The sequence below is a fragment of the Melospiza melodia genome, chromosome Z (assembly GCF_035770615.1).
Source record: "Melospiza melodia melodia isolate bMelMel2 chromosome Z, bMelMel2.pri, whole genome shotgun sequence".
In the NCBI taxonomy this organism is placed as follows: Eukaryota; Metazoa; Chordata; class Aves; order Passeriformes; family Passerellidae; genus Melospiza; species Melospiza melodia.
This window is the reverse complement of record NC_086226.1, coordinates 15761704-15905882: the sequence shown is the minus strand read 5'-3', so window position 1 is coordinate 15905882 and position 144179 is coordinate 15761704. Positions and strand designations below refer to the sequence as shown.

The 144179-nt window shown below is 37.6% G+C and overlaps 2 protein-coding genes across 3 annotated transcripts; one reads left to right on the top strand and one right to left on the bottom strand.

Annotated features, from left to right (window-relative positions):
- The first annotated feature begins 480 nt into the window (after positions 1–480).
- Positions 481–29928, top strand: ALDH1A1 (aldehyde dehydrogenase 1 family member A1). Of its 2 annotated transcripts, XM_063180161.1 has the most exons (14): positions 481–630; positions 930–1048; positions 8218–8322; positions 12195–12335; positions 13855–13984; positions 15060–15121; positions 17151–17279; positions 19710–19823; positions 21411–21513; positions 22066–22250; positions 23747–23911; positions 25695–25852; positions 27384–27458; positions 29340–29928. In XM_063180161.1, exons 2-14 carry the CDS (start codon positions 959–961, stop codon positions 29410–29412), a joined length of 1530 nt encoding a protein of 509 aa, XP_063036231.1. In that variant the 5' UTR covers positions 481–630; positions 930–958; the 3' UTR covers positions 29413–29928. The 2 variants fall into 2 exon arrangements, with proteins under 2 accessions (XP_063036231.1, XP_063036230.1); XM_063180160.1 differs by lacking the exon at positions 481–630 and having other exon boundaries at positions 863–1048.
- Positions 29929–52055: 22127 nt separating this feature from the next.
- Positions 52056–109200, bottom strand: TMC1 (transmembrane channel like 1). The gene is made up of 20 exons (XM_063180253.1): positions 109132–109200; positions 100860–100922; positions 100356–100725; positions 94820–94960; positions 81983–82073; positions 81131–81212; positions 78128–78234; positions 75144–75242; positions 71428–71570; positions 68634–68778; positions 66492–66686; positions 64362–64541; positions 63991–64143; positions 62681–62809; positions 59675–59742; positions 57593–57832; positions 54981–55106; positions 53336–53414; positions 53104–53239; positions 52056–52312 (listed from the first exon to the last, which is right to left on the bottom strand). The coding sequence occupies exons 1-20, from the start codon at positions 109163–109165 to the stop codon at positions 52056–52058; spliced, it is 2838 nt and encodes a 945-aa protein (XP_063036323.1). The 5' UTR covers positions 109166–109200.
- Between the last annotated feature and the right edge of the window lie 34979 nt (positions 109201–144179).

Below are 144179 nucleotides of genomic sequence, written 5' to 3'. Positions count from 1 at the left end.
TGTAAAAACAGGTTCTGTGAGACCACTAGTCAGAAAAGGCAAGACTTGATGAAAAAAGGAGTTTCTTGTTCCTTATAAAATGATTTGCCTGTGCAATATATGTTTTTCTTTGAATAATCAGAACAGAAAAGTGCGTTCCATCCAGGGTAGAAAAGCCTAGTTTATTGAACAATTTGTTTTGGACTCAGATATTCCCAAGGGCACTGTATGAAAAACTTTGTCCTTAAATTTTTGGTGTTGCCTAGAAGAAAATATTAACAAGTTTTTGTTCAGTTCAACTCAGGGAGAATTTTTTGCTGGATTGATTATTTTTTCCACCTTCATTTTTGAAAAACACATGAAGGATTTTCTGTCACCCTAGTCTTTTCTTATCTCTGTGATCTACAAAACAAACATTAATTACATTACTTCTAATGTACTCTGAACATATTAAAATGTAACCTAAGGTAGCTTGTTTTTAATGAATGTTTTCTAGCTCAGGTAATTATTCTCATCAACCTTCTAGTAAGAAGGGCTTGGTTTGTTTTCAGAGATAGCAAGTCTGTCTTTACCTTCAGACCTGCCTTCAAGTACGTGAAGGAGTTCCCTAGAATCTGGATACCTGCCTGCTGAGAGAAAGCAATTTTACAGGTAAGATGAGGAGGTCTTAAGCTCTGTTCTCCAGTTAGGAATTCGTAGTGTCTGCCTGGGCAGATTGTTTCAGCAGCATGTGCTTCATCGAGGTCTCAGCACACTGAAAAGGCTGTTGCTTCTGGTCATAAAAATAAGTAGTGTCATTTTCTCTTTGCGATGAATTCTTTCATCCAATCATATTCCTGTATGCAAATACACCATGGCTGGTTCAGATAAAAAGCACAAATGAAGCCAAGAGCTCAGTCAGGGCAAAAATCACTGTATTCCCTTTATACCTTATTTCACCTGTGTTTCAGGAGCATCCTCGAACTTCTCAACTGCAATCATGAAGAAACAAGGCTCAGATGGCAATCCTGCTCCAGTTATGCCAGCACTGCCAGAACCATTGAAAGACCTGAAAATTAAGTACACCAAGGTTAGTAGCTCTTACTTTTCCTAATCTTTCTTATACATTCACTTCAGACAGTAGGATGTGCTCATTTTAACCTTATATGAACTATGGAAGACACTATAAATCAGTGCTTAAAATGTTTATTCTTGCTAAATTCTGATTTTACACATATTAAGAAGTGATATTCAGTGATCCTTTTAACCTAATTTAAAGCACCTATATGTGCATGCATGATAGAATTGTTCCACATTCCACTTGGTGTGGGTGTTGTTTTTTTTCCTGAAACAAATTTTCACCAGTGGTAAGTGTACCAGAAAGTGTAAATGGAACAAAGAAGGAAGTGTTTCTACTACATTATTTTTCAAAACAGTGTATTAAAGCAGCAAATTAAGATGTTAGCGTACTGCATTGTGTTATAATCAGATTCAAATAATTATACCAGATAAGCTTACATGGAAAGGGATATGTGAAAACAAAACTAAAATAAAATTAATTCTGGTCAGATGTTTACATTTAAGAAAATGAATCTGGTTTTGAATTTGTTTTTCAGGTAAAAAAGTAGCTATAAACTAGATATAGTCTACCAATCTAACTATGTAATATTACCATAAACTCCTTGAAACAGAAAATTCTTTCCATATAGAGTTAGAAATATACAGATAAAAAAGAACTTCTAAATCCAGACTTGTGTTTCCAGCTTTAAAAGACAAGTTTTATACCATAATATTGTATCATTGCACACAGATATCTGCTAGAACTTTGGAAAATTGTTGACAGAAACTTTGCCCTCTGAAACATTCAGGTTTGAATTGATCAGAAAGGACCTCTTAACTCTGGAGGGTCTTGGTTACTGTTCTTTTATTTTTCTTGATATCATTGTGAGGGAAATAATTTTATTTTTCAGAACCACAGTTTAATTTCTTTTCCTAAAGTAGGTATTCATCTAAATTAGTTCTTTTAAATTCCATACTATCCTTTTTTTCTAATGGAAAAAACTTAAACATATTCCACTACATGTCTTTCTTGAATAAATCACATTGGATCTTACTTTGTAAATATTTAACAGGAAAGATATGTAGTTCTGCCATGCAGTAGCCTGCTACTGCTCTTCCTGTCTCAAAAAAAACTTTATTTTACTCTTTGATTTTTTTAGTTCTCTAAAGGAAAACAACTAATACAAAAAAAAGCACCAAGTGATGTAACTGAATATGCAAAACACAAATTCCTGTAAATATTTCCATCCTTCTAAAATATTTCATTATTAAGAATAGATTGTTTTCGTACCAAAAAACAACTAAAAGCAGCTCACATTGTTGAAAAGTCTAGTTTGTAGTGTACAACCAAGGAGAGTGTCACATAATAAATATTTATTTTGCCTTCATAATAGGTACCATTTCCTTAAAAGCTGCATATAAATTCTAACTGTGTAGAAAAGCAATGTCCTTGTTTACAAAATCTAGCCCATGGCTGTGGAGGCTTGATTTTTGCAGTGCTTTTCTCCTCTCTTCAAATATCACATAGGATTGTTTGAAAGCCCCAGCAGTGTATTTAGGGAGAGGGAGTTGGGAAAACAGAAATGTCACCCCATACACAACATTCATTCCCAATTTAATAAGGCCTTTGCACTCTTGTGTACCCATCCCAGTCCTCTCCTGTCCCGTACAAGTTGGAACATGGGATGTGGGTGACTAGTAACACTGGCAGGATCAAGATGAGGGAAGCACTAATTACTGCTGGTGTATTAACCTTTCTGTCTAAATCAGCTAGAACCAGATCCTTCATCTTGGTAACCTCCAATTTTTCTACCATTGCATAATACTAATAGTCATCACAAAGGATCTGAGGAGAGATCTGCAGGAGATGTTCCAAGGACTCTCTTTACTTAACAGTCTCTCTATTTTATTTTCTGTGTTTGGAATCATTTATGGCTTTTCACAAGGCTCATTAACCAAATTATCTATAGATTGGTATAGATATATTTCAGAGTAAGCCTTTTGCATATGGTATAACACTTAACACTCTTCATGAAATTTGATTTTCAGACATCAAATCAAATGTATTTTAAACACTGAAATTGGCTTTTGGATTTTGAACCATAAAGTAATCTTGATTTGGTTTCATATATGAACCTCTTTTAAAGATTTTTCCATTAACCCAATGTGTTTTGGTAGCTAGCTAAAAATGTGTTAGTAAATATTTTACTTAGTCAACACTGAGGAATTAGACAATGATTACTTGACAAATGCTTTCTGTCATGATACTTTCACATACACTAAACCCTGTAGTACTCCTTTAATCAGAGAAACTAAGATTAGTTAATTATTAGATTGTCAAATTGCATGAGGGGAAGAAAAGGGCTGAACATTCTCTGGCTCAGCCACATGTGGAGTATCAGGAAGTGTTGAAGGGTAAGGCACGCTGAGTAAAGAAAAATTATAACTGAACATTAAAATGCTGCAGCCACCAGCCTCAAAAACAAAGGTCAGGCATAAAAGCTCCAAAATGTAGTTGGAATATCTGGGAAAATGAGCTAGAAAGTTACTATATAAAGTCACTTTATTTAAGATCAGCTCACTTTGTGGACACAGAGTCACTGTGGAAAATCAAAAAAGTTACATAATATTTAATAGAAAGAGTATGTTCTCTGATTATTAGTCCATTGCAGCAGTATAATGTAATTCCTGCATAAATATTTGGCATATTGCAAGAGAGAGAAAGAAAGTTACATGCAATATTGGCCAAATATAAAATTCTTCTAAGGAAAAACTTGAGGGGGAGAGAAAAAAGAGATTTCACACCAGCATCTATATTGACATATTTCTTTAAAGCTTAAATTTTCCTCCTTTGGTAGTACCTTAAGAAATGACACATATTTTAATTGTATTGTTTGAAGTACACAGTGGGATTTCATAGAATAATTTTAGACTAGTAAATTGGAACTTCTAGCACGTGAAATTAGCCTTGTCTTGGGCCACAAAACTTTAAGGCTTAGATGTATCTACAAAATTTACTACCAAGTAAATTTTTATTGCGTTATTGTACTCAAGAATCCCTGAATGGCTGTCACAATCTCTGTAAGCAGGAGTGGACAGGTACAACAGTTATTCAGCGCTGCGCACCACCTCGCACGAGTGATGCTGAGCTGCCTCCAGCACATGTCCAGCCTTGGCCCTGGTGTCTCCTCATGGTTCCTGGCCTGTAAAAACATGCTCTTTGTGACATGCCCTGCTCCACAGTCCCCACGAGAAAGCTTGAGACCAGTCAGAGGAGCAAGGGCTCAGATCTGGGGGTTACTTTTATCTCTGTAAAACAGGAAACTGGGCTCATTTGAAGAGTATTGCCAAGAAAAGTTTTGTAATATCCAGGGGCAGATTTAAGGTGGGAAGAAGCTTTGCTTTTTCTTATACTGTAAGTCTGGAAAAATTTCTGATATCTAAACAAAAGGTAGCTCCATGTTTAAAAAGCTATCTTTAAAGCTAAGTTAGGGAAGGTCACTTTTTAGTTAGCTCCATTACTTTTCTTGACTACATCTTTGTATGAATTATAATGTAAATCAGAATTAGTGAATTACATAAAAATTCCTCTGGAACAAACAGTGAGTTTATAGAAAGATGCTGAATGTGCAACAGCAGAAATTTTCTTTCAAATCTGTACTTCTAAGTTATTATGCAGAGGCGCTGAAGCCTGAAACCCTGTACAGACTGCATAGCAAAAAGATACAATTCATAAGATGACGACACCTAATGTGAAGACCCAAAAATTTCTTTCAGCAGAGCTGTGGTGTTGTTTGTCAGAAGCAAGGCTGTACAGAGTAAAATGCTTTCTCCCTTCATGCAGCTCAGACACAAATATGGCACTTCCCATCTAGCAGATACTGCAAAATTAACTCAGATTTTTTTCAAAATGTTCCAGAACTGAAGGAAAAGAAACCACTGAGATGGCAAAAAAAAAAAAAAAAAAAAGTCTAAGTTCAGATCTTGTGTATCCATTCTCTGTGTTCTCTGCTCAGGTCATCTGAGTGACAAAAACAACTGTGTAAACAAGGACAGAAATACTTGCAGGTTACCTCGACACCAAATGGATGGTATTAGATAATTTGAACTGAAATCAATCATTTCAGAAATGCAAGATTTTATTGCCAAATGACATTCAGGAATAAAGACATCAGAGGGTTTTTGACTGATGCTGCTTGTGCTTTATTTAAAATATGAAGCTCCAACAGTGTAGTTTCATCTGCTGGAAATCTGTATTTCCACTTCTACTGCAGAGAAATCTGAACAGTCACTTACTGTTTGGGTTGTTGAAACAATAATTTAAAAAATCTTCTCTCCTAAAATTCCAGTGAAGAGTTACAAAACATCTGTATCAATATTCCTAAATCATTGCAAAATAAATTTGTGGCCCTGAACCTGGTGGGCTGTAGACAGTCACCACAGACAGCCCAGTGCACAGCACTTGCCACAGCGGGGTAGATCCTTAGCATTTGTGTCTGAGGAGCTGTCAGTGGAGTTCTGACTCACTAACAAAACACTCTAACCTGTTGCAAGGTGATCCCAAGCATTGTTTTCCTCAGCAGGTGAAGGCTGTTACTAGAGGGTGCTGTTAGCTGGTGCTTAGGTGTTGCCTGGACTTAGAGAGCCACATCCTGTGTGCAGAAGATCCACATCCTGTGTGCAGAAAATACTCCACAGCAATTTATGAGCATGGCTGCATGAGTACAGCTGCCTGAAATGTGTTAATGCAGCTTACATGAGAGTTTCGATTTCTTTCCTTTCCCATCTTTCTTACCCCTATTTTGCAAGGCCACTATCTAGCTTATGAAAGACATATGGGTAGTTTGAATTATACAACTCTGATACAATATTGTGTGTGTGTGTATTTATATATATATATAATATATGATAATGAAGTTATAATTTAAACAGGAATGGTATTAGAAACATTAATAAGAAATATATTCAAAACTAATATAATTGGTGATATTGATTGGTGCAATAAATGTAGTATTCAAACAAGCGCTTTAAGTATTTCCAAAAATGGTATGTTTTTCTATTATTCCTTTCACAGACAGATATGAATTTGGCATACTGTAACATCCTGGCAGTGTTATGTTAATATTTACCTTTTACTTTTTCTCTTTTCTTGGCAATGGCTTTTGTCATATTAACCATTTAACTGCTGTCTCTGTCCTTTTTCCACATTGGAATTTTGTGTGGGTAATCTTATAACTTGCTTCATCACTTATCAGAAATTTCTATGGACTTAGATATTTATTTCAGACAGCTTTTATTAAATCAGGAGTTTTCTGGTCAGTCCTGATGGTCGGAGGTGGCAATGACATTATATAAGTTGCCCACAGAATAACAAGCAGAAAAATACAGAACTATATTAATACAATACAGGAATATATTAATATATTAAAATATTATTGCCATATCCATTTATGGATGTTACTTTCATCAATATTGATGATAAAATAATATTAATAAAGTATTAGTAAACTATTGACCAAGTATTAACAACTACTCAACCAGTTTTAATATTGTGCAGAAAATTTATTCCCTGAAATCTGTGACATATTTATGACATGTGGTTGTGGTGGAAGGATTTTTTCCTCAAGTTTCTGTGACCAAAGACATTTATTCTGCAGTTCTGGCATCTTGACACTGTCTTGCCATGTCTTGAGTCAACCATCATCTACTTTACCTACACCAAAGTGTTTTCTGGTTTTCTATTTCAAAGTTCCTGTTACTCTAAGCAGCAACACTAGTTGGAGAGTGCTAGGTGATCTCACTGCTAGACTCCTGTGCTAACTGTGGGTCAAGGTGCCTTGACTCTAGGAAAAAATCACAATCTGAGCTCAAAATACCCGGTACAGTGAGTCAGAGCCTGGCATGTCCTTGCAGGTGAGTACAATTAAGATCTCACACGCATGCCTAGAATGCAATGGCACTGGGAGCCGCTGAGAAGGGAGTGCACTGGCCCACCAGCATCAGGAGGGTGGGCTCAAGGCACTGGTGGCACAGCTTAGCATGGCACACCTGCTTCAGCACTGACTTGAACCCAGAGATCACAGAGGGTCAGGCAGAGAAGGACAGGTGCTGTTAGCTTTGGACTGTGTACTGTGTCATGCCCACTCCAAGTGTATAAAGCACTTTTTAGCAACTTATCCCCCTCTTTTCAACAGCTGTGCATTTATTGGGTCTTTTCAATGACAATTTCCTTTCTGCTTCAAGGTTAACCTACAGTTAAAAAAGAAATTAAACCACTTTGATCATTTTACCAACAGTGACCCAGAGATGGCAGGCTCTAGAGTAGTACAGATCTGGTGCCCCCACAGGTAAGACCCAGGCTCTGTTTTGCATTTGTGAACAGAGATAAGTACATCAAATTTCAGACAGAGGTCCTTTTGTATGTCCTAAGCACACAGAACTATCTGGGTGCAATTCTGCGCAATGTGCTCTAATATCACCCTACTTGAGCAGGGACATTGGACCATATGACCCCACTGTGGTTCCTTCCAGCTTTATCCATTCCATGATTCTTTAACTCATTTGATTTATTATGACAGGGATTTTTTTCAGTCTCAGCTTCAATTTCAAAAAGCCCTGCTATTTCTTTTGTTTGTTTGGTGGTATGGATCGGTTTAGTTTTTGTTGGGATTTTCCTTTTTTTGGCAGGAAAGACTGAAGATAAGTCAAAGAAAAGTTCATTAAAGCTGTGATCTCCAAGATATTTTTAATTCAATACACTATACTTACTAAATCCAAGGACTGGTTTACTTCTGTCAGGCCATGTAACAGAAAGGGCCTGCATTGTTACCAACCCTGTGAGCATGGGAAACTCAGGTAGTTTTCCACAAGTCATTTAGGGCTGAACCTCCCTTCTACTTCAGACAGGAAGGACCACTTTACAACAGCATATTTTTATGACATGAAACAAAATAAAAGTGCAATGAAGAGAAAGTTTTCCTCTCCAAATTAAGTGAATTTTAAAAACCTTGTCATGGTTAAGTGTGTATGTGATTACTCATCTCTTCAGAATAATGTAATAACAGCTGTAGAGTTTTAGTTCAGACATCTATCAAGCTGGCAGCTCTCAGCTTTGAAAGGTAGGTTTATTCACTAAAACATACAACAGACAGCAGTTATATATGTGTTACTAATATCGTTGCACTCTTTCTTCTCCTGCAGATATTTATAAACAATGAATGGCATGATTCGGTCAGTGGTAAAAAATTTGCAGTCTTTAACCCCGCAACTGAAGAGAAAATCTGTGAGGTTGAAGAAGGCGACAAGGTAGGGTTTTCTTTCTTGCCCTTAACTGTAACTTTAATTTCAGTGTATCTTAAAAGTAGGAAGGCAAGCAGCAATCTGTGTAATGTAAAACCACCTTAGATGGACCTACTTCATCCTGTATACCTTCTTTCACAAACTCTTTTTTTAATAAACCATAATATTTTTTTAAAGAGACGCTGAAAAACTGCTTTACCTTATGAGGCTCATATGAGAAAAGTTCTGAAAAAATATTTTTACTGATTTGTTTTACTAATATTATTGTTTCTTTTTCTAATCTGTGGTCATTGACATCTAAAACTTTAGGTGGGATTTTATTTTATTTTTCTGATATGTTTTCTTTATTACAAATTAATATAATCTTGTCCATGACACATTTATATAAGGCTTTTCCTTATAGAAAATATTAAAAGGACAAATACCTACCATTTCCCACAAATTCTGTGATGATCACTACCATCAGTATTTTTAGCTATATGTAGTCTCAGTACTCTCCCCTACAAATATTTTGTTTTGTGAAAATATATTGAAAAACATATAGTCCTAAAAATTACTTTCAAACTGAAGTTAGCCTATCAATTGTCTCTAATTCCACAAAACTGACCTCCTTAAAGCATGTTGAATCAATGAAGCAGATGACTAAAAATATTGTTCAAAACTGCAAAGATTTTTTTTTTTATTCTTATGAGATTCTGTAGTGGAAAGTTTCAGATAGATGCAATGAAAGATATAATGAAAACCTAAGCCCTGATCTCTGTATTTTTGTTACATTATGTGTTTTTCTTATGAACAGGATTTGCCTAGCGCTACTATATAGTTTAAATGTAAGGAAGGTGGTAGTTTGTTTTTTTTTTTAAATAGGATAGACAATGTGCTTAACAGTATTAAAAGCACTGACCAAAGAAAGGGGTTTTTTATATATTCTGAGAAGGAAAATACAATAAATGAAGGTTTTATTTCCCCTTTATGAGATGACTGTAGCTGGAAATAAAGCTGGTTTTATAATTACTGGCGTGGTCCTTGCACATATGTACTTAATTTTCTACAGTTCTACTTCAAAGTTAATCTTGCATCCAAAAATGAAAGTATTTTTCACATTTCTCACTAAATGATATATTTATTTTAGTCAAGAAATGTACATCTCTAGAATGTTGTGCATAAGAAGCATTTTTTTAAGCTCAGCATCAAAATGTTAAACATGTTTTTATTGAGTAGAACAAATGTAAAATTTGTAAGTTTTTCTGTGTTATAAGTTCACCAAAAATTATGGCCAATATAATAAGTACATGCTTTTTTCAGGATCTTTTAATTTACTGTACAGAAATTCACACTGAAATAAAATTCTTTTTTGAGAAATACACTCAGAATCATCTTCTCATTACATCTTTCTCACTCTCTTCTGTAATCTCATCTAATAATCTTTGTCTCTAATGTTGTCTAGTACTTGAGCAATAATGACCACAAATTAGCAAGGTCATAATGATGTCACATTTAAACATTTTCTTAGAGAAATATGGCTGAGAAAGTCTGACTTTTATTTATTTCACCTGGAATGAAATAATTTTAAAAAATCAAAACACCTGAAGTTTTTCAAAGGTTTTTCTTTTCTTTAATACCACTATAAGTAGTGCAGAGACACTGATAATTTCTCATCCCTACATTAAATTGCTCATAACCTGCAACTGTTCAGTTATCATTCAAAAATTTTGTAGCTTTCTTTCCTTACAAACTCTCCAACAATTCATTAAATAAAAGAGATAATGCTATTCAAAACACAGGTTTGCTTTCTCTTCAATAATTTTGCAAACTAATGTGTAATGACAACTGCCATTAACTAAATTGCCTAGTGAATTGTGCAGATCTAGTAAATTACACAGCCATTATGAACCTAATATGCAAGAGGCTAGACTTCAGATAATGAGCCAAGAGATTTTAGGAATTTAATTTGTGCATACAATAGGGTTGACAAAGGGCTGTCCACTGCCTTGCAGTGGTACTTTAAAAAACAAGAGGAGATTACAAAGAACAGACATATATGTGGGTGGGAACTGTTTTCTTCCAGTTTGATGGCTCTTTCAAGCTACATTCCTAATCCTAAAGGCCCCTAGTAATAATAAAGCAGCTCACCTAATAGTCAGCATATGTAAACTAAATGTACTTCTGTAAAAAATCTAAATTGGCTCAGAAAGGAGTTTTTATACTCATAGTGTAGATTTATGTAATGAAATTAAATTTCATACAGTTGAAAAACAATCTTTTTTATTACTTTTCATTCACAGCCCTCTATTATTCTTATATTATTTTTCTCGGTTTTTATTATTTCTGCACTTCTAGCAGAATGAACACCAGACAATGTAGCTTTAATTTACATCATTCATGTTCATATGATATTTTTTTCCCTTCTCCTTTTCCAGTTAAGTCCAAGCCACCACCCTTGAATCCTACTGCAACAATATAGAAAATTTATGACAGGGGTCACAGATAGTGATAAGGTGATTCACAACATGCTGACAGATTCTGGAGAAAATCAATCCTTATTTAGTATATTTTAGGTACCTGGTGTCAGTATCTGATACTGACTGGTCAGTATCACTCTATAGAAATGACTGTGTTATTCATATAGTTCCTTCCTATCTTTTCCAAAATTTCCTGGAAAAACTTTTGGAATTTATGTGGCCTTCTGCCTCACAGGTCTGTTCTGGGCTTTCCACTAACACACCATACTCACAGCTTCTTAAAATTAGTTGATGTCTACCAATACAAGTTAAAGATTTAAGATCTAGTTCATGTTTTAAACAATTGACTATAGTGTTGACTTAGTCGAATTTGCTGATTTAGTCAACCTTGCTAATTATTCCCCTGGAGGAGATATTAGCAAATAGCAGGACAAAAAAATGTTTAAGATATCCTTCAAACATTGCATGCAAATTTCTCTGGGAGATGTAGCATATATAGTAACTCCTTTTTATTCTTTCTTTCCTCAGAATTTTTCATTTCTTACAAAAAATCAGTATTAAATCTCTTTTTTATGTCACCAATTTTTGTTGGTAAATTTTACAAGAATATTAAAATACAGAAGAATTCCAAATACTAAAAGCCTTTTTTCAAGAAACTGTAATTGTTTTTCTTTAAATCCTGGAATACCCTTTGCACAGAATAGTTTCACTGTAGATTTTTCGTCCATAATGGAAGCCAAATGATAAATAACAAAATACACTAAAAAATTATCAGTGGACCAACGAATTAGCTGGTATAGGCAAAGACAGTGCTTAGACTTCAAAATACGTAGGCTTAGCTTTTTTAACATGCCTTATTTTTAATTTTTAAAGTAATTTTATACATAAATATTTCTTAAAACTTTCAAAAAAAATTTATTGATTTGTCTTCTTTAATAATAAATTTGTGTTCTTTTTATGAAATGTCCTAAGGAACAGGCTTTTCTAACCTGGTCTTTATTGCCCTGTAAAATACTTTCAGATGAGAGGCAATTAAGCATTTACCTTACAGACTCAGACATTTCTTTCCAAATGAAAGAGATTAAACTATATCATTAATGCAAGTGCTTGATATATAGGAAGAGCTTAAAAATCTAAATTTTAAAAATAGAGTTCTCTATATATATTTTTATTCTGGAAATTTGAGAACCCATCTGTTTCTCATAGAATTTTACATTCCTGAAATAGCAACAGAAGTGTTTGAAAGAAAATAACCCATATATTTAACATTACTGGTACTAATTCTATTAGATTGGGGTTTTATTTCTCTTATTTCAACTTTATGTCGAACTTATGCTAAACTTTACACATTGAACAGCAAAGAAAGGCTTATGACAGAACCAATTATTGATCACATGAGTGTTTTTGTTTTCCTCACAGGCAGATGTAGACAAGGCAGTGAAAGCAGCTAGAAAGGCTTTTGAGCTCGGGTCAACCTGGCGCACAATGGATGCTTCAGAGCGAGGAAGGCTCTTGAATAAACTAGCTGACTTGGTCGAAAGAGATCGTCTGATTCTAGCTGTGAGTATGATATGTGAACAAAAGGACACAGAGAAAAGTCCTGATTTTTACAGAGAGATATTAGAGAGTTTAATATGCCTACTCTTTGGGAAGCTGTTTTTTTTCTTGTTTTTTTTTTCTCTGTAGCAAATGGACCTCTCTAAGCCGGCCTGCACTCTGGTCTATTAACACCCCATATCCACAAAGTACTTGAGTTTTGATTCACTTTAAAGCAATACTTAAGCTGCCTTAACTTAAACCACAGTAATTTGAATCACTGATTCTTAAGAGCACGCTAACGTTGATCCCATGGTTAATACTTGTCTAAACTAAAGCCTGAATCAAGGCCTAAACTCAAATCAAAGCCTGAATCAAGGCCTAAATGCAAAGCCTGGCTCCATGCTTATAGATGATACAAGTCAGAACTGGGAAAATTTGAATTTCATTACTCTATATTTTCTCATCACTAATCCTTCATTAACTCCAGCTTGCAACTAGCAGTGAATGATAAAGCTTAAGGAGAGCCAAAGACAGCAATGGATTATTTTAAAAAGAGCAATAACATGAGTGCTGGGGAATGATGCCCTCTCCTTACAAACCACTGTGTACTGGCTATTTTACCATACTTAACAGAAGACACATAACTTGTAATGTTCTCACCTACACATTGTGAACTAAGGCAAGAAATTACATATAAAATAGAAATACATCACCAATTTGATAAAGGCTAGTATCCTCTCCTCCTTGCATTAAACTCCACTTATGATATTATTATTAAGGTGACTTCTCTGCTATTTCAAGCACATTCTGGAATTAAAACTTTGAAGGGATAATTTTTTGTGCTGAAGATGAATCCTGGTTTTCTGTAAACAGCATAAAAATTTAGACAAGGAGGAGTATCCAGCATTCAGGATGATCACTCAGACTGATCTAGTTTGAAGTATTTATCCATTAGCCCCAATATTCAGGGGCGTAGAAATTAATCCAAACCACATTCCTTAGATTTGGCTGAAAAGCAACACTATTTAGAGACTCTCTTCTACATAAGTATTTATTTTTCATAAGGAATTTTTCTCACTTAAGAATTCTAGATGGCTCAGATCTTTCCTTTGCACATCAGACACTCAAGGTGTATTTAGGGTATTTTTTACAAGACTTGAGCTTGCTGATATTTTATTTACATCAGTTATTTGCACTATCTCCTTCCTAATGTCTTGATCTGTGCTTGCAAAATATTTAACATAAAGTAGAACTGATTCATATGGGTGAGAAGTTTTTTGAGTAAACCTTACCACTCCAAATGCACTGTGACCATGCTATCTGCATAGCTCAATACAAATAAAACATCATGAAAATTTCTCACTTTGAAATTGATACATTCAGGTTTTCAATATGTGTTCTTCAGAGGGGAGTAATCTAAATGTTTGTTCTAAAGCTGAAATCCTCAAAGTGAACTTCCAAAAGCTAAATTACAAAGCGCAAGCAAAAGAACTATTATCAGGATTTGATATTAACTGTTTAATTTTGCTGTTGTCTGCAGACAATGGAAACCATTGATGGTGGGAAGCTCTTTTCCACGGCCTATCTAATGGACTTGGGTGCCTGTATCAAAACTTTACGCTACTGTGCAGGCTGGGCTGATAAAATCCATGGGCGTACTGTTCCAATGGGTGAGTAGTTCTGAGATAACAAAGCTACAGAACTGAGGCCAACACAAGCTGTAAATAACTGACTTTTTTCTAAAAGTTGTGCAACACAGAAAATATTTTTGAAAGTTTTTAAGATAGGTTATTAAAGAGTTGTCATAGTTCTCAGTTTAAACGTTTAGTGTAGGTCTTCACATTTATTTCTTGTTCACACTACTAACAAGTATTGATTATGAACCAAAAAATTTTAACCTGTGCAAACATCTAAGAAATGTGGTAGGCTCTTTTGCATTGCAATGTATAGTTTATACAAGGCTACAATAGTGAGGCCTGGGTGTCTACATATTTAAGCAAAGATTAGCACAAAGCTGTAATATTTACTTCAGTGATTGGATAATGTGCTAGGAAAAGTACTATGAGATAGGAATGAGGAAACAGCACTTGCTAAAATTTCATTCCATTCCCTTTCCCATTAAGCAGCTCTATGAAAACATTGTCTTTCTAGCTACCTCTCTCAGCAAGGCAAAGAAAAGAATGGTAATAAAGAAGGAATTAAGGAAAAGGTAATAAAGAAGGAATTAAGGAAAACTAGAGTGATAAATACTTCCAACTTCTTTGCCTCCTGTAGACCTTTATACTAGGTTTAATGGAACACATATTTATGTGAATCAAAGAGAATTTTATATTTAATGGATTTGATTTAAGCTGAGATCTAATATTAAAAAATGTCTGATATATACCTAGGATTTAAAAGAGAAGTTCTTGAAAGAAAAAAAAAAGGTGATAAAAGAAAAAAGAAATGAGGAATGCTTATTGGTGTACTGTGCATACCATATTGAGAAACAGGGCTGTCACTGCAAAAAGACAGTAAGACTGGAAAAATCAAACCTTGTAGCTATGAAGAAAGTAGACATTGAATCCAGATGTACTTTATGGCTTTTTGCATAGTTAAGATTTTGAAAATATCATTTATAAATAAAATTGTGTCCAGCTAAGTTTGGTACCCTACTTTATAATCTTTGTGATTTAACTGTTTCTGATTTAACTGTTTCTCACAAATGCTTTGTCTGAATGACTAATTTATTTCTTTTTCCCATAGATGGAAACTTTTTTACATTTACTAGGCATGAGCCTATTGGGGTGTGTGGCCAAATTATTCCTGTAAGTTGGAACCATTTATGTAAATACAAATGTTCCTAGCTACAAATGGAAATGCATTTGAAATTTTGCCTATGCTAGTGCATAGTAGTGAAACATTCCTAACCAAAAATTTTCAGGTCCTGAAAGATAGAGATGATCCTGAGATCTGTAATTCTGATTCATCAGTGTGTGATGAGTCACTTTGGTCCAACCTTGTCCCTCTCCTCCCTGTACACGGAGAGAAAATAAATCTCAAATAGAAGTTTGAATTACAAAATAATTTGAAAGATGAAATTGTGTTTCATTGAAAAAATTAGAAACAAACATGGAGGAGAGCGTAATATTTACATTCTATTATATTTAAGCCTATAAGCCTATTAACAATAAGCTCTTTAAGACCTAGAATATCTGTTATGCTCTGAACAGCATTCAGACAGCTGGATCTTTGTTTATGGCTAAGACTCATTCACCATGATGGTGGTACAAGTTACAACACAAAGAATGTGTCAGACAAAGCCCCCGTTTGGCACATCTGAATTCCAAGTATTGAACTTGCTCTCTTCAACTAAGTTTCAAAAGGGCTACCTCAGTCTGATCATTCAAAACACTTGAGGAGCTAAAGTTCTAAATTTATTTGTGAAGTCTATGTAGTTTTGGTGGGTTTCTGTGAAAATAGTTATATGCACTAGGCTCTCCTAATCCACCCACCACCTTGCACACAGTACTTATAAGCAGCCTCACCTGGTGTACTTGACAACTCAACAGATTCTAAAAGTCATCTTGTCTATAACGTCTGCTCAGACATGCAGGTCCTGCTCATGTTCCTGACATTTTTAAGTTGATCTTGAAAATTTCCTTCAGACACCACATTGGTTTAGAGAACGTTACTTGAATATGGTTGTATCCAGTCCCTAGGAGAGCTTGGGAAACTGCTGGTTTAGATCCTCTTGTAGGTCAGACACAAGGCATTTCAAATGAAATGCTCAATCAAGCTATGATAAAGAGCTAGAAACACTAGACGTGGCCATTTAAAATATAATTATCTCCTGGAAGTACAAGCAGCAGATAGTACAAACACTGACTTCCCTTATAAAATGTTAAGTATTTCTTAGTATATCTTCATTTTCCCTCCATCAAAATATGAACCAACAAACTGCAGTTTTCTATATAAACCAAAACTGTGAGGACTATGTGTATGTTGCAAACTACTTTTGATAGCTCACCATTTCCACTTCCTTTCACTTATGCAGTAGTATGTACAACTGCATAGGTTGTATGTACAACTTCAACAATGAATATGCAGAAAACCTTGGAATCCCTCACTTTATATTATTTATGCTCCCATTATTTTTGAGGCTGGGGTGAGTCTGAAAGGAGAAAAGGAGAGAAAAGAAAAAAGTATTGCATGTATATTCCTCCTAGCTACTCTACCATAATAGGTAACTCTTAACTGCCTTTTTCCCCATTTCAAAAAGGTATCTGTTGAGCTGAGGTTCATGGCCTCAATGACACCCAAACCACAACAAGTATTCTCAAACGGACTAAGCTGTTTTCCCCTGGTCATGTTGTCCCTCACACTGCAGAACATGGGGTCCAAAGCATTCAGCTAGTCTTCCATCTGCCTGAACTGCTCACAACAGACAGCAGCCAGTGAAACCTCCAGGGGAGAGGGCAGGGGCAGCATTATGTGTCATTACCTCCTTTCCCTTAGAAAGCTGAATTGGTGATGGATGTGACCATTCAAGACAGCAAAACTCCCAATTGCACCACTAATCCAACAACTGCCTGTAATACTTAGTTAAAGGAGTACACTCATTGTCTCTTGAGCTTGTAACTAATACCTTGGATCCCCCGGACTTACGCATACACGAAATCCCCAGTTTGTACTACATGGCTTGCCAATTGCTTTTTTCAAAACATCTTCTTTCTGAAAGGATTTCAACAAAAAGCTCAACCACCCAGCTGAAAATTTGCACTATTATAATAGAAAAAGCTGAGGTATTTTGGTGATGTATTAGAAATAGGATACACTTTCTCATCTGTCTTTCAGTGGAACTTCCCACTGGTTATGTTCATCTGGAAGATTGCCCCTGCTCTTTGTTGTGGAAACACGGTGGTTGTCAAACCAGCAGAACAAACTCCACTCAGTGCCCTTTACATGGGATCCTTAATTAAAGAGGTAAGTCACCAACAACAGGGTTATTTGCCCCTCTCAGAAGTGTAAGAGTACACTGCAGCTGAAATGCCACAAAGGTAATACAAGACAGGTTCATGGCATGCCTAGTCTTGCACTGTGGAACTTACCTTGCTGTAAACCAGCGAAGCCAAACCAGGGCAAAAGCATGCATATCTATGAGCCTAGTGCATACACAAAAAGTCCCACAACATCAATTTAGTAAACTCCATTATTTAGCAAATATTTTTGTATTACAAAAGCACAGTACCTTTCAGAGTCAAAAGCAAACAAGGAGTCAAGTGCAGAGTATTTGGAGGTGGGTGGCAATGACTTTATTAGTACAGTTATCACAGAAAAGAACCTGTTTGTACAGCTTTTTTTTTGTTTAACCGAACAAAGTTTTCATCCACCTACGTTTATTATTAACAGGGAGCTGTAAAATCAAGTTGGTGACTGCTGCCAAACCTGTGAATTCTCTTCACACAGAAACTGTGAGAAGACACTTTGTGCTCCTGAATAAGGGGTGTGCAGGTTTCTTCAGAAAGCTAGTGTCTCCAAAGCTATTATGCTCAGTCCAGCAACCACCCAAAGAGAACAGTTAAACAGTTTAGCTTTCTTCCCAATAAAATCAACAAATACAATCTAAGTTGTTCAAAGGTTGGCACAGATGTCAATAATCACTAGTGCAGTAACCTTGCAGAGTTTTAATGGAAGTGACTTGGCACATTTTATAATTCTGCTTTAAAACCGTGATTCAGCACAGCCCACTGATTGGTTGTGTGTTAATATTACACAGAAACAAAATTTTTATCAGACTGGAGGCACGTCCTGCTCTTATTGCATCACATAGTAAATGCTATTAGATAATACTGGGGAGGAGGAATAGCTTTTAAAAATATGTGAGAAACCTTCTTTGTCAGCTTTTAACAATAAGTATCCAAAAGTGTATTTCTCTGAAAAAAGTAACTTTACAGGAAAAGTAACTCAATTCTGTTCTGATCTAATGAAATTTCTATTGTAATATTCCGATTTCTTGAAAGTCAAGCTCAGAAGGTGGGAATATAAAAAGTACATTGGAGGCCAAATCCCTGCCAGTGGTCACTTCAATAGCTGCTTTGGACTTGTGAAAATATCTGAAGGTCTAATTTAACTTTCTAGTTCCCAAAAGCCCACTGGAAAAAAAAAATCTATATAGTCACTTCTGGTAACCTTCACTATCTTGTTTAATGACACTCACAAGTCTCTCTTACTAACAAATAGATAAGAGCTTCTAAAACAAACATAAAAATTAAATGCTCAAAGGGAGATTTCTCTACACAACTTAAGTAAGAAAGGCAATGCTAAGCAAATGGAAAGAACCTCATTGTCTCATCAATTTCAGGGTAAATATTTATCTGGAAAATTAAATGAGCATAACGAGCATTGACAGACTGTATCTGAGCATGAAACCGTAAGCAATAAAAGTTGCTTTGACAAAAGTAATAACCTGGTATCCAAAATGCAGGACATGAGTTTTAGGAGCTCCAACTCACCACCTGAAATGCACCATTTTCCAAAAAAACATGGTGTTTTCGCATGTAATTCCAAAATTCTGTTTAGTGCTATAAAGAGACTTTTTGAAATTATAATGCAGGATATTAATCTATTTGATATTTTAATAATTCTGTGTTCCTCAAGTATCATTGATATTGTGCAGCTGCTCCATAAACCAACAAAATTCCATCTACTCTTCTCACATCCTTGGAGTTTGCCTGACAAGCTGCTGGAAGAAAATAGCTTATTTTGCTGTGAATGGAACATATATAATACAGGATTTGTGGGAAACAATACATTTGTTTTGAACCATAGGAAAAGCTTATTTGCATGAAAAATGTGCAAGATATTGAAACTATGCCCATCTCAGCCTGCTTGTTCATGCTTTGTAGCTAATCTGCCTATTTTTTGCTGTAAATTCTCATTACCCACTATACTTTCAACCTACATCCAAAGTTCCATCATTTTTCTTAACTTCAGTAGCAGATCATTAATTAAATTCCATCTAGCATGGATATAAATGTGCAAAAGTCAGCTAGTACATCTGTTGATTCAAACAGTTCTAATGAAGCAGACATGAAAGTAAGCAATATTTCTTTATGCATCTGAGTGAGAAAATTTAAAAAAATATTTCTTACAAAATGGCACTGACCAAGAATGAAAGTAATATATTCTTTGGGGGAAAAAAGAAAAAAAAGAGTTCAGTAACCTAAAAGACAGGTGAAGGAAAGAGGGTGTAAATCATGTGACAATGAAACCTTGTGGGATTATAAGGCTGAGAATAAATATATGACTAAGAAAATGTTGAGAACTGGAGAACTGAAAAGGGAATACCATGCAACACATGTTCTTATAGTTATAATCCTTCCCCAAATTTACAGGATTTTTTTTCCAATTCAGGCAGGATTTCCACCTGGAGTAGTGAATATTGTGCCAGGCTTCGGACCCACCGCTGGAGCAGCAATTTCTCACCATATGGATATAGATAAAGTAGCTTTCACAGGCTCTACAGAGGTACTATAATCAATGCAAGAAAATAGAAGCAGGAAATGTGCCCCTCTGATTCCCAGCAATGATTTAATGTCTAACTTATTCTGTGTAATTATTTTAACTCTCTTCTTTCTTAAGGCTGCTGGTTTGTTAAACAAAGTCTGTTTAATGATTTGTTGGTTATTATTAACTTTAAACATATTTAAACAATGTTTGTATTGCTGGAAAGCCCTTTAAACAAAGGCAGTCCATGAGATACAGTAGATCCTAGTATACCAAGGGTATTTTAAGTCTTTACTCCTTCAAACCAAAACTTTTTCATAACATTCTTTTTAAAAGATATTCTATTATCTTTGAGTTTAATAACAGCAGGATGACAGGAAGGTACCTAGGAAATCTCATTCTTCAGTCTGCACACATTTAGGTGAGGTGACAGATTTTTGGTATTTCATTGATACTTAGTACCATCTGGGTGGTCTGGGTGTTTGAATATGTATCTGTTTAAAAGGAAGGTCACTGTTAATTTTCCCTATCCTTCACTCTGTGAAGTGCTATAATTGAATATTTCTCATTGGAGGCTATATAGAGGACTAAGGTTTGGCTATTTCTTTGACACAGTTCATTACATTGTCTGTCTAAATACATGCTAATGGAAAAGCTGCCATCTGGCCTCTTAACTTCTTGGATATAGACTCCAAAGATAAATATCATTGCTTCATGTCAGGGCTCAGTACACACTGAGTGCAAGAGCTATGTTTACTCTCAGAAACGTTCAGCTCCACAGTAATGGGAAATGAAAACAACCCCAAACCCTGACATCTGAGAAATATCCCACAGATGTTACCAACAGACAGTGACAACTACAATTCCCAGTGCCCAGTGATCCTCCAAAGGCAGATGGACCCATGTATTTCTAGAGTTTGGTGATTGTTCTCTTCTAGCAGTGCAATTTAGCAATGAGAAATGATGGCAGGAAGGCTGACAGAGGGAGAAAGTTTGCCTGATGGTTGCTACACACAGGCAGCTACAGTTCAAAGCCACAAGAGCTACAAGCAGATTTTTCCTTCACAGCTTTTCCAGGGCAGTTCACAGTAAGTAGTTCCTTCAACTATGTCATCAGTAGGAAAAGGCAGGATAAGGGTCCTAGCTTGCAGTGTTCACTTCCTGCTCTTCATTCATCCAAGACAGAAATTGAAACAAGGAAGAGTGTCCATGCAGCCAGTGTAGATTGTATCATAAACTTTGTGCATTAAAGAGCCTTCTCATGCATAAAACAAAGGAATTTTAACTTAATGGGAGTAACAGGTGCAGCAGCAACCTGTGCCTGCTTTAGACTAGAGATACATGGAAGTGGAGTGGTAGCAAGCAAAAAAGCACCTCATATCTTTGGCAGTTAACATTACAGGGGGAAATTCTTCTAGAAAACACTTCCAGTTCATAGAGTGCCCTGTATCCTGACTCTTTTCAGTTGTTTTATTTTAACTTACTTTTCATTTTATTACTGGGATAGTAGAAATCTCTTAACTGATTTTCACTTTTGAGGAAATCAAAAATGTATTTAGAGGTCATTGCAAACATTTGCCATTAAGCTGTCCTCTTCCTATGTTTTAGGTTGGCAAACTGATAAAAGAAGCAGCAGGGAAGAGCAATCTGAAGAGAGTTACCTTGGAACTTGGAGGAAAAAGTCCGAACATTATATTTGCAGATGCAGATTGTTAGTAGGAATTTTATTATATGAACTACTACTATTGCAAATCCAACATTCTTTTTCCTTTCTTTGTCAGTAAATTATTTTAACCTTTTCAAAAAAGAAGTAATTTTTAATGTTTTCTGGTCATGCCATAATTTTAAGTTAGATGGCCACCAAAATCAATTGCTCCTGAGTAGATGTGGAGCTCTGAAAGCCTCTTCACTCTTAATATAATTAGTGATCATCCTAATGAAACATGAATGAAGAATGAAAAGAAGATAGAAGGATCTCAAACAGGTTTATTCAATTTCTGTCTGAATTCTTTTGTTGATAGTCATGACAGGGCAAATAATGTTAAATCTACAGGATTCTGAATGTGTGTTCAGCTAGATGTAACATGATGCTTTTGAGAAGGGTAGTTTGGACATAAGTAAATGGTTCTATATCTGTGTTTTAAAGGGCCATAAAAATAAAAAGTGCTACAAAGGGAAATTAGATGGGTGACAAAGGTTCGTAAAGAATTTATTATGTGATGATTCAGGTTTATGATCTGATGAACTCTGCCTTTCTTTGCAGTGGATGCTGCTGTGGAATTTGCCCATATTGGTCTGTTCTATCACCAGGGACAATGTTGTATAGCAGGATCTAGGATTTTTGTGGAAGAGCCTATTTATGATGAGTTTGTTCGCCGGAGCATTGAAAGAGCAAAGAAGTATACTCTTGGGGATCCTTTGAAGCCAGGTGTGCAGCAAGGCCCTCAAGTGAGTGATATTGCATGTTTTCAGCCTAATTCTGTCATGACACTACAATTTGACATCTTACTAATCTTACTGTTGCAGGAGTTTCAAGGCTAAGTACAGTTTTGTAGAGGTTAGTCTGGAGTACAAAGAAGAAGAAATCAGAGTGATTGTCATTTGTGCCAATATCATAGGCCTAAGGTCTCTTTCTCTTTTTATTATTGAAGGGGAGCAATTATAAAAAAATGAAATGCTTTGAAAAGCCCTAATGTAAGATCTGTAAAAGTGCAAGTACAATCATCTATGTCATGCTAGAACTTTCTAACTTTTCATTCAGATAGTGCCACTATAATTGACTAGCTTGAAGAAATAAGAGTTTCAATATCTTTTCCCCTTTTTCAAGGCACTAGACTTTTATTATGCTGCTTTCAGTTTTAGAATATTACACAATTAAAATGCAAGAGTTTTTTTTTCTCCTTTTGTTAAAAGATCATACCAACAGCTTTTCCATCAAATGAGTGTTTAAATGCAGCATTAAAAAGTATTGCTATCACAATGCTGTGAACTCAACACTGTTACATTAGTTCTCATCTAGTCTTATTCCCACATCAGCTTATACTGCAGCCCATGGAATAAAAGCATGTAAAAGAGTGCTGTAGTAGAGAAAAAGAAAAAGTAGGAGACAAAACCACTCCCATGCATTTGATAGAGTAACATATTCTTTATTGGTTATCGCAGTCATTTTGAGTAATAAAAGACATCCAGTAAATTGGAACAAAATACATTCCAAGCCACAAAATATTTGGCAAATTTAAAAATATTATTTTGATACTCTGGAATATGTTTTGATACAAGAAAATTTATTCAGCAGAATGAATTTAAAAGTCAAAGGACAAGAAAATTCAAAAAAAGTAAACTCCGATTGTGTCTGGTGTACAGCTAATATAAAATTAGCAGAAATGTTCTCTCATATAATTGTGGCTTTATGGAGTTTGAATTTCATGCTAACAATTTAAATGAGAGATGTAAATACACTCTTAGGAAAAAATTAAGGAAGTTAAACATGCGAAAAAAGCAATAATGAAAATATTTGAATGAACATAAAGACTCTTTTCTCCTCCAGTCTCATAATTTTCCTTTTTTGACCTATTTTTATCCTTAGCAACCTTTAGCTGAAGCTTAATTATTTTACAGATTAGAAAATTTACTCCTTTTAGAACTGGTATGGTTGCATTTAAGATGAAATTGTAATTATGAGTGCAGCTGCATTTCTTTTATGGTAGTTATGTTAAATATCTCTCTTTGTCTTCAGATTCCTTGTTATGATTTCTAGAGTAATGCTTTCTAGAAACAAAAAATAATAGCCTATATCAGGTCTATTCACTGTGGTGTATTGCCACAGAGAAAAAAGACCCATATTTTTCTCCAGGTCATAGGGACACAGGTTTAGGTTAATAAGCTAGAAGACCAACTGTTATCAGCATGTGTTGTTTTCATTCCTGAAATATCTTTTCATTTAGATTGATAAGGAGCAATATAAAAAAATCCTGGAGCTAATTGAGAGTGGGAAAAAAGAAGGAGCCAAACTGGAATGTGGAGGAGGTCCATGGGGAGACAAAGGTTACTTCATCCAGCCCACAGTTTTTTCTAATGTTACAGATGATATGCGCATTGCCAAAGAAGAGGTAAATAAATCTTCAGCAATCTCTTCCCTCACTGGAAGTCATCTGTTTTAATATCTGCTCAAAATATTCATTTAGCAGGTCAAGTGACTACATGAAAATCCTCTCATTAAACCTGTTGTTCCATCCTGGTGGTGTTTAAAGTGCTTTTGTTGTTTTCTGGTGCCCATTTCACCAGATTGCTCAAGGAGAGAGAGGAGAATGAGGCTGCTGTGCTAGCAAAGGCTCCTGCCTAGATAAATGCTGAGGTTTGGATGCTTGCATTGCTCCATACTGTCCATGTCTCACATATCAAAGTCACAATGACCTGTAAACATTGGAGGAACAACTTGTGAATATTTTACACTGCATGAGTGGTGCTTGCGTGCACCAGGCAGCTGCTTTGCAATGTGAGAAACTAGGTGGATGGCGCTTCCAGAGGCATTTTGTTTGTGGCATTTCATTTTGCCCCTGTGGGACTACTTAACTTAGATCAGTTTGCAGATGTGTCTACACTTCATTGAAGAATCTGCTACTGTCTCAACTAAGATGACAATGCTAGGGCACCAGTGACTGTCTGGAACCAGAGACAATTGAGAGTGCTGAGCTGCCATCTGAGCTAGTTCTCTACATAAAGATTCAAAGTCAAGTCATGACTTCTTCTCTGTGTTTTTTTACATTTATCGTAATTAATAGCTGCTGCAATTGGGCTGCAATTGGTGTCCATTATACTACTTCATATTAGAAAGCTGATGCAGCCTCCTAAACATATTTACTACATCCAGCAAGAGCCAACAGCCTGAGTTAAAATGAACACCACAGCATTTAGAATTAATTGTGACAGGAAGAGGGTTGTAAAACATGATAGACCTGTATGAGACAGAATTTTGATTGTTTCCACCATACTATAAGTAAAGTAGGAAACAGCACAGTTACAATTTTTTTTGCAGTTCTCTTAGTTACCCTTTGGTCAGAAGTGCAAGAACTGGTCCTTATATTTTTTAAGTGTAATGAACAAAGAAGCTGTGAGTAGCCAAGGTAGTTTAAAGAATGAGTTTTGAATGCTCACCACTTGAGCATTGGAGGAATGTTCAGTGATTTTCTGATCTATGGAAATCAATCCTTAGAACTCTAGCTAGAAACCAGCACTAACTAAAAACTCAGTCAAGTAGAAAGCTCACAGTCGATGGAAATAGAATTAGTTAGATGTCATAATGCCTCCCTCAGCCCACATAGTCTTGGTGTCCTGTGACAGGCACGGGCACCTCTACTGAGAACTCTGAACAACGGTAGCAGGAGAGCTGAACCTGAAGGACAATTTTCTTACCTGACACCCACAAGGAAAGCAGAATTAGTTGTTTCCTTTGGAGTACATTCTCGGTTGTGCAGCTACCTGCAGGGATAAAATTCTAATAATAAATTTAGATGAATGGAAAATTGAATGTCTTTCTTGACTTTAAAAATAGAGCTTGTCCAGAAAACACAAGTTTGTTGGTAATCAGTATAGATACATAGCACACTGACGCCATGTTAACTATCTTTATGAGGGGTGCTTTTTGATCACTGTTTATTTGTTTTCACTGTTCATTTATGGTATTAGAAATTATTTACAATAGATAATCTTGAGTTCCTTCATATTGCAAAAATCTTTATGCAAACTTATAGTATTTTTTAGAATTTTATTCACTCTTGACTGCATTAATTCAGGAATAAGGCCATCTGACAAAAGTTAACTTAAAATACATCAATTACTTCAAATAGTAAGTTATTCTAGTTCACGTCATATGTTTACATGTGTTTGATACAGATATTTGGACCTGTTCAACAAATCATGAAGTTTAAAACCATAGATGAAGTTATCAAGAGGGCAAATAATACCACCTATGGCTTAGCAGCAGCAGTTTTTACCAAAGACATTGACAAAGCATTGACATTTGCAGCTGCCCTTCAGGCTGGAACAGTATGGTAAATAAAGTTTTTTTTAATTCTTAGTTTAGATCTGCAGGTGTCAATACTACTAGTTGTGAGACACATTCACAGTATTTTGGGTGGGTTTTTTTTAATATTTATTCTTTGTCATCTTTATAGAGGTAGATCATTGTCTCTTCTGTTTATCTTTCCCATATGTTTCCCTATTATATGTGTTACTAAATAATTACTTCTTGTTAGTCATCATACCATTTTATTATAAACTTAGTCTAAAAAAAGGAAATTTACTTGCTAAAAAGAAAAGGAAACAAAAGCAAATTCTGTGAGAGTGCCCTTTACTTCAGGATCTGGGGATAGCCCAATGGATAATTAATGAGATCAGTTTTGATATTGTGTAAAGAAGTTAATTATGTGAAGTTCAGTGGCCATTAGCCTGGGCAGAGCCTTTTCCATTTCTGTAATGGGAAAGGTTGATAAAATGTGATTGAACAAAGAGAGGATATACAAGCTGGGAGGACTACTACAGGGCCAACTATTTCCAGCTATACAAAAGAAGAGGCAACCTATACGGAGCTGGAAAAGAAAAAGCTAAGAAATGAAAGAGTGAAAGCTTGGAGGCATAGCAGGGTCTAATGACAATCACTGACAAAGACCTGCATTTCCCTACAGTTATTTCAATGCATCAGACGGAGAACAACCAATTTTACTTGAATGCAAAACCTGTGTCCAATTTACATTTTATCTGGAAGCACTTGCAACCAGCACAAATTCCTGCCCAAGTCCTGTGACCTAAGAACATATGCTTTCCAAAAATAAGCTAACAGTCTTGCCTTCAGAGTTGGTATTCTTTATATGGAAGAAAATTTAGAAGAGAAGTGGAATATTTGGGATTTGCTCTTACATGATTGGTGGTCTAGGAATCCTCTAGCTATGAACAGAATCTCTTTTGTTGGAACCAATTGACTGGCAAGGAGGAGAGAATATAAGATATGAAAATAGAGAATATTTGATTTGACAAAGTTCTAATACAAAAAAAGCTTCTCAACTAGGAAATGGGATGCACATTCTGTCAAAATTCTTCATACCTAAGAAGTTGCCTGTGAAATTCCTTTCTTACTCATTATTGTGTCTGTTCTCAACCACAATACGGAATAAGGTTTAACTGAGTAGAACCAAACAAAACTTCCTAAATATATAGTTAAGCTATCCTGCATTTATCTATTGGAAGGGTACATAAACTCTTCTGCAGAACACTTATCTGTGGATAACCTTTTGTGAGAGAGCTTGTATACAAATTAGAAATTTTATTGCAATGATCAGAGAAAGATATGACTTTCTCTCAGCTTGAAGACCCTTGCTGAGTTTTAGTACCCTGATAATAACTGTAGTTGTTTTTGATGCTTCATTTATCTGAACTTCAAACTATATGTATTTTTGCAGATATATACATAGATGCAGTTTGTGACCATGACCATAAGCTTTTTAGAGGTGACAGAAAACCTCTGATTTTTCAGAAGTGAAAAAAAATTGTTTTGCACTGTCAAAAGTAATTTTCCTGTTCTTCTAGGGTTAATTGCTATAGTGCATTGTCTGCTCAATGTCCCTTTGGAGGTTTTAAGATGTCGGGAAATGGACGAGAAATGTAAGTAAATACTTTTAAAGCTGTAGATTCACAGGAAATTCAAATGAAATTCCAAACCCTGACTTAAAATATGCATAACTAGGATGTCCAGTTTGAGACATCCTTGGCAAATAAGTCTCTAGAGTGCTTAGAGACATCATGTTGTCAGAGGCAACATCAACCAGCAATTCTTTTACAAAATAAATAAGAAAATTTCTTAGGGGCACACTTTTTCGATATGACTAATTCGCAGTATATCATGGTTTACTGCTAAGCAAAACTGACATTGTGTTTATGGTTTACAGTTTTTGCATATATAGAGAAACTCTCATTTTCATGAAGATTAATCTGTGGGTTTTTTGTGAAATCCCCTTTAAATGCTAGGTTTCGAAAACACAAGTCTTCCCAAAATCCTTGATTTAAGTAAGATTTTTCAGTTAAAATTTGTGAAAATAATGTTTTTAGAGTATGTGCCAGCCAGGCCAAAAGTTTTGATAAAAATAATCCTCCGTAGCCTTTTGATCTTTTGATCAGATATGTATGGGTGAGGCATTCAGAGCTTCTCTTTATGTTGTTTCTTCAGAGATAAAGGCTAGTGCTTTCATACGTGCTCATCACTGGGCACAAACTGCTTCTGATGGCAAAGCTCCCACTGACTTCAAAGAAAACAGTCAAGCCAATGTTGAGAGCTTTAGAAAACTTGAAATTGAAACCCTTTAATAATTTAAGCCATTTTTATCAAATTCAGCTTTTCCTTTGTTTGGTGCGGGTGCCAATAATTGGGAGATAATCAATTCTGAATTAGTCTTTTTCAGAAATATTTTTTTTATTTATTTGCTGGAAATAACAGACTATCAAAAATGTTCTCTATAACAGTACATTTTGAATGAAGGAATCTTTAATTCTAAGAAAGTTTTCAGGTTCAAATTCACAATTATCAGACCTATAAAAACATTCCCTCTATAGGACAAGGAAAAACTCATCACCAGATAGATGTCTGTCATGAGAAAATTTGTAAATATGTGACAATCATTTTTAGGAGAAGTGGAAAAACAAACCTATACTGAAAAAAATAGGATGTGGTTGTGTTAAGCCACTGACTTCCCTGATCTCAAAATAAAATTATCCATATAATTCTTGGAGTGATAATGCCATTATGAATTAAACTACCAAATATCATATACTAACAAAATTCCTCTCCAAAAAATGAAGGGAATCAGTAAACATTTTCACCCAGCACAAGTGTCCTGAGCACAGATTTCTGTTTTGCTTATATATCTATCTAATAAGACAGCAGTGAGGTCTGTGTAACATTATACTGTAGCAAACCCTTGTTCCGCAGAACAATCAGTTATGTCTTAATAGTTTGACTGCACCAGATGTCAAATAGTTAGGAATACAAACAAGCTTCATCTCATCACTGAAAACATAAAGGTGAAACATGTTCATAATGTCAGAGACTTAAACTCTTTTTCACTGTCTCAGTTTTCATGGTGGAATAGTTTTATCCCCCATTTACTTGAGATGAAGTTCATACTCTTTGACTCTGGAGAAAGCTCTTGACATCAGAAGAAGAGCTTTACAAATAATTTGCTGAACATACTTGTGAAGATCTAACATGCTCTTGATCTGCTGTACAGAAATCTGGTTTAGAAATACTCTAAATTAAACACCATTCACAGAAATAAAACTAGTCTCTCTGCCATTTTTATCAGGAGACCATTGCTGTAGTTTTTCAAAAGGTTTCCAGGAGCAGTCTAGCTGCACAGCTGTCTTCCAAATATGTCCAGTGTACTTGTTACACATCCAGACAATTGCACACTACCTCTGAAAATCCAATACAGAAAAAACTCATATAAAAAGCATTAGCATAAATGCTACTCTTGGTTCTCTTTTATCTAGGGGAGAATATGGTCTTCATGAATACACAGAAGTTAAGACTGTCACCATCAAAATCCCTCAAAAGAACTCGTAATCCTGTTTGAGGTGCAGAAATTAACGTCTTCAAATGAATCTGAAAAGGCTATGTGAATTCTCAGTTGTCTTGTTGCCCACGTGATACATTAACTTTTCTGCTTTCTGACTGTATAAGAGGTACCTTCTTACATTAACAATATAAGGAATAGCATAGAAAAAATTAATGTGATACTGAAAAAAATCTTTAATGTCTGGTTCACAGCTAAGTCATTTTAAAACCCAAATCCAGAAATATCTACTCTTGTTTGCAGTTGTAGTTCTCTGCAGTGTTATGAAAATTTTCCTTTTTCAGTATATTCTGCAAGTACGGTTTGAATTTACATGCTCTTGTAAGTGTTAGATGTCAAGTTGTCCTTGCATTTGCTTTATGGCCTTAACAAAAACGCTAAAGAGTAGTCAGCAGATGTTTCTATGTTTCTCTAGATACATTTCTCAGACTATTAAAGTTGTTCATCATGCTACATGAATGTAATCTGTATGTTAAAAAAATATTAAAGTTCACCTACAAAACCTATTTCTTCTCCCTTCATTAGTCTTTTCTATTATACCAGTTTACCACTGGGCAAAATGTACCAGAGGCACCAGTGGTGTGTTCAGGTCATCAGAAATAAACTACATCTGCTACATGGAGGATAAAGACCCCAATATTTTGCCAGTATTACAACTGGAAAAACATGAACACACAGAACAGTAAACAATTTGCAAAGAGCCAGCACTTGGCTATGGTAAGTGCATAACAAATCTTACCAGACTTAGGGGCAAGAGACCGTGAAGGGAAAGAAGAGGAGGGGAGGGAAGGTAATCTCCTTTGTGATTTACACCTGCTACATTTTTCCTGTACTCACATACTTTCATGTAACTAGCCTGTTCTCTTCCGTCTTCTTTTCACCTCTAATCCATTGTCTTTTATCATCCTGTTTGCTCCTCTGTTCCTTACAGCTGCTTGTTCTCCTGAGGACCCTCTTTAAACACCCGTGTCCCAAGGTGCCTTTCACAGCTCTCTAGGGGCTCAGCTGCCAGCACCCCTGATGGCCTCTCAGCACCAGCAGCCACCAGGTGAGCTCTGGCATGGTGCCTTCAGACAGCCAGCCACAGCCCGCTGCTGACAGGCTCCTTTTTTGTCAGGACTGAATCCAGAGCCACAAGTCACCTCTTTGTTACACGGGCTCGGCCTTACAGACAGCCTGGTACACAGTACAAGCCCTGCCCAGCAATAAGAACACGGCACAACAAAAATTTTTAAGCCTCAAGTATGGAGAATTTGCATATGTATTAAAAGGAAAAAGGGTTCTGTTCATTTGGATACACTGGTCATTTTTTAATTATTTTTCTTTTGAATATTATAGTTGGAACAAAATACAGATGAGACTTTCAGCCTATGACTCTTCTTAGAATGCCTTTTTCCATTAAGAACTGGACATAAAATTTGTGGTATTTCTCTCCACAGCCTCTATACTGTCTATTTTTTGGAAGGCATCCATTCCAAATCCTATATTCATGCCTCTAAAGTAACTTCATAAGACATAGTTTTTAAACAAATTCAATTCTGGTCTCATATAAGAAACAAGTAAAAGACTAATAAATGAAAAGAAGTAAGAATTAATCAAAAGTAATAGTGTACTGTGATATAATTATCAGAGATTTTTCTACAGAGGATAGTAGACAGAAGAAAGCACAGAAATAAATATAAATTGCAAATAAAGTGAAAAACAAAGAAAAAAATCTTTAAAAATAAGCTGCAGATAAAAACATGGCAAAATTATCTGGAAGTCTTTAAAAGTGGCAATGAACATAGTAGTAGTGAAAACATAGATACAGTGAAGGATTTCATATTTTAAAAGAATGAAAAGCCATTTGTAGAGTTGGTGGATCTTAAAAAATCTTTACCATCTTCTGCTTTTGTATTAAAGACTAGAAACCTCAAAGAAGAATAAATAAGTCAAATTAAGCCTTTGTCTTAATTTTCTCTTGGATCAAGAGGGTGATTCTGAAATTATATTCCTGATCTTCCTGACTTAACTTCTTTACCTGGAAGAAGGATACAAGGGAGCAAAACGGGGTTCCTTTTTGGTGACATTAAGCCAGCAGGCTCACACGTGGTTTCTGGTATGGTCCAACGACTGTAACCATTCAGCTCTTAGAAGCAGACTAGGGCTAATCAGAGTGTTCTTTGGCAGCACAGAACTGCAAATCCAGTCCTACCATGGTGCCTGTGACTGCAAGCCCAAGCAAAGCATGACTTTGGAATACAATGCAAGGAAAGGTAAAACACAGCATAATGCAGCTCTTTAGGAGAAGGACCAATTGGACCCTTGTATGCATATATATTTTTTTTTAACACTTGAATGTCTAAAATACTTTAATAGTGTTCCCAACATTATTGCAAATAGGTATTTTAGTTCCTATTTGATAGTCTTGATGGGTAAAAGAAAGCCGAAAATGATCTTGTCATGTCAATTTTATTTTTTCAATGTGATCAAAATGTGACTTCTAGTAGCAACTTGAAGTTGCCATATTTCAAATGCCTTGAGTCAGAGAAGTGCTTTTATATGTATATTATGTATAGGGAAAAGAAAGAGGGAGAAAGGGAGAGAGTCTGTCATTCAGCCAAGGTTTAACACCTAAAGTTTTCAACAGAGCCAGATAGAGATTTGCATTGATCTGATGCCACACTGAAGTTGTTCCCAAGAAATGCCTATGTAAAGAGATATACCCTTTGGCATCTAGTAAGCTTAAGGAATTCAGTATGTGTATCATTCCCTTAAGGAGTTTAAATATGTTTGAAGGAGGCAAACAAGGGCCCAATAAATTTCATAGTCCGGTCTGACTTACATAAGCACATTTGTTCACAGTATAGGATGATGCCCAAGCCAGAAAAAAAAGAAGTATATGGTCCTACTTGTTCCTCAACTGCCAGTTTACTGAGTCAAAGGCCAGGGATGGATTTTTCTCAGAAATGCATTCACTGTTAGTACTAATCACTCTCTTAATAAAAGAAATGTCCTTTCAAAATTAGGTGTGTTTGTAACTATGTTCATAGTATTAGAGTCTCCATCTGATGGTGAAATGTCTTTGCTATGTCTTTGAATTACACCTGTACATGGGTATGATGACTTGTGACCTGAACAGGAATAAATGAGGACTTAAACTCTGCAAATATTACACAGGTGATTAAGGAGGCCCTTTCTCTCTGGGACTGAATCATTATCATGTTACTCCCATTATGTGCCAAGCAGTACCATTGAAATTTACTGGAATGAAACACGAGAAGAGCACTAGTTGATCTCTATGTAAATATTGCTTATAATGTTAGTGAATTTGTAGTCAGTATTACACAGAGGATGAAATTTAATGAGAGAAATGAGCATGTCCTTTCAAGGCCCCTGAAAACTGATTGCTGGTGTCAGCAGCAGTTATTAAATGTTTATTTTATTTTTTGAAACCATGACATTTTACCAATAGTTCTTGAAGGCAATGGCTGTCTAGGTAAATAATGTAGAGCAACATTCCAGCAGATTTAAATGGGACTACTCATTTTCCTAGTGAACTCTTTTTCTAATCCCTTAACACTAATAAAGGCACGCCTTTAATATTCACGGAAGTATGACTAAGGACATGATTTTGCAGTATGGTTTGAAGGTTATTTGTTTCAAGCAATTTTTTACCACACAGAAAAGCAAACTCTAGAAATCTGGAGTCCTTAGAACCATTTTCTTGCCAACAGTGAGGTGATCCCTGCCCCCTTCCCTGCCTCCAACACACTAAGTTTTGTTTTAAAAGAGAGGAAGCTTTTGAATAGCAATAGAAGGATAGAAGCACCCTTAGGCTATTTCAGTCAAAACAGTGAATTTGTAAGGAATTCTCATTCTGTTTCAAGAAAGAAAATTACTGATAATCCTTGACTACCAGATATGTTGGCCTTAAGACAGAGAAGAAAAGATATGGAAAAAATATTCAGAGCAAGAAAGACATCTGGCTTGGATAAAAAGCGAAAATTCCCTGATGAAATAGGTTTTAGGGAGGAATTTGAAAGATGTGAACTTGGCAGCCAATAGGTTTTTGGGGAGAAGAGTAGGCCATCTGGGATGCAAAAGATAAGTGCAGAAAAGACAAGTGCAAGAAAAAGAGGGGAAAAGGAAGGGAGCAGTAAAGAAGCATAAGGAGTCCAATGAGGAACAAAAGCAAAGGACAAAACAAAAATCACTCTGAGATTCTGAAAGATCTCATTGTAAGATCTCACTATAATTTTGAAAGACTTAACATGAGCTTTAATAGATGGAGTGTACTTCTCCAGCCCCTCTATCACCCTGTTTGCTATCCGACTATTTTTGAATCGCCCGATCTCTCTGCTCTCCTTCTTTCCATTCAAGTCATAGTACAGTTCTCTTGATGTTAGTGCTGTTTTCCACATATTCCACCACTGAAAATTGAGATTTAGATAAGTCCTTATTATGGAAAGTATAAAATAAGGCAATAAAAAGAGATCTCTGGTAATTTGAAAACAATAGGTCCCTGTGAACTAAGTAGGAGGTCTGAAGGACTGAATTATAACATTTGTTATGCTGAGAGAAAAACAGTGACTTGATGAATATAGTGCTCTGCAAACGAAAGTAGAAAATCTGGAAGCACAACATAAACTACGTCAGTCAGTTTAATGTTGCATGAAAAATAGTTCAGGATAGTGACCCAACAAACGGAACTGCGTATTAGGTGATCTGACTGTTGCAAATCCAGCTTGTGGAACCATCTTCAAAGAGCAGCAACAAGGTTGATACCTACACAGTGTGGGAGCATGTCATGGAATGGACAGGCTAGAGAGCGGCCACACAGACACACCACAGACAAAAAACACTGGGCCTCAAGAAATAAGAAGCTACAATTGATGATATCCAGGCAGCTTATGGTGAGGAGCAAAGAACTTGCAAAGGGCTCTGGGACCAGCTGGGAGTGCCCAGGCAGCCCATGACTGGCCAGAAGGCTTCTAGAACATTCTATGAGGGACTATATAGATGGATAATGAGGTGATTGGCTCTTGCAATTAAAAGACAACTATTGTGTGAATATTAATAAAAGTTTCAGTGATGTATAGTTATGTTATTGTAGTTTAAATGTCCTCTGTTCTCCCCATATTTCCCTTTTCCCCCCTGTACTGTTACCATCAGACAGCTGGGGTTGTCTAGGACAGGTAAAAAATAAGGCTGCACAGGTGTCCCTTGCATGGGGCAGTTTAGAATGGAAAAGCTTGTTGCTTAGGGGGTGCAGCATGGCCTGATCTCCACTAAGGTCACAAGAAAGCAGTCTCTGCCAATGAACGGCAGAGCTGACTGACAGACTCTGGGAGGGGCCAGGGTTGGCTGATGAAACCCCCAGGGGTATGAAAGACTGAGCATACATCTTGAAGATGAACCAGCCACATGGTATCCACAAGGGAAGTTCCCAGAGTTGTGAATTTTTCCTTATGCAGTCCTTTGTTGTATTTTTGTCAAGGTGTAATAAGCCTTTTTAAATTTTCAAGGTGAGCTGTTGTCTCCCACACTATATATATATGTGTGTCAGCGCCACTTTGGGGTCTTTGGGGTTTTCTGAAGCAGCCTCTTTATGTTTTGTTTTACATCCTTCTTTGTGCCTTTTTATTTATTTAATACAATAAATAGCAGGTCAGAGAGATCACCATCAGTTGGACACATGCTGCAACACAGTGCTATAAACTGGCCGTGCAAGGGGAAGACACCATAGCTGTTTTACACATCACTAGCAGGCCAAGCAGAGAGATTTGGCAGAAATAGTAACCAAAATACCATAAGGTTGTCATTGACAGAAGCTGAATAGAAATAGCCAGCTCTCACAAGAAAAAAGATTAGTGCTGAGGATTTTTTTAAAGGAAGAAAGCTAGAACAGATAGCAGCAATGAGAGGATTTGTTTTCTTATTTTAGTTTCTATTTTCATATTGATTATAGTCTTATGTGGAGCATAAGATTATGACTAAATAACAGCTTGACAATTACAAACGATCAATACACCCAATCCAAGATGGCTCTAGACATGAAGAGCAATTTGACACACTCTGATAAGCTTTTAAGTTATTAAACATAGTATTGCACCTGGCCACCTTCTTCTCACTAACAGCTCAGAAAAATCCCTTACTTTTTCACATTCTTTATGAGTACCATTTCATATACTGCTAAAAATCTTTAATAATACAGCACGCCCCATGCAGCACAAACCCTGCTGCAGCAAACAAAATAGTGCTTTTGATCCTCAAACCTTGCCAAACGTTACAAACTATCGAGGCCTTATCTATGGCCTGCTTGCATGTTGGTGAACCCACTATTTTGGATTCTATATTGATTCTGAACACAGCTCCTTATAATATGTAGTACCCTCTGCTTATGACCAAGGAATACACTGTGGTGACAGCAAGAATGAGGCTGGTGACATTTGAGCAATATTTGAGATGTATTGCTGTAATAAGAGAGAAATGTCCGACAGGAAAGTAAGTTGTCGTGGTTTGACCGGAAATGGGACATCTGGGATATGTTGTTTTTGCTGTGGTCACCAATGAGTGTTCGGATTTTAAGATGGGCACCTGGTTTGACCAGTGGGGTATTGTATCCGCCTCTTGAGACTACAAACCCAAGGAGTTAAAAGCAGGGCTCTTGTCCTTCAGAGCTCTCTTGGGATTTCCAGCGTGAAGGGTTGGGCCTCCCTCCCCCGGCCCAGTTGCTGCTGGGCTGGGGGAGGGGAAAGCCTGTGGCCCATTTACGGTAGGCCCGGATTCGGTGGAAGGGTGGGGGAGCATCGAGCGACCTGTTTACCCCCCCCTTTTTGGAGACGGAGAGAGAATGCAGCCTGTGCTGTTACCTTGAAACTTGATATCATGTGCCGGCAGCACGGCTGGGAGGAGAACGGGGCGGGGCTGTGAGCAGCCCAGCCGCCTGGGAGAGCTTTTAACCCTTGTGGATAGCGAGAACTTCACAGAACATTACCTTTCATAGGAAAGGGATAAGAGTGGAAGATGAAGGAAGAAACAGGCCAGTAAGGGGGTCTGGCAAAGAGAAAGAGAGATGTTGAAGGAATGGGGGAAGATGGAGTGGCAACTTTGCTGGACTCTTTTGTTGTAGATCCATGGACTGTTTCCTGGTGATACAGAGGCTGCATTGCAGGGGGAAGCGGAGGCTCGGAGCCAGGAGAGTTTGGTGTTGAGACCCCTCGGCCCCAGGGGGTATAGAAGAAATGGGGGGCGCAAAGGTCCCAGAGATGAGACTGTGCTCTGCTTGGAACGAGACGAGGCATCCTTAAAAGGCCCACCCTGAAAGCAGGCCTCTGCCCCATCCCATGCCTGGTGGTGAGAGCACCTTGGCATGGAAAGGAGATGTCACGAGATAGCAGGACTCCGGGCGGTGCTAATTGTGATAAGAAGTCACAAGGAAGGACTCTGTCTACTCTTCATGAGCTGAAGATTTGATTTTCTAAAGGGTGGTGCCAGACCGAGTGTGGATAATTTTGGGAAATGTAAATGTACTGGGGATCTGGTAGGAGGAGGAGGGGGAAGTGTTTCTGTGTAGTTTTCATTTTCCATGTGTTTTTTTTTTTCTTTTCCTTTGTAGTTTAGTTTTTGTAGTTAAGTTAATAAAGTTTTTTTCCTTTTTCCTTAAGCTGGAGCCTGCTTTGCTTATTCCTGGTCACATCTCACAGAAGACACCAGAGAAAGTGTATTTTCATGGGGGCATTTGGCCTTGTGCCAGTGTCAAACCATAACATAAGTGAACCAAGTGAGAGCAAACAACACTGTCCGCAATTAGCTACATTCAGGAACAGGAAAGACTTTTCGGGGGTGTGAAAAAAAAGAATGGAAGTGTCATGTGAACCTTCTACTTGGAGCATAAATATGTCCCATGCACAGACGTGTTAGCACCTACTTTAGAACTCATACTATGGACAGGCATGGTGCATTGCTAGCACTGTGTGTGTGTTAGTCCACTGGTTTGATGGCAATCTTTTAAAGATACAAGTTCCTGTGAACGAACAATCATGGTCAAAGCAATAGTAAGGAGGCAAAGGAGAGAAGTATTCACAGCTCACAAAATCAAATTCCAAGAAAAAAAACTCTAAACACTTTGGTTTTTTTGCTAGTGTCCCCTTAATATGATTGAGAAATTAAATTTTGGAGTTGTTTACATGCAAATTAGCCATTATGAAAAGAATCCCCTCTATTGAGCTAAAGATACCTTGAAGTCTGATAAACAGGTTGTTTCATATCTTATATTTTTGCCGATTTTGTGATGGAAGGATAAGGCTTCCTTTTGTTTCTCTCTAGACCTCAGCAAGCAAACAGAAGAAGACAATTGAACTCAATGATCTTAGAGGCATTTTCCAACATTAATGATTTTATTCTAATTAAAAAAAAATGCCATTAACCCTAATGAGAGGTCCAGCTCTTTGAGAAACTATATTAGGACCCTAAACCTTACACTCAGCAAAGCAGGATATATGTTTTCCTCACAATAGGTTTCTTCAGTCTTCACTGTGTAACTGCACTCCTTTTCAGAGAGGTCTACATTACCTTAGCAAAATCATATCCAAAGGAAATATGTCCATGCATTCACTGACACAAAATAGATCATGTCTGACAATATGTCATTAGCTCAAAAACCACCTAGACTGCGTCCTTTCCTGTATGTGATATACTTGCCACCACTAAGGCAGCCTTTCTAAAACCTTCAACATTTTATCTTTCACTTTTTCTTTCCTCTGAGAATATATAGACTTTATAGCTAACTTTCACTGGGTTTTTTAATGCTAGAAATTAGGCTGTTTAAATATATGGCTTTATGGATACCAGAAGACCACCTTTTAAACTTTTTATCCAAATGAATAAATTTTTATGAGATTTGCTTGTTGCACATGCTAATTTTTTTCCCTATTTATACTTTACTGACAGAAAAACCTGTATTTAAGTACTAATTCTATACAACACAAATAGGAGTTCTATGCAAGTAATTTTATTATGGAGTATATTTACAATAACAGAACATGGCAAAACTTTATTTCGTAGAAGGAGATTATAAAAATAAAACACTTTGACAGAGCAGACATATAGAAAGAAAGAGACAAATGCCTTCCCTATCTCACCAAACATGCCTGCCCAGGTCAAGGTCACAGTGGTTTCATTGCCTCTTTCTTTGCCTACTTCCCTAGCAAACAAACCATTGCCTGTGAGAAGAGTGGGGTAAGCCAGTCCGATGCAGGTTTTTTGGGGGGGTTATGCCACTAATGCAGCTGGAAAGCATCTGGAAAGAAGAGATTCGCAGCTCATTAGGAGTTCCTTCATGTTCCTTCTCCCTGTATGGGAGAAGCCAGTTGCGTACTAACAAGATAGACTCCTAGAGTCCAAAACTTTCCATCACCACCAAATCTAGCAAAGTCTGATAGTTTTCACTGTTAAATCTAGTATTCAGAATTGTCCAAGCTGGCGCTGCTTTGTGAACAACAGAGACCACTTCTGAACAACTATAGCCCACACAAAATTTTCAGTCCCATCTACTAAGATTTTTTTAAACAGAGTATTTTCAAGGAATGTCAACTGTCACTAGCATTAATTTTGATGGCTTGAGGTAGCCTTGTCATTCAGACAAATATCTTCTATGAACATTGATATGCTCTGAACAGGAGTTCTTCATTGGAATCTAGTGCTTTACTCCCTCAGGACTGCTTGCATGGCATTCCTCCTTTAGCTTCCAAAAACATGGTTTTGTCTGAAAGACACCCCTTAAATCTTTTATACTGAAAGAAAATGCACATCTCTAAAACTAATCTTTGTGTTGAATGGTTCATGGAATAAATTTTTTTGAAGACGAGACTAGTAACAGTGGTATTCAGACAGGAGAATGTAAAAGAAATGTGAGAACATTAAAAAGAGCACATCAGTTTAAAGAATCCAGAAATAAGTTAAATATTTAAATTTAAAATTCTTACTGTATAAATATGGCATTATATGCTTAAACAAAAATAATCTGTTTACTTTTTTGTCACTGTGTTCTCTGTAAGAAATCTTACTTTAAAGTACTCATGCACAAAGCTGTGAATGTGTGTTCCAGTGAACTAAAATCACCTGTTAAAATCCACAACTGCAAGGTCAACTCTCATTCACAGTAATGAGATGAAGGCAGAGGTACTCCAGGGAAGAATCTGGACAAGATTTTTTCTCCCAAAAGCTTTACAAACTTAAAAAAACAAAGCTTGAAAAAGGAATCAGAAAGAAAGGACATAAAATAAATCAAGAATGCTACTGAAGTGGGAGGATATGTTTCTACGTCAAGAGACAAGGTGTGCTGTGAATATGGATTTGATGCAGAAAACTACAGTGGTAGAAATAAAATGTCTTGTATTATTTAACAGGCAGCAAAATATGGTCAATTATTAAGTTTTAGCATTTGTAAGAATGCATTTTTAGTTATAAAATTTGAAAGCAAAAGTAAATTAAACATTCTATCCCCATGATATTTTGCAACCATTACCTAAAAAGTCCAGGTCCTAAGATTTATGGTTTTTCCTTATATATCTCCTTAAGAAGTACAGTTCCAGAAAGACTAGAGATCAGCTATAAAAAATTTAGATTTGAGAAAAAAAAATTGCACTAGCCATAATAAATAGATTCAGAGAATTCATATTAAAGTTAAAAAAAATGCAAGTCCAAAAAATTAATGAAATGCCTGCAGGCATCAGTAATATTGACAGTGACGCTCCATAGCAAGCAAAAGACAAGAAGCTGTTTGTGAACATATGCAGAAAGGTAGAGCAAATAGTTTATTTAACTTATGTGATATTTCATTATACTTTCTCCTTTCTTGCCAATACTAATTAAATAGATGCAAAAAGGAGTAGTATCATCCACAGATAACCTACTAATATGTAGCATGTTCTTCAAGTCAATCAGCTCAGTCTTTAATGCAGTTATTAATGTGGATTTCAAGAAATTTTTTTTAACATCTGTGAAGCCTGTTTCTGCTGCTATGACATTTGTGACAGATGAGTCTTATTTCCTCTTTGTGGTAAATACATTTGTCCTATGCCATAACATAATGGAAACACTTCCTCAACAATAGCAACCAAAAATATAGAGATGAAGAAAAATAATCTGTCAAAAGAGTACCTGCAGAAAGATTTATTTAAAAGAGCTATTCCTAGCCTCAAGGACATAATGGCACTTTAACTTGCCTTGTCTGTCAGTACAATAAGAAACACATGAATTAAGTACTGCAGAGCAAGAAAAGATTCCATTTTAACCTAGGGTTGAAATATTCTCTATCTCATAATCTGTCTGCAAGTAAATAATGCATCTTATGTCACAATCCCATATAAATTATATGCTGAGTTACAGTAAAAACTGGTTATTTTTTAAATTTTTTTTACTCTTTGTGGAAATCTCTCCTAGAATACACCTAGAAGACCGACAAAATAGCATAAATGTACCTGTAACCTGTAACCTGTTTGCTGTCTGCAAACATTTTCAGGAGGTACCCCGAGCTCTCAATATCCAAGTGAGCATTTTAAAAACATCGAAAAGAAATCTGAAAAACCTTGTGTGCTAAGCACCAAGATAACAATTGCAAACCTGAATAGGCAACTACACGTAGCACACAGGTAAGCAGCAAGTTTCCCGCATTTTCAGAGAACGGCCCCTGTCATCTCTGGGTTCTGGAGTCTATCTCTGGCAGAGATGCTTTTCTCCTAGTGAAACAGGAGAAAAGGAGAAAGTGCCATCTACAGAGCAGGTTGCTGCAGTGACATTTTCTGGAGAGGCAAAAGACAGTGGGAAAAATCTGGAGAGACAAAAGACGGTGGAAAAAAATTGGGGTAAGAGATTTGACACTGGAGTCCTGCACAACAAAATCCATTTGCCACCAGGACCCTAAGACAGAAAAATGGGAGCCCTAGCCGGACAGTTCACGCTGTGGTCTGCAAAGCTTGCAGCTCACAGGATTTCAGCCTGAAACTGACTTGGTTACTCCTTGCACAGTTTAGGCATGTATTGAGTAGCCTGGCTTTTGGCACTTAAAACAATCAAGTTTTAAACACATCTAGGAATAGTCTAGCAGATATATGGGTACCAGAGTAATTTTGCTAGTGGAAATATGTGTTCACAGAAACTTCAGACAAGGTAGAAGTAGAAAAATTTTACTCTATTATTCAGAATGTGAGCCATGAGATTGGAAGTTATATGCCTGTTTTGTGGAATTGGATACTGACCCTCGGTTGTATCTCTCAGCTAGGTGGAGCTGACACAGGAAAAGTATCCACCAATTCCTTAACCATCTGACAGAGAAGTCTTGGCTGAGCCACTTTGGATGATCATGTATTTGTAGACTAGCCCTAGCAAGAGAAGCCAAACTAAAAGAGCAGATTCAAGTGGCCTTGCTGGAATTTATCCAAAGCTCATCAAAGGTGCAGAGATTGTACCATCACTTGAAAAGTAAAGTGTGTGATTCTGCTATGTATCTTTGGCACACCATAAAAGAGTACAGACAGATTATTCTACGTAAGTAGTAAAATATTTCTAGCAAGGATGCTGTGAAACAAATTATCCTGATGATGAAAATGAAATGGATAGAGAACCGGCTGAATGGTAGATGTCAAAGGCCGGTAATCAGTGGCACAGGGAGGAGTTGGAGGCATGTGATTGTAGATATCAGTCAAAGTTCAATATTGGGCCCAGTATCAATGTCTTCAATGAAGGGACAGATGCCTCCTCCACAAGTTCATTGGTTGAGCTGGGAGGAATGGCTGACACCCAAGTGCTGTGCAGCCCTTCAGAGGGTCCTCAACAGGCAGGAGAGATGGGCAGAGAGGAACCTTCTGACATTCAGCAAGGGCAAATGCAGGATCCTGCACCTGGGCAGAAACCACTCCATGCACCAGCACAGGCTGGGGCTGACCTGCTGCAGAGCTGCTCTGTGGAAAGGGACCTGGGGATCCCAGTGGACAAGTTGTCCATGAGCCAGCAGTGTGTCTGTGTGGCCAGGAAGGCCAATGGTGTCCTGGGGTACTTCAGGAAGAGCACTGCCGGCAGCTTGAGGGAGGTGATCCTGCCCCTCTGCTCAGCCCTGCTGAGGCTCCTCTGGAGTGCTGTGTCCAGTTCTGGCCTCCTCAGCACAACAGGGACACGGAGCTCCGGGAATGGGCCCAGGGGAGGAGTACAAAGATGGTTAAGGGACCAAAGCATCACTCTTATGAGGAAAGGCTGAGGGAGCTGGGCCTGTTCAGCCTCAAGAAGAGACAACGGAGAGGGGTCCTCATCAGTGTGAGTGTCTGCAGAGAGGATGCCAAGGGGACGGAGCCAGGCTCTTCTTGGTGGAGCTGAACAGTAGGATAAGGGGCAGAAACTGATGCACCAGAAGTTCCACCTTTACTACATGGGTCACCATGCAGGGGAATAGATTGCCCAGAGATGCTGTGGAGTCTCCCTCACTGGAGGAAAACTATTTAAGAACTGTCTGGACACAATCCTGTGCCATGTGCACTAGGATGACCCTGTTTGAGCAGGGAGATTGGACCAGATGACCCACAGTGGTCCCTTCCAACCTGAACTGTTCATGTGATTCTGTGATCCTGTAATTCTGTGATGTGATGATGCTGTTTTATATTCACACTTTGCTGGAATTAGTTTTACTAATTTCTTGCAGCAAGATTCCCATACCATTTTAGTTTTCTTGTGACTTAGAACAGACAAAACAAACTTACTCCACACTGGATAGTGGCAGCTATAGCCTAGGTTACTTGGGCTTCTTCTGGTGCAGAAATTGCCTGGAGGGAGTATTGTTTCCTGATGTAAATTTATTTGTTGTAGTCAACTAAGAAACAAAGTGGGAATTGGATGTACCATTGTTGTGCATAGCACCTGACTGTTCTACCTTAAATTGAGTTGAAAACAGAACCCTTTCTGCATTTCTATTTTTTTTTTTGTGTGTGTTACAGAATGGAAATGTGAAGTCCGAAGTATCCTTGAACTTTTTCACTCATGATGTGAAAAATGAAGGGATATGTGCCTTCATATACATCCTGAAAGGGATGTCTCAGCTTTTTAAAACAGTGTTGTATTTACCTCCATGGACAGTTCATGTGAGGCAGGATAATTCCTCTGCCCTATTCTGTCACAGTTTATAAAGGTTGTGGATTTTTCTTCAGTCATATCTTTGCATGTAAGCTCTCGCTCCTGTGGTGTTTCAGCCAGCCATGATATGAATTCTTTGCAGAGGTGTTTGCTACCTCTATTGAAGGAGCTAGTTTGCAGTTTATCCAAACACTTTTGCTCTGCAAAAATGTTTCCCAAATTATCCTCCATAAGACTTATCTATCTGAATATTACTACACATCTATGTGTTTGTCCAGGAAAATGAAAATCTATACTTAATCTATACTTACTTATTTTAAACAAGACATGTAAGACACAGGACATTATTTTTTTGACCAAATAGAAGATTCTGAAATGAAAATTTCCTTTGATGAGTTTGGAGTTTGCCTTTTCTGTGTACTTATAAATAATGTTTAAATCTATCATTTTGAACAAGCATCACATTTTGTCATATTTGAAGTGAGAGAATAGATGGACTAATTTGGTCTGAAAAGTACCTATAGATAAGGTTATGTGATTCAGCAATGTTGATCGTAAAGCAGAAATCAAAATACTGATTCCTAAGCAGTTACAGTACCAGTTATTATCTCTAAAAAACACATTAATGTTGGACAGGGTTGTTCCCCCTAAATTTTTCCATGCTCTATGTCAGGTGGCCTATTAATTTTTTTATTTCTTTTAGATAGCCACAGAACACTGAATGTACCTCTGGCACCAGTTGAAACATCATACCAGCAGACTTCTGGCCCTTCCACAAATTCCCAATTGATCTGAAACTACTAGCATCCTTAATTCTGTCAACTTTTATGGGATCAAATAGAAAGGATTCATTCTTTCCTAAGGCAATTACTCACACAGATGGTGGGAATTATCTTGTGTTGTTCTGACCTCTACTGGTGAGAAGACCAAAGGTACATGTAATTTTATTTTTTATTTTTCTTATGAGGCAAGTGGAAGACAAAGAGAAAAAAGCACTTTTTACATCACTGTAAGCTTTAAAACCATTTTTTATTATGCATACAGGTAATAGATTAATTTGTATCAGATGGCCCACATCAGTGTGAAACTAATGGTTAGGTACTCACACACTTAGATGCTCACTTAGTAGTTCCTAGTTCAATTTAGAGCAGCTTTGTAGTGGGAGCCTCACAAACCAAAAAACATCTTAGCTACCTCAAAATGTTCCCATGTAGTTCAGGACATGATGTAGTCAGTAAATTTCACAATACAAAATGTTAGAAATAAAGAATTGGCTAGGCAGATGACGTTTTTAATAAGTTACATTCAACTTAAATTCAGCAATTAATAAAGTGAGGACATTGGGCGTTCTTCTACAGTCAATGAATATAGATGCTGGATTATGATCTCTTTTATCTCTATTTTTAAGTGATAGAATGAATAGGGTAGAAACTAAACTAACAATGATGTCTACAGTTAGCAAGGAAGATAGGCAAAGAGCAAGATTTCAGGAGAGAGAGAAAGACAAGGAAGAATTGAGGGACATTTTTCATCAAGTTCATGTACTGACAAGAAAAATGTGATGTATTTGTCTTTCTTCAGTTAAAACTGGGGAACTACTGAGACAAACTATTTCCTAGTTCAAACACTCTGGAATATAAAAATATAGAAAGCATTTTACCAATCAAATTTAATTTAAGTGAGAGGCTCCTTCAAGGTAAAGGTGGGATTGAAATAGTTAATGAGTGCTTCTTAGAAAGCCTTAGTCCTGTCAGGGATACCATATAATCTTTAAAAGTAAACATAACCAGCCTGGGTTCACTCAGGTAAAGGCCTAAAAATCCATACGCACAACTAGTGACATTCTAGTGGTATTCTGCAAAATTGCATATGGAACTGAGTGTAGAATAAGGAGGTAAACCCATACATTAAGTAAGCAAATATCATTTTATCCTCTGACTTGATTAAAAGCAAAAGGAAGGGTACTGGGATTTCTCTCATCTGTGCATCAGAAGACGAATCAAATGATGGAGCCCATGTGTGAAAAAAGTCCCACAGCCAGAAAAAGGCTGTCTGGCTGGTCTGTGCTTTCAACAGCAGTGATTAAATACAGGAACTATCCTCCTGCCTCAGCCACCGTGCCCCCAGTGAAATATGCATGCCTAGCACACAGGGATTGCCGGTTTCACAGAGAGAGCATGGCTATGTTTCATGAACTGAAGGAATATACAAACCTGCTGGGCCTTTTCAGTCCCAGATATGGGGCATAAAGGAGCAGCAGCTGCAGGTGGCAAGCCTCTCAATCATGGCAGCTCAGGAAAAAATCAGATCCTGCTTCTGCTGGGTCAGATTGGGTCATGGGACATAGCTGGACCAGCTTGCCACCAGCAATGGAAAATGGAACTACAGCCAGGGGGAAGAAAGTCACTTCCCTCTTCTCATCAGTATCTGTCTGCTCTTCAATGATCCTGCTGCAGCCTTCCATGGAAGTATTGCTAAAAGCCTGGCTCACAGGGAATCCAAAGCCAAGGTTAGAGGCAGCTCCATATTGACATCCCATTGGATGAACATGCAGGGGACAGCCAAGATTCAAGCCCTCCTTGATGTGAGGCAATGCTTAGAAGATGAAGGCCCACAGGTTGTTGACCAGGATTCCCACTGTCATCAGCATCCTGATGTGGAGGGCATGGCTGGGGTAGAGATGATGATGCCTAAAGATTTTTGGCTTTTTATAAATTTTTTATCTATTTGTACCTTTTTAGATTTTTATATATATAGCTGTATAGTTTTTAACACTTTCTTACACTTTAGAGATTACCCTTTCTCCTACATTTATGCCATCTTCTTGAAATTCTGTTTAGTCTTATTTTCCAGAAAAGAATTTCTATCAAGGGCACCCAGGTTTGCACCACCATTTAGGAGACATAACAAAAGATGGCATGAGGAACTCCTCAGAATCTTTCTAGTAGGGCAGGTCCAAGGGTGGTTAAGTCACCAGGACAACCAGTCTTCTATTCAATGTACCTGCTAGATGTACTATTTAATTAAATTGATTAAAAGTGTGGAAATCCAATAACGTGCTTGCGCATACACAGCTATGTTTTGTGCACTTGAAAGCTTTCATTAAAGAGCTGCTCATTATGTTATTACCACTTTAATATTTTTTTTGAAAGCTTTTCTTTTGATTCCAGGCAACAGGGATCTGCCTGGACAATGTGCCTTAATCATGGGTTTCTCATTGCCTCTGGGAGGCAATACTGAAGCAGAAGAGGAAAACGGATTTTAACACATAACATGCTTTGGAACTTAGGAAATCAGTTGTAGATGATAGAATAGATAGATAGATAGATAGATAGATAGATAGATAGATAGATAGATAGATAGATAGATAGATAGATAGATAGATAGATAGATAGATTTACTCCTAGTCTTGCCTGGTGATAAAAGCAGCATCATATTATAAGGCAGATGGTGGGCAATAAAATTCTCTGAAAGCTGTTATTTATAGCAAATTGTCAGCATGCCCCAGAGAATCTCACTTCCAATACATGTTGTGCCACTTTCCTCTGTTTCTGGAAACGACAGAACATTTGCTTTCCACTGTGCAGCAAAGTTCATTTGAGGATAGGAAACGCCACGTGCCAAGGAGCTTATTCTGGCAAATAATATTAGAGAGCACAGTTTAAACTGAGAATTCCCATCTGCATGAAGCACACAAGAGCAGCAGTGGCACAGACAAAACTGTCAGTCTGCTTTCACATGGTAGGATTGAGGCCAATATAGATAGTAAGAAACTGCTTGTTAAAAAAAAAAGAAAACAAATTATTTTTAATCTAGTTGCAACTGGAACAGAGCTGATTTATGATCCTTCAGCATCATTGTTGTGTGTGGTCATTAGAGATACCAGGACGTAGCAGAATGTTGGTGCTGGCAATCAGAACACGCTTTTAAAATTGTATGAGAGATTTTAGAGTCTCTCAGTCCTAGATATTTATACATTAAGGACTTTAAAAACACAGTTGCATATCTCAAAAATACTGCCAAGGCCACAGAAAGACTGTGCCATAAGATAAACCGCCACAGCTGGAACTTGAGATAAAAAATTATGACAGGAAGGTACTAATTCCAGGCCTGGGGAAGTGAAATCAGGTTATCACATTATGACTAACATATCTGGACAAAAATTCCCAGTGTGGCAAACTGTGAGAAAGGAAGCAACTCTCATGCACATTCCACACCAAGTTATGAGAACAGCATCTGCTACTACCACACAGATACTCAAATTCCAGATACTGGAATGTAAAAAGGTGAAAAATCCCCAGTAGAACAGTTTTTGGATACCCACAACTGGGAAGCCGAAGGTGAAGAAGAACCAGTGAGATGCCCCTGGATCCGTCGGTGCTGGGTGTCTTCAGCTTGATCTCTCTGTCTTTCTCTCTACCCATCTCCACCCCCATGACCTCTCTTCTATAAATTTTTATGTCTCTACCTCACATTTAAAGTTAAATAAAGTCCATATTCTCAGCTCATTCTATTATTCTGAGATATTCTTTATTTCAATGTATGATCTTATTTGCACTTTAATTCAGGCAAAGGCATCTCTCACTACTCAGATCACAACAACCAGCTCACCAGGCTTACCAGCTTTTGGGGAAAATATTGTTAGTGTATTAAATATGGTTCCTTTAAACAAGTGAGTGTGACTAGCAGACTTTCTAAAACTATCGTTTATCCAAAATATCTGGATCCATGGCACTATCTGCAGAGCAGTCTCAGGTGATTTAATAAAAAAAAAGTTTTGAAGTATCACATTTACTTTCAGCTAGCAAGAAATTAATCCCATGCTAATTTCAGTGAAATATTGCTACATATTTTCACACTGTAAGGATCAGATTGTTACTTTACATAAATTACGGTTTAGATTGATGTCTTTCCAGAGGTTATTTGTGTTTTGCTTAAGAGCTGGCCTTCATACTTTGAGAACTTATGAAATTATTTTAGAATATTTTGTTTCCTATAATTATTATTGCATATAACTTTTTATCTTTCTTGAACTAATTTTTCCAGATCTTAAAAAATTATTTTTTGCTTATATAAGTTTAAAAATCCAAGAGTCATTCCCTATCAGTTATGTAACCTAATTGTCCCAGTCTTCTGTTACCCACTTCTCTCTCTTTTGGATAGCTCATTGCATGATAATAGCTTTTAGTTTGTGGATCAATCACTTGAGATAGCTATGTGTACCATTTTGACGTTAGAAAGTTCAATACTTTAAAATTATAATTTTGATGGGTAAAATTGGTATTGATTTAAAACTATTTGCTCTAAGAATTATGGATATAACTGTTATAAAGTAACCGATGCAATATTTTGAGAAAATTAGTTATAACTATTATTGACAGTAAATTACAAAACGGATTTTTTTCTTATCTATTTCCAAGAAAGAGACAGAAAAAATGTTCTTGGTCTATTTTTTTTATTAAGTTCTTCACAATGGATTAAGAATGTGAAATATTAAAAGCTCTCCACAACAATGGAGAGCTGGCAAGGACACAGACAAAGGAGTCAAATGCTAAGTACTGAACATTATTTACTGAACATATCGTGAGTTGTGTAGGATACAATGTACACATCTAAGAATGGATCAAAGTGGAAAATCAACCACAGGTATTGGAAATTCTCTTTCCTTTTGCAATTTCCAAACTAAATCAACAATAATTTGGAAATTTTACATACCTGTGATGTTAAGAGCAGAGGCTATTATGTAAAAATGCACAAAACATTTCAACACAAAGTCAATGACCAAAACAATCCTCAAAGTGTTTAATACTATTCTTCATTATTATTTTACTAACACACCACCAGATGTGTTTCATAACTTTCTATGACTATGCACTGCAACTGAGTCATTACATCTCAAAAGAAAGCAAAATATTCTGATGTCATATACTAGCTCTTTTCTTTAAATTTTCATGCTAAGCAGAATAAAATAGTCAGACATTTGAAGTGCAGATCAGTACATTCCACTGTTCCCCAGACACCGAGGGAGATTATATTTGTTCCTGCATTGAATTATTATTAACACCAAATATCTTTCAGCTTTTTATGCTTCTAATAATGTAAGTACAAGCAAATACTCCACAGAGAATGTTTACACCCAAATATGATATTGGAAGTGTTTTGCATCCTAACATTAGCAACATTTCCATGTTGTACTGAAAAATAAAAGTGTCACAAAATAGAGTGATGAAATACCTTTACTTTTAAGTACCAAAGAATAAAAATAAATATCTCATTTTCAATCACAGAACAACATCTAGCTTTGCTATTGTTATTCATATTGGCTATTACATGCTCATCTCTACATATACATGTATGTTATGAGAACACATTGATTGTTAAAAATCAGTACAGCGTACAGATCTAACAGAAAGCTCCCCAGAACAATTTCAGCTGGAGATTCTTTGCTGTGTCTCTCTTCCACTCACAATGTAAAGCAACCCCACAGAATTAAATACTAAAACCACTAATAATGAGAAAGCCTTCAGCATCCTCAGAAAATTTTCACTCCTGACAGAGCAAGAAATCATTATTAAGGTCTCTATATGCGATGTAAACATCCCTCTACATTTTAGGGAACAAGATTGCACAGTTCTTACAACTCTAATTTACTCCAACACCTCTTGAAAAACTCCCCAAGCTCTAACGTATCTTTAAACTCAATTTCTTCACTTTTTCTATAAAAAATCATATATTTTCTGAGGAATATCCAGAGTTTTCTTATTATGAAATGCTAACAACCAATGAACTAAAATTTCTGTGTAAATCAATATTTCAAGATAGATCAAGCCCAGCTGGTAGGAAAAAGCTCATTAGGCAAAAGCTTCTTAAAAGCATGAAAGTATTGCCATACTGGGTTTCATGCTTAGCTTCAGTAAGAAAACTGGCAACCTTTTGTTTCTGGGCTAGAGACATATGCAGTTTAATGACAAATCCCATTAGAAAAATTACCAGTTAATAAACAGTTTGAATTGCTATATTTGTTCCACGAGTCTGAAGTTCATAGATGAGGAGAAAGATGAAACAACTTGCAGTGCACTTATCTGTACTCTCTCTGACTTAAAATAAAAGACTCACAGTACCCCAGTTGCAGATACATCTAATATCTGCTCATGGAAGCAGTACAACAGCCAAATATAAACTGAACTTTCTTTTGTTTAATCCTTCCAAGCTCTGGCAATTGATTTAAAGACTGCTTGAGCTGGAAGTTGGATCACTGTGGTTTATGGGGATACACAGACTATGCTGAGGGGGTTTGTAAGCCTTTTTTAAACAAAATCCACAATTTAATTAGATGGAGGTTGTTTTGTGATGTCACAGACTTGTTTTATACAAGGATATGGTTAAGATTTTTCTATTACACTAAATGAATCTCTGTTTTACAGAAGGCCCTCAAAGGAATTACATGTCTTTTTTTGGAAGACAGTAAGTTGATAAATTTTGTTGCTATTAAGCTTGTGAGGCTCAAAATAATTATTAAGATCAATGTTCTGAAAAAAGAAATAAGATCAGAATAAAAAAATCAACTTATCTTATTGAATTAGGTAACATCAACTTGCCCCTGGGCTTATATCTATCCTGTGCTTCCACAAGACGTGTCAGGAAAATAACCTGTTCCACCTCAGACTACATAGAGACCAATACAGGTATCCAGTCATAAATTCACAGACAAGATTATGCAGTACATACTTTTATAAAATGTTAAATGTCTCTATACTACTAGGGTATTTAGGAGAAATTACTCAATAATTGTCTTATCTCTATTCCCCAAATACCTTTTCCTGCACAGAAGATACTCCTTTGCCACTTTGATTTTTAACATGTATTTCTAGTCTTCAAGAATGTGATGAGACTATTACTAACTGAAAGTGGTAGTGTAATAGGAGTTAAATTTTCTTCATAATTACAGGTGAACCACTGCTTTTCTTTTTCTTTTTTAACCCTTTTACAGAGACTTTAGATGGAATCATGCAGATTTCTCTAGTTTTGATCCTAGTTTCCCCACGTACAATCTGAAATCTTTGGCTAAGCATATTTGTCAGAGGACAAGATACATGCAAGGTTTACCTGACTCTCATAGGCTTTATACAAAGCTTTACCTGACTCTATAGGCTTTATACTGTGCTTTCAGTGAAATGTTCTTCTTTGGAAAAGGAAAAGATATTAGGGACAAAATTTCAAGCTTTTAAAAAAAGTCAGCTGAATACAAATTGTTCTCCACTATTGTAACAAGTATCCCCAATAAAAATCTGTAATTTTAGCAATTTATTGATACAGACAACACATTTTCACAATGCCTTCAAATGCAAGAAGATATATGCCACGTTTTCTTCTGATGCTCCCATACTGCAGAAAACTGAAGCACATGGGCCTCTTCTATGCACATGAAGGCTTATGACAAACATAGCAAGGTTCTGCTCTTACAGGAGGGTGGTGGGTTTAGGACCACACTTCTATCCTTCAGTGTTTTCTTATATGTTCTTAAGGCTCCTTATCTGTACATGGGAGGGCCCCTAGGCATTCCTGGCTGCATCCCTGGAAGGCAAGGATTTCCAGGTGGATAACCTGGCATTCTCGGCCCTCTGGGCCCGGGTGGCCTTGTCACAGCTATGGATGGTGGAGGAAGGTTTCCTCCTCGGCTCTGTGGAGGATAGTGGCCGTTCAGCACAGGGCCAGGATGCTGAGAGGAGCTGGTTTCTTGTGGCTGGCCTGTCTTTGATCCATTGCCATCCTGTCCTTTCTTGTTGTCTGAAATATGTTTGGAGGACAGAATTAACAAATGATCATGCAAATCCGAAGCTCCTGACAGGGAAATCCAGCAGCTGCCTGACTATCCTAGATTGCAGTAGAAAGTCTGGGCTTCCCCTACCAAACCTGGGCTAATGCTCCTTCATGACCTTTTGCTGTATTTTCCACCCATTTTTTCTGCAAGGCTCCCATGTGGTTATGTGGGCAATTTGTCAAAATGCACTTCGTCTCTCAATGAAGGCAGTAATTACACCTGGCTCTTCCAAAGACAATCATCTCTCACCTGGGTTTCCCTCCTAGGCTTGACGCTGTTTAGTGGCTGTAGGGCATGTGTGCATGAAGAGGGAAAAGAAACAGTCAGTAAAATCCCTCAGGACAGACTGACACTCACCTGCCCCAGCCAGGCTTTCTGATAAGAGTTGCTTAATATGTTCTTACCACACCTTCTCCAGATGAACCTGGCACTGGTGATAAATACTTTCCTACATAGTTCTGCATTGACAAAACACAACAGAAATGTAGAAGATGTAGACTTTGACTGGTGTGTGATAGATAAGAAGGATCACTGGCACTTAGACCAGGCTTTTTTCAGCAGGGTTGTGATTTTCAGTTCTATATAGTTCAGCTTTTTACTTTAATGTTGCTAGGTATGGAATAATTTCTTAAACAAGCCAAAGAAAGAAATAGGCTAATACTTGTGATTCAGTATCGTGAAGGTGTTTCAGGAGATTATAGCAAAGGATCACACATGCATGAATTACTCATTATGAGACATTCAGAACAATTCTTACCATTGTTTGGAGTGGACTCATCTTGCTTGTCTCCTTTAGGCTTTGCTGGTGGCGGTTCGGTCTCAAATGGATTTTCCTCTTGTTCATTTGATTTCTGTGCTTTTTGTTTATTTCTTCTTTTATTTTCTTCTGCTTGCTAATGATAGGGAGAGAGATGACATTTTTCAGTGACCCCAACAGTCCCTCTAGTATTTAGTAAAATACAAAGAAATCAGTAATTCTCTATTCTTACACTTTGTAACTTCTTTTTAAGTTCCAAGTTAGCCTCCTTGTAGGATTTGGATGTTGCGTTGAGATAATAAAGGCTCAGGCTAAATTTAAAAAATAATAGTTTCTTGTTAGACAATGATTTAATTAGAAAACTGAGAACATTCCTTTAGCAACCATTATAGTTGTGATAATATAAGGCCTGTATCTTTTTCTCATTTATTGTGCTTAATCAATACTAGTATTTTGCACTATAATGAACAATGTGCTTCCTTACATTATTCCTTCTTCAGAAGGCACTGTTATTTCAGGGGGGAAAATGAAAGAAATTATTCTATCCATTAATATTCTACATTTAATCTTACAGTATTTAAGAAATATGTTTCATTAAGTAGTATTTAACTCTGAAATTACTTCTGTAGAATACCTTACAAAAGTTAACTAAGTCTCATGACATACCTTAAAAATTAGTAAATCATATTTATGAAAACTCCTAAACAAATATAGTAAACAATTGGAAATACTGTCAAGAAAACAACCAAAATCACATTCCTTTTGTTTTTTCCTGTTATTACTTGGTTCTTCTTCTAAGAAAAAACATAATATTTTCATTTTTCAGCGTATAGAATTAGTATTGTAAACACTTTATGAAATTAGTAGTTTTCACTATTCTGATTTAATAAGAAAACATCTGCTATGATGTCTTTAATTGACATAAGAAGTAAATAATTAATCAGCACATGCTGTTTCCTCTGCTTTGCCTGATTTTGCCTTGTATTTTTCCTCTTTCTTTTTTTCCTTCGGTTTATTTTTAGTGTCCTTATCCTTTACAGCTAAGGGTTAAAATAGAATATGGCATCAAGCGAACATTTACAAAATTTCATCTCAATATTTTATATTGCTCATATAAAATCCTTCTGTAATTTATATTGTGTTCTGTAATGTCTACATTTACTTGGAGTTCTGCAATGCAAAGTTAAATCCCAGTGTATATTTGTACAGAATTAAATTTTAGTTCAGCAGTATGCTAAATACCCAATATAATCCTATCAAGCAAGTTAAATGCCATGATAAAATAGAACTCAATAAAATCTCCAAGAGCAAATATTCCAGGGCCATTTTCTTTACCAATTACTGAATTATTCACAAAAACCTCTACTAGCCTTGTTTCACAGTCTCCAAAACTCTGTCTCACGTCCCTGTCCTAATAGTATAGAGTACGGTGTTTATCAATTAAAGGCACTGAAGATCAGGTTCACTGAAAGTTACTGAGAATAACTTTGCTCCATGATGTTCATATTTCTATTGAAATTGCTAAGGATTTACAATGGGCTGTTCTGCATTCTGGACAAGATGATCAATGTCACAGCATTACAAATTCCCTATGGGCCTTTTGCATTTTAATAGTTTTCTATATTTCGTTGTAGGAACAACATTTTTTAAAAGCATAACTAAACAAAAAAGACGCCATTGAACAAAAAAGAGATATCAACCTTTCTGCAAATGCGCATTAAGTGTGTTCAAAGAAAAGATTCATGAATTGTTCAAGTCTCTCATCACTGCACAATTAGTGCTGCATTTCTTAGATATTCAGGCAGTGATGATTCAGAGAGAAAGAAACTTATCGGACCTTAGACACAGCAAGCATTGAGTTAATATTCTGTACGTACACCATCAGCAATATAAAGGGCAGGATAAGTCCAGGGTTAGAGGCATAACCAAATACCTTCCCAAACCAGGAAGGAAAGTCGTGCTCCAGAGTTTCTGAAATGACTTCATACATTCTAGTCTTCCCACTATTAAACAGAAAAGTTGACAATATCATATACAATTATTATGGCAACCACGAATATATAAGCTAATCATGTCACATCAAACCTGGAAAAAGGATAATATAAGGTATGTTAACATTATTTAAACTTTACACTCTGGAGGGAATATTGTTTAAAGTAGTACTTATGTATTCTATGGGGGAAAGAAGACACCAAAATTCTTACTGTATGCTAATAGATTTTGCCAGGTTGCCACCCAAATTATTCCTCAATGAATCAGTGTATGAGTTGTGAACTCCATACCACCAACCAACGAATAAAGCATCATTTGTGCTCTATGAAGACATGGGGGAAAACATTAAAATCCTGGTTTTTATGTTTGACAAGCAAAAAGTGGTCTGCAATTATTTTTGTTCCACCCAGTTCTCCTCTCTCTTTGGTGTGTGACCAATGCTACACGAGTCAGTGGCTGTGTTTCAGCACATTTTTGCTGCTGTTGCAGCAATCTAGTTACCTTCATATGTAATTGTTCCAGCTTATATATTAAGTTATGTTCTCCTTACATGATTTTCCTTCTGAAGTGTATCAATAGATGTTCTGAAAATCCCCTTCTGCTTATTTTGCCTTTTTTCTATGCCTCAGGGCACAGAAGTTTGTCATTTTTAACCTGGACAAGACTGGTAGAATGGGTCTGTGTAGCAATTCTAATTAGTAGTTTTTACTTAGTTGTAGCAATTGTCACCAAATTGCCACGTGACTGTCCAGTCATTGAAGTTTTCTGTCACTGCTTTTCAGTCTGGTAAAGATTTTCTTACAAATGGGTGTTTTTCTAAACTGATTTTCAATGTTTACATTCTTCCAATTAATATTAAAATTTTGCAGGTGAAATTCTTCTCTTCTTTCTCTTTATTTGCCCTACCCACTCACAGTAGACGAGAAATTCCATTCTCAGCTCCCCTCATGCTCTTCAGCATGCACAAAGCTTTTTCTGCTGCTCTGTTGCTAATTCTGTCCTTTCTTCCCTACCCCTGACAGGTCTCTGTTGAATTGTGTATGTTGCTTTAATGAATGGACTATAATTAAAAAAAAAAAAAACCCAAACCAAAACTAAACCCTGAATGATCCACAAATTTCAAAAAGGATGGGACACTGAGTTACCATCAGGAAAATGTTTTGATTTTTAAATGCAGAAGAACGCTCTACCAGTATTTATTCACTGGCTATTCCACTGTAGCATTACTTATACTGAGGCTGAATGAACCTTTATCAGTTTCAAGTGCTCCTCATCAAAAGTTGCATTGAAGATTTCAGTTTTTGATGAAGAATATGACAGAGAAAAAGTGGCAAGAATTATCCTTCTCATTTTGAAGAGTAATCTCACCATTTAGTTAATACCCAATTCAATACCTACTGCTACTGAGATCTGACCTCAAATATTTCCTTCAATATATTTTTGCTAGGACTCAATAAAAATCTTAATGTGTATCTCTTATTTTGTTGTAAATTCTTCTCTAAATTCAAACAATTTTCTGTGTCATCAGAATTTTTGTCATGTCTTGTGGTTCCCTCTTTTAGCTACCTCTGACTATTACAATGACAATCTCTGTTATTCTGCCTTTCACCAAATTTAATGTGGTGAGGCTTCTGCTCCTTTACAAAGTGCACTGGAGATCACACAGATGTCATTTTACAACAGTAATGTATTATTTAAACCTTTCCTTTGCAACCAGAATGCCTCTTTTACAGTCCTCCCACTCTTGCTGTGTTCATATTTTGTTCAAAAATAAAGGCAAAAGATTTTTAAAATTTTTAATTTCTTGTCTTGTCTGTTGTCAAGTGAGACAACTCATTATAAATTTATCTCATGCTACCTGGCAGGTAAAGATGATTCAAATGATCCTAGATTTTCCAGGTACTGTGCACAGAAGGAGAAAGTGTGGCAAAGTCTAAACTACCTTGAATTCAAGATGTGTTTGCAGGGCATGCCTAGATGTTTAGAAAAGATCCATGACTATAGAGGCCTTGAAGACTTCAGAAACAAATTCAGCTTTCACAGTGGTAATACAGACTCATGAAATTCTGGAGAGAGGCAAGGCCAAGACTGAACCACTGTATATTTATCACACCCTCAGGCATTCTGATCTGCCCTTCATACAGGGCATACAGACATTTCCTGAAACTATCTCTTTCAAACACAGCAGGTCACTGCTGTACTCCATAAGAATAATTTTTCTTCATTGCAGCAGTAATTTTTTTTCATTGAAATTGACAAAAAGAAAAGCTTTTCTGTTCTACACCTCAGATAAAACTTGCTAAAGAATTAGTCAGTTTTCCAAGATTCCTGCTTTGGGAGTTATCCTCAATGAGAAATGCATCTCAATTAAACACTCAGCCTATCAGGTGCTAATGCTTATTATAGAGGCACTTTTTCATTACTGCATCATTCACTGTGATGTGTGGAAGCAGGTCATTACAACAATTGCAAAAGATGGAGGTAAAATGCAAAGAACCTGAAAGGACCACAGTCAAAAGATGGTGGGATAGAGACAATGGTGTACACAGCAGGCAGTGTGGAGAGAAAAAGGATGAAAAGCAGCATGGCCATGTAGAAGTTATTGGATCTGGAAGCCTTGAAGACTCGTTCCTGGGGGACGTTGCAGCACATCACTGCCCAGCACTGCAGATACATTGATGTGTGGAGGCGGAACACATTGATTGCTGGGAGACACGGAGCATAAAAAGATCCCATCCTAGAAGAGAAGCAAATAAATAAAATAACCACTATTTATAGGACTTCTGTCTTTCCAAGTATGCCACAGATTTCCTCTGTCAATATGCTTTGCAGACTGTACCCTTAGAAATTCATATAGCCAACTTTATGGGGTTTTAAAACTGGTCTTTTCTTGTTGTTGTTATCTTATTGTATTTCATATTTCTAGAGTCCCATACTATTGTTATGATATTCTTAAAGTCCATACCATCTTGCTGGTTTCCCTACCATGCAGCTCCTCTCTGCTGTGCAGTTCCTCATGGCTTCACAGGGGCACCTTCTGGGCTCTCGACCCACCCCCTTTTATCCCAGTGGCCTTCATGAGCTACAGCTGCTACCCAACCAAGGACCCCGCAGCTGTAGCTCATCCAGAGCAACCAGGACCCACCTATCCAATACATAAGACTCTCACTACATTTTCTCTTTTTTTAAAAAGGCTGAATGAGTACAAAGAGAATTATCTCTATGAACTTTGTTTCAAAGTTCTCTTTCTCTGCAAATTAAGTGAGGACTTGGTGAAATGTTATTCACTCTTAATTTTTCCAGGTAGCATCTTGCTTGTGTTGTGTCAAAGAAGGATAGCCTTTTTTTAAAAACTAGGTATGACCAATTCCTACAACTAGGTATAAACAAAATCATTTCATTCATAATTTATTATTTTTATTGATATACCAGCACTTTTTTTTGAAGGATATTTTTTTTGCTTGATTGACATTTATTTTAGCTGCTGTTGCTGGGTTAATTTAGTGCTTCATGCCAACAGTCTGTTTATTGACTTTGTTAAATATGTTTTTTTTCCTTGTTATATATGGTTGCATGGTTATGACACCGAAATATTTGACAACTTTTTATTTCATCACACTTTGTTTCTTATGTCATGCTGACTGAAGAGCATCTAAATTAATTTTCCTGGCCAAGTAGTACAGAATACAAGAGATTGGGAACCTGCTTCTTCCTTAGTCCTTGCTCTTGTTGATGAGGTGACAAGGTGAGCAAGCTAAGCTGCTTTGCCCCTGAGTGCCTCAGACATTCTATTTGGAAACAGGAAATATATTTACATTAGGGTTGGAAAGACCTTCTGAGTACAGAAGAATGACAGGATTTATTATATTAATGTATCCTCTTCCTCTTTTCATGTATCTTAAATGAAAAGATAAAGGGCTTTACTGAAGGGACGGCTTTTACCACACAAAAGTCTGATCAGCCAAGTTATATTAAATGTAAAAAATTAGGCCTTAGCAAGAGCTGAGAAGTCAAATGCTTGCAGAGAACAGTTCCTGAGGAAGACTGAGCATGTTGCATGAGGACGCTACATGCTGGTGTTCTTTACCAGTCAAGTAAAGTCCAAAAATAGAATGAAAATCTACACCTTTCCTCCTCTACATCTGAGGAGCAATGCTGCAGCAGTAGCATGTTTTAGATTCATGTGACTGCAGAGATAAGTATAAATACGTTTGCTTTAAGGCCTTTTTGCATAGGAACAGGGGAAAAGAATGGTAAGGTTCACTGAAAGGCTAAATTTCAAGGCAGAACACTACAGCAAGCAGTCAGTGACCAAAAGTGTAAATTTAATCTATGCAGATTTTAACTGGTTGGTCTTATCAACTCAGTGCAAAATCCTGATATATGTGGTCCAATAATCTCAGTCCATAAATAGTTTTGAATTGTTCCAACTGATTGCAATGTACCAGAGTTTGGTATATATTGCATATACTTCCATCAGATTAAAGAAATGGGATAGGGTCAGGATTTCAGAAAAATCCTTCACAGATACAGATAAATCCCTCCATCCTGCAGATACAACATGCTTTGCCACACCTACCAGATCATGCCTTGGTTAAAGATCAGTCCCAGCACGTTGCCACTTATATCAAACTCAGAGTATGATGGCTGAAAAAAATTATACAGATGTTTTCATTAGGTTTGCACAAAGTGTTTTGAAATGAGTTAGAGCAGATGAAGACTGTCAATTTGAGGAGTAGCGCCACACTGGCATCATGGTTCAAGGCTTCCTGTTGCATCTTATCAGTGAATCATGAAATAAATTATATAACTCAAGGCTACAAGGTAGTCTCTAATATAGTTTGCAGCATTTTACTGAAAATCTTTCCAACATTTGTTCAGAGGCAGGTGTTAATGGAAAATTCAGAATCATTCTGGGTACTGGGTAAATTTTAAAGCAACAATTCAGAAAATTTCCATTGGAGTGGCCTCTGGTTGTCAAAATACTTTGTCCTCCAGTACAGCAGCAGCAGTGAAATTTCATGTGATGAATGTGATTTAATTGATTTAATACCCAATTGAACTCTTGCACTATGTTTCTTTTCTTTTTCATATTCCAGCAATTGCACTTTAGTTTTCCTTTTAACATTGATAGAGGTTGCCAATCATTTTCTTTTATGGATGCCTTATTTCTAGTTTGAGTATTTGATTCTAATTCTTCCATTAGGATTCAGAACTTTAAGAACTTTATGGGGTCTCATTATCTCTTTCTTTGCTGAAGAAAGCCCTGTATCATACATTTTTGTTTCCAGTATGGACACTTAAATACCATAAAAATTGTTTAGTCTTTTATTTCTGAACTAATAATTTGACCCTTCATTCTGGTTTCTCAAATCTTTAATCACTTACTAATCTCTTCTTCTACCTTAATTATTTATTTCTTATTTATTAAAATTTCCAGCTGTAAACACTGGATACACTGAATTTAAGCAACGATTGAAAGGCAACAGATGTTATTCTGTGTCCATATGCACCAGATCAAAACTTCCTGCTAAGAAATTGATGGGTTTCAATGTTTTGTTTTTACCTGAATGTCTGTTTCAAATATATTATTTATCTATTTATAAATATTATTTATCTATTTATACATGGTAACAGGTATCTTGCATGATTCATCACAATGATGGACAAAAAGACCATGAATAATACATACATTCCAGTTATTCATTATATTGATAACCGATAGAAGATAAGAGGGGCATGAGATGCAAAAATAACAATTCCCTTACAGCTGAAACAAGACAAAGTCATTCTACTGAAGTCTTCAATTAAAGCCAGAATTTTGACTTGTACTGTGCTGTGCTGTTGGAATATCTGAAGTTTCTGCACTTTTTCTGTGTAATTTTATGCATATACACACATATATATGTTTACAGTGAGGTGATATATTTATATCACATGTATTTATGAATCTGCTAACATAAGGGGAACAATTAAAGAGATCACTAATATTACACTTGAAAAGCAGTTGACTAAAGAGGTCTTTATAGGTTAGAATATCAAACAAAACATGGAGATATCAATAAGATCATAGAGAATCAAATAATGTATGACTACTTTTTTTAACATAGGTGCTAGCATTAACAGATTAAATAATCTGAAATCCAACTTTTAAACAAATAAAAATAAGGTCTTCCCACACAACATGCAAGTTGATCTCTGGAATTCTTCACTGAAGGACATCTTGATCATCAAAAATATTTTTCTTGTAGCAAAAGGCTTAAAATTAATGGATATATATCCATGGCCACTAACCACAGAGACACAGGTATAGCTAATTCCTAAGGAAGATTTTCAAATGAGCTATTTTCCAGAAATTAAGTGATTTCCAGTTTCAACTTCCACTTCCAGCTGTTGTTTCAGGCAGCTTACTGGACCTGGGGACCACAATGGACCAGAACATTACAGACATTCCTATATACTGCCAAATAAAAATGCCAATTATAAAATGATTTCAGGATCCCCTACAAGCAGATACGTTGTTGCCAATTTTTCTGTTCATGCTAGATTCAAACTCTTTCCATTTCATTTTGATATTGCAACAGTTATTACCTGTTTGACTACAACCTGACTAACTGGTAGTCTTTGTATCCATCCCCACACTAGTCCTGCTGGAAGGTAAAACATAAAAATAATGCTGAAATTTCATGGGAGTCAGCAAGACTGTGATTGCTGCACCAGAAGCAAGAGTTTTTTAACAGAAAACATGACAACTTTCACTTCCTCTGAAAAACGGGGATTTCCCAAGATGCAATTCCTAGCAATGTGAGAAATTTTTACATGTGTGAAAATAAAATTCCGACAAAAGAAGGTGAAAATTGCAACTATGACTGCTTATGTAGAGATACCCTTGATAGTCTTAAATTATGTAGCCTTTTTCTGTACTTCTCAGTAAGTACAAAACAGGCTCCAGGAGTTTCACAAGCTCTGACAATACCATGACTATTACTTAAAAGATTAAAAACAGCATGAGACCCTGAAAGCGTAAGTAGCTGACAAATTTAACTTGGATCAAGTCCGTGTGAGACAGCAAGTCTCAACTCCCATGTGAAGAGTTCTATGCCTGCTTATGTTATGGGCCTTACTAATTTTACATCAGCTAAACTAATTCTAATGAAATACAGATATATCTATGTATCTATAGGTATATATATTTATACATATAATAATACTTCTGGAACAGGATCTTTCATATTTTTCTCCACAAGAACTATGTGCTTTAAGACCCTATCCAATGAATGAGATTATATCCTGTGAAATATTCAAACAGTATATGTGTGGAAAAATGTGTGTTCTTACAAAGAAAATAAAATTTGCTCTTATAAAATAAAATAAATTACAGAAGTCCTAAAGTTACCAAAGTCTAAAGAAGAAGAAAAATATTAAGACATAAGCAAAATGCAAAAAAACTAACACCATGTAGTTCAGGGGTTTTGAAGTTGGTGTATCTAACCAAAGTTAACTCTATAGCATTGAAAGGAAAATGAACTTTGTTACTAAATTGTGAAGTGATGAATAGCAAAGACATTTAAAATCAGATACTTACAAATCCGTACTCCAAATCCCAGCACCAGCAATAATTGAAAAACCTAACAAAGACAGCTCTCAAAAAATCGCCGATTAGAATTGTGATGTATGTTGTCATCATGTCAGAGACTGTCAGGCGCACAAATTCCTGTTAGAGCAATATTCTCTTTTAAGAATACATTTAAGCAATTAATAGTTACAATAATAATTAAATACTGTACTAGATCTTTAATTGTGTTTATCCTGCTCCAACATGGACAACTTTCCTGCATTCATTGATTCTAGCACTGAATGTGCTAGAACTACTGCCCCTCATTTTCTAGAGTGCTTAAACTGCTTTTGACCTCTTTGAGAAGATTAAAAATGAAAAATAAAAAAGTGAATGGCTTCTTTCTCAAAGTGTTTCGATGTCCAGTGGATATGGAGAGAAAGCAAGAAAATCCAAATGCAAATCCTCATATGAGCCTCTACTTTTATTTTAGGCTTTTTATGTTTCACTAAAACCTCCTGTAACAGGCCTTACCCCGACAGCCCAGAAGGCTGTTACTCTCCCTGATATGAAAATAAGGGTAAAATTGTTTCAGTTATGAGCATTTCGTGTTTTAACTTCTTATTCAGCATCATTGAAAATAGAGGGGCTGATTTTTTCTGCCTTTATGGTCCCTGCTAGAGATTTATTCATTTAGGAGGACAGATTGTCAGAGTGGTAGAGAAACAACAAAATTTATTCAATATTGAGTTTGTTGTCATGGACAAATCAACAGCAACGTAGTAGGATCAAATAGAGGAAAAGGGTAGGTTAGAAAACTGTTTAGAAACTGCATTTTAGATTAGTGGGTCATTAAGAATGAGTGTCAAACTGAATCCAACAAAATATTTGAGCAGATTTTCCGCTAAACTTTTATTGTCCTTTGGCATTATTATATTTGGCTAAAGACACAGATGTCTTCTCAAAAGCATACTGTTGTAAGACCTGTCTTACATACATGTCCCTTTTGAGTTACTCCTTTATTTTTTCAAAATTAGTAGACAAGCAAGGCAAAGATGGCATCAGGAAGATGAAAAGAAATTAGGCGATAGAGGAGAGGAGAGGGAAAAAATAAATGCTTTCCATTCTATCAACTAACAGAAAAAAGAATTTCCTCTTAGAGAGCATTCAAAGAAAATAAAATAATTTTTTAAAAAACTTTTAGATCAACAGAAAGTCCCACATCTGCTTCTCCTCACGTTGTCTCACTTGTTAGCCAAAATAAAGAGGATTTAGATATCATATCATGTAAGAGACTGTATGATCTATTTTCAAATCTGAGCTCCAAGCAGCTACATTACCTGTCCTACCATTGTTTCCCAACACGGTCCTCTGGGGACATCAGCAGGATCCACCTGTATTGGAGGAGCAGTTGAATTCTCTGGAATAGTACCATTGTACAGACTGGCTTCCCATATTGTCATGTTGTATTTGACTATCTTTTCTTCTTCCAGCTAAGTTAAGAAATAAATTGGGGGAAAAGAATCAACATGAGCTTGTTACCAGCCCTCAAGATTGTCTATCCCAAAATTCCCATTGCTAACTTAGGTAAATGTAATTTGCAGAACAGAAATAAAAGAATGCCTTTCACTGATGTGTCTGTGGCTGACTGGAGTGCTTCAGTGTTGCCCAGCAACCTGTCAAACATAGTGAAGGGAAGAAAATATCTTGCCTTGAGGTTGATTTCATCCATTAGGGCAATAATGAAAGTGTAGAGATTGCCAAGGAAAAGAGCAAAGATTCTTCCCAGCTGCCATCTGAGAGCTATTCGAGGGTGGTAATTTTCCAGAGAACTGATTACATCAAATAAAGTTGGACAGAACATTCCTAAAAGTGACATAACCGTGTTCACCTGAGGAGGGGGAAAAAAGTTTACAATGAAATGTTAGAGACAAATTATTCTATTAATTCTGATTTGGGTAAAAAATATATTTCCATTACTACTTTTTATTTGGTATTTGATTTAATAAAAACCAAAATCCACTCTGAGTATCACAAGTTGATGAAATCCACACACAGTCCCAGTCTGCCTCTTTCCACTAATTCCCTATTCCATGACTCACTAGACAATTGTATCTGAACTGTGTTCTGACAGAACTAGGAACTGCTGATATGGAGAGGGAGATAACAAAATTTACAACATTAAAGAGAGAGAAGGAGAGTCAGAGAGAAAAATGTCTTTTCCACAAATTCATCAGCATCCCGCTATTTTGCTGTGAACTTCAGGAACACATGGCAAAAAATATATTTACTCAGGATTTCTCCATCACATATAAACTGTGTTCAATTCCTTAGTGACTCTAGTGTAATGAAATTTTCTACAAAAGCAGATTAATACTTTCATGAAGACTTTAAATTTTTAGAGCTTGCTTCTTCCTTGTACATAGGAACTGCACTTTTTTTAAACTTAAAATTTTACATTAGGTGTTGAGGTTTTTTTCTGATCAAATCCTCAATTCATATATTAATGATGCAAATATAAGAAAATTCCATCTATAGAATAAGAAAAATGTGTGGATTTCACCCAGAAGCGAAATATATCTATGCAATTAAAATATTAATATCCAATCAAGGGCAATGTTTCGTACTCACAAATATGTTAATTACCTGTCAATAGGAAAAAATTTTAGCCAAATAATGTCAGTATTGTTTTATCCACTCTGCTTTAGAGACACTGCTCCAGATCTTAGTTCTGTCACCTTAGAAGCATATTTTTATTACAGAAACAAAAGCAAAACTATGAACATAAAGACAAATGTTACCTACTTTCCAGATTACAGCATAAACAAATATATAACAGCCTTTGGTAGCCCAGCTCCTGTTAGTACAAATCTGTTACCACACCTTTAAACTGAGAGAAAGCTGAATTCCTCCAAGCTCTATTGTCTCAGAGCTTGTGTTGCCTTAAATCAAGTTTTGTACACAATTTTTTCTTTCCTATCAAAATAAAATGTGATAACAACTAAATTAATCCACTCTCAACAGTCCTATTTCTCTGGATTCCAGAAGGGGATTATTTGATATTTTAATGTTACTTTCGCAGTCAGGCTTTGGTGTTGAAAATTCTGGATTGGTTTTCCTTGTTCCATCATCACCCATCTCACCAGCTTTGTGAGGCTAACACCTTTTTGCCTTACTTTAAGTCAGGAATGCACTTTACACTCCAGCTCAGAAGATAATCTTGAAGTAACAAACTAGTTTTACAACACACACAGTAGCATTTTTGCTAACAAAGTAAAACCTTCCCAGGTTTTCAAACAGCACGCTGCTGTAGCAAATAAAATCACCATCTTCACTATATACCCCTATCAGCTGGGTGCATCTGCTTTTGAGGAAAGCATTAGGCACAGAAAAAATTTGCATGGGACACTAGGACAGGGCAAGTGGAACTGGAAGGCATTAGCTTCAACCTGTTGCTACACTGCAGAGTTGTACCCATGAAGTCCCAAATAACTTCCTCTGTGCCCACAGATCAATCAGTCCATTTGGGCCAGTCTCAGGAGAAAAGCAAGAAGAGAGTGGATTCCTTGAAGAGACCTCATGAATCCATAAAGTGTCTGGAAGACAATCCTAAGAGCATTGAGGAGGAAATATAAAGGCCTCAAATGAGCTAAAGGTAAATACTGAGGGATATTTGAAAGAAGTGAAGTAGAAATTTTATGGAAGCAGAGAGACATAAGCAATTCTTATGTTAGACATTTCCCACCCACAGAGAGTATTTAAACTACTGGGGGAAAAAAGGCAACATGCAAAGCAGAAGAACACAATTTCAAACCACATCTATTATAGAAATAGCACGAACTTCATTTCTTTCCCACCACCCGTAGTTCTCCAGACCTTCCAAGGCAAATTGCTGGGATCTTCTGACAACAAAAAAGATGAGGTAGCCACTTCCAGCAAGTGTGCATAGGGCTAAGAAGTTGGCAAGAACCCTTAAGAATCGAGTCAAATGAATATTTTCTTCTTTTCGGCTCTCCTGCTCCTCCACAATTGCTTCCTGCACTTGTTAGAAAGAAAAGAATATTATCAATACTTTATTGGTCAAGTCCCCACATGGCTTCAATTGTTAGAAGTCAGTTAAATTAATTACAAATATGCAAATGGACATCTGGGCGTCATGTTTTGAGATGAATGTGTATTGTCTCATAAAATCCTGTTCAGGTCCTGGAAGATTCTGGAGTTTTGCCTGGGTTTCCTTTGCCCCTGTTGAGTGTGCCCACAATGAGTCTGGTTACACTTGTACTCACACTTTTACATGGTGTCAAAAAACCTAGCACATTCTTTCAGCTTGCAAGGTCAAATGAGGTTGAGTGATACAGCAGGATAAATGTCTGTCAGAAAAGGAAATGTCATGTTTTTGAAATGCACATTTGTGAGAAAAGAGGAAAATGTTTTACTCCGAAAGTCAGCAACTCAGAAAGAATGAAAAGATGTGGGAATCCCCCAAAAAACTGGACAGTGCAGAGCTTCAGATTGCGCAACAAAATGTTTGCCCCACATTTACCCTTGATCATAATTGATAAATATTAAGACTCTAAGGCAACTATAATGCCCAGTTTTTACTCTTGCCAGGTGAAAGAGCTTTTGGTCTGGAGTGTCCTCATGAAAGGAAGTTTTGTTACAGCTTCTGACTTCATTTAGAGATCTGTTGCTCAGAGGGGAAGATGATTGGCACTGTAATAATTGCCTTTCATGGCCCTGCTCCTTTTACAGCATGTGTTTGTGACATAAATGACAGGAGACTGCAACAGCTTTCAAACAAAACTCCCACGACCTCACCCAAGCCAAGATTTCATCCTTTCTCTCTGAGGTTCCTTGCTTGTTTGCAACAATTACAGTAAATCTCCCTGAGTTTATTTCTCAAAATTAAGCCTTTTTCTCAACAGATTTGTATTCTTTCCCAAATAGCTTTCAGCATCTGCTCTAATTTGGCAGGCAGGCAAGCTCAAGATTCAGCAATTTCAATGAGTATTTCTCCCGAACTTGCTTTCTTGGAATCTTCTCTCGATTGCTTACACTTGAGGGCAGTTCTCTGCTATGCCTGCAGCTGAGGGGGCAGGCAGGGTGAAGGGGATGTGCTGGCTGTGGCACTGCTGTGGACAGGAAGAGTGCAGCTGAGCAGAGCAGCCAGTGCTGCAGTGTCACACTTGTCAGTGCCAGCCTGGCACCTTCTTCATTGTCTCACAACACTACACCTGTTGTTCCCCGTACATTACATTGAAAATTAAATCTTCTTTTGCATGCTACACTGGTGTGCCCCAGCCACCCCACAGCACAACATATTCATTAGCATTCAATGTATAGAATATATCCCCTCCACTGTTTTCACAGCCCTGCATCTTACATCTTGCCCCAGATTCCTTACACAACTACTCTTGAAATCAATATACCCTATACACTGGAAAGAGGCCAGTGTATTGCATTGCATATTGGGCTATATTTTATAATTAATTTGAAACTAAGACTTTTTTTACCTAAAAGCAAGTAGAAACTCAAAATTCTGAGGTCAGTTCTTCTGATAAATAGCCCTATACAGATTATTCTATTATTTGTCTTATATTTCTTCTCTGTAACAAGAGAAGTTGACAATATGAGGTTCCCAAAAGGGGAGCAACATTTTGAAAAAAGTTTTTCAGACGAATACCATAGAAACTGGAAGCCATCAGAGATGAGAAAAAAGAAAATATTATTTTTACAGTAGAATTCGTTTTCTAAAACTGGTACCGTCAGCAGAGACAACACAAAAGATGCTAGTGTTATTTTTTTCACAATTACAAAGAAAAAAATCTGATGGCAAGACATAGAGATCGAGAAGGGTGTACAGATGCCAATTTGAGTATGTTTCTGAGCCTCAGCACATCTTACTCTTGACCTTAATTCCACCTGATTCACACCAGTGTGAAAGCCAAATTGTATTGCCTCTCCTTAGGAAACTCTGTTTTACCTTAAAGCTTGTTGTGATGGAGGCAAACTTATTATCCGCTGTCTCAGGATTGCCAATCAGGTAGTCCCAGCTTGTGAACATTTTCCAGCTGAAATTAAAACTAGTATCATCCCCACCACCATCATCATTTGCATTCTTTGCCATTCTACAGAAAACACAAAGACACAGGAAGACCTTGTTAGCACTAGTTCTGCTTTGTGGGCATGACTTTTAAATGATTCCTAATTTTTAACTTTTTTCCTGGAAAAACTCTATGTCATTCTTACTGTCAGTTATGCTTTACTAAATCTTCTTTTCTGAAACAAGTGAGCAATATGGAGATTTTAATGTTTAGACACTTTATGAGCTCACCACAAACATTTTGATGAGAAAGAATGAATGTATTTCATTAACCTCTCAGAGAAACTCTGCTGGATAAGAAGCTTAATAAAAAAACAATATTGAGAACATCTCTTGAATAGAAAGGTGCAGAGCGTCCTGAATTGCAATAGACTTTATCAGAGAGTTTGCAAATGGAAAAAGAAGAAAAATGCAATAAGCAAAATATTGTAAAACAAATAAAATCAATGCATGAATAAAGAAAAACATATAACAAAGAATATAAGAAATATTCTAAAATAACAAGACAGAGAAAAAAGTGGTTTTAACATATAAAATAGCACTCAAGCAATGATCTTCCCTATCATCTCCGATGCATTTATTAAAATATTTTTTACAGTGTCCAGAAACATCAGATTATTTCTTCAGAGAAGTATTTCTCAAGACTAAACTTAATCTTGTCTTCAAAGCTCACTGTTATAAAGAAGTTCCGTTAATGTAAAAACCATAGTATTTCTCTGCATACTTTGTCACATAATTCAAGAAGTCATTAAACACAAGGACAGAGTGTGCTGATAAGATACACATAACTTAGTTGTCAGTATTTCTGGTCAGGAAAATGTAAAACTTATTTTAAATCCTAATAATCCACCACAGCTATGCTATTAATAATAATGCATTCTATGTACTACATTGTACATATAGTGCATTACTATTATTATTATTATTATTATTATTATTATTATTATTATTATTATTATTATTATTATTATTATTATTATTGTTGTTGTTGTTGTTGTTGTTGTTGTTGTTGTTATTATCATTATCATTATTTAATTAATTAGTTAATATTAATTAATAATTAATACTTTGTTATTAATATTAATACTACTATGTATAATAATACTGCTATGTGCTACTGTGTACTAGTGAACTTTTTCAAGTTCAGTAAAATATATGCTCTGAAATCTAGATTGAGAATAGTAAGATACAGAAAATCTCTCTGAGATGCCAAGAATCAGTACCAAGGTTGGTCTTACCCATAAGAGTCAGACATCACAAAAGGTTCTTGATAAAGTCTGCCCTGCTTCTGATTTACAGGCTACAGCATTTCCTTCTCAAGAGTTTCTAATGAAATTTTGAACATTGTGGTAAGAATATAATTTCTTTGCGATCACAAATGTTTCAGTTTCATTTTATACACTACAAGAGTTGAAGAGTGGAGCCCTACATCTAAATATTTCCCCTAAATAAAATAATAGTGCTTATAGTCCTCACTATCTCTTTCACATAAACTTTTCTCTGTTCTCAGTCAACAACAGAGAAATGATACCACCTCCTGCTACATTGCTTTTACTTTCTGTGCTCACTGTGCTTATTTCTGGAGAAACAGAAAAGAGCAGAAGATGACAAGAACTCTCATATGACTAACTAAATATTGGTCATCATTAGTGCCATATGGACAGATGGAAAATTAGCACATACAATGTAATTTTTTTTCTTAAGGATATTCCTTTGTTTTGACCTACAGGGTTTTCCTGCTATCAGGATTATTTTTTTGTCTGAGTGAGAGTCATTGAAATAAAATTGTCTGAGACTAAGACGTTTTTATCTTGGTAGTTGTTTTATCAAAAATATTTGAAAACCTATTTTTGAACTAAATCAATTGCTGTTTTATTGTACTAGTTTATTTCCTCTCCAAAAATACCTATATATGACTGAAGACATTTTTTTTCTCAAATTATTTTTCTCAAAGGAAGCCAATTTGAAAATAGAACATGAATTAATCTAGTGCTCATGCAAGTGAAAAATACTGGCTAGAGAACAAAACAATGGAAGTACACTAACTGCATTTTTCTCTATGTTTAAAAATGTCTTTGAATCTTGAACTGCAAGCTTCTTATTTTTTTCACAACAGGCTTTTTATAAAATCACTGGTAGACGTGTACTACTGTGTTAGGTGGTCATCTTGCTTGAACCAAGGGTATTAAAGATTACATTAACTGGCAGCATTTACTATGGAGTGTGAGCTACATGCAGAATTATTTGCCATATGCTTCTTCATTGTGTTCTTCCTTCATAAAAGATTTTAAAGTCCCACTGAAGGTAGAATTACGGAATTTCCTGGATTTTAGCTGAAAATCTACTGGATGCCAAGTATTATAAAAAGATGGGCTGACAGATTTTTTCCTCACTGTATGCATTCATTTTTAATTTTGAAGTTCAGGAGAGAACTGTTTTGTTATTTCAGTAGAGATTTATTCACACTTGCACAACGCTGTAACAGAACTTCTGGTGCAGAATAGATAAAAAAATAGAGGTTAAACATGTCTTACAGAACTTTGACCTTGCACTTGGTCTAGCATTGTCCTGTACTTGGAATTACTGCATTTTTTAAAAAGACAGTCTCCAGGGTCAACAGTGGAATTACCTGCCTTTTTGAATGTACTTTTTTCCACAGCCAAGGAGAACTTACGTTCGAGTGACAATCATAAAGCTATAGCCGATAGACCCAACTCCAACAAGGAAATATGAAAGAGGCATCCTGAACTTGAGCCACCCGATTGTCCTCTGGTTATTGTAATAACCATAAAAGAGTACAGAATACTGTGCAAAGCCCTGAAAAGTCAGAAAAGAAATTATAATGTTACTTTGTTATACTTTTATATATAATGCATATAATCAGTAAGTGTGTCAATAGCAATATACTAAAACATTCATTTCAGTGAATTCAAATTAGTTGCAAATATCACTATAATAAAGCTCACAGGATAGGAACAGAGTACCTTTATTTTAAAAAGACATAGGATATTTCATAGCAACTTCAAAATCCTTTAGAACTGGTCATTAACAATCCCTCTACAATTTAATGAGTCAAAACTTCATCATCAACATACTTCTTGTGAAGAAAGAAACACACTGTCTTACAAAAAATGTTTTTCAGATTACTTGCAGATAAAATCCCATCTTTTTAACTTCATTTTCACCTTTCTAAAAATTTGCCTAAATTTGATATGAAAATCTGATATGCCTTCTTTGTCTAATAACAGTTGTCTGCTGTTCATTGGGTGATCATTCAGTATATATGATAACCAACAGGTAGGGGCATTTTATAGGAGATTATTCAGTATGTAATTATTTTGCACACTTAAACTCGATTCTAGGGCTGTAAAAAATGCAATATTAGGTCACTATCTTTCTCTGCAATTCAAAGTCTCTCTTCTTTTCTAAATATCATAATATGAATTTCCCTCTCTTCTACGGGTCAGACAGATGATTTTTCTAAATTTCAACAGTTCATTATTGACTGTAAGAAATTGCTGGTGTCTGCATGGATCAAATAGTTAAATCTTCCTGGTAATTCTCAGGTTAGTGCAAGAACTGATCTCTTAGAAGAAGGCCAAAAGCACAGCCTTTACCAGGACAGCTCAGTGCATGCACAACAGTGGCAAACCTCCAGCTGGGTGTAAGAATTCCAAGTGCAATATATAGCATTTCACCGCAAAGTTGGGGGATAAACCATGCATAATTTTGACAGTAATACAGTAATAGGAAGGGTTGGTGAATTAAAAAACCATTTGCTACCCTTGTTATTCAGTTGCCTACTTTCCTTAAAATTAGTAACATCTTTCTCTTTTATTTTTTCAAAACATGCACTTGATTTATTGAAGCTTTTCCTATACATGAAATGAGTCTCAGGCTTATTTGAAAATGAGTCTCAGGCTTATTTGAAAAACCTAATTCACAATTCTAAGATGAAAATTAAATATTAATATATGGCACACATAAATATTATTCAAAATATCTTGATCCACATATCTCATTTTTCTTCATCTCTGACTAGATTTGAGAGATGTGCTTATGCATGAGGGATAAAAATATGCTCATCTCTAATAAGGCAAGTATTCTAATGGAGCACATTTCTTGCTAAGTAGTAGTAAACCATCTACACCGGTCAGGACACATTCAAATTCAATAGTATGTATATTGCATATTTTTGGTCACCTATAGCATCCTATAATTCCATTTTAGCCCAGGTTTCAATACAGCCTAATGCACTCTGGAAAACCTTTTGGATCCCCAAAATCATTAAAATGCCTTTTTAGTCTCTGTGCTCTGCAAGTCAGGGGTAATTCCTGCACTGTGTATCATTCAGTTTGTTGATTCCACAGCACTTCAAGGTAAGATTAGAAATAACTTCAATTCTGTAGAAGTGTGCGTGGAAGATGTCTTTCACTCCTTTCTTGAGCCTAACATAAAAGACTACTGGTGGAATGTGTTATTGCAATAAAACTTGACACTCTAATATTTTATGACTGGATTATAATCTGAAAACTATATGTGCAAATCGAATTCCAAGTAGAATATATCACAATCCAAATATGCTTCCCTTTGCCATGTCAGTAATGTGAATTGAGCACAAGAGAAAGCAGAATGGGCATGTTGACCGCATATTTTCTTGTCTTAGAGAGTGGTTATGTGTTATGATCCATTTATAAACAGATGTCTCTGCCCAAAATAAGGTGACCATAAGAGACCATACTCTGAATTCAACAGCACAGATTTTAGTTAATGGTAAGTGTGAGGGGGAGAGAGACACACAGAGAGAGAAAGAAATGGGAGTGAGAGGGTGTAAGAGACAGAGAGAGAGAAAGAGGAATGGAGAGACAGAGAGATTGAGTAGAAAGGTAAAGATATCACTATCACCACATGGAGTCATGTGGCACCCTGCCAGTCCTTTTTCACCCTAGTCTTCTCAGTGGAGGAGTCCCAAGACATTCTTCTGTGGTATCCCCTTTATACAGTCCAAGTTCCAAGTGTCCACGAGTTTCGCATAACTTGGGATGGCATGTGGATAAACACTTGCTTCCTTTCTCACTGTTTGCCACAGTGGGAATTTTTGTCCAGATGCTAACCAAACCTTTACCTCCCTTAGGCCTGCAGCATCTGTGCTCATCTCAGGTTCCATTATGTTGGTTTATCTAGTGGGGACAGTGTTTTCTGCTGCATTTTTTAATACCCTTATGTAGGGCTTGGAGTTCTTGGATTTTGTTGGAGTTTTGTTTAGGAGAAAATATTGATCAGTGATGTGTGATCATTTATTTCTAAATTACCTGGTAGCATACAAGTGTTGCTAGCAGATGAAAGGTACTATTTCCTGTGCTGTTTAAAGCACAGAGATGACAAGACACAGATGTCATTGTCTTCAGGGAATATTTGACAATCTGACATGCCTCAAAAATTTTTTTTCCCCTCAATCTTTCAGGGGATCCATCTCTTTCATTGTCTAATTCCATGTTTATTATGTTTGCATTTGCTCCTTTTGTTAACTGCTACATTGTTACTTATTGTATTTTCTTCTTCACACCCGTCAGTTCATTTCTGACAATTATTAAAAATGTTTCCTGTTTTTCCACCATGCCTTCATCCATCTTCTTTGGAACACATTTATTTTACAAGCTTTGTTCTGATATTCTGTATAAAGCTCTTCTAGCCTATTCTCTTGGCAAAATCTTCAAGTTGCTGTAATTCCTTTTTTGTCCAATATTTCCGTGATATTTTTCTTTCTCATTTTATAATTTCAGCATCATTATCTAACTCACTAGTCACATGTTTAGATTTATTTTTACTGTCACTCAAAAACACAACCTCTAGTGCACAAGATTAAATGAAGTTTTAAGAAGTAGTCACTGCAAAATGTTATATACATATGTTTTTAAAAAGAGCTTCCAATGCTTTTTTATCCAAGGAGAATCCATCATTGGCATTGTATGCAATCAAAGGGATAAAATATGTGGAATTCACTATTATTTTTAATGTATTTTCTTTTTTCCCTAATTCATATTGCATTTTAAAATTCAGAATCTTAATTATATAAAAGCAGAAGACCAAATTCACACTTCAGAAATGGAAACCCATTACCCCAGAACGACAAACCAGCTTTGAGATATTTCCCCCCGTGTCTTTGGATTGCTACATATACTGAGACATACTTGTGTATATCAAGCTTCATTATGTGTTTTGTCTGAAAGAAACCTCAATACAGAGAGCTTGTGAAAAAAAATATGAAAAATAATTTTCTTGTGAATTATCTCCTGAAATACTTCATATTAAATAACTGAGCATTAAATAATGAAGTAATTGTGAATAAAAGTCCTGTGGCTATGCAATATTTGAAGATCATGCACTTACACTAAAATCCCAGAGGGTAGCAAAATTCATAGCAGTTGCTTCTTCAGCTCTTGGGACAGTTTTTCTAGGCAAAGAGCCATATGGCTTACCCATCAAAGCCTGAAACCAAAAAATGACAGTCATTTATATTTTAAAGAAAAATAGCAGCAAAGGAAAGGACAGTAAGTTGTCATTTCTTTGAAAGACTGGTTTTATGTTCCTAAACTCCCTAATGAGAAAATCCTACTTCTACAATTCCTTTCACTGCTCCTCACGTTACTGATTGCAACTGTGCTTAGCATATGCATTCAGAGATGTGTTCTAAATTTAAGGTTCCACTAGTATCAATGGATTGCTAACAGTGCCTCTTACATTCAAAGGCAAGAGAGAAGTGCATCCATATTTCTCTGAGTGGTGTTTATCTTACAAAGACCAAAATTTTAATTTTTCTTGCATTATGGATTTTATTGGGATATTTCAAATGAAAAGTATGGGAAGATGCTAGGGAATCAGTTTTTGGATTCTGAAATTTTCCTTCCTTTTGCCAAGATGCTTGTTCAGGCACAGTATATCTCCTCCCTATAAGGGGTCCTTTCAAAGCTCACCCTGAAAACTATTGGACATTTATTCTGTTTTGGCTTCTAAGGAAGATCACAAAATGATGATGCAAGTATATGCTGAGTTGAAGTGGACCCAAAAAGATTATCAAGTCTAACTCCTGGCCCTGCAAAAGATCATCTCAAAGAGTCACATCATGTGCCTGAAAGTACTTTCCAAAACTTATTGAATCCTGTGACACTTGGAGCTGTGACCATTTCTATGGGGAGCCTGTTCCAGTGCCCAGCCATCCTCTGGATGAAGAATCTTTTTCTGATATGTAACCTAAACCTCACCTGACACAACTTCAGGCCATTCCCAAGGGCCCTGTCACTGTCACCACAGAGCAGTTCTGCCCCTCCTCTTCCCCTCATGAGGAAGTCGTAGATTGCGATGAAGTCTCTCCTTAATCTTTTCTTCTTCAGGCTGAGCTCACCAAGTGACTTCACCTGCTTCTCATACAGCTTCCCCTGGATGCCCTTTGTGATCCTTTGGATACTCTCCAACAGCTCAATGTCTGTTTTATATTATTGCATCCAAAACTGCCTCCAGCACTCGAGGTGAGGCTGCCCCAGAGCAGAGCAGGACAATCCCTCCCTTGCCTGGTTGTCCGTCTGTGCCTGATGCCCCCCAGGACACGCTTGGCCCTCCCGGCTGCCAGGGCACTGCTGGCTCATGGTCAACTTGTCACTGACCAGGACCCCCAGGTCCCTTTCCATGCTGCTGCTTTCCAGCATCTCATTCCCCAGTCTGACCATGCATGGAGGTTTGCCCCACCCCAGTGCAGAATCTGGCACTTTCCCTTGTTGGACTTCAAATGGTTGGTGATTTCTCATTTCAGTAGTTTGCTGAGATCTCCCTGCAGGGCTTCTCTGCCTTCAAGGGAGTCAACAGGTCTTCTCAGTTTTGGATCATCTGTGAACTTGTTTAGTATCCCTTCTACTCCTGATTTCTTTAAGGAGATGTTGAAGATCAGAGGGCCAAGAATGCAGCCCTGTGGAACCCCACTGGTGACAGGTCACCTGTCTGATGTCCCCCCATTCACTATCACCCTTTTGTCAAACCCCTGAGCCAGTTGCTCACCCACTCCATTATGTGTTTATCCAGCTGTGTGCTGCACACTTTATCCTGGAGGGAAAGACACTATTGAAAGCTTTTCTGAAGTCCAAAAAGAGTGCATCCACTGGCTTCCCTTGATCAACTGTCTGAGTTACTTTTTCATAAAAGGATCATCATTTTGAAGAGCAGGACTTTCCTCTTATGAAGCCGTGTTGGCATTGAACAGCCACATTGTTCTTCAGGTGTTTTTCAATACCTCACAGAAAAAAACTTCCTCTTAACTTTACCAGGCGCTGAAGTGAGACTGACAGGCCTGTATTTTTCAGGGTTCTCCTTCTTGCCCTTCTTGAAAATCGGAACACTTGCCAGCATCCAGTCAGCTAGGACATCTCCTAACTCCCAAAACCACTCAAAAATCATTCAGAGATGTTTTTGCAATGACATCAGATCATGAATCTCATCTAACCCTATAAATTGGTAGACATCTACCTGGAGGGATCATGCTACTGAAATGCTGGGCCGGGAAGTTGTTGGAAATTCCTATCTCTTTCTTATCTGCCTTCTACAAAATGAGAAAGATAAGAGGAATATGGGATATTAAAATCTGGGAGATGGCACAATAATTTTGCTTCCATAAAAGCCCTGCTTTTAGAAGGGCAAAATGATGGCTCAAAGAAACCATCTTTGAATTTCTTTGGAAGTATTACAAAGAATAGGAAGTATTACATTTCATAGAAGTAATTTATATCTGAGTCCAATATCTGCTCTATGTACCACTCTTAAAAGAGATGTTGCACAGTGTGAAATATGAGAGGTCTCTCATGACTTTATAACCCTGTTATGCCTTACCAACATGTGAGTGTTACATCTGGAAGGATCCTCTGAGCCTCATGAGGATGCATCTTTCTATTGCAATTCACATTTAGACAAAATAGTCCCCCTGGAGTTTTTTTAGTCTCAGTTCCTCTACTTTGTTATGCACAGAACCACCAAAACCAAACAACCAAACAAAAAAAACCAAATAAACAAACAAACAAACAAATAAATCCACTTCCCCAGACAGCAAAGAACCCCCATATCTATGTCATCCCAGACTTCAAAAACCATTTCAGAAGACAACTCTAAATATATTTTTACATTTTCCCATCCTGTTTAATTCAAGACATCTCTCTGTAGAGACAACTGTCCACAAAGGAAGCCCTTTTTTACAGGCTTAGTAAAGTCTAATTCTTGCAAATGGAGCATAAAGAGACTATAAAAACATTTTAAAAGCTGCAGCCCTATAAAATCTCACTGCAAAGATATAAATCCTTATGGCAATCCTCAAAGATAATTTAAAAGACTCCCACCTCAGGCACCATTACAAGACCACAGGTCAATCCAAAGAGAATCATATTTATTCCATACATCCAACGCAAGAATATGAAATAAGATGCTACTGATGAACCAAAGTGACCTGTGAAAACATGAGATGAGATTAAAAGGCAGATAAGCTGGTCTTTTGAAGTTATTTTATCTAAGGATGCACAAAACTTATTAAAAAAAAGTAAAATCAAGAGAGGGTTTTACACATTTGATAGATTCAAATTTTAATTAATTTAAAATTCTAATTAATTCTAAATTTAATTTATTTTAATTTTTTCTTTATTACCATACTTCTAATAAATTTTTGCATATTGCATACTAGATGTCCTGAGATGGCTGAAAAAACAAGAACAACAATATAAAACTATAGTTAAATAGACTTTCTAGGGTCATGTAAAAGCTGTGATGCTTGCTATTATTAAGTAATCTCTAGAAGTATCTTTCAATTTTTATTTTTTTCCTGTCTGATGTGGATTTTAAGCATTCTTGACATACTAAACCAGAACCAGCCCAGTTTTAATGGGAAGCAGTGCAGAATTAGCCAGCAAGGAAAGTCTTTCCAAGATGATAAAACACTTGTCAGTGCTGTTATAAGAGTGCTGACCAGATTTTTTTCACTAGAGATTAAAAACATTATCTGCAAGTGTTACTACCCTTTCCTTCTCTTATCTTCTGTTTATGTGCTCCATCTGTAGCCAGGTGTGCAGGCAGTCCCATCTCTAGGTGAAGTATTTGACCTGAGACACCCCTGACCCAGACCTGTGCACAGATTACAGGCTGGGGGGGAAGCACTGAGAACCAAAAGCCTGTTTTTACCCATGCTCTGCAAGTCAGGCCAAACAAAAAATAAAAGCTCAGATTCAACCCCAGCTTGCTTTAACACAGTTATGCTGACTACAGGAGAGCTGTCAGTTAGAAAAGTACTAGGTTTCAGTTCTATTGCCATTCATTTTCACAGGAAAAATTGACCTTTCAATAGGTTTTTCATACAGTCTAGTTTGGCAGCATGGAGGACGCTGATAGCAAATGAAAAGTAAATCTCTCTGTTCAGAGACACTTATTTATATCATTATTTCCAAACTCTTTTTCAGACATGTAACACATCCTTTCAGTCTGTAATATGAAATTAATATATCTTGTGTTAATTGGGATGCATATATTCTTATATGCTTATATTACTTTAACAGCTCAGTTGGTAGAAAATTTAATACACTTAAATAGGTATAATCCCAAAATATAAAAAGAGGCTAACTAAGAGACATTTATCACAGCTGTAGGAAGGAGCAAGCCATTCTGTCAAGGATTTCAGTATTTTGAATCTGCTTTATTCACGGTTCAGAATTAGACCATCATATTGTAATTTTGTGTGAAGTGGCCAATCTCAGCAGTGACCAACATATTGGGAAGTCTGGGGAAAGGTATAAATCAAGAGACTTTGAGATAGCTTATCTGGTTGTGAGATGCAGATTACCCAATCATAACCAAACTATAGCCCTTGGGGGATATTATTGACTCAAAAAATACAGTGCAGGAAATTATGAAAATTTCTGATTTCAGGTTACTTTTGTAGACCTCTCCATGCCCCATTATTTCTTGTGCTCAAATCCTAATATCTCTATTGTATTGGGAATACCTTCTTTTCATGCACTGAGTTACAGTACTTGTATCAGTTACCCTGATGAAACCTCTGCTATGCATCCATTTGGAACATTTACAGTGAGGTAATGGGTTGGAGTACCTGCATCAGTATAGTTAATGCGAGCCAATGCAGAGACCACTCATGTGCTTTATTCTTTTTCACCAATCAGGCAAGCAAAGACACCTCTGGTAAGTAAAAAGCTTAACTATGGATGAGGACAATTTAGCCATGACTGCCCTCAGCTGCATTTTCAGAGTGGGCAGGTCCCAACAGGGGCCTGCAACAGGGAACACAGAAAATATCACAAATGGACGGCACTACCTGTGAACAAAACCAGCCCAAGTTTCACCAGTATTTTTAATCCACTCTAAGGTGCAAGATGTTCTGTGTATGAATGAAATAGTTCTAAGTAGTCTTTAGCCATCATTTTCTGCACCCACAGTCTCACCACACAAGGAATAGGCATGAAGATTGGTGTGTATTTTATAAATTTCATCAGTGGAATAGGAGTTGCCCTGTCCTAACACCCTGTCCCAACACAGGTCTGTGTGATTCCCATAAAGTCCTTTTGCACAGATAATACTGAATATCTGTTCTGTAAAGAAAAGAAGCATTTGTATTTTTAAAATATAAATATTTCATACATTAATCAACTTCTCCTTTAAACATCAAAGCTGCAGCATCAGATTCACCTATTGTCCGCATAAGGATACAGCACAGCTTGATGCCCTTGGTTCTGAAACCAGTCTCCCTGTTCTAGAAGGGACTTGCATCTTGAATAAAGGAGCCTACCATTCATCACCGGAACTTCAACACAAAACTGAATTGTGACAGACCCCTTCTCTCAAATACACCCATAGTACTAACTACACTGCCTCATTCATATATGAGGCATCCAAGACCAATATTGCACTCTCTGTGTTTTATTATGTGCCTTACAATGAGAGAAAGACAACTTACATGAAGCTCAAGATAATGAAAAAAAGCAGCAGAAATAATTGAAATATTTGCAGTATAGCCTATATAGTATAATTTGTAAAAAATAAATACAAACAAAATTAGGTGAAGGTGAATAAAGTGAATGGCTAAATCCCAATTAAGCTTTTCTAGGATTAATTTCAACACTGGCTCTTTAACTGCTACCTATATAGTGACAATTTTAATCTGTAAACTGACACCCTCTGAAGAGAATTTTCAACTAGTTATACTATCAAGCTTAATAAATATTAGTGAAAAAATAAATACTCATTTATTCTACATTGAGTACAGATGCATATACTAAAAAAAATTATCATTTGGCAGACATCAGAAATATCATGCTAGATCCTATTCTTACTTACTTACTTACTTTCAATCTCCTTAATTTTCATTTCCCAGGGTATGCAGGCTGTCTTAAAATTTTCAAAATCTCTTTGAAATTTCATCCATTTCTGGAAAGAGTCACAGGGGAAAAAAAAAACAAACAAACCAGAAACCTCAGCATCATCTCAGTGCCCAGATGCTTGGTTCTTCTTGAGCTAATGTAACCCCGTAATCATCCACAAAATCCATTGGCAGAATCCACAAAGTAATTGTTTGTGAAGAGCCATCTCCTTTTGTTTATTTTAATGGCTTCTACTGGATTTGTGTGAAGCTCCTATTTCTACCACAAGAAGAATTATTACCTAATCACTTCCTTTCATGCCAATTTTTTCTTTTTCTTATTTTTTTTCCTTTTTCTTTTTCTTTTTCTTTTTCTTTTTCTTTTTCTTTTTCTTTTTCTTTTTCTTTTTCTTTTTCTTTTTCTTTTTCTTTTTCTTTTTCTTTTTCTTTTTCTTTTTTCTTTTTTTCTTTTTTTTTCTCATTTTTTCTTCTCTTTTTTTTTTCTTTGTCTTTTACAGAGGGCTGTCTCAAGGGAAAAACTAAACTTTGGATTCAGTCCACACAAATACCCAATCCACACAAAGACACATTAGCTTTCACAAGATACAGAACCCTTGCAAACTCCTGTAAAACAGCTGATTTTTGTTTTGATGACAAGTTTCAAAAATCAAACCATAAACTTTCGTTAGAAATATTTTCATGCAAGAGCAGTGAAAATAAAAGTTAAAAATACATAGAGAGACAAGGAACGCTACTGTGGAAGATGACTACCCATGGCAATAATCTCCAGAAGGCTTCCCATCAGCTTTGCAGGAAGTTAGTAAAACAATCAGTGTACCTTCATCATCATCACTTTGTATGCATAGAATTTTTTTCCTTTTCCTTTTCCAAGCGCACCTTCAAACTTCTCAACAAAAAGCTGTGCTTCCCTGGAAAATGAAGGCAAAAGAGAGATATAGATTATGTTATAGTAAATTTTATATTGTCTCTATCATATTAATGTTATCCTTTTACTCCTCATAAAATCTTGTTAACTTAGTAAAGTTTGAAGCTAAAAGCTCTGCATTTTTGTATTTTGCAGCAGACTCTATATGTAATGTATATGTAATGCAAAAATACAAGCAACTTCATTCACCTGATCTGATACAAACATATTTGGAGCTCTCAGATTTGCCTATGTCCAGTCAAGGTTACCAAATATGTTTAATCACAGTAAGTCAGTAAACTGGCTTTTGCAGTTCAGCTACTGCCCATTTATGTGATGCACAAACAGTTATTCCTGTTATTCTGACAGTTATTTCAAAAGAAGAAAGAAGCATCTTCATAAGACGCTGTGGATCCTTGGCTGTGATCACCTTTCTTGCTTTCTGAAATCCTTTGCTTTTTCCTGCTCTTCTAATTTCTTCCTTGTTCTCTTCTTTGATAGTGAATAAAAGTCCATAACCATTTTAATTACCAACATTTCATCTCTTTTGTGTCTTAGTCATGCTCTGGAAACCTCTGACCCTCTCCCCTCTGTTTTCTCAGCTTAGGATGCATTTCCAGGGAGACAGATGTGTACACTAGAGTTTTGGTTCCCTTTGCCCACCCTTCTCAGTACGACATTTAATTTAGCCCTTCTGAATTTCTGTATGAATCTTCTCTAGCTGTACCATTCCCAGAGTAATTACTTTCAAACAGAGCTTCACTGGTCCCCAAAGGGCTAAAATTTTGCCTATGGAGATATAATTTAAATAATACAAAGATGAAAGGAAGAATTTTAAACTCTTTTTAAAATGCATAAAGTCCATGGATTAAAACAATAAAGAGATGAGTTCCAGTGCATTCTAATGTTTCCTCTATTTAATCCAATTTCCATGTATGACTTTCCACTATGTTTCTCCTGAGAAAATATGCTCTAAAGGCTAAATGTCCTAAACCACTGGAAAACAGACTAAGGATTCTTAACTCTCAGTGTACACACAATGCTGTAAACTGTTTTGTTGTCACGCTGTATAACTTCAAAGCTTTCTATGTTATGTTTATTATTATTATATTGTATTGTACAAAGCATCTAGAAGAAGGTAGAGTATTGGGAAAATACTAATTGTAATGCATATTGATGTTGATGCCCTTTTCTTTCTTTCCAGAACTGCTACCTATAAGCTTACCAAGTGAAATTAATTATCATGCTTATATTTTCTGCTCATATATTTTGTACAAGGAAGGAAAAACATAGTTTTAAACAGCAAAATCTGGCAGTGTTAATGACAGTATAGCAGTGTAGTTGAGATACAAGAGAAATAAAATTATGTGAGAAGAAGGCCATTAGCCATGACATAACTTTTCTAATTCAATGGTTAAAAATCTCAACATCTCTAAAAGTAGCTGTGTGTTTTTAGTAACTGCAAATGTTTAGGGTAATCTTCAGTCTGAAGATCTATCAAAGATTTTCACAACTTAGACATCCACTGCAACAGTTTCTTTAACTTGCAGTACCAAAGATAAGCACACATAAGTGCAAAATTGAGTTATTGAATTTAATTTTCAGTTATTGAGAGATTTCCTTATTAGAGAGTCCTCTGAGAACTCTCCCCTTCCAAGTGCTTTCACCCAAACCCTTTTGGTGAAACATCAGGGCCAGTATAAGTTCACCTGGCCTTCTCAGGACTACTGCATGCATTTTCCAACATTTGAAATTATGAATGCTAATGTAATCACCTTAGTTTTTTCTCTCTATAGAAAAAGTAAAGCAAAGATTCAGATTGGAAAAGATAAAAATACACAGCCACCCCCACAGCCACAGAGCTCACCTATCGATCACATCAAACATGTTTCTTGAGGATCAAGTCAGTATACTTTTGAGGGTGTTGATCCTTTATTTCCAATCCTGTTCTTCTAGATCACATTTGCATTCTGGATTGTTAAATCTGATCTTTCTGTATTTACCTAGTACTGACACTGATTGAGGATTCTTTATTTTCCAAGCCACTCTGAGTCCTTTACAACATACTGCTCACATATCATTTTTTCATTTTGATTCTCAGAAAAATCAATTACATTTCAGTCCTTCCAAGTGAGTAGCAGAAAACAGATTAATTCTGCTTCAGGAAACCTGTGTCCAAGGGTCACCTTTAAAACCAAGCCTCAGGATCCGAAATCTTAATGCTTTGTCAACAGATATAAGGGCATCCTGACAGCAGATGGCAGCTTCCTCCTAAATTCAGTAGACAGGGCTGGAACAGTGCCATAAAAGCAGGAAGACTCAGTAAACTGCATACCTACCAATCTCCCTGGTCAGCATACTATATTCTACTATCACTTCTATCACTGCGTAATTCAGGTTTGTTCATGAAAATTTTCTGAAATCAAAACATACAGAGTAGAAAACTTGTGTTTTCAGTCACTAATTATGTTATGTTGCAGAATATGAAATTTTCAAATTTTAAGTCGGGGTTTTTTTCAGAGTGAAGCAATAAGTTAGAAATTTAAGAACATAATGTGAAAACAGCAATAAATAAATTTAAAAATCCTTGATAGCGATAGCATATATGAGTACTTTTTACATCTATAGGTGAAACACTCAAGCTCTCCACAAACTTGTTCTTATATAAAATAAAGCTAAGCCAAAAGGAAGGAATTTTCCACTATCAAATTCCTAAAAAAAAATTCTCTTAAACCCCTTTTTGAATTGTTTTAAATTAATTCTGTAAGATTTTCTACTAGAACTAGTTTTTCTTATCCTCATCAGCCTCCTGGACCCCTATCAAACAATCTCTCAAGTGTAATCAGTATTTAAGCTTTTTCTTCAGGACAAACCAAGAAATTGCTTTTTGGAGGTGGTGATCTGGACTATAGATCTTACGCTGATGATGCTCTTGAATGCTTCCCTGGATTCTGCTTTGCCAGTGGCTGAAACTTCGTCTCTTCTTGCACCCCATCATTCCTAAATGTTTTATAACATTATTTTCACTGATTTTCATTTGGTTTCTCTGCATTGGATTAAGTTCATCATTGCATCACAAACAACCATTTCTTACTGAGTGGTTTCAAGTGCAGTCAACTGAGTTGCACAAGAAAGACTGGACCAAGAAAACTGTTGGATCTACATGTGCATAATATTTATGAAGATAATTTAATATTTCATCATGGAAGCATGAAGCAACTTTCACTTTCACTTTCTTAGTAAATTGCTTTCCCATACTAATAAGTTTATTGTATAATTGCTAAGTCCAAATGGTGGACTTGCAGTATCATTTTCATTTTCATTTACTCTGGTCTAATAGCAACACACTTTAATTATTTTTTTTATTAATAGTATTGCTGGCATTAATGCATTGACCATTAATGCACACAGATCATGACAAGAAGATATTTCAAACATGCATTTAAAATGGCAGCAAAATTTTTCCAATTCTTGTGAAGTAATGGCCAAAATCATCACATAGTTAATAATCACCACATAATTAATAAAAGAGTAGCACATGCTATATGGCCAAAAGAGAACAGAGTGAAAAGAGTTAAATCCATCTGTCATCCAGTTGCAGCAGTGTTCCCCAGGGCTCAGTACTGAAGACAGTCCTGCTCTATTGATGGTCCAGAGGAGGGGATCAAGGGCACCCTCAGCCAGTTTCCCTCCTCAAAGGAGGTTGTGGTGAAGAGGGAATCAGTCTTTTCTTCCAGATACAAGAAACAGGACAAGAAACAATCTCAAATGGTTTCAGAGGATGTTTAGATTGGATATATATAAGTTTCTTCACCAAAAGTTGTCAAGCATTGAAACAGGCTGCCCAGGTAAGTGGTTGAATCACCATCCCTGGAGGTTTTGAAAAAATGTGTAAATGTCATGGTGAGGGATTTGGACTAGACATGGACCTGACAGTGCTGTCTGTGTTAATGGCTAGACTTGATAGTCATAAGGCTCTTTTCCAATCTAAATTGTTTTGTATTATTGTTATGAAATTGAAAAAATACTTTTAAAAAATAGAAATTCCTTTGTAAAAGAATAGTGGAAGTATTTTTTTCACTGTTGGAATAAAAGAAATCAAGTTACCTTTGATGTCTTACAAGCATATCTTACATTTTCGTAGTTTTACCAATAACATTCTAAATAACATTTTCATATTGCTTATGATGCTGGAGCCATCAAACAGAATACGCATTCATTCTCTCCTCAGCTTTTCTTCCCCCACCAGTTCTGCAGCAGATTAGTAGAAACTAATTACTCCACTGAGTACTTACTCCTGACTTCTGTTTGTAAGTTACTTAAACCTCCTGACCTTAAAAGTTCAGCATCAACTTGGCACCATTCAGTCAGGGACCAGGCTTGCCATATCCTTTCCATGTCTGTGATACATGTTCTTGTTAAATATAGTTCAACAGATTACTTAACTAAGGTTTCTACATTGATGTCTAATACCTCTATTTGTACAACCCTGTGGATTTCTGTCTAATTCTGTCCTTTCCTCCATTTCTTTTGTGTTATAAGAGGAAGAATAGGCAAGTCTTAGAAATACTTTAGAAAACAACAAAAACCAAAAGTACATGTATACATATTCATGCTCACTTGGAAGTATTGTGATTTAACAAACATGAGGATGTGTCAAAAACAACACAGACCAACAAAACCAAGCTTTGTAATCACTGGTATCATGTGTTAGAGGTAAATTATCTGTATCACAAGATAGGCCAAAGTGTCCCCCACTAGCTAACTGTGAATTTAAAAAGCTTTAGAGAAAGCTTATTAATTGAATTACAGATGCAAGAACTAATAAATGTTTCAGGGGGCCAGGCATTATTGTCCCAGAGAAGCCTGAGTTAATAATTAAATACAAGGTGTGGAGTTACAGCTCCCAAAGTGATAGGTGTACAGTACCTCTGGCACTTCTGTGCTGCAGAGGGGATGCATTACAGCTCTTAGAGCTTGTTGCTAATGAATACAATTTGAGTGGATTAATCACATTTTTCAGTAACAGTTCAGGAAAGTTTCAGACTCTAAGAACTAAAAGCGCAATAAAAAGAAATGTTGATCGTCCAGGACTTCTGTAAGTCTTAGAAGGTTGGCTGAAAACAGACTTCAAAACAAATGTTGGGCACAGATCACTTGAAAAGCAGCTCAGCAATAATAGTGGGCAAATTATATTGTTATTTGATACCCAGCTGGCCCCCAAGACAGCCAGTCTGGCCTCCAGGACTGTCAATATATCCACAGTAAGAGAGATTAAATACTGATTGATGGGATTACTAAGAATCCAACAAAAGACGAAAAATTTCCACCATCTCACACATGCATCTCATATATCTTTGGGTTTGTAGGCTTTTAAAATTTCTTATTTCCAATTCATTTATCTTGATAGGCAGTCTAAGTCCTGTAATAAAATGAATTATGCTAGAAAAATACTGAAAAATCACCATTATGTATTCTGTCCCTAGCATGTGATCTGCTATGATGCAGTGACCACATCAGTGGAAAAGGAAAGCACATCAACCTGTTGGAGTTAGTCCAAAGGAGAACCACCAGGTTGCTTTTAGAGTAACTTGGTTAGAAGGATGGAGCTGGCTTCCCATGAGAAAAGTCTGAGAGAACTGGGTTTGCAGAGCCTGAAAAACAAAATGTTTCAAAGTGACCAAATTACAGCCTTCTAGTACCTGAAGAGGACTTGCAAAAAAGGGGAGGGACTTCTTATGAGAGGCTGTAGTGATGGGTCATGGGGGAAAGTCTTCCAACTGAGTTAGAATAAGTTTGTATTAGATATTAGGAAGAAATTCTTTACTGTGAAGATGGTAAAGTGTTGTCACAGGTTGTCTAGAGAAGTTATGGATGCCCTATTCCTGGAAGTATTTGTGACCAGGCTGGAGGGGGCTCGGAGCAACCTAGTCTAGGGAAAGGTGTCCCTTCCAATGGCAGGTGGGTTGGAATAAGTTTAATTTTAATGGCCCTTCCAACTCAAACTGTTCTATTATTCTGAGCAAAGAACAGATTCTGCACTGCACTGATTTTTCTAGGGGAAAAAATATAGTTCTCCCATCTTTCTTTATGACATGTGCTTAATTGGAAGCCCTTCAAAAAGCCTAAACTTGATGTTTTACTATTTTTTTTATGTAACTTGTTATTTCACTTGTTTTGATAGTGTACTAACTGTCTTGTGGTGTAACTTTAGAGAACAAGTTGGCACATCTCTGGGTTCAAGCACTCAGTCCTCTAATTATATGTCACCATAATAAACATTGCTGTTTGATACAAACTGTTCAGTTACTAATGGAATTTGTGTTTTTGTAGCACAGAATTTTGTCTATCTAAAACACCATGAGCACTAATAAGAGAAGTGAGATGAGTATACCAGAGCCAAGCAAGTATTTAAACACTTCCCTTTTCTTCATATTGGTGCAAAACTCCATCAGAAAAATGTACAAACAAGCATGAGGTTCCCAAAATCCAGACTTAAACTGTGATAGCTTTCCCTGAAGGGTTTTCCAGATTGCAACAGCTGAAGCTCTGGCCCATTAGTTTGTTTGGGGTTTTTTTTAGTGCCTTCTTCTAATCAAAAAACCACAGAATCATAGAATGGTCAAGGTCGGGAGAGACCTTTAAGGGACTTTAAGTGCAACCATCAACCCAGCACTATCACTGTAAACCCAAAACCACTAAACCGCATCATCAAACACCAGATCCAGATGCCTCTTGAACATTTCCAGGGACGGTGACTCCGCCACCTCCCTGGCACATCCTATTCCAAAGCATGACCACCCTAACAGCAAAAAAGCTTTTTCTAGTATCTAATCTGGCTCTCCCTTGTCTCAGCCTGAGGCCATTTCCTCTTGTCCTCTCATTGCAGGCACTGTAGCAGATTCAGGCCCCGACTCACCTCAGCCCCTTACAGGGAGCTGCAAAAAGCAGTGAAGTCCCCCCTGAGCCTCCTCTTCTTGAGACTACACAACCCCAGCTCCCTCAGCTGTCCCTCATGAGAGATGTTCGCCAGTCCTTTCAGGAGCCTCGTTGCCCTTGGCTGGACAGGCCCCAGCCCCTGCGTGTGGCTTTTAAAGTGAGGGGCCCAGAACTGAGCACAGCCTTGAGGTGAGGCCTCCCCAGTGCCCGGAGCCGGGGCTCGATCCCTGCCCTCATCCTGCCGGCTGCGCTGTTCTGGGCACAGACCAGGGTGGCACCGGCCTCCTTGGCCACTGGGCACACTCTGGCTCATGTTCAAACAGCAGCCCCCAGGTTCCTTCAGAAGATCAGCTCTCGAGCTGCCTCACCCCAAGACTGTAGCACTGCACAGGGGCTGCTGCAACCCCAGTGCAAGACACAGCACCTCCCTGGCCTTGTTGAACTTCCTGCAGTTGTCCTCAGCCCACTGATTGAGCCTGTCCCTCCGCAGAGCCTTCCTGCCCTCAAGCAGACCAACACCCCCACCCAACTTGATATCATCTGCAAATTTAATGAGGGTACAGTCAATTCCCATGCCCAGATCATCAATAAAAATGTTAGACAATAGTGACCCCAAAACACAGCTGTGGGGAGCACCACTAGTGACCGGCCATCAGTTGGATTTAGCTCTACTCACCACCACTCTCAGAAAACCAGCTAGTTTTTACCCTAGTGCACACATACAAGCCAGTTTTTCTGGAAGGATGCTTTGGGAGACTTTGCAAAATGCTTTATTGAAGTCTAGATAGATTACATCCTTCATATAGTAAGAGGGTCACTTTGTCATAGAAAGTGATCAGTTTGGCCAACCACAACCCGCCTTTTCATCAATCCATGCCATCTGGGCTTGATCTCCTGGTTGTCCTGCATAACAGCACTCAGGAAAAGGTTTTCCATAAATTGCCGGGAGCTGAGGTTAGGCTGACAGGCCTGTAGTTCCCTAGATCATCCTTCTGATCCTTCTTGTAGACTAGTGTTACATGTGCTAATTTCTAGTCAGCTGAAACTTCTTCAGTTAACCAGGACTGCTGGCAGGTGATTGAATGTGTTTTGGTTCTGTCACCAGTTGTCTTATTCCTGTGGAGTGGATCCCACCAGAACACATAGACTTGTGCACATCTAATTGGCATAGCAGGACACTAACCATCTCCTCCTGGATTGTTGCAGTGTCACTCATTTCCCCATCACCAACTTCCTGCTCAAGGAGCTGGCTATCATAAGGAAAACTGGTTTTGGTACTAATGACTGAGACAAAGGCATTAAGTACCTCTGCCTTCCTCTCACTCCCTGTCAGTACACTACCCTTCACATTCAACAAGCAATGGAGATACTCTTTGACCTTCCATTTACTTCAAGTCTTTATAAAAACATTTTATTGTTTTTAAAAGTAGAGGCCAATCAGATCCTAGTAAGGCTTTGGCTGTTCTCCCTACATGAACTTGTGGCATCCTGGTAGACCTCCCAAGTTATCTGTCCCTCCTTCCAGAAAAAATAGATTCTCTTTTTTCCTGAGATCAGGCCTAATATTAACGAGGCTGGCCTTTTCTCTAATGACTTGTCTTCCTGCATATGGGGAGAGCCTGTTCCTGAATATTTAACAATTTCATTTTTAAAGCATATCTATGCTTCCTGGACTCCTTTGCCATTTAGGACTGACTCCCAAGGGTCTCTGTCAATCAGTCAACCAATTAGTTTACTCCTCTCTAAATTTCAGTCTCGCAAGTAATAATTAATGATAATTTTCACCTGGTGGTTCTTCAGGTAACTTTAAGCTGACCTGAGTAGGCAATGTCAAGAAGAAATGTCACAAGTTCTCATCTCCCATAGAAAAGTTAGAGCAACAATACTCACAAACCATGTAAATCAGTAGAAGGAAAATACTAGGACAAGAAAACTCTTCTGAAGGTGAATATTTGTCTTAGAAATGACAAAATGTCTGGACTCTGGGCACACTCTATACTCAGCAGCACAGACCAGTGTGTCCCCAGCTCACAAGTCTATTGCTTAGGGCCTAGGAGAGTGGGGATGCTGTTGTAACATCTTTTCACTCCTCTGCATGTGTTTTTCCTCTCTTTTTTCACATCTCCAGACAAGTAAAGATCTGACCACGATGTGTCAAGGTGAGCTTAGAGTCTGACAGTATCAATACAGCTCAACTTGAAACTGCAGAGGGACACTGTATCAGAGCAGTATCCTCATGAAGTCACGGTTCTTCAGAGAATAATCATGGGCTGTTTGAAATGCATCTTTTTAGACACAGGGATGTAAATTAGAAGTTAGAGTTGATCTAAATTGCCAATGTAGTTCTATTAAGAATGCCATTTCTGCAATGAGCACTCAACTATTTTTTAACAGAAGGCATCCTCTGCAGAGTAACTAGTTCTACATCTGTGCTCTAAAATGATTGTTCATTCATGCATTTTTCCAAAGAATGAAGGAAAACATTTAACATTTTCCAAAGTAATCACTAGAGTTAATCATAAATCATCTTTCCCGCCATATACAGTTTAAGCCATGAAAATTTTTTCCTTTGAAAACGCTTAAACAACATTTTTAATTGTAAAAAATGCCTTGTTCTCTTATAACCATGAATTTCATTGGAAATTAAATCTTTCTCCCAAAATTGTTTGTTTTGACAACACTTCTTTTAAAAAAGAATATTTAAAATTAAAAGTCCCAACTGATGTTAATATTAACCATTCAAAATAATATTAAAAAGTATTTTTTGGTCTTGTTTTGTCATGTACAAGAGTATTACTGGATAGCACTTTTCTTCCACTTTTGAAAATAAAGATGCTAATATGGAACAAATATGGATGTGGGGGTTGGCTTATATAATTACATAACTTTTATCATAAGGCTGAGAAGAAACCTCCAATGAAGCATCTCTCAATTGTGAAAGCTGGAAGATTTCCAGAAATAGGGCAATTTGCTCTTCTACCTGTAAGGAGATAGTTTGGTTTTTTCACCACAAATCACACAATATTCTAAATCCTTCACAGAGAAAGAAGCAGATGACAGGAGGAAATGCTTACTACTAACAATGTTTCACCAAGAGTTTCAAGAGCCAGAAATGCTAACACAAGGTTATTCAAAAGTCACATAATTGATTTAAAAGTTTAAAGCACTTACAGTCAGCATGTGTCCATTTTTCTTACATACAAGAACAAAGACAATATTGCCAATCTATTTAGACTAATGATTCTGTTATGAATCTTAAATCACTTGCTACATAGATTCCTTAAAATTTGCTGATACTGTTGTAACTGTAATCATAATAGAGTGCCCATTTATAAGATAAAAATTTTACTTCAAGTAGCATAAAATCTCCAGGTCTTGTCTTGCAACTCAGTTGAACTTAGCCTCCAAATAAACGATTACAAAAGCAGAAGGTCTAGAAAATACACTCTATAACTGTATTTTGGTATGTATATCCTGGGATCAGAAAATAATTAAATGGTTTAGGCTGTAAGGAATCATAGATCACGTATTTCCAGACCCTCTGCCATGAGCAGAAAACCTCTTACTAGGCCAGGTTGAGCAGAGCTCCATCCAGCTTGTCCTTGGACACTTCCCGAATGGGGCATCCACAGCTTCTCTGAGCAGCTTCATCCAGTGTCCCTCCACCCTCACTAGAGAGAATATCTTCCCTAGAGAATATTTTCCCTATATATAATCTGAAACTAAATTCTGTAAGTTTTTATTACCATTTTTCTTTAAGGTTTTATTACTTCTTGTCTAATTACCACATCTTCTTATAAAAAATCTGTTCCCATCTTTCTTAAAATCCCCCTTTAAGTATGGAAAGGCTGCTGTAAGCTGTCTCCAGGGCCTTCTCTTCTCCAGGCTGAACAACACAACCCTCATAGCTGTGTCCATGGGAAAGATGTTGCAGTCTCCTGACTATTTCTGTGGCCCTCCTCTGGACCTGTTCAAGCAGGTTCATGCCTTTCCTGTACTGAGGACCCCACATTCCAGGTGGGGTCTCATTAGAGTGGTTTAGAGGAGCAGAATCCCTTCCCTCATCCTTCTGGCCTTCACTGCTTTGGGTTTGGTGTGCTGGGCTGCAAACCCATGTTGTAGGCTTTCCTTTGACTTTCCATCCACCAGCACACCCAAGTCCTCCAAAGGGCTGTCCAAGCAGACATTGACCACCAACTCTCTAGGTGTGACCTAGGGAGCTGGTCGGACAAATTCAGACAATTTCTTAGAAACCTTACAGTCCACACATTTAATCCATATCTTTAAAATTTAGGGAGAGGGATTTTGTGGAGTACTCTGTCAAAGACCTTACAGAAGTGTAGTAGCTGAATGACATCCACAGCCCCTCCTTTGTCCACTGATGTAGTAACTTCATCACAGAAGGTTTGCTGGTTTGTTCAGGCAGTTCCTTCCCTGGTTAAGAGGTGTTTATTGTCTCAAATCACCTCCCCATCCTCCAAGAGCCTTAGCAGAGTTTCTAGGAGGATTTTTTTCTGTGAATTATTGTATTAATAGAGTGTTTCCTCCAATATCAGTGCTCACAACCAGAAGTATAGAGGAAAAAATTCTTTCTGTGCCAACTTTCCTTACCAGATATCCCAAGGCCCAGAAGCATCTCTTGATCATCCTTGAGCTACATGTTGCAGCATCATCACTGCCCACATGGAAAAGCAATAATGGAAAATAGTCTCAGGGACATACCAAGTCATGAAATTTCCTTGGAATTGCTATGAATTATGGGATAGAAGAATGACTGTAAAAATAGAAGCTTTCTCCATAGGAAGACTATAAACAAATGTTAAGTTTATGTACATGGGGATCCTTCAGTGTAGACTCTCCAAAACCTAATCTGCTCATTTATATTTTGTGAAAGTTCTCTTACCTTCACAATTCTACTCTGCATCTCCTAGATACTGTTTCCTTTTGCCTAGTTTGATGCTTTTCACTACCTCTTTGCAAGTTTATCCTTTCCAAAATTACCTTACCTTCTAAAAGGATAAATCTATAGACTTTCCACACCATATTTCACATATGTGATTTCCCTTAATATTAAAAACTCTCTGCAGGATAGACCATCCTTTCTCTGCTAGATATGTTTTGTTGGTGTCTTGGTATTGCTGCAGCAAATTAGTTACCAAAAACAGGGGAGCATAGCATTTTTGTGAAAAGAATAAAATTCTCTCTATTTACTCAGTTCCTGTGCTTGGTAGAAATTTAAATGTAAAGAAATACTTCATTATTCCCTTCCAAGTAAATATAGTGACAGGTATGCTAGGGCAAAATACAGTTTTCTATGTGGCATAAATAAAAATACATGAAAGTACAAGTTCTGCTTCCAAAGAGTTTGCTTTTCCATTAGGTAAATTTTTTTCCTTTCTTCAAAGTCAGATTAGGGATAAAAATCCTCTCCTTTCTCTCTAGCAATCTTGAGGTAATCCTGCAGTTTCATAGTTTTTCTGAGAGATATTAATGAGCTATTAATCTCACCAATGGAAGAATTCATCAACATCAACCTAACTGAAAAAAAGGAAAAGATTTGCACTGGGTTGTAATGGAAATTCTGAAAACAAAAAGCTTAGCTTTCCATATTTGATTTCGGTTCTACTGGGACAAGAAAGCAGTGATCTGCAGCACCATTTACCTCCACTTACAGTGAGCATACCTCCTAGGGAAGAGAGATCAGATGTGGTCTGAAGTTAATTTTGTGAGTAGGTACAGAACTAAAGTGAAAATTCAGAAAAACAGTGAAGAACAAGACAAAAAACATTCCTTATGGAAATCAAACCGTACTTCAAGACAGACAATTTCTTTTTCATCTTCCATGGCTTGTTTCGTAGCGTGGCAATCAGTTTCTTTTTTTCTTCTACTTCTTCTTTCAGCTTGGCCAATTCCTCCTCTGTAATTGGCTCCTCCTCAGATTCAGAATCAGAGCTTCAAACAAAAGCAGGAACAAAAAACATCACCAAAACTCAGGCAGGACAGATGTTTTCACAGAAAAAACATACTTTTTGTTAATTTCTGTTAAATCTGAGGCTATAATAATGCTTTCACACTTGCACAGAAGAGAGGACACCCTTCCTTTAGACTTGTTATTAGTTTTAATATGAAAGGCACAGCCTGCATACAAAATGCAGAGCTGGGGGACAGTGAGCAGCGCTCTTGAGGTAAAATCTGACAGTCACTTATTGTTTCTCCTGGTCAAGTGAGGATGCTCTAACTACAGCCGTAAAAGCAAACTCCTTCACCTCAGTATGTCACAGTAGAGAGACAAATGACAGCCCATGCACTGACCAAGATGATAATATTTCATAGATGGGAAAAAATTCAAAGCTACATTTCAGCAAGCATTCAAGGAAAGGAGGTGCAATTGTAATGGCATCTCTAGGTATGTTGTGTCTGTGATCTGAACTCATTATCCATATATCAGTTTGTTGTATCTTTGCAAAGAATTGCTGATTAAAACAATATTCACATTTCTAAATTCTGCATAGATACCCTTTCTTTGAGCAATCTTGCATCTCATCTAATGGCATTTAGCAATTCATTAGCAACAAGTGTTTCCTCTTTTATGCAAGTGAACAGAAAAATTATAAAAAGGAAATAAATAGACTAAATTTCTGTCCTAAAAAGCTGACAGTGACAACTACCACTAAGTGATCTCTTGATGACAGCAGTTTGATGCATTTCTGTCCGTTCTTGTTGTGCTTTCTTTAGCTTCTTTTGTTGATTTGCTTGCCTGTTTTCTTTGACTTATGAATGTTTAAAACTGTACTGAAGATTCTTTTGGGGGTTTTTTAATGGTTTTTTGGCTTGGTTCTATCTCCTGAAAAATTTAAGAATTATAAAACTTTTCCTCTACCAAAACAGGCAACACAAGGTCTTTTTAGAGATCTAAATGGCATAAATGACTCGAGAGTTTACCAGCAAGAATACTTGAAGGATTCAAAATAAACAAATAAAATCAAAATACTTTTTGAAACACAGAAAAATACAGATTTGTTATTGGTCATCTGCCTATGGTCTTCATTAATTTTACTTAATTATAGGGAAAGATTAGGGGATGAGCTGAAAACTTTCAGACACACAGAGGTTAGCAAAGGAAAGAAAGAGGCTTCCACAGCTATGGGTCACCTTGCCCTTAAAGGTTAAAATCCTATTGACTATCATAGAGCCATAGAATCACAGAATGGTTCGGGTTGGAAGGAACCTCAAAAATTCTCTCTCTCTAACCCTCTCTGCCATATGCAAGTATGCCCACTATATGAGGTTGCTCCGGACCCCATCCAGTCTGGCCTTGAGCACCTCCCAGCTGTGGAGCACCCATGGCTTCTCTGAGCAACTTGATCCAGTGCTACACCACACTCTGAGTAAAGAATTTCTTCCTAACATCTAATATAAATATGTTCCCTTTCAGTTTAAAACCTTTGACCCCTGTTCTGTCACTGTCTGGCCATATTAAATTTCTTTCTCCCTCCTTTTCATTAGCTCCCCTAAGGCAGATCTCCCCAGAACCTTCTCTTCTCTAGGGTGAACAATTGCAATTCTCTCAGCCTGTCCTGTAGGAGAGGTACTCTAACCCTCTGAGCATCATTGTGGCTCGTACAGAATAGACTGTCACCTTAGAAAGCTGTACCCATCAGTCTTACCATGTTGGGCTTTACACGGCAAAAGACAGTATCACAGAAAGCTTGAAGCTACATGAAGAAAAACTGCTACTGAGAACCACAGCTATTTATTGGCATACCAGTATTGTGAAGAGCAAGTTAAGAATGGCAAGAAAACTGAAGTCAAATGGAAAAGGGTTAAAAAGTGATTTGTGCATAAAATTTTGAGAGAAAATGCAAAAAGAGTCATGTTTTCATGATGAACAGAGGGGTTACAAGTCGGATTTGAGAGAGCTCAGAATCCATTGTCACAATCAGCTGTTCTCCATTTTACTAAGCGGAGTGATGTGCCTTACATTAAACGTGTCCTTTGATGGAAGATTGCTGGGTTATGCAAAGCTGGGATTTGCTGGTTTACAACGCTGCAGTGAGAGAGTGGGAAACATGAAGGCTTTGTGCTAATGTAGTGAGCTTACTGAGAAAAGGAAGCTTAACAGAACACAAGAGGTCAAGTCAGGATAACGTAGGCTTTGTGCCCTTTGCCAGCTACTGCTTTGTTTGTCTTTACAAACATGTCTCATCTTCCATTCTTCACTTTCCTTTGGAACCAGAAAAATAATAAAAAAATTCAAATTCCAGAGTTTCTTTAAGAAATCAGTATTTTCTAGTGTGTTTACATAATGAAGCCAAACTTGGTGGAGTAACAGCAGAGTTTTCCTTCAGCTCAAGTGGTGGAACACCATGTTATTCAATTCAGGAAACCAACATTTTGTCTTCAGCATTAAAAAGTCTTAGCCTTTCATGAAAGGTTTTTATTCACGTGTTTGAAGGTCAGAAGAGTTCATTGTGACCTGCAGGCTAACATAAAACATCAAGTGTCAATAAATATCTTGACATAAAGACCCCATCCTCCTTGGCTCCAATTCAATATGCCAATTCAATACACATCTAAGTCAGTAGAGTTCTTGAAATCAAGTGCTTCTTCTAAGCTGAACACACAACAAATTTCTTCATTCTAGTTTGGTTTTATGGCCTTATTGTACATCTCTATTTTGGTTTTAGTTTCATCTCCTCTTTATGGATGTAATCTACTTTTCTCATGATTTCTGTGTATAGCATTAAAAATTAGGATGAAAATGTTTTCTTTGAGCTAGGATGTTACATTCTAAGACTGGTAAGACTGTGAGAGTATAGCATGACAATTTAATAAATTTTACTAAATTTGAAATCTTTCCAGTTTTTTTGTGTAAATTCTATTTATACAGATAATCCCTATAGCATTGCCTGTCAGTTAATACTATTCAGTTAGAAAAAAGAAGTGTCTAAATCTTCCATGTACCTCCAAGCTTTCGCAGAAGTTTTATACTCTCAAGCGAACTTAATAAAAGTCAATTTACTCACAGATAGAGCTATGCAGTAGGAAGAATATGATCCCATTCTGTTTTTTTTTTTTTTATGTGACAGCACAAAGTTTCTAAAATCAACCAGAGAAAATGAAACAAAGCAGTAAAGAACTAAACCATTTTTTAACTCATGAACATCTCCAACCCTCACAGTGAGATTAAAGGAAAAAGTTATCATTGATATTTTGGTGTTGATGATTACAAACAGGGTAAAGCAGGCTCTCCTCACACCCTCAATAACAGGCAACAATCAGCCTCATCAACAGCCATTAACATCTAAGAACAGAAGATTTAAAACTCACCAAGAAAGAACTCCTTTGATCATGGCATTACCCTAGAAACTCACTACCACAAATTAACCAAGACTGGAATATTTAAGTTTTGAAAAAACAAAACAACTAAACCAGAAAACCAATGCAGAGTTCTTCTAGAAGTCCCTTATGTCCTTTATGTAGAATAAGCAGTGCATGAAGAGGTTTTCCTGATTTAAATGAAAAGTACAGAGGGGCAAAAGGGCAACTGCAGCAGATTCTGTTGACTTGTACTGTGATCTCACCAAAATGGGGCATGTTGCTAGAGTTTAGCAAAAGCCACCATGACAGCGGTAAATACCATATTATCTCTCTGCCAAATAGTTCCACTTTTCATTTAGGGAAAATTTTCTTGTGTTTTCTTTCTCAACTCCTGATTTCACTGTTTTCCTGCTATTTCATGCTGAAACACTTTGGCAATTAAAAAACTGCATCAGCAAGGTCTATGCTTAAGCAGTATAGAGAATTTGTTAATTAAAAAACTGCATCAGCAAGGTCTATGCTTAAGCAGTATAGAGAATTTTGTTGTGATAGGTCCTCCCGGACTTGCTAGAGTGGCTGTATTTCTTCCATACTGCCAACCTTATTTTCCATTCTGAAGTCTCAATCACAGCCAAACTGATCACCAGCCTGCTATCCTTCATTCTTACATTATTTTGTTTTTTTCTTTTGAAAATATTTTAAAATATTCTTATTATTCTTCAATCTTTTCAGAAGCTCCTGTAAGTCTAAAAATACAATACTCTTGAGTTATCTTTGAGAGTGTCCTCAGTATTTCCTCAAATGTTGTTAGGCTTAATACTTTAAGATCAAGGCAGCAATTTCAAGTTATTTAGCCCAAAATTATGTATTTTAATATTTAAAACTTTGGAAGACAATGAAAAACATTGTGCCATTGCTCAGTTTTCTATTTTCAGTGGCCTTTTAAAATTAACACTGAGTAAATGTTTACAATGAAGACAAAAATAAGCAAAGGAACAAAGGTTTACACAGTCAGAGCTGCTGCTCTGTGAGTACCGAAAACTGCACACAGGAGTATAATTACCATCACAGTGAAGAGCCAGCAGAAAGAAAAATTTTAGGGCTTCTCATTCTCATTGGGAAGGGAAATTAAGTAGAAAGGTATGGAAATGGGATCACGGACAAATTAATACAACAGCATATCTTACTGTATATTTTCCTTTTAGTCCTGCTGTGCTCTCCAGTGATGCCTCTGGGAACAGAAACAGCTGTAACAAGTGATGACTGAGGAATGGGAGTTTCTCTCCCCCTCCATTGAGATAGCTCCATTTGCTCCCTTATACGTGGCTCTGGGGTTGCTTCCTTTCAAAAGCACAAGAAGGGACAAGGAGCAAGGGAATGCTAGGATGGCAGAGAAATAGAAATGTTTTTCTGAAGGGCTCCCTGTCACTGCAGTCTTATAAAGACCCCAAGTTGTGTTAGATACTTTGGAAAATTGAAAAGTGACATTTCAGAGGAAGTGAGTGGGAGACAGATTGGAAAATCCCATTTTAGTTTTGGTTCCAGGTTCTTGAAATTTGGGCACTGATCTCAAAGAGCTGGCTCGAAACTGGCTGGGAAACAAGAATATGATCTTCTGAGAGGCATCAAGATTTTAGTTCTATACTAGAAATAAAACTTGGCTTTCTGGGAAGGTAATCAGCTTGGAGTTTGTGGCATTTTAGTTTTGCAAAAAGAAAAAAGCGGGGCAGATCTCACCACTTTCTACCACCTCTACCACTTTCTCTTCTCCTCTGTCATTTTTGCTCCCTTTCTCTAGAAAGCAGCTCATATACTTGGAATATAACTAGATACGACTTTCCAGAAAGTTTCCATTTCACTCAGCAGTCATTTCTTCATTGCAGGACAAAGTATATCTGTCCAGCTCCAATTTGACTGTCACAAGTGAGGGAGTCATATTGACCCTTGGTATTTCTCAGCTATAAGAGAAAACAGGTTTTATGTAGGACAACTATAGTTTTATTATAAGGAAAAAAAAATTAATTACCCTGATCCTGACTTCTTTTTGTCTTTTTTCTTCTTGTTGGCCTTCTCTTTTTTCCCTTTTTTATCAGACTTTTTGTCCCCTTTCTTCTCATTTTTACCTTTCCCACTTTTACCCCCTTTCTCATCTTCGTCTTCGTCATCATCTTCCTTGGATTTCTGATTTGCTTGATTCTTCTTGGATTTTGCAGGTTCCATATCAGAATCACTGGCCTCATTTCCAGCTGCTCGTCCTCGTCTACGGCTTCTGTGCCGGCGAGGCCCAGCTCTCCTCATTCCACCTTCATCATCATCATCATCTTCATCACCATGCCTGTCTCTCCCTCTGGCATGTGCTCTTCTGGGTCTTGGTGTTGCTCTCTTCTTCCCTTTATCTGTGATTGATTAAAAAACATAAAAGCACATGGGAGGAGGGTGTATGTTAGAAGGAGACCTTTCCTCCTCCTTCATTCTTAGTAATAATCAGAAAATATCTGTGTCCAGCCTCAAAGCAATCCAGGTCACTGACCTGCTCCTTTGGCATTTTCTTCATTCTCAACTGCACTGCCTTCTTGATTGTCATCACTGCCATCTGTCAAGTGAAAAAAAGAAGGCCAGTGGATATGAAGGGTAGATCGATCATTAGAAATTCAGGGGTTTCAAGAAATTCTTGGCAACTACTGTTTTGTCCCTCTTTACAATATTTTATGAACCCAGCCTTTCAGAAATATGGCAAACAATTTTCAAGAGGTAAGATGAAGACAGAAAAACCAGTTACAATTCCCTTCAGCACTCAGATAAATACACCTCAAAGGGACACTGGGAAGAACTCTTGCTGAAATTAAAGAACTTGCTGAAATGAAAAAAATATTAAAAGAATAATTTTCTGATTTGACTGGAGGGCATGAAACTCCAGACTTGCAGCATAGCTGAAGAGTGCCATTCCTGAAGAAAGAGGAGGTTCCAGCAACAGAGAGAAAACTTGGTCAGCTCACTTCTACATTCTACCACATACAAGTTCTATTCTACCACTCTACCACACAAGGTGTTTTTAACATTGAAGGCTTTAGAGGGATAGTCTATTTTTAGAAAATTGTATTGTTTCTCCTTAGAAACATCTTGCTTAATTTTTCATTCTCAATCATTCTCCATAAGCTCTAAGCTCAATGAGAGACAATGTCGATGTTACCTATCAATAAGCAGAAAATTATCCACTTCATTTTCCTGGTACACTTTGAAGCTGTGATCATGGATTTATAGAGAATAAACTTAATAATAAAAATACTCTCATATGTATTATATCCATCACAATATCTACTTAATATCTAAATAATGTGTTCTTTGAATACATTGGAATGAATATATCACTTAATTTGTAAGTAATCTGAAACTGCTTCTGAAACTGCTACTGATATTCCCTAGGAAAGATTCTTCAGAAGAAACATCCGAGAAGTCAAGTTCTAATGAGTCCTTCTGAGGTATTTTTGAGCTTGTGTGTGTGGCTAAACACTTTAGACACTTTGGTGGTATTTAAAGAAATAGGTGGTAGTAGGAAATTACTGAGAAGACTAACAGTGATTACCATGAAACAGTAGAAGTAGCTAGTAGTTGTCCCACTCCTATATAATCTGTATGTTCCATGTATATATTGTCCAGTTTCCCCTCTGGAGAGGTGATAGGTGCTGATCCTTATGGTAGCATTTTTTAGGTAAGAAACTGCAGTATCTTCCTTTTTCAATCATCTCTAACGTCTCTGAATTTTTCTTTATATTCTTTCTTCACACATTCCCTGGTCGCCCAGTTTCTCTTATAAAATTTAGTAAACCACTACCAATTAATTGAAAATTTATACACAAATTGATTTATTTAGGGACTGCTGTGGCTAACTTCTTGACTTTGCCTAGTATCAAAGAAAAGGAGTAAAATTAAGTGTATGTCAGGCTGCAAACAAGAAGGAGTCCAGGGTTTTCTTTTGCTATATGCAGTAACAGGCAAAGTTTTTTTAACCAGAATTTTACCGGCATATTAAAACTGAGTCTAACTTCCCTACACAAAACATCTAATTTTAATTAACACTTTCTATCAGTCTGACAGCATCTGCACCATAATTTTTATGTTTATGCAAAAATATTGTCATTCGATATCATCATTGGAATGTGACTATAAGTGCTCCTTTGTTCTGCCTGGACACGTGCCTTCTGCTGCTGACAGTAACAGGATCTCTGTTGATAAAGACCATTGTGCTGCTATTGAAAGCTTGCAAAGATGAGGACAAGCACCTCTAAAGAGATACTTCACATGCAACGGTAGGGCACTGCCTATTATCAAAACAGATGCTGTGGCTGATCTCCTACGGCAAAACAGGAATTCCCAGGAAAGAAATTTATTGGTTGCACAGTGGCCTCAGTGCACCCTGACGAGCCCATATAACAAGCAAACAAATGGAAGTTTATCATATATACTGAAAAATGCATCAGCAGTGAAGCCTACCAAGCTTGAGTAGTTGTCATATTGACATAACAATGAAAGTGACAAGGGATTGTGAGACACAGAGACTTAAACTTAAGTCTCAACTTCTGCTTAAAGGTAGAAGATATCTGCTGGAATCTGTTTAATTCTAGCAGCATAAGGATAGCAAATTCACTACACTAAAAATTTGAGATAAAATTCTAAGGTAATTTACAGATTTCAGAGTGCTTGGAAAAAGCATTGAAAACACTGCTATGGGTGAGTGTATCTGAATATGAAGTTCTGTATGCTAATAGGTTTTATTCATCTGAATTATCAGGCACTTGAGTAATAAAGGATAATTTTTTTAAAAATAAGGAAAAAGCCAAAAATCAAACAGAAATAGATATTGCCATAAAACAAACCTAGAAAGCATGACCAGTGATTACATGGGGATATCAGCTAGAAATGGGTATTATAGACATGCCCAGCAAGCACTAGTGCACCTTCAAAATTTCTGTCTGCAAAGATTTAAAATTATATCTCCAAACTGAACTTCATATGGAACGAAGCATGTTAGCATGAAGACTGTTCAAGGTGTACCCTTCTCACTCTGGCACATCTTTAAAAAAAGACACCTCTTCCAGGTCATAGGTACACACAGAGAGCATTTTGCTGAAGCTCAAGGTAGAACTAAGAGTTATTTTGACAGCACTGATAGCAGTTGGTGCTGTGTAGAAGAGAAAAAAATCTCTGAGGAGAAGGAATGGAAGAGCTTTGTCAGCCCTGAGAACTGTGCTGAACCACATATATGTATGGGTTCATGAAAACTACACAGCCACCCCTCGCTGCTCCCACATTGCAGCAACCCCATGTACTTTAGACAAGCTGCATGAACAACTTTTGTGTCTGATTGTTTTGTACTTATTATTGAAAGACCAGTGTTGATAATTAGCTGGGTACTTGAGTAATAAGATAAAAACTATTATTGTTGCTGTTGTTGTTGTTGTTGTTGTTGTTGTTGTTATTATTATTATTATTATTATTATTATTATCATTATTATTATTATTATTATTATTATTATTATTATTATTATTATTATACTACGTCAGGTCATAAACTCCATTATACTTTTCAAAGAGGAAAGGAACAGGCTACGCAGCTCACAATGCAGCAATTGTACACAACTAGTGCTTGTGTAAAAGCCTGTTCAAATTAATTACCAGAGAAGCATTTCTACAATGTTCAAACACAGATAACGCTTTTGATGACACTATATCTAAATGCAGTTTAGTACTTAATTTAAATGTGCTGCTGTAAACCACAACATAGACAAACAGTAGAGTTCATTCCTCAGGCACTGCCTTTTGATCCTATGGGGAGTCAAAATGCATTTTTTTTATACTTCGCTTTGTAAAATTGCAGTATTCGTTGCAGGAAAAAAAAATCCTCACTATATGAGAAATTTGTGAACTAATCTTGAGAATTTTTAAACAGATCATGTGATCCCACTTATGAAAAGTTCAGTGAGTCCTCCTGTAAAAACAACTAAGTGTCACAAAAGCACTGTCTAGAATTACCAATTTTTCCAGAAAAGGGTTGATAGAACTCCTTATCTTCACAGTGTTAATATTCATAGGCTAATAGCAGCCTTTGACTCAGCTAACTTGAGTTAGTCTGACTCAGAGCAAAAGCTCAACTGCTACACCTTTCAGGATACATCATCTTGTCCTAAAGACTGTATACTTGCACATGGATCTTTAAGTATATTTGAAGATATAGTCCATAACTCCTTGTAGTCCACGAAATCCAATCACATTTTTATTTTTTTTCCAAGTAGTTTAAGGGAAACTTTCTCATCTTTCTAGATTAAGGGCAGTGATAGTGTAATCTAAGTAAGCTATCGTTTTACCTCAAGTCTTATTTAGACTATAGCCATAAATAAGACTGCAAGACTTAAAGAAGGTGTCCTGAATATGGGCTCAGACCAACCTGCAAGTCACAGACACAAGGCAGAATATCAGACAGCTCAGGGAGAGGGCTCTAAACATTAACACGTTGGCTGCTGAGGAAAGTAAGGGCAGGAAAAAAAATGCATAACACTTGAATCTTTGTTCTATCAGGTGTCTGTTAGCAGATCATGAGAATATTTTTCCCTTTACCTTGATTTCCCAAGTTGTTTTTATACTTTCTATCAGAAGCTATTATCCAGATTTCATGCTTTGAATTTTTTTAAACTTGTTCTACACTGACATTGTTTTATGGACTTTTCACTGTGAGAGGGATAATAATTCTTGAAACTAACTCATAGAACATGGCCCACTCTTGTAATATCTGTGCTCCCACTACTACTGTGTAAAGCTGACTGCTGCTAAGCAATTCTGCATTTTGGTGCTGCAAAAAACTCAGTGGAATGCAAAGTAACATGTATATCAAAAATGCTGCCTGACTTTTTTTGTATATATTATAAAAACATATTTCTACTTAATTAAGTGTCAAGACAATGAAATGGATCATCTGCCAACAGAGACCTGTAAGCAACTACTGTGTTTGTCTCTGAACTGGACCATGTCCTTTAAGTGCTGGAAAGACATCAGCCTATGTAGATGGTAAACTTAGTGTTCAACAAGAGGAAATGACAGAAATGCAAGACTGCATTAGACAACAAATGCCTGGCAAGTCCTAGTCAAAAAAGGGTAGTGTTATGTAACACTCATTTCTATATATTTACATACATTTCTATATCATTCTTTCTAATCATGCTTATATGAGAGTTTCTTACAATAAATATCACTGTAAGTAACAATAAATATCACTGGAAGTAACACCTGTGAAATACAGCAGAAATAATATATCACCATCACAGGAAGTCTATTGGAAAAGTGAATTAGTGAAGGCTTCAACATGTAAGATTTGTGACCATAACACTAGAGACCCCATCCTCTTAGTGTCTTTCCAGACTTTGGGAAGAACACCTTGGCTCACTTGGGCACAAAAGAGAGCTTGAAACACAGAAATCTCAAATAAGAATTACATTTATAGAGCAACCATAACACTCAGTATTTCAGACTATGCTTTATTTCTCCTGTTTTTTCCCAGTGTCACAAATTTTACTTCCAATGAACAAACATAACAATCACACAACACAACTCAAAAAATGCATCCTGACCAGCAATAGCTATGAATTTATAAAGTAAAATAATAATCATTATACAGTTACACACAAACTGGCTAATATATTGCCTGTTTTTTCCATCAAAATTGGCAATATCATAAACATCAAAGTAGGTAGAATATTTATGCTTCAATGTCATAAGAACACCAGAGTCTTGGAAGACTTACTGGTCTTAATGTACAATGTTGTGCCTTGCAGGCCTATATACCTGAATGTTTCCAGAAATTGTCTCTGGGACAATGAGCTTTCCCTCTGCAGGAAAGAAAATTTGCCCACCTAATATTTGAAATGTTTTAAATCAGTGTTTGAAAACTACAACTGGAGACCACAGGGAGCAAATGAAATCCATTCAATTCACATCCATAAATAGCTCATTTCTTCTCCATTTGTAAGAAAAAATTACTGATTTTCTACTGAAAGGCCAGAGACTGAGCTCACATAGGTCATGTTGATGCTGTAGCTAGTACGGTATACATCACCTGATTGCGCTCTCTTTCTTCCCAGCTTCCTGCTGGGCTGTACTTTCACATGGCAAGGTTTGATAGCTGTCTCTCAGTCCGAGGGTCAGGACTTCTTCTAGGTTAATCCTCCCCTCAGGGTTAAACGAGTTGTTTATTGCATGATTTCAGTGCAAGGATTCTAAAATCTGATATTATTGTTATAAAGACAGATTAATGAGAAGCCCCTCAGTATTTCACCCCCTTCAGGGATGTGTGTAAAAGTTTCCAGGCTTCTGTACCTCACTTCATCTCTGTGTTCTCCAGGCCTCTGTACCTCACTCCATCTCTGTGTTCTCCTATCTGTGCCCTACAAAGGTCTAACCTTGGGCTGCTTCTCCTTATCCAAGGCTAACGAGCTGACCAGCTCACCAGCTTGCAGGACACTTGCTACTGCAGTAAAACAAGACACAGCATTTGCACTTGGTCTTCATCACACAAAAAGGCACTGGTGGGCAGTTTTCCATTTTCATTCCAGGCTTTACTGCAAGAATTAGGATCAGAATATTAAGTGTTCAGTGCACCCTGAGGAAAAAAGACTGAGACTGCAATAAACCATACCAATCTGGCCTTTTCCAGTTCTGAAAAGGGATTTGTTTAGCTCATTGTCATTCACTTATAATGCCATTAAAATGGGAAGAACACATATGTATATGGAGAAAAGAATTTGTATGCAAGTTACAAATGAAAGGTTCTTAGTGGATATGAAGTCAATTGTATTTTTTATTATTCATGAGAAGAAAAGTCTTTTAAGGTTGGTAATTAGAGCTGACCAGCTCACCACATATACTTTTTACTATATTTAGAGGGTAATAGGTACTTTCCAACTGCTCCCTTTTGAAAATCCACTAAGAAGATTTTTGACCTAGGTTGTCTTTTCCTGTATGAGATGCCAGGAACAATGAATTCACGTTCATTAACTCATCATAATGAGTTCATGAATATGAGTTCATGAGTTCAATCATAATAATAATAATACATATCCTACTATCTTAGATTTTACAGCAGACATACTGTGAAACATGGAGAATTACCAAATCAAGAATGGTTTCACTAGAGATAAAGATACCATAAAGTAAAAATGCATTATTTGAAACTGTTGCAAGAATATTCCTTGAGACTGCCAGCAGTGATGACATAAAACCTCCTATAAAGAAACTGCAACTAGATCAGCTCCTGAACTCTGTGCTGTATAGCTCCAGCCCCTGGACTTTTTAACTTAGGAGTGGAGTGAGAACTACACTCTGGAAGTGTCTCATGGTTACTTTTAATGGAGGTTCAGCTTTTCATATGTTCTGAAATCATAATACAGTCCTAAGCTTACCCACATGATCTCATCTCCAAATACACACACAACTGTCATTGCTAGGTTTTACTGTAAATTATATGTACAAGATAAACTTCCATGGAAAATCAAGAGTGATCATGATTCAGCAATAAAAATCTTCAACTTCTCCAGATAAAAAGTGTGCAGTATTGGCTTGCCATGGGAATGATATCCTCTATAATTCAAATGAATAATACAATCACCAAATCAATACAAGTCAATTCAATCAGGTATTTTCAAGTAAAATGCAGTTCTTAATGGCAAACTTAGAGACTTGTTAGTCATAAAATTTGTTCATTATAAATTCTTATAAAAATGTGTATGTTCTTATGGTCACGCTCATAAGGTTTCTTATGGAGATAAACATTCTTTTTAAGCCATTAAGCATTTTGTCTATGGTGCATTAAATTCTGTGATTCTCTCATGTTAAAATGAGTTCCATTAGCATATACTGCTTGAAAATTAAATTGGTCAGTAAAGGGTGCTGTAGAAAAAAAAATGAGGTGGAGAAAAATAAGAGGATCTCAGACAATAAAAGGAAAGCAAATAAGATGAAATTTTAAAATGAAGTGCTTTCTATACTCTGTCAAAATGCTCAGCAGTCCCTTCTGATGTTTTCTATTGATGCAGAATATATTTTATTAATATTGAGTGTTACAATTATGGATTAAAAATCTAGGAAGCACTGTTTAGTAATAACAGCTCTGGTACTTAGCAAGACCTAAAGAATAACTCCCTTATTTTCACCCATGCTGAAGACAAGAAACAAATTTCTCCATGCTGAAGACAAGAAACATCATGCATACAATAGAGAACCTTGCTTTAGAAAGAGTAGCACTGCTCATGAGAACTGAGAACATTTTCTCATATTAGATTTGCCTTGCACATCACCAGAACAAGGCATTAGGCATTATTATCCTACAAAAAACATTTCTTAGATCCAGAATAGTGCAGTATTAATATAGAAATACTGTTAATCTGACTCTGTAGAATGTTTGACGTTTCATAATAAATATAGAAAGCAGTAAGAAAAAGAGGCAATTTTTATGCACCTTACAGAAGCCACAAAGTAACACTGTTTTCTTAGTATTTCCTACAAACTACATGTAAGTATAAGACAAGTAACAGGGCTGTAGTCACAATCTTTTGATTTACTAATTAGTGGAAAGAAACACTATCATGCTACAACTAGTCAACTTTCAAATAAAACACATTTCTGAACAAAAGATAATGAATTGTGACTAACAAGATTTAATATTAAAAAGAAGTAGAAGAAAACAGAATTTTCACACTATTGAGCTACATGCTGAAAAAGAATATGTGCTTAAGTTGCATACTGATATTTGCAATTACCGTTTCCTTCTGCTGACTTGTCCTGTTTAGTCATTGTGATGTTTCACAGGGCTGCTGCAGGTGCTGGATATACAGAAGAGAGTCTGAAGGTTGGGTGGTTCAAGATGAAGCATTCCACATCATCATCCTGCCTGTCATTGAACGGGTGGCGCTGGTGAAGTTTCACTCACTGAAATATAAGAAGATACTAATTTCGTAAGTGATAAATCTTTCATGAGTGTTTAGTTTACTATTTAGGTTTGGCATACTAGGATTAAAAGAGTCAAAGAAGTTATTAATTTTCTTTATTCTTATTGCTGAAAAAGCTCTTCTGCAATGTACTTACCTACGACAAACACAGGTTTAAGTGCTTAAGTGCCTTACTGAGGAAGGAGGTTTCACATGAATATGCTCTCATGCTCTATTCAGATCTACAGTTCTGTGCATGGAGAAAATTACATAGAATATTCTTCTGTCACAAAAGTCAGATTTTACCAAAGACATGCTTAAATTGCATAGCTTTAATAGAATAGCCTGACACTGATTTAAAAAATCTTAGCAAAATGAGGTAGATTCTGACTTATCTGCTGGTTTGCATTTGCACCTCCTTGCACTTCTGTTAGGACTCTTGTTTCTGCCTTTATATCCAGATATTACACACTGAGATTACCAGTTTTATGCCAATTGGCCTTTGATCTAAATAACAGTGAAAGAAACCCAAAATGTAGTTTACAAGTCAAGTCAGGTTTGGAAATAAAAATCTGAAAGAATATGTTACAAATATAAACAACACTAAATACAATTTTTGCATTAAGTATTTGTATTTAACTACATAATTCTATCATAACTCTTTAGCTGAAATTCTTTCAGTGTGACCCAGCTGGAAAAGAGTGTGAGCACCTGCAGAACAGCGTACCTTCTCAGATGCTCCTGGCTGGTGTCTGGATCCTCTTACATACAGGACTGTGAAAGCCATTTTTTTTCTTTGGAGCTGTCATTCGGGTGTCTGAAGGAAGTTTATCTGGAAATTAATCCAGTGAGGCTGACGACCTTACCTTTTCATTTTCTTTTAGCATGGAGCTGCATGGGTTATTTGTTTTGTTTTGAAACATGTTGCTATTTCTCTTAGAGAATTAACATTGTATGTTTGAAATATTCCCCAAGAGATTAAGCCTGCCTTTACAGTTGTAAGAGTCCTTGTCTTATATAACATTTTTTCTGAACTAGTATCTTACCCTTTTGCTGCATTCTTATATTAGTAATTTCATAATATCCTAGATCCTGTGGTTTTATTTACTTGGGAAAGACTTCTAATAAAAACCAAGAAATTTAGGAAAATATTAAAATAATCTCTGAATATCCCTAGTTAGCCTATGTTTCAAGTATTCAGAAAGTAATAATCATGTTCTAAAAATTCGGTCAGTAGACTTCTGTACTTCTTTTATAACAGAAAGAAGAATATCTTGGGAAGACTGATGAGCACGGATTTGCAAGTACTTGCAAAAAGAAGCAGTCAAAAAATTCTAACAAGGTATTTTTCATTTGCAGTCAAAATGAGACCAGAGTGCTGGTCCTATAAGTTTTCTTCAGAATTTAAAGTTAGTACTTACATCTATTAGTTAGTCACTTACATCTATTAGCCACATTGTAAAATATTTTACTGGAAAAGTAAAAATATTGAAGGCTGACGTATCAATCTTACCCAAAATTATTGCAAAACACAAAAATCAGAGATGCAAAGCAATATTTTAAAAGATACATAAATAAAAGAGTTAAATATGCAGTTTGATGTTGTCTGTGGGTGAATATTTGCTATAAAGTACATGAATTCTGAACATTTAGTTGTTTCTTGTCTCCTGACTCAGTCAGCAACTAGATTTCATTAAATCCTTTTATCACAGCATAGCTTGTTAGTGTTTCCAGTCTCATTTGTAGTTTATATTTGTATCTGTACAGTTAAATGTTTTTTTAAGTTAAGTTCCTCTGCTTGCTGCCCTCATCAGTATGTCACTGTGGGGCTGCGGTGCAGACTGGATCACTAATCAAAGAAATAGTCAGTTTCTTAAGTCAGCTTAGCGCAGTGATCCCATCCACAGCACAGTCCACAAACATAATTGCATTAGCACAAGAAGAAGTAGTCAAATTTTGACATGATGTGGGAAAGGGCAGCCGGGGTCAGGAGACAGGAGACAGGAAGAGGCTGCAAACCTTTGAAGGGAGACTTGTCACTAGAGCTAACATAGCAAGGAGATATGCGCTAGATTTCCCTTTACCCTGGGGGTTCAAATACTAATCAGAGATTGAGAACAAACAGTTTTCATTTACACTAGGTTCTCTTTACAGCATACGAGGCTTGAAAGACAAAAACCACAAACTCAGAAAAAAACCCAAAACCAAATAAACAAACTAAAACCCAAACAAACAAAAAACCCAAACTACTTTAATTTAGCTGTATACAATAGCAATGAAATCAGAACATATAAAATGCTATTGATAATTAAAAATATATTAAAATAGTCTCAGACAAGTTTGGAGAACTGGTCTTAGTCCTGGTGGAATTTGTTGAACACTGCAAAGGTGTCCATGTTGGCAAACATGTCACATTTTATTCCCTTTGTTCAAATCTCCATCTCTTTGTCAGAAAACAGTTACTATACATTCTGAATGTATAGTATGCATGCTGAAGCATGTATAGTAGGCAAAAGCTGAGGATGGCAACACACAATTATCCCTACCTCAGCTGAAAACCCATAATGCAGAAGAAGTGGAAAGTACTGGTCTGCATACCCTTCTGCACACTGCTGAAGTGATAGCCATCGGCCAGACAGATAAATCCAGCCAGGGAAAAGAGCAATGACGCCAAAGAATGATGACTTAACCATGTTTTGTATAAACATTAATGCCTCAGTAAATTTGCAAGCATCGATTTTGCTTGTAAACAGCTTTTAAGTTACAGTGACACAATCTGTGCATAAAGAACCTCTGTAATTTCCTTCCTCACACTTCTACAGAGCAGCTGAAAACCCTTTCTGCAACCATGAAGTGCACTGAATGTTGTTTTTTACATATTTCAAGGTGAGTTTTTCCTCTGTTTCTAAACTTAATGCAAAACATAGGGCGATAATTTTTTTCTGACAGACTTTGCTAAAGGTTACTCTTTTCAGGATGGGATTTTATAATGCCATTTTGTCTAGAGGCATGCAAAATGTATATTCTGCCTGTCAAAGGACATAATAAAATCAGGGAGTTCTGGAAGTAGATACAAAAACAGTCTGAAAGCATGGCACTATCACCTTGCTGGAAGAAACACCTTTTTCATCCTAATGTACTACTTAATGTCAATCTTTCCCTAACTCTGCGTTCAAATGACTCAGATGAGTCTGAACAGCATTAACTGGTAAGTCTGTGCCTACTACTCTCATTATCCCACATCTTTTCACAGCTGAGTGGATGGTTTTGCCAATCAGTCTGGGAGCAGCAGGAGACTGCAGCAGGAAGAAGCTGAGGTGGGATGGGGGTCAAAATTTCCCCTAGGGGCACCAGCCTGCAGCAGTGCTAGCAGAGCAGGGAGGAGACACTGGCACTGGGGGGACCCTGCCAGGGGTGAAAGCCACCATCAGATGACAAATCAGATTGATTCATTTCATGCCAGAAACTTCCAAAAGCTGACTTGTGTTCTTTTCAAATATTAATTCCCAAGTCAATGAGCTCAGCTGCTGAACACTGATTAGGGAATGCCATAAACAGAAACACAAGTAAGATTGCTCTGATGCCTCCCTGGTATTGACTGAGAAAGGAGTTACAGCTTAAATATACTTGTAGAAAGAGCCTTATTTGTGTAGAGATCTCTGAGCCCCTTGTGGAAAGGAAATCTAACAACCAAGTCAAAAAAGCTACAGAGAATGCCAACACACTTTTACAATTACTGTTTTTAAAATCACTTGTAATTTCTCTGACATTTCTGAAATACTATACTTCAAGTTTTTCTAAAAATCTGGCATTTAAATCAAAAGTACAGCAGGATGTAATCTTCATTAGATTCTCATGGTAGACAAAAGAACTGGGTTGAAAGAAAAAACATCAAAGGCCTCACAAAGAAGTAATTAAAAAAATTCTAATCAATTTATGTGAATAAATATACTTGGGTGGTATGATTTAGAGGAATTTGTCCAAATTGGTCTTGGTCAATGAATCTATCTTGCTCTATTAGCAATTGGAATGCCTTATTATGGCTTCAAAACCCACTTTAAAATCCTTTAAAACCCACCTTAAAATACTAAATATTCACTAAAACTCTCTATTTTTTAATTAGAAAAGGATATATTTAGAAGAGTTTCTACTGATCCATATATTCTGTTCTTTGCACCACTTCTGAAAATTTTTAGCTGGAAATGTTCAGGAATTTCATGTGAAGATATGCATATTTATATTTCCTCTAATGATAATACTACTTAGAATTAAATAATTCTACTAAGTATCATATGGCCTTTCTTCTAGCCAAAATTAATGGCTGAATGAATGGTCATTAATAGACCTTTCTTTATTGATATCCAGTAGTACACAATGGCAGCAGAGACTGCTTGTGTGACTGCTCCTAGCACCTGCTGTGCTGACAAATTGGCACACTGCTCAAATAATTGCACTTACTACTTATTTTTGGCTGCACCTGGTGGAGTAACTCCAGATTTATTTCCATGACTGGAAAAATGCTGCCATGCTCAAACCCTGGATACACAGACTGGATACACATTGAAATGCGTGCTTAAAACCATAAAATCACATTCTCCTAAAAATCAAAGCTATAAAGTTAAGTACTCTTGAAAGAATTATTTGTAATGTAAAAGATTCTTTGAGGAAAAAAAACAAAACATTAAATGTAATAGACACTAAAACCTGTCTTAAAGTTACTATGATTTGGACAAAATTTAGATCATCAGCTAATATTCTAAAAATCTTACAGAAAATGACACCATTATGACATGCTACTGAGTTTTTTTCACATAATCTTTGGAATTTACTGGAAAAACAAAGGCAACTTTGCAAGACTTTTTTTAGAATACCCTTGTCTCCTTGTCTTAACAAAACACCATTGCATCATCATTTAGCGACACAAGATCCTTGGGAAAAATGCCACCTCATATTTTTGAGCACAAAGATTTCCATCATTATAGTGACAAAATGCCTCAATCAACATTTTAAATCTATGGTGTTCCTGGTCCTCCAAGCCCTCTCTCAGCCTTCTAATTATCCCCAAGAGGAGGTGAGACAGCTGAGTATGAGCCATGAAAAGAACTTTCTTTTCTTCCTAAAGTTTCTTAATGTCTCAGAGGTTTCAGCACCCATTTTCTGTGGATAACATGCCATGTTGCACAGTCCTGGCCTCTCAGCCAAATTCTGGGAAAAAATTTTACTGTTAGCGCACACTTCATTATGTGATGCAATACTTACTGATTAATTGCAATTTTACACAAACACATGTTCATGTCCGCCAAATTATATTAATTGACTTAATGCTCCTCATTTACGCAGAAGTGGAAAAAAATATTATTTTATTATTTCTATCACTCTTTGGCCATACATACATACATACATACAACAGAGAGTCAGACAGAAATTTGGATTTCTGGGAAAATCTCCAGTGGACAGGCACTGGAGCAGCAGGGTAACACCAGACATTGGTGGGGACACCAGTGGGGACCTGCAGGGCTCCATCCTCGGCCCCGTGCTCTTCAGGGTCTTCATTAACAACCTGGATGCAGGACTCAAAGGAACACTTGCAGATGACACTTAATTGGAAGAACCGTCAACTCCTTCAAGGGTAGAAAGACCTTGACAAACAAGAGAGCTGAGCAGTTACCAACCACATGAAGTTTAACTAGGATAGTGCCCTGGCAGCCAGGAGGGCCAAGCGTGTCCTGGGAGGCATCAGGGACAGCATCACCAGCCAGGCAATGGAGGGATTGTCCTGCTCTGCTCTGCTCTGCTCTGCTCTGCACTGGGGCAGCCTCACCTCGAGTGCTGGGGGCAGTTTTGGGTGCCACAGTATAAAGCAGACATTGAGCTGCTAGAGAGCATCCAAAGAAGGGCAAGGAGAATGGCAAAGGAGGGGAAGCCATATGAGGAGAGACTGAGGTGCTTTGTCTCTTCTGTCCTCTTTGTCTCTTCAGTCTCCTCCTCCTGGGGAAGAGGAGGGTGAGGGGAGATCTCATAGTGCTCTTCAACAGCCTCACAAGAAGAAGTGAAAGGGCAGACGCTGATCTCTGCACTCTTGCGACTAGTGAGAGGACTCAAGAAAACAGCACAAAGCTGTGTCAGGGGAGGTTTTGGTTGGATATCAGGAAAAAAATTTTCCCCCAGAAGGCTGCTGAGCACTGGAACAGGCTCCCCAGGGAAATAGCATCAAGCCTGACAGAGTTCAAGGAGTGTTGGGGCAATGCTATCAGGCCCACAGCATGATTCTTAGGATGGCTTGTGCAGGACCAGGAGTTGGACTAAATTATCTGGATGGGGTTCTTCCAACTCAACTCATTCTGTGATTCTGTCTTTCTATGACCTCTCCTGTGGATCTGCAGCTTCAGCTATCAGCAGATGTCAACACGTGCCAACCAGCTGCACCTTAATGCAGGAGCTCCCCACACAGCAAATCCAGCATCAAAGCAAAATCATGATCTCATTAGTTAGGAAAGCAGTGGACCACTCAACAGAGGTTTTGCTAAAAGGAAGCAAAAGAGAGAGCATGAAATTAAACTTCATTAATCTTGTATTGTGTAAGTTATGTCTGTTCTTCCAATGGCTTGTTATATCTAAATTAATCAACTGTTTGGATGGTAGAGATAAAATACCATTCTTGGTCAATCTGTCAGTGATATTAAACAATGCACTCTTTTGTTTCACTGTATGGGAATAACTTCAAAGCAACACCCAGACAGCAGCTAACTATGGGAGAAAAAAGCTCTGGAAACAATCGACTTCTGGTATGACATGCAAACATCACTTTTTGGCTGGTGTTTCTAACAGTAAATGGATGCTAATGTGCACAAATTTTACCACTCAACAAAGCAAAGAATAACTACATAGAAAAGCAAGGATAGCTATATGCTTTATTCCATCTCTTCTTCCATCCAGGAGAAAAAAGTATAAACTTAATTCTATCTCCATGTATTCAAAAGGCACACAAATCAAAACCTAAATGTGACTGTAAAACGTAAACACCTGCAAATAATTTTGTGAACATATCACTACAAGAACAGCATATACCAACAGAGAAGATAGACATAACTACAGAGAGAGGTAAATAAATGTTTTCAAATATACCGACCTTGCCATTCACCTGTCCCCTCTTTTTAAATAAAGTCCAGTTTTCCTCTAATGATCAGTCATATAAATTTATTTATATGGCTACATCTTCCCTTCAGAACTATGGCTATTACTCCCATCCTTACTATCACATTAAGTCTGTAAATATATATAAGGAAAATGCAGGAGAAGGTAGGACTGGGTTTTGGGCCAGTCCTAGAAAAAACACATCATTAGCAAAAGCAAAACATGGTGAGATTAATCCTGTAACTCGGGTGCTTTGCTGGAGGGTTACAGCCCCCTTCAGGAGGCATAGGTAGAGCAGGTAAGGTGAAGGGGTTGTGTTTTTTATGTACTGGATGGTCTGGAATGTATGGCTCTTGCAGCTGGACTTGACACTGTGGAGACACTTTGTGCGAGAACGAAGGGGAAATAAAATAAAGAGGATACAGGGAGAACAGACTTCAGGGTGCACAAGCAGCTACTTATAAAGTCCTCAGAGGATCTGCTTTTGAATTTACTTGCGTCCATGAATGCTGGTTGCTTTTTTTGTCAACTCTTATGAGTGACAATTTCATAGGAGCAGGCAATTTCAAAATGTCAGAAGTCAAGCTAGCAGGGCAGAACACCAGCTTGGCTGAGCAGGGATCTGCTTCCAGAACTTAGGCAGAAAATGAAGGTGCACTGACATTGAAAATGGGGACAAACAACACAGGGCAGCTAAAGCAAGGCAGTTCCCTTTTGTAAGGGAAACTGTGTTTCTCCTGCATGCAAAGTTCGATTGGAGTTCAGGCTGCTTAGCACTGTGAAGGAAAACAAAAAGGGCTTTACAAGTGTTTGAAAAGCTAAAGGAGGATCAGACATAACACTGGACCATTGCTTGACAATGCTGGTCATAAACAGGGACATGGACAAAGCAAAACCTAAAGCCTTTTTCAGCTCTTGTCTTCAGCACCAGTAGTGGGACCTGGTGCCCTCAGAGTCCAGTGTTAGAAGACCATGACTGAGGGCAAGATACACTCTCTGTCAACTCCAAACTTGCTCCAAACTTGCTTCCTCACCTGGATGCACATAAATCACTCCAAGAGGGCTCGTTCCAGGGTAGTGAGAGAGCTGGCTGATAGTATCCCTTGAGTTCTCTCCATTATTTTCAACATCTTGGGAGTCTGGAGATGTCCCAGTGGACTGGAAACTAGCAAATGTTTCCTGAGTTTTCAAGAAGGGAAAGATGGAAGGCTGCTAATTACAGATCTGTCAGCCTCACAGTGCCTGCTGAAATTATGGAGAAGGTTAATCTTTGAGCTACTGAAAAACTCTTGAGAGGCAGCAAAATCATTGGTCACAGCCAGCACAGGTTAACAAAGGAAATGTGCTGCTTAACTACATTAATTTCCTTTTATGACACGGTCATACTAGTAGTTGACTAATGGAAGCCAAAAAATGTGTGTGGTTTTTAATATTAGCAAAGACTTTAGTAATGTCTCTCACAGTATCCTTACTGATAAACTGGCCAGCAAGTTGGACAAGTCAATGTTACTTTGGGTGAGCAGTTGTCTGATGGGCTGGGCTCAAAGGATTTTATTAATTGGGATTAGAAAAGGTTGGAATTTAGGGCCAGTGCTCTTTAATGTTTTTTATAAATTATCTGGACACAGGAATCAAATGTAAATTCACTTAATAATTTTGCCTGCCATACTAAACTGGGAGTAACTGTGAACTCCTTTGAGGGTAGAGAGGTTTAGAGAGAGATCTGGATGGACTAGAGAACTGAGCAATCATGAACATATGAAAATGAAAAAAAGAGCAAGTGCTGGATTCTGCATCTAAGATGGAAAAATCCTGGGGGTATGTACAAACTGGGGGATAAGAGGCAGGGAAGCCGCCCAGCAAAATAGACTTAGGGATTTGGATTGGTGGCAAGTTGAACACGAGTCAGCAGTGTCCCATGGCAGCCAAAAGGGCCAACCATTCCCAGGAGTACATCAAGCATAGAATCACTGGCTGGTCAAGGGATGTGATTGTCCCACTCTACACTGCACTGGGGTGGCCTCACCTTGAATCCTGTGTTAGTTCTGGGCACCTTAAATATATGAACATCAAACTCTGGAGTATATTCAGAGGAGGGTGACCATGCTGAGGGTGAAAGGACTCAAAGGCAAGATTTAAGAGGAGCATTGAGGTCATTTGTCTTGTGCATCTTGGAGTAATGAATGCTTGGGGGGACCCCCTTGAAGTGTAGCAGTGGAGGGGTGACTGCTGACTTCCTCCCTCTGGGAATCAGAGCTACTTTAGAGGAATGAAGCTGCTTAAGAGGAAGTTCAGATTGGTCTTTAGAAAAAGATTCTTCACTGAAAGAACTGCCACTGAAACTGAAACATGCTCTCTTGGGACAGCACCAAGTTTATCAGAGGTCAAGGAGATAGATTATGGATAATGCTCTAGTTGTATGGTTAGTCCTGAGAGGAGCAGGGAGATGCACTCAATGATATGGCTATCTTCTGATCTGAAATATTCCACGTTTCTGTGACACTGTGATTAGCTGTTTTGCTGTTACTTGCACGTGTAGTGTTTGTATGTTTCAGTGGAGGCACTTGAGCTTCTCTCCCGAGATACTTTCAAAGGCAGCAGAAATGGTAAGGAGTGGGAAGAACTAGGATGCTGAGCTATGTATAGGGTTGGCCTGAATACCAGCATGAGGACTTTGAAGGTCTCTGAGGGTCTGGGTCCTGACGCAGAGGGAGAAGTGAGGCTGCATCCTCTCCGGGATGCAACTTATAGTCCTAGATGAAGTAACGCGCACAAGGCTGACACTTTTATCTAATTATTACAGAGGAAAGGAACCAGTAGATGGCACTCCAGCACACGTAACGCTCTTCTTGGGGTTGAAAAGGAATGTAACACCTGCTGTTTTACTTGCCTACGGGAAGATACGTGCTGCTTATCATCCGCAAAGGAGAATCTGAATCTCGTAGGGATGTGGCAAATGCACGTGCAGGAAAGGGGCATCTCCCTGGCAGTCAGCATAAGTGTTCCTGGAAGTCTCCACAGTCCCCAGGACGCTGTGGCTTCTACACTAAACCACAGAATTTTCTTCACTTCAGCTGGACAAGCTACAGAAATCAGTTAGTCAAGATGTTCACAGGAACTAGAGTCATCTAGGACTTAACAGAGGAAAGTGTTTCAGAAAAGTGACAAGAGGATACCTGTACTGTGAATGCACAGAACATTCTTGTCTTCTGACAGGATTCAGCATTTTGCAGTGTTTCCTTAAGGAGTGTTGTTTGCCAACATCAATGAGCTCAAAATTGCAGCTGGTAGTTATTTTCTCCAGTGGAGCAGTACTGGTGGGGCTGTACTCAAGTGGTTAAATGGTCAGAAGCAATGCACTTCAGATTCAGCCTGCTGTGCCTGTGCCTAGCCAAAGGAGGAGAGCTGGCACTGGAACATCCTCAGGCTTCACTAAACCTTTTCAATGAGCTCTGATAACTTTAATGAAGAAACTGAAATTAAAATGCTGACATTGAATTTTGTGCTTTTTGTAGTGAATCAATTAAAAAATTGTGGAGGCAATGAGTTTTTTTGTCAAGTATAATGTTTCTTCCAGACTCTTTAACACAACATATTATGTCTTATCCTTTTCGTTTTTTTTTTTTTTTTTTATTTTAATATGAGGTCCTGCTGAAGGCTTATATCCTCTTTAAACTTTTTTTCTTTTTCTAATTCTAAAGAATATTTTTCATTGCCTTCATTCAAACAGAAGTTATCAATTTAAGACAAAGAAACAAAGCACTGGAGTGGAGAGCACTGGTGTTGCTTTAAACTAAAGTTGCCAGAAGAGGGGAACCTCAATCCATCCCATTCCTACCAGTCTTGTGTCAGGACCAGCAACAGATGCTCAGTGTCTAGAGAGGGATCACAGGTCAGCAGGAGAGCTGAGACAGTTCAAAAGAATTCCAACCACTGCAGTTAGTAAGTCAGCTTCATAGGAGTCATATCTAAATGCCTCCATGAAAATGCACACAACACGGGGAATAAACAAGAGGGATTAGAGATATGCACATGTCTGCAGGACTGTGATCTTACTGGAATCACAGAGATGTAGTGGGATGACTCCTATGATTCATTCCAGTGTTGGAATGGATGGACACAGGCTGTGCAGGAAGGACAGGCAGTGGAGATGGGGAGGGGGTGTCTCTCTTCATGTCAATGACCTGATGGACTATATGGAGCTCTGTTTGGGGATGGATGAGGGACCAGCTGAGAGCTCATGGGTCAGGACTAAAGGGAGGGCAGGGACAGATGATGTAATGTGGGTCTGCTACAGACGGCCTGACCAGCAAGACCAAGAGGATGAGGCCTATTGTTCCTATTGACAGAGAGGAGCAGCCCCACATTCTTCTGAATGTCAAGTCCGGGTCCTCATGGGGGACTCCAACCACCCTGACATCTGTTGTAGGGACAACAGGGCAATCCAGGAGGCTCCCAGCATATAGTGATGACCATTCCTTCTCCAAGTGAGAACAAGCAGAGGTGCTGTGCTGAACTTTGTCCTCACCAACAAGGAAGGTGAAGCTCAAGGGCAGCCTGGGCTAAGTGACCATGAAATGGTGCAGTTCAAGATCCTTGCAGCAGTGAGGATGACGGGAAGCAAGCTCATTGCCCTGGACTTTAGGAGTGATGTATCCTTCCAAAAGGAAGTCTGGCAAAAATTCCAGGAGTTGTGTGTATATGAGTAAGAAGCTCCTGAAAAAACTCAAACACATAAAGGAAACCTACAGAGGATAGAAACAGGGATAGATAACCTGGGGAAAATAAAGGTTGGGAAATCTACAGCCATGATAGAATTAAACCTTGACAGGGACGTCAAGACCAAAAAGAAAAATTCCTACAAGCACGCTGGTAGTAAAAGGAAGAGTAGGGAAAATAGTGGAGTCACTCAAGAAGGAAATTGGAGATTTCCTGGAAAATCCCTGATTAGCTGGGATATGAAGAAGACTGAGGCACTCAACAAAGTTCTGCCTCAATCTTCCCTGTCAAGTACATCAGCCACATCATCTGAGATGCAGAAGGAAAGGGCAGGGGCTGCAGAAAATCAAGTTCAAGGCCATCTAAGGAAGCTGAAGGTGCACATATCCATGGTACCCCATGACATGCATGCACAGATCCTAAGGAAACTGGCAGATGAAATGTCTAAGCCACCATTTGTCAGGTTTGAATGGCTAGGCAGGGCATAGCCTGGTGAAGACCCCACTCACTGATGGAGGGGTATAAGGTCTCTTTTTAAAAAGGGAAAAAGAAGACCCAAGAACCATAGACCTTCGAGTCCCACCTTTATGTCCAGCAAGATCATGAAGCAGATTCTCCCACATGTTCAAAGAGGTAATAATTGACAGTCAACAATATTTCTCTAAGGGCAAATAATTTGTGTTGGGTCGGGCTGAGCTGGAGCTCCTTGTCTCATAGCAGCCCTCACAGTGCTGTTCCCTGCATTGGTTGGAAGGTGGTTGATAACACAGCAGTGTTTTGGTGCTGCTGAGCAGGGCTGGCACAGCAAGAGCACTCCCTCTCCAACATTCTCTCCCATCAAACAGCTGGAGTGAGCAAGATCCTTGGAGGACACACAATTAAGCCACCTGATCAAAACTTAACCAAAGGGTTGTTCCATACCAAATGATATCATCTCTGACATAAGAGCAAAGGAAAGGGGAAGGAAGGCAGGCATTCATTATTTACAATATTTGCCTTCTGGAGCAACTGCTACATATGCTGAAGCCCTGCTTCCTGGGAAGTGGCTGAACATTGCTTGCTGATGGGAAGTACATAATAAACCTCTTTTCTTTTTCCTCTTTCTTGCGCGTGCACAAACTTTAACTTTGCTTCAGTAAATTACCTTATCTCAGCCTATGACTCATTTTCTTGTTTTCTCTACCATGTCTAGCTGGGGAGGGGAACAATAGAACAGCTTGGTGGGTGCATGGCATCCAGCCAAGGTCAACAATCCTTTTTGATTCCCCATGAGGGCCTTGAGGGGTTCGAGACAATGGCAGATTTGATTGTGATGTACTAGATGGAACTTACATTCAGCTAGTGGCATTCAGCTGGAAATGAGCAGGCTCCTGTGCTCGCCATGGGGCTGTATTTCCTGACTGAATGTTAGAGTCTAGAGCTTGCTTTTGCTGCTGCTGTAGTGCTCATCGCCTTCCTGTGTTCTGCCTGGGAACTCCTTGGTTATGACCATGGTGAAGTGCCTGTGCTGCCTGTGCCAGCGTGGTGCTGCTGCTTTCCATGCTGGGACACTGGACAGGATGGAGCTCCAGTGGGAAGAACTGAAGGGACTGTGGTGTCAATGAGACCACGATGGAGCAGAGATCACCTGCAGCCCACGGAAGACTAGGATGTAGACTGTGCTACTGGTGGACTCTGGAAGGAACCCCTCATTGTTAGCCAAGCTGAAAACAAGGGGAGGGTTTTGTTGCAGGGTTAAACCAGACAACCTGGTCTAAAAGGAACAGGGGTGGTGAATGTAATGGATAGAGCTTTAAATTATTGTAAGTCATGAGTTGGGTTGCATGTTTCAGGACTTATGATAAGAGAAATTTTGCAAAACAATGGAGGAGAAGCCTTACAAGAAGCAGTTGCAGTGCAGCAGTGACCCAACCTGATGCGGCATTGGTGCTCAGTAAGTACACCCAACGCACCAACTCTCCTGTCCTGAGAAACTATCACAACAGATGGACCCCAAAATCATGAACTAATTTAATTCAACAGTTATTTGGTGGACATTTTATGCACATTTTTCAGGGGTGGTCCATAGACTAAGAGAGAAATAGTGTGTATATCTCATAAAAGAATAGGAAGTGGGGTGGTCATTACTGGGGTTGTGTGGGATCTGATGCCAATCTTATTTACTCTAAAGATCATACTCTAGTAAATTGTGCAAATCAATACCTTGAGATATTCTGACAGGACACTACATCTGTACAAGCTAGGTTCTGGATACAAGCTGTAGTCAGCATTCCTTATCCAGCGATTTTCCAGCCTGGTTGTACTGGCGAGTAAGAAAATTTTGCAATTCTTTTGTTTCTTATTTTATTTCTATTTCTGTATCTTCTATTATCATTTCATGGTGTTTTTCTAGAAATTACCCGAAGAATGCAATAATGTAATTTTTTCTGAGATTCTGTGAGCATAAAATGAAAGTATACCAAGCTTCTCCAGGACTAAAAAGAGTCACTGTTGACCGGAGCCAGCAGACTGCTGCAGAGGTTGTACAGATGACTAGTGGAGATCCTAGCCCAGATGTGCATCGAAGCACATGCTCATGTGAAGCACTTCAGCAGCTTCATCCATGAAAAAAATTGGCCATCAGATGTTTAAAAGACTAATCATGTTTCTTCTTATCAAATGGCATAAGCATTCGGCGTTTGCTTCTCAGTAAAGCCTGAGGCAAATCCCCCATCAAGAATAGACCATGTCAAGGCCAGTGACTAGAGAGCACCCCAACCATTTTCTTCAAACAGTACTCAAATCAGACACTGGAGGTTTGTGGAAGTCCCCACACACATGACAGGACATTATTACAATTCACCAAGTCATTATTCTGGTTTTGGACACCTAAATCCCTTGAAATACAGTTTTGAACCTATACAAGTTATGTAATTCAGCAGCAAGAAAATCTCAGATCTTTTGCAACAATTTTTTTTCTTTATTTTGACATTTTACTCAGTTAGACTTTATGATGAACCTAACAATATTTCTTCCTTAACTAATTTGCAGCTTAGTTTCTTATAAGAGATTTACTCTTGCTAATTTTCACTTCTTTTTCTTCTCTTATAATTTAGTTTTAAAAAATACTACACACAGCAGATATTTTCAACCAAAAAGATCAACTTTGATGAGATTAAACTAGAATAGATTTTATTATTGTATTTTTTGTACTAATATGCTACTTTTGGGGGGGTAAATATTTAAAGTCAAAATTTCACTGGCATATTATGCAGATAAGAAAAAATAATACAAAATTCTATTTTTTTATTATAATAGTTAAATATGGTGTGTATATATATAACTCAAATTTCAGTATTTTAAGGAGCTAACATCATTACTTTATCTTTTTGTATTCTTTCTGTACAGTAGAGAACAGAGATGGTCCTCCATCAGCAGGAGCCTTATCGGAGTGTACAATAATTGATGACAGTCTCTCTACTTGTTGGCTTTACATTCATCATTAAAAATAACTTGTTCCTACACACACACAGTTTGCAGCCTGGATTCTGTGCCTGTCAGAGTAATTAAATCATTACTGTCAGCAGGTCAATCAAACTAATATAGTGCACACAGGTTGTGCAATATTGCCAGTGATCAACCCTTGGTTGTTTTTATAAAGAGTTTGCTCAAGAAACTGCTGTCTTCCTAACTGGCAGGAAGCACAAGAACAAAACCACAAACAGGAGTTATGGTTTGTGCTCTGTCTCTGGTTTCTCATTATTTAGACAGCAAACAATCCAGCACCTAGGTTTTCTTTTGTCAACATGCAAACGCATGCAACAAAAAATGTATGCATTTTGTATCATGGCTCTCTTTATATGAGCTGGTTTATTGTCAGTCAATGTGAAGACTGTTCCCCATGGTTGAATGTGTTTCAGATTAATTACCAGCTCCTGACATTATGCCAGTTGCATCATTTAACTGCACTGATCACTGCTAGATATAAGTTCATATATCCTAGTGTTTACACTGCAGCCCATAGTTTAAAAATGGAAGCTGACCTTCCTGTTTTTAACCACACTGATCTGTCATGTGAGAGCTGTGCCATTCTGGTAGAGGGTGCCAAGTGTATCTAAGTTACTGATTGCCTCGTGAGCCAAGAAAACATTGTGCTGGACTGTCCGTGCCCTGACAGAGGCCTCACCTAAATCAATGCTTGGTGAGCTGAGGCTACGGGGACATTCTACAGACAGTTTCCATAGCAGAGGCATCTGTCAGGGCAAATAAAGTCCTTTAGACACCTTTGTTTTTCTTCAGGACAGACGAGAGAGCTCAAATGAAAATATTCATTAGAATGCAGAACAGCCAGTGAGACTCACATGTTTATGTAGAACGGTCTTAACACCCACTGGAGCTAGTGGGACTTAATTAGAGGAAGTTTCCAAGAACATTCTCATCTGAGGGCCCAAACACGGACCCACACTGGATTAGTGTGCTCTCATGAAAACACTGGCACTAACAATTAGTATCACACTCCAGCGTGAGTCACAAGTACTAAAACATCTATAGGGAAGGCTTCTTGCAAGACTGAAGTCACCTCTTCTACCTACAGCTTGTCATTTCCTTCTACCTCACAGAATTCCTAAAAAATATTGTATGACTTAGTGCTAAGAACCCATACAAGAATTCTGAGTTAAAATTCTTCCCCATGACAAAGGAGGAAGTCACCCATCTGAGATGGACAAGCCCCACTGTTCCCAGCAATGGCAATATCCCTGACTATGTATAAACACGTTAGAAACATTTTAGATGAGCAGAGAATACTATTGCTAAAAAGCAGTGGGAAAATAATATCCTCTGTCATTTTTGCCATCTTCAAAAATATTCCTAGAACATTTTTCAAAAAGCAAACCATGCTTCTAATGGTTTGCTATCCCAAAATAATTCTTGTACTTTTGCATTAGTATAAATAAAAACAGCTCTCCTGGACTGGACTGAAGGTTCATTCTGTGGCAATAAACTCTATGACCACATAAGCACATCCAGCTGTGGAACACAGGCATCTCTGCCTCTTCCCTCTAGTGCCCTCCTCACAGCCTCTCACCTTTTCCAGTTGACAGACCTCCCAAACCTGACACAGTCACTATGCATTAGCCAATCCTCCAGATAATTCTTTTCCAATAATTTGTTCATCAACCCATGCATGATTTAGGCGCCCTTTCACACCCTGACCCCTATCAACCTGATGAACCAGTGGCTCTGCTTGTTGATTCCTCCCAACATTCATTTTGGAAGAGACAGCAAACAGATGTCCCTGTCTGGTACATTGCATTTATGATTGGATAGATCCCTGAGGAAAAGCCTCCCCAGCCTTCTCACATATCTCAGTCCTGGCCAGCCCCTGCTGAGCCTGCCCCTCACCGTGCCATGCATGCCACGCACAGGCCAGCTGGAGGTTTACCATCGAGGAACTCGGGCTAGGTTTTCCTGGGGTAGTAACAGTGAGATCCTGTGGGGACAGAGTAGGATAACTCACCACAAGTTACAGTGAGAGAGACCCGCTGAAAGGTGGAGCAGGGGCAGTTTGGACCCTTGGGACATCTCTGTAGAGATAAGTGGGATTCCCAAAAGAAAAGTCACACATTGCCACTTGGAATTAAGAATACGGCTCTTGTTTGTTTTCTTATTCATTCTTGATGTCTTTATGCTTTCACTGACTGTTAAAAATAGGAGGGAAAAGCCAAAACCAGCACCTACATAGACTGATGAGCAATGTTCTCTTCTTCTACAAGAGGTGAGGAGGGGTTTGGCTTTTTGCATGCCAAAAAACAAAATGGCTAAAGCAATCTGTTTCACCCTTTGACATTCATGTGTGCAGGCAATGGGAGTGGGATTTTTCAAAGCTCCCTTCTAACACCCTGAGCCAGAGCATGCACACTGAAAAAAATCCTGCTTGATAGAGCCTGTGAGGTTTTCTCTTCCTCCTGTTCCCATTTCTCCACCTGGATGGTATCCCTGACTGAGACTCAGTGTCAGGGTATAAAAACAAGTTCCCTTTGTTTGCATGCAAAGATGCTGTCTCTATGTATGCCTCAGGAACACAAAAATATTTTTGAGACTCCAGACCGAGAATCACTGCACCATACACAAAAAATTCTTGAGCCATTCCAGAGACTAACTCTGCTCTCAAATGCTCAGAAGCATGTCTCTGCTTGATCAGAGCTGGCACCTGTTCTTACTCCTTAAACCAAGTGTTCAACAGCTCCACAACTGATTTTAAAACCAAGTCATCATAGAAGAAGGAGAAGTCTGGAGCTCAAATCTGTGTCAGAATTTCAAAACAAATATTAAGCAACATAAGAAATGACTCATTCATGTTATTACAGGGCTCCTCACTGGTGCAGCTAGATGAAGTCAATAAAAACAGGAAGGGAAGCATGAGCTGCTTTCCAATGATTTTTTCAACTCGGACACAATAGCAGTATCTGCTCCATGAGGTTTGAAGCTGCCATCAGAGCCACATCTTGCAGGACCTTGCAGGACCTACCAGTAAGAAACCATCCTCTCCAACAAACTACTTCCCCTGTCTGCTCTGGACTATGCAAGAAATCAATCAGATTCTTATAACACTGCTGCTTTTTTATTGTTCTTGGAAAAAAAAAAAAAAAAAGAGCAATGAATGAATTTAGTACTAAAAGGTCTTCGAGGCCCTTTGGCACTTTTTTATTTCTCATTTCCAGATGATATTCTGGACTTGCAGACAAAGCAATCAGGTAGCCAAGGAAGTGTCATGTTTCCTACTGACCTATTTTTAAACAAAGGAAATCTATATCCCTGGAGCTGATATCAGAGGATGCTCTCAATAACTCTGCATATTAAATAAACCTAGTGGAGGTAATACTGAAAATATCTACTTTCCACGCATGCTGTAATTACCTATTATGTCTTTGAGAACAAAATTTGTCTTTTCATGCCCTAAATTGCTAAAGCTGTGCTCAGTGTTAGCCTGGAGAAAAGTGTGGTCACTGCTGCCATCCTTCCTTCCCTCTCTGGACCACGTCTGGCTGCAGGCTCCCTGGAAGCATTGTATAGGACAAAGCAGAGGCACCAGTCATGTTTCCTGCTTTGTATTGGGAATGAGCATAAAGTAAAGCTGAATTATTAATGCAGAGCTATCTCCAAAGCAAGTTATTTGTTAGTAGCTAAAAGAAGAGGAAAAGCTAAGAGGTTTTACTATATGATATGGACAAGAAAAGGGCTCTGATGAAGTCACTGGTCTTGGTGTTTTTTAGTCCAGTTGAAAAGCTAGTGTAGCTGAACTAAGCAAAACTAATTCTTTTTGCAGGAGCTGAAGACTGTGCACACAGTAATCTCTTACTCATTCCACTAAGTCTGGTCCTGCAGGACAGGACACTACAGGCAACCAGGGTTAAGGCAGTAGCTCTTGTTTTCAATATACGTGAGCTTGAAAATTCTTCTCAGTGAAAAGCCCAATTTCCCTCTTTTTTTAAGTATCCATGCTGAATATGGTTAATACATTTTTGGTCATATGATGCACCTTTTTCTTCTTGCGTCCTGTTCTGTATGACTCTAACAATTTTGATTCGCAGACCTTATAGCATTTAGTAAACTATTTTTAGAAAACCTGACTTTAGAAAGTAATTTCTTATGTTGTTTAATATTTGTTTTGAAATTCTGACACAGATTTGAGCTCCTGACTTCTCCTTTGGAAAGACTGAAGAACTCACATGCTTTTGAATTTATTCTCTAGATCTTCAGCTATCTGATTTGAACACTCTCTGCTAAAATAAATGAGAGATAGTAGTTTGTAATGTGCTAAATGTTATGACACAGAAAACTTCTGTTAAAAATATGCCTAAAGCAAGCTTCTAATAATGTTCTTAAAATGCTTGTCTGAGTTAAAGCCCTACCTACTTCTTAGGTAGAAGATGAGTGCTCAGATTTTACGTTGTAGTGTGATCTGTAAGAAATCCTCACCTATGCACTGGATTAAATAAGATAAAGAAAAATTACAAGGAGGGTGAATCTAAGACCTTTATTACATTGTTAAGATACTGTTGTGAAGGGAAGGATGTAAACTGAAAAAGACAGCAAAATGCCACGTGGTGCTCTAGGCACAGGCGTGAGGAGCACACAGATCTCCCCTAGATATCTGTATAACTCAGAATCCATCGTATCCTTCAGACTATTTTCCATTGTCCCTCATCAGCTGTGTAGCAACACCTATAATTTACAACAGTAATTGACATTTCTGAGCCTGCAAAAAAATTTTTTTTTCTCTTCATACTGTCTTCCTTCCCTTTTAATAAAAGTAAGAAAATACAGAAATTATCAAGCCATACTTGCTTGCAGCTTCCAATAAGTAAGCAATTCCACTAGTAAATAGAGTTATGGTTCTGCTTTCTTTCATTCACCCTCCTCAAGGAAATTATTCCTTCTATTAGTGATTTTTTTAATTGTCTTTTTTTTGTGTGTCATAATGTTGAAATACTACCCACATGCAAAATTGCTCCATGCACTGACTCAGATATCACAAACCAAAGTGCATCCTTATTTCCTTGTTTTTACCAAGTCTGAGTTAATGCAGGAGAAATTATCCCCAAATTGGAAGTCTGTTTTAAAACTTGATATAGCTACATCTGAAGGAAACCTCCAGTGTGTACAGTGTTCATAAAAACAACTTTTCAAATTTCTCCAGATTGGACTTCACTGAAGTCACAGCAATCACCAAGGCTTTATCTCTTAGTAAAGCCACACAAGTGGACTCACTAGGACACTGGAAGGGAAGGGCAGTGGTGCTCTGTGGTGACCCTACACCTGAGCCACACTGGATGACAATTCCAATTCACAAAAGCACATCACAGGGGAGGAAGCCTTTCACATCCTGACAGTATGTTTGTTTAATATCAAAGCAACTCGTCTTTCCCCCATCATAGTACCATTGACAAAGCAGTCACATCGAATGGGACCTAAAACTGTACAGCTGACCTTCCTGCATTTAAAAAATAAAACGTAGTCAGAGTGAAAAAGAAAATACTATAGCTGTTATTTAGAGAATGGCAATTCTGGATGAGGGAACACATAGCTGTTCTTTTCGGTCAGCAGAGAAGAACAAATAAAACCACAAGTTATTCTTGTGAATTAGGAAGCACAACACACTGCTTATCTTCTATTGTCAAGAGTCATCTGAAATGGTTTCTTGTACATATAGTTTCTGAGGAGAGTACCTTTAGAAAGTTTTTCCCTCAAGAACAGGATTACCTCATTTGACAAATTGGTTTTCAACTACAGGACAGGTTTTAGAGATGCTACATTTTTTGTGAGAGTAGCAATCATTTCACAGTTTTTTCTGAATGAGGAGACAGACTGTGATTCAAACTGCCAGTACCCTTTGTATTCTGGGATGTTTACAAGTTTCCATCCTACAAAAGATGATCTCATCTCTGTGTTTGGAAATACCAGACTTCCTATTTCTTGTTGATCTTATTTTCATCAAAGACATTCATCTGCTGAGAGATCAAGTAAATCAATTTGAAAAATAAATATAATTATTTGACAAACACTGTCCAAACAGATCACAGAAAGAAAATGACAAGAACAAGTGAATTATTACAATAGAAAATTGCATCTTCTGAATATGAAATATCAGTTGGACATCAGCTACCAAAAACCTCTCCAAAGCAGGTTCATTCATGTTTGTCCATAAAAACACTGGTGGTTCTCACCACTCCTTCACCAGTGTCCCCACTTTGTGAATCCTGCCCAAAATGTAGTCAGGCTGGGGACAGAAGGGACCACTTCAGTCCAGGCTGAAATATGTCTCATAGCTTTGCATATTGAGTTTCAACAGTTGTGTACCATATGCCTTTTTCTCAGCAAACAGAAATTCCATGGTCTGATCTGCAGCCTGCAATAAGGGGTGGACAGCCCTTACTGAAGTGCCTGCTCAGAAAAGTGGTGAAAATTAATATGACTTTACTCTTCACTTCCAGAATGTTAAGGTTTACCTTTAATAGTCATCAATTACAGAATGAGAATAGCTATGGGACATGATATCCAGCCTGGGCCCAGAGCATCCTTGTTTCAGCTATCTCCAGTTGTTACTGCTCCTTAAGATAATTTGTTTGTGAAATATTCTTCTGTATTTTTTCCAGCTTTTGTCACAGATGAACAGATGAGCTCTGTAATCTAAGCCACTGTATGATCTCACAACCAGTGACATCTTTACAACTGAGAGTGTATCTAACTAAATTGAGCTAACCCCATTCATAAAGGCAAATTTGGCTTGGAAACTCATTTCACCTGTGACAAAGAAGGGCGGAGTTAAAGTTATTCAAGAACAGGCTGAGAATAAAGGCAAGGGGCAACAGTCTTCAACAATAGCACCACTGTTAAAAGAAATACTTGTTAAGTCAAAGTTTCTTTATGAACTGTATCTTTCATTAAATGTTTTTTTTCCTCTTTTCCAAAGACCAGTTATTAATAGTTCATGCCATGCAAATGTAGCCATGATTAACTGGCTAAAGAACTGCATACTATATTTCTATTGTTTACTGAGAGTCTGTAACAGGTGGTATTAACAAAAACAGAACAAAACTTGAAATGCAATGTGATTATATACTTCAAAAAACCCCAGCAGTCATAATCAGCTTCAGTCAACAAGCTGAAAATTGTTCTACATGTCTTCTGTTTCCTCAAGTGGCAAAACTGAATAGGCTCAATGTCTTTAACAAAATTTTCTCTGGGGAGAAAAAAATCAACAGGATAGGTTTTTAAAGTTGAAAAAATAGTGTAAAGCTTTTGAGACATTTAAACTTCTTCTAAATATCACACATAGGGCCAGGAGGGAAAAATAAACTCCAGGTGATCAATTATTTATTCTCTGCAGAAAAGAGAACTGCTAAAGAAAAAAACAGTGAGGATCACAGTAGGAAAACAATAAATCAGTTAGTAGCTTCTTAAAGAAGGCAACAGCTACTCAAACTGGCACTACAATTTGTGGGTTTGACCTCAATTACTGTCTCTGTTTACTGATCAGAAATTAAACCTAAAACCACAGGTGCAGTTGCAGAGAAAATGGGTGCTTCTCATAGCTAGTACCCCAGAAAATGTAACAATGTAAATTAATTGGTTTTTCTATTCTTAGGCATCCAGTAAAATCTTCTGCAGCAGTTAAAAACGTCCTTGTGTTTAGTACCTGTTTTTCTTCCTGCAGAGTGGAATTGCAGTGACGACAGTCACCAAGCACATTGCCCTTCCTGTTCTAAATGAGTTATCTTTATCTTCCTCATCTTTACTCATACTTGCAGCACCAGCTCTTTCTGATGATAGACTAATCACCAGGACTATTGGGTAGTGCATCTGCCTATCAGCACTGACAAGAAGAGCAGTGGAAATATAAAGGGCCTTGCTGTGCACAAACAGCACCTGTTTCTCCTACTGTTCCTAAACCTGTACAGACACTCAAAAAACCCAGCCTTGAGTGTGACAGTAAGTGGTTACTTGATAAAAATATGTTTGATTCCATGTGGACTTTAGCTCTTACATTGCTCCTTCCATCATCCTCCTAAGATTTCAAGGAAACAGATTATTAGCCTGCATTTAATTGTTCTAAGCATTGCTTTGGCAACCAAATCCATTGTGACTTACTTGAGCATTTTAACTTTTCATTCTCAGCTTGCCTGAATATGGCAAATGCAATTAAATATGAATAAACTGTCAGGAAACAGCAGAAAACTCACATCATATGGGGATAGCTCATTTACAGAAGAATTTCTTTGGAATTCCTGGCACACAGATTACTCAGGGAAAACCAAAAACCAAATTATTCAGGGGACTAGAGAAATGCTTAGCTGGCAAATGGGTATTCTGGTTCATGGTTGGTTTTTACCATTCTCTGCAACTTATAAACAACACTGGAAAATGGATTACAGGAACACTCTCCTGTCCATTTAGAAATGGTTTATCCAGCCAGCCAATTTTAATTGATCTACCTGACTTTTCCGCATATGGATGATTCACAGCTCATGAGATTCCTTCAACTAGAGCAACCTTTTCTTGGCTGATGGTAGCAGAACTGGTTCTTCACCTAAAAGAGATATGTCCAGAAGCGGGCAGACCCCCTTCTGGATGAGCCAGAGCTTTTGGGGATGATGGTCAGCAGCTGCTGACCAAAGTACACTACCTACCCTGAATGCCAAGAGAAATCAGAGAAATGCCAAGAGAGATCCTCCCCAATAATATAAACCCACATTCTTTCAGGTCCTATTAGAGTTGCCAAGTACTTAAAGGAGCATCTTGAAATTAAGAGGACATTATACAGCAGGCTTCTCCAGAGAGTCACAGATTTGTCAAGCAAATGTAGTTAGAGCATTACAATAGAATACAACAATACAAATATACAAGGAGGTAGAATGAGCAGTTATTGTTTTTCGTTACCTAGAAAATGTTATCAGTTATTGGTTTTCATTATTTTGTGGGAGACAAAATATTTGCAATCCTTAAATCTGTGAACCCTGAACCCTGAATTCACTACAGAAAAGAAAAAATCCTTCCCAGGGCAAGTATATTTTCAAGATACCTCAGACACTTAATTCAATATAGAAAAAAGATTCAATAAACTAAAATTATTATTATTATTATTATTATTATTATTATTATTATTATTATTATTATTATTATTATTATTATTATTATTATTAGAAGAAGAAGAAGAAGAAGAAGAAGAAGAAGAAGAAGAAGAAGAAGAAGAAGAAGAAGAAGAAGAAGAAGAAGAAGAAGGAGGAGGAGGAGGAGGAGGAGGAGGTGGAGGAGGAGAAGATGCATTTCATTTTGATAGCATCACAAGCATAAATGCTGCTCTACCAAGGCTTCTTCAGTCAAGCACTGCACAGGCCATAAAATTCCTGCCTTGAGGAGATGGCAACCAAACTTCATTTACTCTTGAAAGCAATTGTGATACACTATTGTTCTTTACACAGCTTAAAAGATGTGTACCCTAATAACCAAAGTAAATAAATGGCTGATTTGGCAGTCCTTTTTGTCCAGAAAGCAATAGTTTAAGAATCACATAAGTTTAAGAATCTTAGTAACATAATTAGTTATAACAAGCCTTTTTTTCCTTGCCTCATTTTCTCTTCTCCTCTCAAAAATATTATTGTTTTTATTTTTTTTAAAAGGATTCCTTTCAGCAGATATTTATAATATCTCAATACTTTCAGCAGAATCTTTGATAAAAAAAAAATAACAATCATGAGGCTACTTATAGATGCAGTCAGTTGTCCTAGGAATTCCTTTCTGCAGCACATTTCAAATAAGTAGAATTAAGCACAGCATGGCAAGATGCAGAGAAGTCCCTGCAGAGATTCCTCAGTGGGCCCTACTCCCCCTTCCTCTCCCCCTCTCACTGAGGCACCAAAGGGCTTCCAGTGTATTTTTCAGTCAACACTTCTCACCCATTGACATGATCTCCACTTCCACATGGAGAATGCTGCTCTCCCATGGTGGTTAGTCTTGCCCAGACAACCTTTTCTGTATCCTGAGCTACTGCCTTGAGCTATAGGAGGAAGGCAGACTGGTATATTGTTGCCTTTATTCTGGTTATGTCGGAAAAACAAAAGCCTCTCCTAGGACCACACCTTCTTCATCACCAAAAAAATAGTTCCCTGGTTACAAATGTAACTTTGCTGTTACATTTGTTTAAAACTTTGAGCTTTGCTGTCTTGTGTTCAAGTACGAGCAACTCTCACCTTCTGTTCTCTTTTCAATTTGCTTTTGCGACAATTTTCATTTCCTTTCATGTAGAAAGAGATTCCTACTCTGACAGCTCTTCTCTGACAGCCCCTTCAGGCTGCACAAAACACTTTCTCACGCAGATCAGACTGCTCCAAATGGGGCTGCTGCAGCTGCTGCTGCTGTGTACACTGACCAGCACCCACTTACCATGGAAGTCACTACAATGCATGTGGAAAAAAGTGCCAGGACTAATGGCAGGAATAAGCTTTGCTCCTGCAGCTATATAGGCCACAAGGAATAGGATCAAAGCAGCTGAACACTGAAGTGGCTCTTACTCCATCCTGATTCCAGTTCATTCTAAATAACCAAGGCTTTTTTCAAAGAGCAGTAGGAAAGGATGCAAAATGGAAGGAGGAAAAAGTGGGCTGGAGGCATTCAGAAAGCGCTTTTAACAGCCTTTGGAGCAAATTAAGATCCTTGTCCCTGGTGCTTTGACAGCAACATCTTTCCTCTATAGATGAGGTCTGCACAAAAGCACTTGAAAAGGTGAGGAAGATACAGACGACTCACCTGGAACAGAAACAGTGATGTGGTCAGTGAGTTGTTTATTTGGCTTCACAACATCCCACCCTTTTTAATTGCAAGGCCTCTCCAGGTCGTCCCAGGGAACCACCCACCCCCCTTCTCATGTCTGTGTACCATATCTGAAAGTGATACGGGGACATACCCTAATCTTTCCTTTTACATGTTATACAGATTTCTTTATAAGAAAGATCCAAGAAACAGCTACTAACTGTATTTCTTTAGTTGAAACAGCCTGTCAGACATCACTTAACTGAAGAGCTTTGGCTTTGGTTTGGGAGAATGTTGTGAGCTGTCAATTTACTTTGAACAAAAAGCTTTGTTGTATTCAATGACTTGAATCATCCTTGCTATGAACAGCCCAGGCTAACAACAGTCAGTAACATCTTAACTCCTCATTCCCTCACTTGGTGTCATTCTTCTACAGGAATTCTTTTCTAAAAAAATTCATTGAAGAACAACCTTTTTATGTGTGTGAGTAAATCAGAGTCAATAGAAACATAGAATGGCTTTAATTGGAAGGGACACTGAAGATTGTCTAATTCCAACTCTCCTACCATGGGCAGGGACACCTTCTATTTCTCCAGATTTCTCAAAGGCTCGTCTAGCCTAGCCTTGAACACTTCCAGAGATGGAACATCTACATCTTCTCTGGGCAAACTGCGCCAGTTCCTCATGAGAAAAAGAATTTCTCCCTAAATCTAATGTAAACCTGCTCTCTCTCAGTTTAAAGCCATTACCCTTGTCCTATCACTACATGCCCTTGTAAAAAGTCCCTCTCCACCTTTCTCTCAGCAGGCCCCCTTTAGGTATTGGAGCACTCTACCACTCCTTTTACAACTTTATCAGCCTTCACAAGAAATCCAGCAAGTGTTCCTTACCAGCTGAGCGACTTCCTGGAAATCTGCTCCTGACAGGAACACGACTCCTTTTCCTGCCGCTGTGCCAGGCTCCTGCCGCCTCAGCAGCTCGTGTCTGCTGGACTGAAATCTCCCCCCATGCTCAGCAGGTCAAGCTGCACTCCCAGCAGCCAGCAGCTCTGGAGCAGACTACAGTGCTCCCCCAGTGCATCCCATCATGCGATTTATAAACCTTCTCTTTTTCTTTTTTGTCTCCAGAGCTGCTCACTCAGTTTAACTGTCATTGGAAAAGACTGAAGGGATAGAGTGGAAACCCAGCAGGGAAATCCCTGTCTACCTGGGTTCACCCACTCCTCACACACATATTGGGGAATTTTGTCTCAAGTGCTCAACAAAGGATTACTCACTTTTCAACTCGAACTTGTCCATACTCAAATTTGATGGAAATTGGGAACTGTTTGCATGAGGCAAGCTTCATGCTTCTATGCATGAACATGTGATAATGGAGGAAGATTGTGCTGGATAAGGACTCTAAATGATAAGGACATTGAGTCCAGGCTGTGTACATCTTGTCCTTGTCACTCTCACTGACTAACTTCTCTTTAATTTGGGTTTTGGTTTGGGGAGGGAGGTTTGTTTTGGAGATTTTTCATGAGATTGGGGGCAGGGAGGTTCTATTTTGGATTTGGCTGTTTGGGAGTTGTTTGTTTGTTTGTTTGTTTGTTTGTTTGTTTCAAATAAATGCTTGAGAATAGAAGAGAAACAACTCCCTGAACAATTTGTTCTTTATCAAGTACCATACAGGCCTGAAGCAAAATGTACTAGGGTTATTTAAGCATATTGTATGGCAAAATATGTATTTCCTTTGTTGTTAAACATGTGCAATTTAATGAAATAAGTATTAAATAAAGATTATATATTAAATGCCAATTGAAACACACAAAGATGCCACAAAATTTTTTTCCCTGACAAGGAAAATACTACAAAAAACAACTACTTTCATATCAAGCAATTTTCAAATCAGAGGAATATCAAAAACATCAGACAGACTTTCAAATATCTGGGGCATTACTTTCAAATACAGAACGTCACCTAATTAATATCAAGCAAGACACCTTTTTTCCAAAAGGTGATGTAACACTGCTACCAGCATCTAAGATTCAAACTAGGTTAGATGTGACTGAAACTTTGTTATAGCTACTGTTTTGTGAACACTGGGATTCAGTATGTTTTGGAGAAAGGAGCTGAAACTTCACTGGATTTTATCAGTGTTTACTTACCAGCTCTATGATATCTGCAAAACAAGAACTGAACATTTTGGCTGATTAGTTCTCGTCAATTGCAATGGAAAAATTGAAAGGAATCCACCTGCTCATATTTTGGAACAAGTGATAAAGGAGCACTGCATTAAATGGAATGGTAACCACTCTCAGTAAAATTGTTTTTTTTTTTATTTTTGGATGTCAACAAGAGAAAAAGTGTGCCTTTTCTTAATTACCTAGATTACCATTAAAAAAAAACAGATTAGGATTTAGAAAACTGTGAGAACAGTTTTTACACAAAACCAGTTTATGCACCTGGAATCCAGCAAAGGCTTAGGATCCTCCCCAGATAACTGCTCACATTGTTATAGTCAGCCTGGTGGCACAAGACTGTGTGTGAGTCTTATTCCATCTTCCTGCTGAGGTTACAGACTAAGTCACTTTCTCTCCTGTGTCTGTAGGATCCTCCATGGAATATTACATCTCCCTATATTGAGATATTAAAAATAAACTACATAAAAATCCTCTTAGTCCACTGTGCCCACTTGGGTTTTCAGATGAATAGGAGAGTTCAACATATTATTCTCTTGTGTTGAAATAAATTAACTTTTCCACATATTGTGAGCACAATATCTTGATCATAACATTGTGGTCCTCCACATAAATCCTGCTAATTCACACAGTGCCTCTGTGAACAACTCAGCAGGATCCCAGTTTGGGATTTGGGGTGACACAGGGCACAAAGAACATAACTAGTCACGCACATGCTGGATGGAGAAAGATTCTCACTTCAGCCAAGTACAAGGGAGTAGATACAGAAGAGCATAAAGTCACAGTGACCTCTCCATTCCCTGATCTTAGCTCCCACTCATAGCCATACCCATCACCCCACACCCACAGGAACCTGTCCAAGGATTAGAGGGAGTTCCAGGGCTCCTTTGCACTTCCACAAAGACGTGCTGCCAGCTTTTAATCCCTGCCAGAACCCAACCTCCCCTTTCTGTTGGACACAGATGGAAGACACACAGATGGTCATTTTCCAGTGTTTGCAGCTTCTTAGCTGCGTCTCCTTGGGGTAGCTTTCCTGCTCTGCCTGCCACCAGCTGACCAGACAGAAACCAATAGTATTTAAACCAGGCCTGGAACTGATTAATTAACTTTATTTTTCCTACACTATGAAACTTTTAATGAAGATGTAGCATTGGTAAATCTCTAGATAAATACTAGCCTAGACAAGTTTAAATGAAACAACAGAAAATATAAGCAACTGTTCTCTCAACGGATTTACACTCACTGGCAGAAGGGCACAGTCTTCTTAATATCACCATTCTTTAATCTCCTTCTGTTAAGTACCTGGGTGCTTATCTTGATACCCTTTACCAAAACATTTGAGGTCTGACAAGATTATATTAACAATAATAAATCTCTCATCTTCCTCATCATGTAATAGTTGGAACTTGATTAGGAATAATTTTAGGCATTGTTGCTCCTGCGTTCTCCTCAGGGAGCAAGCAAGCCTTGTTGACTGAAACACCAGTAAACAGGACTATGATGAAACAAATCATCAAAGTAAAAGAGCTGGGGTGTGCAGCCCAAAGATTTAGACAAATGCATTAGTCATACCTTGGAAACAAATCAAGAATTCGGGGAAGGGGGGCATAAAGGTAGTGAGGTCAAAAGGTAGGCAGAACTAGCTGTAAATAACTTCCCCCCAGATAGCTGACTAACACAATGTGCATGAGCTGAAACTTGTTTATTTGAACCCTGTGAACCCAGTACACATTTCTGTTGGTTAAATATCTCAGAGCTGGAGGCAGATGCAAGAGGTGAAGGTTACTCCCTAGTTACTAACACTAAGCAACCTGCTCTCCCACACCTCTCCACCAAGGGCTGGGATGATCAAACAAAAGAGCCTTTAACCCCTGGGAAATGCATTCTCCTCTGACAGGTGGGAATGGTCCTGAAAAACAGCATGCACATCCACCCTTTTTACAGACCACATGTTTGATACAGCCCAGGACTAATAATGGAAAGGAAGGTGGGACACACTGCTTTGGAATTTCTCATTTATTTTTCTCAGCATCTCCTCTCCCTCTTGTTTTCCTTCTCTGCCCATGTCATGACCTACGACCTTGACATTTTGTTGCTGGAAACACATATTTTGGCGAAAACTGCAGAAAAAAATAGCACTGGGCACCAGTGAAACCACCCTGAATAAATGTGGAAAAAAACCCAAGCTAAAACAAAAAGCACTCTCCTAGAAAGAGAGTTTCAAACAGTCTCTAAAACAATAGGATGTTATTCCTTTATGATTCTTTTTCCAGTCAGCTTCTGAATAGTGGATATCCACACATTTCATCAATGAAATTTACTTGTCTGCAGATATTATCTATATTCTAAGATGTTTTCACTATAAATTTTAAGGAGGGAAGTACTAGAAGTGAGAATAAAGAGTAAACTATTTCACTGCCCTAATAAACTTCTCAAATCCCAGTAGTAAAGCCAAGCTGTAATGAACATGTCAAATTAAAACTCCTGTAGTGCTCTAAGCCCACCTCAAGGCTTACTCCTGCTGCATCTCAGATCACTTAAAATTAGTTTGGTGATGTCTGCCCCATTTCACAACTGAACTCAGAAGCTATCTAAAACTAAAATCTGAATGAATTTGTTTACAGCTACCTGGTACAGACCTTTTCCTGCTGAGATCAATGTCAAAATGCCCCAGTTTCACTGTTAGAGTGGAAAGATTTTTCATATAGTCAAAATCATGACAAAAAATTTAACAGGAGAAGGATGAAGGCTGTACATAATTGCCAGCTGAAGTGAGAATAGTTTGTGAGTGCGGTTCACAACAAGGTCACTGCAACACCATACTTTCACAAAACCTCTCACTATGGTAGTGCCTCCTTTCCATTACTATCACAGTTATGTACATTATTGGAAGGAAAGAAATGCTCCATGATGCCCATCACTCTCTGGAAAGAGAGGAGAAAGACAATGACTTTCCCATTTTTAGAACTGATCCAAATTTCTTGCTGTAACCATCATATATTAAGTATGTAAGTTTAATTGTCATTATCACCAAATAAAAATACCTAATTTTTCCAGAAGAAATGCCAAACTGACATTATTCTGCTTGAACTGCTGTTCATATGTAGTCTCATTGAATATATCCAAATATCAACTTGTAGGAGTTTAGTACAGCAAAAGCTTCAAAAAACTATTAAAAAAAAAAGATGTTTCAGGCAGTAAACTGGTTCTTCAACAATTGCAAATTGACATTCATGACAAGACTGCAACTTAGTTATTGTTTTTTCAAGGGATTATACGTTAATATTTGTAGTGTAGGATTATTCAATGAGCTGATTCAGGATGAGCCTGATAAGGCATAAACAAGTTTTGACTAATTATCAACTAGGTCAACATAACATTGTGTGCACGTGTGTTGTGTGTGCTGGATGAAACTTACACTGTTATGAATGTGTCAGATCTGCAATATTGATTACTCATCTTTGCTGGCAGACAGACACAAACACTTGCTGTCAAGTGTGTGTGCCAATTAAGTCATAGAATCACAGAATATCCTGTGCTGGAAGGCACCCGTCAGGATCATCAAAGTCCAACTCCTGGTCCTGCACAGGACATCCCATGAGTAATAACATGTGCCTGAGAGCATTGCCCAAACACTTCTGGAACTCAGACAGACTTGGAGCTGTGACCACTTCCCTGGGAAGTCTGTTCCAGTGCCCAGTCACCCTCTGGGTGAAAATCCTTTTCCTGATATCCAACTTAAACCTCTCCTGACACAGTAGCCTTATGAATTAAGTAGAGAATATTGTCATTCAGGTTAGTGGTTTTTCAAATATTGCTGCTTGGTGAATTAATTTTCTTGAGTTTTTTAATAACTTTCTGTTCCCTTGTGTTACAAAAGCTTCACCATCCTAAGAAACTAGAGCATAAACTAAAAAATCATGTCTATAATTCAGCTATTTGTAGCCCAGCATTACATCAGAAGAGTTCTGAGTTTGTCCTCAGTGCTTTCTGCACAAAGTTTGCAGAATAAATGGCTTTGACATATGTGTAAGCCCACAATTGCTCCTCCACTTGTACTTTGTGGTGTTTATTCCATAGAGGTCAAGGGATGTCATACATCTGCATTCACACTTTTTCACTGTACAGCTGAGTCATCCTCTTCTGCAGTTACCAAGTCAAACCTAAGCCCTACATGCATGCCACTGGTCCCCCCAGTCACACCCTGGTGTTAGGCCAGACACAATTCCTTTCCTGGCACCACTATCAGTCAGGAACTACAGCTGGATAAAGATCATTACACTTGAAATCTTAAAAATGCTTTCCACTTAACTTGCACTAACAGTTTGTGGAGTCACAGAAACTGGCTAATATGATGGTTTTATATTATCTGTTGCAGGGAAAATAGCCACACTTTACAATATTGTTTCAAAACAATTGGAACATTCTGTTTAGAGGAATTCTGTACTGAATGAAGGCAGCAGGCCCAAGAATCTTCACAGAATGCCAGCATCAGTCAACATTCTGCTTCCTGACAGCATTATGTGTGGAAAAGAGTCAGATTCTTTAAAATGTTAACTTCTACAGATGAATGAGCAGTCTAAAAGTTTTGAGACTCTCAAATTTATACCTGCAAACCAAGAGGCTGAGGAATCAAGCACACCATTGTCACAGAGCAGACAGCTCCTGAATTCTGAGAGCCGCCAGAGTCAGATTTCAGTAAAAGAATTTTCCTTCCTTCTGCTGATGACTTGCACTTGGCTGAAGCAAGTCATGGTGAGAAGCAGAGTTTTTCCGGTTCCAAAGCTGCATCCCAAGAAACAGGTCACCAGTGCCTTCGGGTCCCCAGCTCCCAGACCACCTGCACACATGATCAGGCTGCAGTCTCATTCAATCACTCTTATTGCATCTACTTATATAGGAAAATTGTTAGTCCAACAACTAGCAGAAGATGGCAAATAGTTCTTACCAAGCAGCGAGCTCTGTCGACTGTTAATAAGTTTGTTTTAAAGTAGTACAACCTTCCTCTGACTTTCAATAGAAAAGCTTTGGGTTCGAACAGGCTTCCAAAATATTTAGAACCACACAGACTACTTACACTGGTTGAAAATTACCTGTGAAAACCCAAATTTTTGTAGGTGTATACCACAAGAAATAGTCCAAATTTAAAATTGCAAAGAAATTACTGAATAGGTTATGTTTCAAATCTTACCATTATTGTCACTGTAGAAAAAATGCTGAAAAAATGCTTTCTGGCCTAATGTTTTGCTTTTTCAAAAGAATAAGGCCCAGTTAAGGTCAGGAAAAAGAAAATTTTAAAAATATCCAAAAACCCTCTGTTCAATTTTCAAATCAAAAGGATAGAGCTGTAGTAGCATGGGGAGATATTTTCTTTTCCTTCACTCTGACCAGCACCTGTTGAGAGCAGGACTTCAGATTGCATAGCTGCAAAACCCATGCTATAGAGTACAGCCTGTAGTACCATGAGTACACTTTATCCATGCAAATCATTCCACTAACCTCATTTGGACAACTCCTTTTCTAGGCTGATCTACATTCTCCAGTGTTCCCACAGTTTGTGTCAAAAATATCTGTTGAGTGAGAAATAAATTATTAAGGAATTATCAGCCTCAATTTCCCCTTCTATATTTGTCAAGCAGAGCTGTGTGTAATGACTTAGCCTTCCACTCCACTTGTGGAAAACACAAATCCAGGTCAGCAAAATGAAGGACAGCCTTCTACAGAAGAAGGATAGAGGAGGAAGGAAAGAACTCTCTTGTAGAAAAGGAAACATGGATCTTAGCTAATAATTTAATGAGAATTTTTGTGTTTTTTCTCATATAAAGTTTCCTCATGCAATTATTTGGACCTTTATCCAAATCAATTTAATGACAAGATCATAATTTTAAATTCCTAACATGCAGATCAGTTCAGCCCAGACAACTGGAGTATTTTGACACATGTATTTTCTTCAACACTAACAGAACAGATAACATATGAACATTGGGGTTCACAGAAGACTGAGAGTAGAGTTTATTTCAAAATCTGAAAAGGCGGCAGCTTGATGGAAGGGTGGAGTCCGAATTGTCACCTTCTTAGTGACACTGATTGCTTTGCTTAGTTTCTTGCCTGCTATTTGTCCATTTAAACACCCTGTCATTGCCAGGTTATTTTGCAAGGGAGGAACCTTGGACCTGCTGAGAAGGAAAACACTGCTCAAACATGCACATTTTTTGAGTGTTAACAGACCAGAATTTCTGGATATGAGTGAATGAAATTGCACAGGAGAAAACAAATCATCGCAGCACACTTATCTCTGCTGTCTTTCACCTCAACAGGTACAACACCACCTGTCTGGGAGCATCTTGTGGCAGTAGGCCAAGAAGAGAGCTGTTGATAGTGGGCTGGCCTGCGACTTGGCCACCCAGGCAGACAGGAGCCAAGCCATGGCACACAGTGTCCCCTCCAATGGGACTGCACACCGCTCGGGTGCTTCAGTCAGTGATCAGACTCCTGATCCATGACATGTCATGCAGATTAGTGTGGGGTGACAATGGCCTCTCTGTTCTAAAGTGAA

What these genes read in the sequence shown, in the direction of transcription:
- TMC1 (XM_063180253.1), bottom strand. Translation starts at nt 109,165, where the DNA reads ATGACTAAACAGGACAAGTCAGCAGAAGGAAACG. An exon ending in AGAAAATGCCAAAGGAGCAG is followed by an intron (nt 100,726 to 100,859) that starts GTCAGTGACCTG and finishes AATCAATCACAG; the next exon opens with ATAAAGGGAAGAAGAGAGCA. An exon ending in GGTGGTGGGAAAGAAATGAA is followed by an intron (nt 64,542 to 66,491) that starts GTTCGTGCTATT and finishes CCCCCTCCTCAG; the next exon opens with GTGAACACGGTTATGTCACT.
- ALDH1A1 (XM_063180161.1), top strand. Translation starts at nt 959, where the DNA reads ATGAAGAAACAAGGCTCAGATGGCAATCCTGCTCCAGTTATGCCAGCA. An exon ending in AGGTTGAAGAAGGCGACAAG is followed by an intron (nt 8,323 to 12,194) that starts GTAGGGTTTTCT and finishes TTTTCCTCACAG; the next exon opens with GCAGATGTAGACAAGGCAGT. An exon ending in TGGGCGTACTGTTCCAATGG is followed by an intron (nt 13,985 to 15,059) that starts GTGAGTAGTTCT and finishes TTTTTCCCATAG; the next exon opens with ATGGAAACTTTTTTACATTT.